We start from the raw sequence: 130,478 nt of genomic DNA on the forward strand, positions 1-130,478 counted from the left end.
GTCCCGGCCAGTGCCAGTAATGCCAACAGATTCGCAGTTGTGTTTCCCATCGAAGGAGGAGGTTTTCTAATCCCAAACTTTGTTTATCCAGGCGACTGGGCGGATTGGGAACGGCAGTATGAGTTGTTTTTACGGTTGGGCAGCATCAGCCACAGCCGCAATGCGCAGATCCCGCAGCTAAAATATTGTCCATTACACACAGAAAATATTTCACTAAATATTATTAGAATGGTATATAAGAATTTTATTTAAATTATACATTTCTTGAATTATTTATCGAATTTATTTCAACATTTTATAAAATTTTATGTAATACATCAAGATCAGTCTTTTGAAGTATAGTAATTTATTTACCTAAACTAACGAAGCGTTAAATAATCTCCCGTAGATCGTTCTAACAAATGTAAAATGTATCCCAAAAATGACATTTCTCTGCGTGCAGGAAACGCCGAGCCAGGAGCCCTTGGCATGATTAACTTTCGGATTTTGTAAAATAATAATGGGTCTGCTGTGGCCCTGTATTTGGGGGTTGGGCTGCCCCGCAAATGGCGCTGCACACCCCCAACTTTTTGGGGGTGGCAAACGAATTAAGATCGTAAAAGCCCACACAAGCGGAATGGGCTCCGAGCATTTGGGCTTCGCTTGGGAACTTAACGTATTCTCTGGGTTTTGGGGGTGATGCTCCTGCTCTGGGCTCGGCTTCTGCTTCCGCTTCCGTGGCTCGTAAAAGGCAGAAAGGGAAAGCCATTAAAATCGCAACCCTCGCGCTTTGGAAGGGAATCTGCATTAGCATTCTACCGAGGTAATGTCGCCTGCAAGTCCCAAAAGTTACACCATCTTGTAATATGTGCGGGGATCTAATGCGAGGTACACACACGTGTTTGTGTTGGCAAAAATGTAATATACATTTCAGTTGGGAAACAGTTTGTTTGCGTTTCTAGAGGGCCTGAGTGACATGTTTTCCTCATTAAGCTTAGTCATATAGAAGACAAATTTACTTTAAATATATTCACATTCACATTGAAACCAATGACAAAAGCGGGAGGAACGAACACTAATTTCCATTCGAAAAACGGCCATTTAACAGTAGATTTATTATTTGAATTAAGTAATTTAATTTTTACTTGATATTTAAATATAAAATGCAAATTTATACAAATGATATTGAACCAAATATTCTGAAGATTAATAGGAAATTATGTGCTTCAGTGCAGTTAACGGTACCTCTACGTATTCCTGGACTTTCCAAATCAATTTGATCATAAATGTCAGAAAATGATTATTCCTGTGCTTTAAAAGTGGCAGAGCAACCTCAAATAAATCCGCTCTTAAAGTAAAGCCAATTGTGCGATGAATACCCGAGCATAATGCTGCAGGTTAAATGACTTTTGCAATAGAACGAACTTCCCAAGAATCTTAAGTCAGAAACTGTAATTCCAAGGAGCATCCCAAAGGCTTTCGAAGAGACAATGCCACAGATATGTCCATTCCGGGCATTTAAAATGCTGAAAGACTTTGCTGATTAGAAATTCTTGTAGTTTTCCTCATTCTTCTTTTGTCCGGGGAATGGAGATGGAAAGGAAGGAAGACGGACAAAGGAGTGTAGAGGAGAGGAGAGGAGAGGAGACAAAGCGAGAGAGCAGTAAAATGGCTGCGAATGAGAATGGAAGGCAGTGAAGAGCAGACGAGGGGTGGTTTATTTTATTTTAGAGATACACAACAGCAAAAAGATACACATGGCAGGCGCACCAGCAGATACAGATACAAAACGTGCACACATACAGTGGCACGTCGGTATTCACAGATACACACGACGCACTGATGTGCGTGTGTGCGACAGAGAGGGCCTGCGGGCATGCGCACGAGTGCGAGCGAGATGACCGAAAGAGGGGATGGTGGAGTGGGGGTCCAACGGAAAACACATTTTCCAGCCTCGTCGACTTTTTACATCGCATTTTATGGCATTTGGTCGTAAACTTCTTGTTAGTGTAGAGCGGACCGCAGCGCGCGGAGCAATCGAAACAGCGCCACGAAAACAACAAATCAATAGCCAAGCGGCCAAGTTATTAAGCTCCCCTCGCAATTACCAAGCTGGCCCCCCTTTCAAACTGATATTTATCGTCTAAAGGTGTGCGCGAGTAAAAATGAAGCAGACATTTCGCGAAACAATCCTCTGCAAACCGCCGGCGATTTTCGTTCACCAAAACTAACAAGAAACCGCAAATAGCTACGAACATATATGTCATATTAACTCAAGTAAGTGCCAAGATCCCGAGTCCTTCATAATTTTAATCGCCGAACGTGAGAGGTGTGTCCAATTTGAGCCACTATTGCAGCTTCTGCAAGGCCATCCAGAAAAGAGGTGTAAAGTCTTCAAGGTTTTCCTCGACATTCATCACTTATTGCGGGTCCGTATTGAATAATGACCAAAACTCACGTTCTTAAGATTGTAAAATGTGATTAGTTTCGAGTGAGCAAAGAACGTTTATATTTACAGTTTTTAATTGCTGATCGTTGCGACGCTCATTCTATCTGATGTTGTGTGGTAAATAGAAAATATCAAATAGTAATATTTTATAAAACATCATTTTAAAGTCATTCTTCGTTTAAAGCCCTCTTAAAGTACCAAAAAAAGAAGTTGCTCAGCTAAAAAAAATTAAATGTTTTGCAAACAAGATGACACTACATCATCAGAACACAACAGAACACTTGAAAGGTATATAAAACTTAACTTTACTACAACAGCGATTTGAACGTGTCCAAAAAGTTATTTGGTTTATTGTGTTAGGTACCTATATCCTAATAAGCCATTTATGCCTTTGCGAATAACATCAAATTAATCACACTAGCTTAACCTTGCCTAGGAGTGTTTTTAATATTTCAAATTTTATGGCTTCATATAATACATGCACTCCTTTATAGATGCGGATTATTAGTACAAAATGCCAATTACTCAATTTATAAAACTAATGATCTTGTAAAATGTCTAGCTGATAAGTGTTTATTGCCTGGAAACTATTGACTTGAGATTTCGAATACTCAAATTCAAAATAAATCTTTTTATGGCAGGCCCAAGGGCTACGCGTGTTCCGCCATCGGATTTCCAATTCGGAAATGCCTAATAACCTTAACAGAAATAGCACCCACACATCACCAAAGTGGCCGGACTTCATTACCGATCAGGTGTTAAGTGCATTCCGACCCGCCAAGAGCAGGACTCCTGCCTTTCTGCCATTTGGCCGCTTGGCCGCTTGGCCGTTTTGCCGTTTTATGGAGGAATCTCCTCAATTGAGCGCCATCGTTGATGGCGCACTTAATAGCGCAACCGCTCAATGAATGCCGCTCTGTTTGTGTGGATTTATGGGAGGTACTAAAGTCATTAGCGCCAGTCACAGTCGTCAGGCAGCAAGAACCATCACAGGCCATCAAACGGGGAATGGCCATCGAAGTTGCGTGCGGTTTTGGCGTCCTACACTCGGCACCTCACCTCTAAGCCCTTGCGGCAACGTAATTGCGGCCATAATTTCATAAATATCCTTGGTCGCGGCAAGGTGGCTCGGCTTTTACTGTTCGGCTAGCTAGCTGCCAGTTACATAGCTGCTCATAAAAACACCGAGTTGATTAAAACGCAGTCAAATAGCCGGTTTAAATTTTGGCTCCTGCCCCCGACATGCGTACTATAAAATAGTATACAATCCGCTAAGCGCTAAGCGGCGTCGGCCATAACGACCAATCCCTCACGCGAGCGGCGGCCATGATGGACCGCTTCGAGCCGAGGCTTTTACCTTCGGGGTGTGTGCAGCATTCGGCTGGGCTGGGCCCAACGAGAGAGTGAGAGAGAGACAGACAGAGAGAGGGGAAGATAGATTCAGGGAGAAAGATACAAAAAGATATCTTAAATACTTGCACTGAGGAAAACGGTGGTGTACTTCATAAAAGGCATATTTATATCGCTACAATACGAAAAATCTAGATTTGTACTTTTTTTACTTAACATTCAAAAACCCAGCAATAATAATTTTAATTTAACTTTTTTTTTGAAAATGTCGCCCTGATTCACGTTTTGAGTGCGTGGTGTGGGCTTAGAAATATCAGTGTACTCACTGATAATACATTATAACAATAATGTTAATCTATTAATATAGGCTCATTGTGTTTTTTGTAATTTTTCAATTAAAAATTTCAAGTTTGTTATGCTCTGGTTTTTCCGAGTACGTCACAAATATTTTTAGTAATAGAATCAATGCAAATACCAAAATAACGTTTCCTAAAATATTTATTCTTGTGCTTTCCCATCTAAATATTATATGAACTACATAATGAAGCTATATAAAAGACTTTATTCACACATTAAATTTTTCAAAGTGCACTGGAACCGGTTATTGTAGCCTCGGAGAGTGCGTATAAGAGTATTCTTATATTCGGAGATAACAAAGTCAACTGGGTTGGAAAGGCAGTTAATAAGCTGGTAGTTCGGCACTTCCCCGCTAGGGGAGCTGCGTGCGGGCTTAGGTTTGTGCATTGGGAGCTATCCTTTTAGTGCGCCGAATCGGCAACAGAGAGCGTTATATTTCTTGAAATTCGTTGACATTAACACTTACAAAATAAAACAAAATGATGAGAAAACGATAAAGATTTTAGAAAATTTATCAATTTTTAAAAATGTATCAATGTCGACTGATTCTTTGTGTATACGTCCAATATATTTAACGATAATATTCTGTTCAAAGTTCAGCTGAGCTAGGACCCTTTTAGATAGCACGCTTAATTTGAAATTTTGTAATTAAAGTACTAATCAATATTTTTGCTGCTCGGCTTTTCCCCACATCAATTTTGAGTTCACTAGCTTAACCTTTTAATAAATAATTAATGTCATGTTTGTATGTTAATGCTTAATTAAAAAGTCGAAATGCACGGCTTAACCAATTACTGGGCTAAAGTTGACTTCTAAATCAAGATGAGAGCACTATAAATCTGAGTGCCATCATTAAATTTCAGCTCAAAAAATCCATGATAATTCACTGACCTTTGAAATATGGAATACAATTATTTAGTCCGCTTAAAATCAGAAATTTGTTCAACTTCAATACAGAATATAGACCAAGTGCTCTTTCAGAAAATTCTAAAAGTTTCGGCCGTGATTGATAAGCTGCGGAACTTATGTTGTAAATAAGATGCTGAGGTGAATTGGAAGGCAGATATGTAGAAGTCGGATTAGAATGGCGGGCGGGGGTGGAGTCATAGTCGCTTGACGACAACCATTTCCCCATCCCCATCCCCATCCCCATCCTCATCCTGGAGCTGCCAGTTGTCGGGTCTTATCTCTGGACAGTTTCGAGTGCAATTGTTCGAGAGTGGCCTGTTGGTCCCCGCGGGACGTGTTGTCCCATTGAAATGCCTTTGAAATCGTGTTTCTGCGGAGGAAGGAAGCCGGAGTCACCCAAGCATGTAGCTACAAGGCGGTGAATGGGAATGGGAATGAGAACGGGAATGGGAATGGGAATGGGAAAGGGAATGGGTATGAGCATGAAAAGGGAAACTGCCAGTGCACGTACAGATGAAATTCGTCTTCCGAGAAGTTCTCGGGCATAGCAACGTAACAACTGTGGGGCTTCGATTGCGAATATTTCCATATCCATTCGCAATTCCATTTGCCGCCAACTGAATTCCCTGGGAAAACGCGGCCGGCACAAGTTGCTCAGTTCCGTGGAAGGGACAGAATCTCGCCAGAATCGCCAGAATTTGCTCCACATTTGGCCGAACGCGACTTCCGCCGGCAACAAGGCCCATATGGTGTAGCGACCCTGAGCAGCTCTTACATATTATTATTATCGACACTTATATGTGCCCCAGCCCAAGTTCTCCCGTTACTGTCCCAAATTAAATTGGCTTTTCTCCACTGCCAGATGGGTTCTGAAAATGCTTAGAAGCGCGCTCATATGAATATTTATAGAGTGTACATGTGCGCACACACCTTTGCTGAAGCTTGTTTTTTGCTTCTTTGATGCCAGCCAATTTATTTTATTTTGAGAAACAGTTTCTAACAGTTATTATAAATTTCTTTAATGAATGACTTTTGCGCAATTAAAAAAATAACGCCAATTTGTTTTGCTGCATTGAAAGTTCATTGCATCGTCATGGCTCTACTAAAATCACATTAAATTAATTTAATGTGTAATATAATTACCATTAACTTAAATGCATGAACAATGAATTTTGTTAACTTTTTTATTGAGCAACTAACTAACACTAGTGTTATTGATTTTAATTGATTGCGGTAAGAATATAAGATTTTAAACAATGTTTCATTTGGAGAATAAGAAAGTAAATACTAGCTAAACGAAAAGAGGAATGATTTTAACAAGTTAAAATGAAATGGATCTTAACTAGATTGTATGTATAATGTTTTCAGTAAGTCCTTTAAAAGTTCAATCTTACTTACTTAATTCATTTATATATCTCTTCATTTTTAACTTTTACCATTACCCGCCGAATCCTCGTAGACCAAAAGTGAAAACCCAAGGAAGCCTGATCCACGTGCACGACGGGATTAGTTGGGAGCCAATTTATTTTATGTCCCCCGGCACAAACATAATCATGTCTAATTTTGTTTACTTTCAAAAATGTGCGTGCGTGAGTGTTTCCCTGCCAGTCGGATACATACATAACATCCATCTGAGAGTTTTCAGGGGGCTGTTTTCAGAGTTTGAGTTTGAGTTTCGGGTCCAGGGACAGGGACTTTTCCCGGGTTTTCCCTTCCTGCAACGCAACAGCGACAATGTTCATTAACTAAATTTAGAGTGCGGCGGCTGGGGAAATTACACATTTACGCAGAGGAAAAGTTACGCAATCGAACGGGGAGCGCGACAGCGAAATAAGGATGGTGGATGGTGGGTTGTGGGTGGATGGTGGCCATTTCGCACTTGAATCCCATTTCGAAAATACGCCAACTTCAACTCCACCTCCACTTCCTTCCCGGCAGGACGAACCCCTGGCGAATGGGGTGTGTCCGTGTGGTCGTGAGATGCGTGAGGCCTGTTTTAAAATTGCGTGTTCGCCGGGGAAAGGATACTGCTGTTGGGTATCGGAATTAAAATCGGCTGCGTTGCTGGGTGGGTTGCGTGTCAAAGTGATTACGGAAGGGGAACGGGCGAAAAGGGTTCCGAAATTGTGTTTCATTTTCGAGGAATCTGAACTGGAATGCGAATAATTTGAAACAAAAGACGCCGGCCCAGTCACAAAATGGCGGCAATTAAAATGTTTAATGAAATTTGGCCAAAGCGCCGTTTTGCAGTGAATAATTTCCCGAAGACGACGAAGGCCTTTCAGATATTTTAATTATCTCAGCGTTTGTTTAATGGCCTCTCTAACCCCCGACAGCTGTTTGGGAAAAGCAGCCGGAGTGGGAAAGAGCAGGAGCAGGAACAGCATTGGAAAAAGCCATCTCATCCATATGCATGTTGGCTAAAAGCAGCTAGAAGCTCTAGCTGCCGAGCCACGCCAATATGCGGTTTCCAAGCCATCGTCATTGCAGGTCGCAGTCGTGAAATCGCATTGCGTGTAGCCCATAAATCTGTGATTTTAATGCGCGTTATTAAATTGCAAACAGCCGCAGTCGGATTCCAATTCAGAATCAGAGTCAGAATCGCTGGCTCAGATCGCTGGCTCAAAGTCAGTCGGCAGTCGCAGGCCAATAAAATGCAATTAATATGTTCCGCCAGCCTGCAACAAAGTTCAGCTCTTGAAGCCTGCACAAAATGCTGCACAAAATGCAGCACTCCGCTCGATCGTGTCATCTTCGACTCCATTTTGCGCGCACTTCCATTAAGTCTGGCCCGGCGCATTTGCATTGTAAATTCATCCAGAGATCCAGCTATATTATGGCCGATATTGGCCACTCCTCCGGAGGAGTTCAGCCCGGAGTTCAGGGGCGGAGGTGTGGCGGAGTGCCGGTGTGGAGGGGCCAACGAGCGGGTTCGTTATCGGGCGGCGCAAACAAGTCACGTCGCCTAATTTATGCGACGGCAACAGCGACGGCCAAAGCTAAAATATTCGAAAAACGTGTCTTTCGATTTTTAATGGCCGCGCATAAATTTCAACATTAAGACTCGTAATAACTTCATTACACGAACTATAATTCTGTTTCTGTTTTTGGTCTTTGTTCGGTTTTTTGGTTTTCGGTTTTCGCTTGCCGGCGGCACTCAAAATGTCAAGTTTTACTTTGCCGTTGGCTGAAAACAATATTGAAATCAAGGCTCATCTGCATTTCGCATATATTTCAATGTGGCATGTGAAAGGGAAATCCCAATTTCCAGTTAGCCACCCACACAACTGATTAATGAGCTTATGTTTTCAAGAGATTTATTTTCAAAGTGATTTTCTAATGTAACAGTGGAAAGGACAAAAAACAAATATATATTATCTTTAATATATCATTCCAACCAGCTAAAAAATGTAAAATAAAACGAAATTGTGTTGTGATTATAGAAAGTCCTAGGAATTATATCATCGTCTATTAAAGTTTAATATACAAGTAATTTATTTGTTTAGCCACAAATAATTCCATTGATTGAAAACTCAACACTATTCACGTATTTACTGTTTGATATATGAATAAATATAAATAAATTGAGGCTTACACCAATATGCTTATTACAGCGCTAATGACTTGGTAAAATGCACCTGAAGCCGAGCTGGGTTAGTTTACGAGCATGAATAACGAAATATGCACAGAATACATATCAAATATGTATTTATGCCGTCGTGTACAGCCACGCAGTCGACATGTAAGCCCAGACCGGGACTTATCCGTAATCCCCATTGCTCCGCAGCCCCGCATCCCCGCATCCGGCCAAGAAATCCTGGGACCCAAACTCGGAAAACTTCGTGCTGGGCTGCCACAAATCTCATTTCGTATGCGAGTCCGCCATCGCTTTTCCAGCCGCGGGAAGGGGTGAACACTACAACAACAATGCGGAGGTGTTGATAGAATAACGCAGGGCGTGAATTTTTAGTCGAAATATTACATATAACGCAAACACGTACGGAGCCCCGGGGTTATACATATTTAAGCCCCATAAAGGAGCGCCAAGGAGCACAATCAGTGGAGAAACTGCGATCCGGCGACCGGGATAAATGCACATATTAAATTTGAAACGTATTTGGAATTTTTGATGAGGCCAGAAACGAGGTTGGCTTGGGTGGTGGTGGGTTAGGGTTTCGGCGCTCGGGTGTTAGGATTAGGTATGATGGTGGGATGGCGGCATATGGCCCAGATGGCGGGCAGTCGGGCAACAGGGGTTAAAAGCCACTTTCGATGCGCCATAGTTGTTGCCATTTTCCTCTCGGTTTGTCGCTGCCATTTCCGCTGGCGTTGCACATGGAACGTACGTTGAACCGGCCGGGCCAAGCCAAGTGTATCCGAGAGATACAGATACTGCCAGATACCAGATATATCCACTGCCAGCCCCTTCCCATCGCGCTGCCCCATTCGTTGCGGTGGCTCAGCGAAGATTGAGGACGAGGCCCCTCTTCCAGCCAGTCTTTCCATCGCCCCATCGTCCCATCTTTCAATCTTTTCATTTACCCAACCGTCTGTATCTGTATCTGTATCTGTGTCTCAGGCAATGCGAATGGCAATGGAAATGGGATTGGGAATGGGAATGGCCATCGTGTGGGCACTCAACCCACTTGACGGCGCGACTGGAACTCATCTTGAATGCGCGCCTCTTATCCGATCCATTATTTCGATGGATTTATAGGCATGAAGGTTGGGCAGCCACTCCATTCGAAGTACCCCGACCACATTCCCAATCCTATACCCTCCCATCTTGTCCAGTGTTTTCGTTGAATTTTTTATGCCTCTTCGCCGGTCCTCGAATCTCGAATCTCGGACCTCCTCCTCATCGGCTCTTGTTGTCGAGGTAGTTTTATATTTCGTTATCTTTTCTTTAAACTTTTCATGCCCTCGGTTTGATGGCATTTGAAGTTTTTGTAGTTATTAGTTGGCACATACTTTTGCTGAGCTCAGCCAAATCTGAAATAAACAAATAATTATTGTCTGCTGGGAGGCGTATGTACTGCTATTAAATACTTATATCGATAAAAAAAAGCTTACAAATTTATGGCAATTTGTAGTTTTAAAATCTAGACAATCACATTTGTATCTATTTGAAAGAACTCGTAAGATGTAGTAAGTATGCTAACTTAAAAAGGTGTAAAATCTTGTAGTACTCTTGTAGAGTTCCTTCAATATTTTTACCCTCTAATAACCTACTGGAAAGTGACTTCCACTCGTGCAGTGTAGTTTTCAACTGAAACTGCCCCGGAGGACGAAGGAAGGAACTGAGAGCAGTGGGGGTATATTTTAGAAAGTTACATAAGCAAACAATCCTTTTGTGTACAATACATATCTCTGGACCCGTTCTATCTCGCCAGTCACCCTCAATGTGTTGCTCTAATTTCATTGTTCACGGTCTCTTCGGCTTTGTTTGAGTTTTGAATATGCCGAGCATGGAACATTTTCGGGCTGGCAAGGAGACTTAGGGCGAAAAGGGTTCTCCAGCTCTCGGTTCGTCCAACCGTCGCCACCATAAATCAGTTGGGCATCGACTTCGACATCGACATCGACATCGACAACGGAGGGCAATATGCGTAAATGCAATAAAATCATAAAACGAATTGTTCGGAGGGGAAACTGGGATGCTAAACGGAAAATTTGAATCTCAGCTCGCGGCGAGAGTTGTACCGTTTCTGGGCCGACGCACGGACGGCTTTCTTGCTTTCTTTTTATGACCCGGTCGCGTTAACTGGACGCAAATAGAGCTCGACGGGGAGCAAGACCGGGGGCAGAGGATGGTTGTCCGGGCTTGACATTTCTGTTGTATAAATATACAAATACATATTTTGATTTGGTGCGCGTGCAGGCCATGCCCATGTCCATGCCCCGATACTCGCCTTCGAGATATTCTCGCATCCATTAGATACAGATACAGTTTGCAGGGTGGCCGCTCTACAATTTTCTGTTTTCGGTTTTCTTTTTCGATTTTTTTGAACACTGACTCGGCGTATCCATAAAACGCCTTTACATTCTGTCCCCGCCTCGTTAGCCGTGGATGTTCCGGCCTGCATCTGGCAGATGCACATATGCAAATGAATATCGTGTCCACCAGTACGGCGGCAAATGCAAATGCAAATGTAAATGCGACTGGTTATGCTCGACCATAGACTATAGACTATGCCCCATAGCGTAGGCCATGGTCCATAGCCTGGTGCTCTCTGGACAACCCGCTGCGCATTCCAAAGTGCCCTATAAAAGTGTCACTTTTTATTTGGCCCCAGTCGCCCGTTTGCCTGATTAGTCAGAGTGCCATACAAACGGCCAGTGAGCTTTCCTTTGCATCGCCATAGTGTTTCATTATAGTTGTCCATATTTTGTTTTCTTTTTTTGTTGTTTTCGTTCAGAAGCCGGTCGGGAGGTGAACACACTGCCGGCAGGCAAATAAACCAGAAACGCATAGCTCTGGCCAAAACGCCAGAGACATTAAATCGGTTCATTTGCATTCAGCGACCTGGTCCTGTTTATTTGTCCAAAAATGTTTCCATAAACAATGCCCGACGTTATTTACAAGAGTTGGACAAAGAAACAAGTTTGTTTACCGGTCCTATGGCTGCAATGAAAACGCAATAATGCAGTCAATAATTGGTGTTCGAATGGCTGTTTATTGATTGTTTGTGGAACTTGGCAGCTGAAAAATGCGCATTGTTCATTGATCTCTTCACGGCTATTTTATATTTTATTATGTAAAAAATGCAGTTCTGTTGTGGTGTTTAAAACTGTATTTCTAAGTGGATTAATTAATAAAGATATAAAATATATTGGAAAATACTGTACAACATGCGATACGTAATCAATGAGATGGTTAAATTCTTTATAAATTAAAGGAAATTTAACTTTCTTATTATTTAAATTGTATACACTTTTTATGTCAATAGCCACAGGGAGAAGCATAGTGCAGCTGCCAATAAAAATGCAATGAATTTCCAGCTTCGATGTATTTTCTCGGGCAGCAATCTTATTTGATTGAGTGCATTTTGATTCGGGAAAGGGGGGAACGCTTGTAGCTACAAATGTCCAGCTCCCCCTGGAGCACAATGGATCCCCCAAATCCCACCGATTTCCCGTGCAAAAGGGCGATCGGTGTTTTGGGCGGCCCGCCACGTGCAATAAATCCAGAGACCATAATCAGGATTTATGGGGCTCGCTGTTGTTGTTGTTGCTGTTGTCGGCGGTGCTTCAAACATTTTTATGATGTCTCTGCAGTATTTATGAGCGGATGGCGGTGGAGCGGACGTCGGAGCGTAGCAGCCACTGATATTACGCGGCGAGCATAAAATCCGAATAATTTGCAACAGGTGATAATTGTTTTACAATATGTTCGTGCATGCGAGCGGGGGAGCGCGTAGAACAAGTGTATTTATGGGCTGGTTCATAAAACAAAACCTTGTTAGCACCTCGATTGCTCCGACCGCCAATAGAATCGTCGAAAAGGCCCTATGTAGATTCGTATTCTCATACACATGTGCACTGGAATTTATTCATTGCGAATTGATTATTAAATAAACTTATAAACTTTGCGGGTATCGTGCAGATTGATTGATTGATGGCCCGACCGCACTCTGATTGATGATTGGCAGCACGGCAAATGGGAAATGCCAAAAGCCGCCGCTCGGCGTGCAATTAAAAAACTTTTATGATTTGTTGTGATTTTTGTAATTGGCATTTTTACGAGGGCTACCTGACGATGCGGATCCCATGCGAAATCGTAATCAGAATCGCTCATTTCTATGCAGTATTCAGTGCGGCTTTTATTGTTTTGCAATTAATTTGGCATAGTTAATAGTTTGCTTGCTTGTGTGCCCGAATGGCTGGCAAAGGTGTCATAACTCACGTAATAAACGCCTCGCAGTTTAGCCGGCTTTGTCACACTGACTTCTAGCATAAAAGATACCATACCCTACGCCATACCCATACACCAAACACCATACACCATATACCCATTTACCATCCCGCACTGTCTTTTGCGACTGGCCCATAATTCACTCGCCCAAAACACATGAATGGCCCTCGCAATCGTAAAAGCGAGGAAAGCCCGTTGTGTTTGAGTGTGCGAGTGTGCGTGAGTGTGCGGGGGAAAGAGTTTTACAATCGTTTAAAAACTCGTCAAAAAATTAGACCTTAAAATATTGTATTTGCGTTTTGGCGGTATAGACTGGGCTTCTGACTGTGTTTTTTACGAGCCAACAAAATATTTTTATATTAGCAATAATTTCACTAGGCGTGGGGCTCTGATGTGATTGTGCATTTTCGGCATTGTTTGGTATTTTACTTTCTGCTTTGACATTTCGCCGCTGATTCATCGGTGGCAATTAAAAAGCATTTATTTTTTATTGGGGCTTTGGTTTTTATACATTTTTATACATTTCGCACAGTGCATGTGCTGCACTATCTCCCTCCCGCTCCCGCAAAGTGGGCAGTGCTCTTCTGCGGCGCCATGCGGCCGCCATTGCTCTTGCCTCTCGCTCTCACTCGACGATCGCCGTATCGCCTGCTCTCTTCCACTCATTTCAGCCATTATGGCCGGCTGAGGTGAGTTCCGGCGTGGTGACTTCCCCGCTCACTCGCGGCGGCTGCTGTGACGTCGACGCCGGCAGCGCTGCTTGCCCGGTGTTTCGCTGCCTTCGTTTTTCCAGGCAGCTGCTGCACTTTTCTCGCCTGCATAAATGTGAAGGGAAAACTATCTTAGCTAAATTGAAATATTAGGATAGAGCTACATAATTAGACACGGTTGCATAATGTCAACACATTAAAATTAATTCCCAACATAATACATTTTTATTTCAAAATTTCATATACATCTAAATCCATTTCCATTTAAAATTAAAACTTAGTTTTAATATAAAAAAGCTGAAAATTCAGCTTCTAAATTCCCTTAAAATATTAAAAGAAATAATAAATTACAAAAAATTAAAAACTGTATTTATCTCATATCAATAAAGAAGACGAATAGACAGAAAGACATGTTACTTCATATATTCATAATAATAATATACGATAATAATAAGTATGTCATCGTTATGTTTGTTTTCCCGTCGGAAAAAAACCAAGCCTAAATCCCATACTATTTACAGAGCTATGATCAAAATATTATCAAGATATTTGAAATTGATCTTCGCCATGCTGCATTCCAATCCCGGGGAGTCCAAAACTCACCGGTGCACTTAACCTTTGGGCACTGCGAACTTGACACGATCGCCGTGTGAGTCACACTGTTTGATGCAGCTTTAATGATCCGCGCTTTGTAACTCAATGCACAATCCTAGGCGACTTAACCGCTCCCCAATTAATTTTATTGGCACTTAAGATTCAGAGGAAGCAGCGCAGCGGGCGAGCGTAATTAAAATAATATGAATAATAAAAGGAATTGCTCGCCAGTAGTCAGGCATCAGAGCAGAAACGTTGGCCAAAAGGTCTATTTTCAGCTCCAATCTGAACCCACTTAACCTTAACTCAACCTTTGGCTTCGGCACTCACGCACACTCACAATGGCAATCGCAGTCGAGTGCGGAGTCCGTGAAAATATTACCAAAAAGTAAAAACTGAATTTCCAACTTGTTTTCCCTCTGGCCTTTTCCACTGCGGCACATTTCCCCCGGCCGCAAATCTCGCGCAGCTTTCAAAATGTCAGCCCATCGTCGGTGAAGCGGTGGCTTTTGGTGTCGAGGTCGACTGGTTGCACTTAGCGAAAAAGTCTAGAAAACATAGCAGAATCATTAGATCAACAGGAAATTAAACTTCTTTATTACGAATTTTGGTTATTATTATAATTACCATGCTGTGTTTTTTTTTTAATTTCCAATATATTTTTTCCATTCCCCTAAATTGTTTGTTATACTTCAAGGGCACCATTGTCGGATTTTTTTTTGTTTTCTGTGTGAGATGACGTGGAAGCCAGAATCTCCTTTGCACCACTCTGCGAACCACTCCGCAAAAAGTTAATGGACCGTGCATGTTTTTCTCTCAGCCGTGGCGCTTAACATTATTTATGGTGGATGGAAAACTGCTATTTCTACTGCTCCTCCCAACTCGGTTCGCTTTCGACTTCCTTTCGATGGTGCTGCCATTGGCTGTTGATTCAGTTGCATATTCCGCATAGTTGTGCACTTTTCCCCCTCTTCGCTCTGAATGGGTAATTATTTGGATGCTTTGCCCAGCGGAGATTGAGCCGTCATCGCATTTTTCCAATTGATATGTATTTTGGGTATTTCTGTGATTTTCAGTTGTCGTGCCATGACTTTTCACTAATCCAGGGTCTCAAGAGCAGCTTTGCACTGGGGTGTCTCATTGACCATGATAATGAAACATGTGCACGGATGGTGTTATTACCAAATTCAATAATTAGACGAAAGGGCCTTGCCAAATGCGGATATACATATATCGATATTGTTTTATATAGCGACGGAAACAAAGGTGGTGCGTCATATCTGTACACAAACGTTTGAGAACAGAAATACATTTAATAATAAGGGACACACCCGATCCAAGTCTCTGAAATCACTCATCCAACTAACTCTTTCTACGCAGAATGCGAACTCGGAAGATACTATAGGACAGTGGTTCAGAAAGCTCTGATTGTTCCCCTCCCTCTTCGGACTTGTTTCCCCTCCGAGTGTGACCAACTTAATTAAACCAGCACAGAAAGTGGACTAAGGCGAGTTAAGGGGGGCAGGGGTCATAATCGCAACTGTTGGCCATCTCGTTTTTTTGCTTTAATAAAAATAATTACTCGCATTTTTTGTGTGCTGCTTCTGTAGTCTTCTTTTTTTGCTGTTGCGGCTTTGTTTTCTGGCTCAGAGCCGCAATTTTGAAGCGTTTTATGGCCGAGTTTTTGTTTCGTGTGTGCGACGGCCATTTTTTGAGGCGAACGCTTTCCAGATTGCAATCTAAATGGCGTTTTTTTCTGTATTTTTTTCTCCGCTTGCCTTAATAATTTTTTCTTCGTTTTGCTTTGCGGTAGAGGCAGCAGCAGCAGCAACAGCAACAGCAACAGCGGCAGCTACAGCTTTCAATTTATGAAACACGCTTATTACTTCGGCACGAAACAGCAAAGAGCCGTCGCTCGTTACGCGCTTCTCTCGTCGGTTTGAGCCAGGGCCAAAGGCAAGTAATACAGCAATCAGCCTCCAAGGCCGTCGATCGGGTGGTGGGCGGAGGTCCCCCATTCCCCAGACTCTCCGGTCCGGCAATCAGTGTCCGTATTTCTGCTCATGGTCAGCAAATACAGATACAGATTCATATATGAGTAGCCTCTGGCTCAGCCTCTGCCGCTTGCCAGTTGGCTGGCCAATTACACACATCACTCTTGGCCAAGACTTTTCTACAGTCTTTGTTGTTATGTCGTTCCCCTATCCCCCCTAACTATGTCTTTTCCGCACTTTGCCACAGGTAATTGCACAGGTTGCTGCCGCTGCGGCTGACGGGTATTTTTTAATTGTATTTTCCAGGTTTTTAATTAAAGCTCAACTTGATTTTCAGTTTAGTTGCAATTTCAAAGCTGGCGGGTTTTTTGTTTTTGCACTTGACGCGAAACAGGTTTGCATTTGATTGGCAGGCCAAGAGCCGGACAAACGGGTTTTGGGAGCACGAATCAGGATGCCGAAGACGTTTTTTAACATTTTAACGATACCCCTACCTTTACTCATACCCCAGCAAATTACAGTCACCGAGCGCAGTTGGCTAGTAGTTGACTTTCTTCGAGCCAGTGCTAACTACTGACGTACTAACTAGCCTTCGGATTAAGTTAATACAGACAGCTTCCCATCGCCACTTCCCATTTGGCAGGCACACATATATTTGCTATTCAAACGAGCCTCGGGCTTCATGAATCGGCCAGAACGCTGGCCATTAATGCCCGGCCCCTATGCAAATGAGTTTTTGGCCAGCTGAATGGGCCATCAAGCAGCCGCGTAGTGTTCGCTTCTCCTCCCGCTCCGATCACTGAGAAAAAGTTTCGAAATAGGAAACTAACGAGATCTCATGAGTGGTAGTCAGTTGCTGTGAAGATTAATTGAAGTATATGTAAATAAATCAAAATAATGGAAAACACAGTCAAGTCACAATGTTTAGTATACTTGGAACTGCTAAAATAAAGAACATTGCAAAAGTCATGGCCAGTGAATACCACCATATATTTCTAGAATTAATTATATATGTACATATGTACATATGTATTTGTTTGCTGATTTCAATTTGTTTTTCATTCCCTGTTGCGGCACACCGTTGCTACATGTTTTGGATCATATTTAAAATATAAATATTTGGATAAAGAAACCCAAAGGAAGCAACGGACTGATGTCTTGTGATTTATGTCGACGTGCTGCTTCCTTGTGGCTTATTTCGGTGTGCCTCTTCCTTGCGACTTTTCACGCAACGCTTGCCGCCGCCGCTGTGGCAGCCAACCGAGAAGAAAAGTCCGCCGAGATGTGCAAAGTTTGCCTTCGAGCGGCCTTAATGGCCACTGCACGAATACTTGGCCTGTATAGTATGCGCTGTAGGCCATAAGCGCTATAGGCCATAAGCGCTGCGGTATGTGCGAGCAATTGCGGGCTTGTCATACTGCGACGAGTGTCTCTTGAGTGGCTTTGGAAATGGCCGCGGTCTCACCGATGCACACACTCGCAGACAGCATGTTATAATTAAAATTAAGGGAAGCAGCGCGAATGGTAAAAGGCAAAACACAAAACAGAAAAATATACTTCTTGAACTTTGGCGGTACGCTCGTCGTCGAGTTGCCCACAGAAAATGAGAAGAAAAAAAAAGATATACGAAAAACGAAAAATCCCCCTCCGCGATCTCGGCTCCCGCTTCCATTCGAATGTTCACTTGTTCGCGTCTCTGTGTCTCTTTCTGTCTGCCAGTGGGGCCATAAAACCCAAAATAATACTAAGTAAAAAATGTTTTGTGTGAAACAGCCCCCCCTTGGGACAGCCCCTCCATGTGCACCTCCCATGTGTGGCGCTCGGCTTCGGCGGTTTGGAGATCGGAACTGCGAGATCGGCTCTCTTCGCGTTCGCGTTCGCATTCGCTGGGGCTTTGTCTAAACAACAAAATATTGAATTTAATTTTTTAGTGTTAGTTGCTCTCTAACAATTTCGGAGTCGTTATCGCATGCGCATGCCGCGTTCGCGCCTCCGTCGAACAATTTTCTGAATTCCGCCCGCCTTTGAGTTTTCCATCGAGTTTCTCCTTCTGGGATAATCGCCACTCCTGCTGTTTCTGCTTCCGGAATCCGTTCCCGTTCCCGATCCAGTTTATCAGTTTTTAATCCCAAACACAAAAAACGATCCCCAATTGGAGGGGCGAGTGCGCGATGGTGTGCGGTTCAATCGAAAGTAATGCCGATTAATTAAACATATTGACCAGTGGCCGTAAATAATGGAATTTTAAATTCTCGCATGTTGAAAAGTTCATTACTTTGTGAGTCCGAGCACACAGAAATATTTATAACTGCATTGAAAAATTATTCCGGGCCGATATTTAATGACGGCTACCCAACGGATTTTATGAGTTCGTCGATTTCGTTTCAAATTATTAAGTGATTGAATGAAATATTCCCCGGGTCTCATCACACAGTTCATAGAATCATTAAAGGCGGTGAGTTCTGCATCTCAATTCTGAAGAGTGATGGCTGACATAATCGTTATTTTACTATTTATTATATAATAAAGTATTTGACGACGTTGCGCAATATAATTTCACTATATTAGGCACGGTAATTTGACAAAGAGAAACCTGCATGGTTAAAAACTTAATAGATCCTAATTATTTTAGCGATTTTCCCGAAAATTTATGGCTCAATAAAATAGTTTTAGTTATATTATAGATGATGGATAGTTTCCATTTCAACGGGAAACCAAGCGTATTTAAGTTCAGTCTTATTTAATTATTCATCAGAATTTTATTTTTTTTTTTAAGTAAATCGTATTGCAATTTTTTTTAATATTTCCCGTCTACCTAAATTTTTAATGGCTAAAATCGGACTTTATACAACAACTTAACGCAATAATGGGATTCACTTTATAATTGTACACTACCCTATACAAATTAATTTCCACAAGTAACATAAAATAATTTTCCCGTATTTCTGTTGCAGATTTTGACCAAAAGCACTACCCAAATAACTGTATCGATAAAAAGCTGGTAAGTGGAAATTAAATAAAGTAAAATATCCCCATAATTAAGGGCGTTTTCCCTCCGAATCGAAGCCATGCAAAAGCCCGATTCCAGAGTCCAACCGAAATACCTTTTGATTTTTATGGCCGAGACAATTCGATTGTGCCCAGCGTCAGGGGAGCATTATTGTAACATAAAGTGGTCTGCCCCCTGATCCCGCCCCTGCACCTCCCCTCTCCATCTCCACCCGTACGACCATCCGCATTCGCGACAAGCGGAGGGCGTTAAAGTGTCCAGGCTGGCGAGGCGGGCGGTATTAAAAATGGCAATAAATAAAGTAAAGTACGGCGAGTACATGATTTCCCTGTTAAGATCCCATACACAGGACCCTGGTGCGCAGTGGGCGTGGCCGGGGGTGGTGGGCGCTGGGCGCTGGGCGGCCAGGACAGTGTCCGAGCGGGCCAATTGTGGTAAATCGGAAGTTAAAGACGGCAATAAAACAACGCAATAAAAATCTATGAATGACACATTAAATCAATTGCCAAAAATCACAAAAGCGTGGAAAAAGCCGCTTATGAGTGGATTTGTGGATCTGACCACTTGGGTGTCGTCGATGTAGGCCATTCGGGGATAATGAATTCATTAGAAAGCTGAAATGAATGCATTTTATGACCGTGAGAAATCGAACAAGTGGGCTAATTACCCACGATCATCTAACTACCTTTATTTTCGGCATCTGAAGAGGCACCTGAAGAGGCATCTGAAGAGGCTGCTGCTCCAGACTGACGCCATCTGCATTCCGATATAGAGTCAGGTGCATCCGCGATTAAGCAATGCATTTCAAAGTCCTGACATTTACAACTCCATTCCCATTGTTTGGCAGACTTTCCCAACGCAAAACCCTGTCCCAAAAAAAAAAAACCGGGCGTATGTGGCTTATCCAAAAAAATAACCATTTTTAACGACTTTCCCAAAAACAAAAGGGAAATCGTCAAGCCAAGTTCCACTTATGAAGTAATAAAACGAGAAGGAAGGAAAACACGCTGCCAGGGTTTATCGGCGGCAGAAATCGGACTTCAAGTCCGACTCCTGCCTATATAGCCGCCATATTAACGATCAGGAATGTTGGCTTGGATATCGAAGGACGGACTGCCGAGCAGCAGGTCGCTCACGGAGCAGGTGGGCAGGTGAGCGGTCGCCGCCTTTCTGCTTTCCCCGGCTAACAGTCTTCCACTTCGGGTTTCGGTGAGTGCAAAGGCCGCCGGTGACCATTTTTCGATGACTTCATTCGGCAGCTTCAATTGCCGGCGTTTCACCTTTCACCCTCGCTGATGGGCGAAACATGTGCATCCGTCAGATACTGGAATACTGGGATACTCGGATACGAGATACCCGTACAGTACGTACGCTGCCAGTGCCTGTATAAAACCCATAAAATATGTGCACGTCAACGCGTTTCGTGCTGTCTTTTGTGCAGCCATTATTAAATTTCTGATTGTGGCTTTCTACTCGCATGTCTTTTCCTCCTCTCATTGTCGGTCCGTTGGACAGGGGAACGGGGGAGCAGGGGAGCAGGGGTCGAATGGACGGGCGGACTGGACGACCAGCGGACCAACGGACCGGTTCGACTTGTTATCTCTTTTCTCCTCTGTTGGCTAATCGAGCTGCGCTCTGATGGGGAATTATGTCGGTATTTTCTCCTTCCGCGGACAGTGGATAAAACCTTCACAATGATTGGTTATAAAAGAATATCAATATAAAAATATTAAAAATTGGGAGTCCTAGTGCATAGAATCATTTTTAGAATGAAAAAAGTTATAATATAATAAAGTTACAATATAATATTTGGGATATTTGTGTGAGCGAATTCCACTGTGCACCATTTATTTGACTTCTTCCCCGGCACCCAAATGAAAATTAGCTTGAGGTCCCCGCCATATTAGTCAGCAGGAATTCCACGGAATCGAGGGAAAAGGAATTATTTTTCGGGAGAGGCGGACATTTTAACATTTTCAGGCTTATCACGTAGCCTTGGGATCGTTTTCAGAGTTCTTTGGGTGCAGGCAACCTGCAGCTGAGCAGACACAACAATAAAAAGTTAAATTTATAATTCAATTAATAACGTCTGCATGGATGGCAGCGTATCTGAATAAAAAGTAATGGCAGTTCTCATTTGCTGTGCAGGAATGCGTTAATAGGTATCTCGATATCTGCGCTTTCCACTCCTCAGGATTGTTTGCTTGAGGTCTATCTATAGTATCTGCAGGATGGAAAACCTATATGTACGAGGAGTACCAAGGCACAAAGTAAATTGAGAACTCATTGAGTGCAGGCAACGACCCAAGAGGGATCGATATTTCAGCCCAACCACCCATGGCCACCCACCCCCTCATCCTTCGTCCTTGTTTTTGTGGGTGTTTGCAGAGTGTGAGTTTGTGTGCGCGTGGGTGTGTGTGTTCAGCAAGCGACAACGTCAGCAAAAGTGTTTTCAAACTTGGCTACCCTTGGTCCTTGGGGGTGGTTCGTTTCGTGTTTTCCGAGCCGCCCTCAAGCGTTGGCGCCCCCACTTTTCCACCCCAGCCCCACGTTTGCCATCTCGCTCGCACCCGTTTGCTGTTTTCTCCCTCTTTCTTTCGGCCCTTTTTCCTTTATCCTCGAATGCTTTTGACTTTGCTTATCGCGGCCGCCTGCCGTTTTGCCGTTTTGCGGGGGTTGTTTGGGCCAAAAACTCTGGCAGCCAGCGGAAGTGGGTGGTTGTGTGGGTGGTGCGCTGGGTGGAGGCCGTTGATGTAGCGAAACTGAAATTAACCTTTAGGGAGCAGGAGCTGGAGCTGGAGCCCGAGACGCGCACGCTATTTGAATAAATATTTTGCTGACTTTGGCTGCCAGGCATGTCGGAAGGCTGGACGGAAGGGGCGGCGAAGGGGTGGCTCCTGCTGAATCTCTCCATTTATATGTATGTGTGTCTATATCTCTTTGTGCTGCTTATGAGCTAAAGCCATGTAACTATTCTATGTGGAAATTATGCTTATGTAAATGAGGCAGTTGCCTTTAAAAAGGAAACGAGGGATAAGTGAAGGAAGCGAGAAAGAAAATTCCAAACAAGAAATAGAAACACAATGTAGCCAAGTTTCCACCCCCTGCTGGGAATTTTCTTACAGCAAAAGCAAGCTGAAGGAAAAACAAAATTGATGATTTCACTTATTTTTCCCTTTTTTTGTTGGCAAAGACGGGGTTTTATGTCAGAGCTTTGGGCTAAGCTAAAATAATTTCGTTAAGTTAAAAGTAGAAAAACCTCTCGCATCGATTTGCATACATGCAATAATGCCACGCACAAATCTCTGGCCGATTTGGTTCAGGCTGTTTCTCGTTCTGTGACAATTAATTCGCCATAAAATGCCCGACTCTTTTATCACACTCCCAGATGGCAGGGTACAAATATGTGGGGATGTGCTGAGACGCCATCAAATAGCCTAACGACATCATAACTCGTGTCTCGTCGTGTTTGCTGGAATTTTAACTGGTGGCCAATTTAATGCCCATAAAGATGGTATTAACACCTTATTGGAGTGGAGCGGGGCAATTAACACTTTGGCCCACTGGCCATAAAGCCAGCGGAGCAAACAGGAGGTGCGTCTGCCCGATTGACCGACTGCATCAATGGGCTAAGGATCAATTGGGAATTTTGGGCAGTTCAATGGGGAAAATGCCTGGTCCACCAAGCAGAGATGCACGAGAACCTTTGCGCAATAATTGCCATTAAAAAAGACATCACTCGCATATGTGGTTCAAGTTCAGAGGAGCTGGCCACTTTATGGCCCTCGATTTTGGCCAACCGAGTGACTGGCTACTGAGTGGAATTTGAATTGAACGGAAGCGGCAAGGCAGTAGTTCGACTGCAAATGTGTCTATTTTTATGGCCCCCACTGTCGCAGCCCTTGCCGCACAGCCCTTTGTAATTAAATTTATGAGTTGCCCCAAGGTCGTCGCCCGTCGTCCGTCGCCTTTAGCTGGAGAGGTGGATTTGTCCGCCAAAGAAGGTGAAAGTAATGTCCAATTTTAAGGAGTTATCCAGGTCCGTTTATGTGACTGCCCGAAAAGCTCGAATAAACTGAAACAGTGAGCACACAGTAGACAGAAGTCAAATGCCTGACACGGGTACTTCAACTTTCCGTCGACTTAATTCCGAACATAAAAGCCATCGGAGCCACTTGCATGCTCCACTGCGATCCACTCAGACTGAAAACCACCGCTGACTACGCTTACCACCATAAAGAGGCCAAAAGTGTTGTTTTAATTTTAGGGGTGTTTACTTTTATTTTTATTGCAATATATAATGCAATCTACATACAATTTCACTTGCCAAAGAGTTTTGGCCCGCGCGCTCTGTCGCTGTCGCTATCCCTGTCTCGTTTTCGTTCTCGTTCTCTTTCGCTCCGTATATGTCTGTCGTAAAACGCTTTGCTGGCAATAAAAGGCAGTTAACTAGTTAGATTTAATGTACTAAAATATGGCTCAAGTACAGACACGGCACTTTCCCAGGTGCTTAAGCTTATATGAATGCCAGATACGATAAACGGCCGTTTAGGGGTATCATGGCTAATTGTGGCTTCCACATTTTGTGACTTAACTGGGGGCTCTCAATTAGTGCTCCTGCCATTGATACCCCAATGAAAAAATGAAAAAACGCTGGCCTTTTTTAACCCTTTTAAAAATCTAAGTGCTAAAGGGTGGCGGCCAAGTTGATCAACCTTTTCGTGAGAATCTTAAAGAAGCTTTTAAGCAAAAACACGCGCCACTCAACAAAGATCTAAGTTAAAATCTTGAAAGCTATTTCTATTTATATTTCCATTATTATATACTCAGCCCGATGACATATTTATGGCACATCAAAGATGTTCTACAAACAGTTGGGCATTAAACTCTACAATGTGCCAGTACCGTCAATTACTTCTGCGCCAGACAAAGAGCAATGACATTTTGTGTACATAATTAAACAAAGCAATTCCCGATCATAAATTGCACCAACAATGGATGCGTCCCAAAAGGATGTAGCCAAAAACAAAAAAGAATACAAAAATGGGAAATGGAAAATGGAAACGCTGGGTAAACAAATTGCGAAGGGGCAAGGGGCGGTGGCCATGTTGGCAATGAGAACAGCCGACACACATCTTAGGGACTCAGATACAGATTCAGAAAACGCTACAGATACAGATACAGTTTCAGATACATGGCTGCCCCTGACGACTTTCCACAAAATGTCTCGCTTGGAAGCTGTCAGCACGATATTTCATTTTTCAGCCCCTCCATGCTCCGTCCGCTCTTTGTTCTAATTATGGCCCGGGATGGGATGAGATGGAATGGGATGGGATGAGTTCGCTGTGTGTGTATCTCGTATCTTGTATCTTGTATCTCTTGTATCTGTTGTATTTCTCGCTCGAATGATTCTGTCTGTCGGCTGTTGTGTTGCCCAATTTCTGGCTGTTTCTTCTGCCTGTTTCTTTTTTCGTAAGAATCCCCCAGAACACGTTTCCACGATCAAACGCAAAACAGGAATGAGAAAAACTTGTTTGGAAAAGTCACAAATGCCGCTAAGTCACCTCATCTCCACCACCGCCAGAGCACCGTCGATCCAATCCGAGCTTAGTTTTTCAGTTTACTCGGAATCGGATCGGAATCGGGCCGTCCATATCTGTGATTCGCCTCCGGTTGCTGGCTGGTTGGCTTACAGGGAAAACGGTGCGGGTCCAGCGAAAAAAGGGTTCCGAGAATAAAGAGATTCGGGGCCATTAAAGGTGCCGAGAGCTGGCCGAGACGTATCATAATTAGCTGGGAGAAAGATCATTAACGATCGCGGTGCGGGAACCCTGTGTCTAATTGGATAACATGAATTTAATTTTATTTCATTTAATTCGGACACAGCATCTCCGGCCGGAGAACCCGAGAACCAGAGAAGCGGAGAACCGGAGAACCCAAAAACACAGCACACAAAAAACCGAATTTTTTATGGCGACTGGCCAATGAACTTCCCTCTAACCATATTGTCTCGATTCTTTCTTCGTAAATGTATATTGCATGTGAATTTGTCCAAGACGATTATATATATTTTGTGGTAGGTTTATTGTTGTCCGAATTTAAATTTTAGCCCGACTCTGGGACCGGGCACACACATAATGAAGCCATAAGCCGCCATTTCGGCCATAAACCCATTTGAATATTAATTTTGTTAATTAACTTATTCAAATTGGGGAATCGTTAAAAATGGAAGAAATTCTTTTTATAGCTATAGCTCTATTTCTTCCAAAAAGAACAAGGGGAGTCGAAGTCAATGAAAGGCTTTATTGTTGGTGACAATAATACAAATTATTCACCATAAATGTGACACCCACCGTTTCGATCTTCCCACGATAATGTAGGTTGGGAATTGGAGCAGGAGGATGTCATTGTGTTTAATATTTTAATAACTAGTCTTCATTTTGTAATATCATGAAGAAAGGCAATATTGCTCCATTAAGAACTAATTATGTTGAAATGTTGGAATAAAAATCGAATGGTGCTCAGGGGAAAAGCTACAAGGTCTAGTGTTAATTGCAATTATTTCTAGTTTTAAAATTTCGTCTTTCTAAAATGGTTGTAAAGAAATAGTAATACTGTGTTACGCAAACAAATTGTATTATTTGCCCATTACTTAAAAAAAGCATACTGATCAATGCATGTGCATCCATTAGAAAGATGAAGGGGAAGGTGCATAAGAACTACAGACTCTGGAGCCCCTGCATTCGAACAAATCGTTTGCGTTTCCCATTTTCCTTTTTCTGCGTCCAGGAACTGCAGTCAAATGATTTTACGGGAGAGCTGAGTGCGATCAAAGCGAAAGCGAAACTCTTGAGGGACACATGGAGCCAGTTCCTCTGCAGTTCCTCTGGAACGTGGCGTGGGGTGCAGTGTGTGGAGTGCAGTGGAGTGGAGTGCAGTTGGGCATGAAAGTACAGACATTTGAAGGGCAGGAGTTGACTTTGACCCTGACACCGCCTTTGGGAGATCCGAGTGTGTATCTGTGAGTGTTGCACAATGCAAATGCGAAACGAGAAACAAATTTTACGACGTGTTTGACGGCTGTCTGTCGCTGCTGTCTGCGTGTCTCCTTGTCTTACTGACTCCGACTTCGAATCCGACTTTGACTCTCGTTCCCATTCCCATTTCCATTCCCTTTCCCTTTTCTCATCCGGGCCCGGCGCTCACTTCCGCAACGGCTTGAGGCCCTGTCCCTGCGGGAAATCGCGGCATCCTTCATCCTGCAACATACGTCCTGTTGGCACTGCCCTCGTCCCTGGTTGGCTGCCAGTTTAGCCTCGCATTATTACCTGCGCGGTGTCAACTGCAAACAAGATGTTTGCGCCGGCCATAAAGACGGCATCCTCGGGCTCTTCTTACTGTTTTTTTTCTTACAGGCCAGGGAAAATGGCCAGCTATGATGAGTGGCGCCTGGTTGCAGCAGGCCTTTATTGATGGCCCTTGCTGTGGTTTACTTACCAAGTTTTCTGCATCTTTTTTGCAGTACGCGGCACTGGAAGTGAGCAGACCGGTGGAGTAGATCCATCCCCATTCAGCAGCGGTGCAGACCCACCAAGCACCACCCCAGCAACAATTCTCAGCGGTGGCGTCCGGCCAAAACCACCTCGTTGCGCCGACAGCGGCGAGCATCTCTCCCTCCAGCGTCAGTTCCCATCCTACAGGTAAGCCAAACCTATAGTATTTCCTATAAAAGCCAGATAAGTAAGTAAAGATGTAAGGTAAAATGACTTTATCTCCTTAAAAGAATACTGCGGAGTATTCCAATAGGGAAATTTTTCATTCAAAGGTTCATTTTAATCAATCAAAAATATATCATAAGTATTTATTATTTTGACCAACTTTTTGAGAATAGCTGATTTGGTTTATTATACAATTTAAATAATTCTTTAATTTTCTTTTTGATAAGTTAAGCTCATAAACTGTATTAAGTAAGTAAACGATTTACTAAATAACTAAATGCGTGATGGTTAAAGTGTTAAATGTTTGCTCCTGCATCCGATTTCCCATAAGAAATAATAATATTCGACTCCATTCGCGATGACTTCTGACATTTTCTTTAACCCTGGCACAAATGTATTATTGTAATTGCTAAGTATGGATTTTTATGCGATTGTACACACATTTTGCTGTCAAACGGGTTGAGAGTGGTTCTCATCGCGTCCCTTTTACGATTTGTTAACATTTCCTTGGCCCCGACTGCGTGCCTTTGCTTTTCTTCCAATGGCAATTGCCATAAAATTCCCATAATTGTCCAGTGCAGCGTAAAATTTGGCAACTGCCTTTCGAAGTGAGACAGGGAGGGGAGTCTGCAGAAGGGCCAAGAGGGAGAAAGGAAGTTGGGATAGGGGTGAAAAGATACCCGGGGTTTCCTAACAATTGTTCTGTCATAATTTGCTGACTGAACTGGCGCACGCATGTATTTGTTTAGCTAATTAGCATTAATTAGTCACTATTTTTGATGACTCGTATAATTGGCTGGGATCCTTGGTCTTCATGCAGTCAGTTTTCCTGGAGCTTGCTGCCGTTGTGGTAATCGATAAAAAGCGCCAACAACAAGCCAACTAACTACACACAATGTGGTGCCATCTACCACGCCTCCCCGCCCCATTCCACCGAAATCTCGGACATAGATGGCGCTGTGGTGCGCGCGTGTTAAGTATTCAAATCAGCCCCCAAAAACGGGCAGTAAGAGCGGTCGGTGAGTCAGAGAGCGTTTTTTTGTTCCTCGAAGAGCGTAGGCCTTCACACGTACACTGTGCGTGTGTGTCTCGCCCTCTGCGACCCCTGTGACTTGGAGCACCTGCTGAGCTCAGCGAATTCCAGAGCTAGAGCCAGAGCCAGTCCCCCTCCCCCTCCCAGTCCCAGTCGAAGTCGAAGTGCGATACCATCTCTGCCTCATCGAAGGGGCTAGTTGAAACAGTACTATTTCCCCCCAGCAACATTTAGAACTCTCTTCGGCTCCCCCACTCACACACACACACACACTCGCAGGCAGTCTGGGAGCCACACAGACGCTGTATACAGTGTACGTGTGCATAACGCGCCACAAGAGAGCCACAGCAGCTAACAGCAACTGCAGCAACCACCACCATCAGCGGCAGCATCGAATATTCATCGGCGCATGTGCGCGCTCTCTTGCGAGCCAGAGTCACACGGACGGGGAGGCGCACACACACACACGCTGGAGCGGGCTGGCGCCGCTGCGTTTAGTGCTTGTGTTGTGTGCGGGGCTGGCCTCTTGACTCTTAAGGCGAGACAGAGAAAGAGCGCTGCTTCTGCTTCTGCTTCTGCCTTTGGTTTGCTTTTGGTTCTGGTCTTGGTCTTGTGTTGTCGGTGTGCCTGTGCTGTGCTGTGCCAGCGATGTGCGATGTGGATATGTTGTCGCCGTGCGTTGCTGCTGTCAGTGTAGATTTGTGCTTCGCTCTGTTCGGTTGGAAGGCGCGCGGGCGTCCAGCAGCAACAGCAACAACAGCAACGACAACAACAGCCGAGGCAAGCGGCCCTGCAACTTCGTCGAGGACTGGGACTTGAGCTATTTCGTACTCGTACTCGCCGTCCATTCACATTCACATTCGGCTGGAAGTGTTCCGTTCGAGCGGTTCGAAAAATACAAGTTGAACTTTTTCGAAAAAATAAATTAAACGAATCGCTTTTGGAGTCGTGCTAAAATTTAAATCAAAAAGCTAAAATCGCAATCAAAACATCGAGTCGCCGGCGATGTGAGGAGGAGAAACAATAACATTTTTGTTAACTGTTGCAAACATTGCCTTTAATTGTTTGTTTTGGTCGTAAAATCAAATTTTATGACCAGCAACATAAAAAGCGAACACCAACAGCAGCAGCAGCAAAAACAACAACAACTGCAGGCCACACAAATAATAAACTATTAATGATAATTATAAAAGAGAGGAAAAAATTAAAAAAACGAATGCCAACCAAAAAAGAAAAGTGAAAAGAAAACTTTAACCGACAACGGGAAAATTGGAAAAGTTTTGGAAAATTGGAATGACCGAACGCAAACTGAAAACCGAAAACTGAAAACTGAAAAAGCCAATTTGAAAATACTGCGTGAGTTGCGGACGACCGCAAACACCCTGTGAAATCCAAGCTGATTCGATCCCCTGTGCAACAACAAAGTGACTCTCTTTGCCCGCTCTTTGGGCAGTGTGCGTGTGTGAGTAAGTCGGCGTGTGCGTGTGCCCGCTGACGGACGTCTGTGTGCGTGTGCGGTACGCAAGTAAAAGCCAAGGAACTCGAATAATAGTGGTCTGGATATAAAAAGTAAAGATATAAGAAATAAAGACGCAAAATAAAATAAGATTAAAACAATTAGGAGCGTGTCACTCAGAGGAGTGAGGAAAAAAGAAAAAGACAGAGAAAGGTCGGTGGGTCGAGGCGATCGACCCCACTGCACCGCCTTTACCCTCGCCGCCGCAGTTCGAGTGCAACGCGTCCAAGATAACCGTAAATATTCCACCCCTCCCCCAAACCCCAACCATCCCGCTGGCGTGCGCTCTCTACGACCCCCACGATGTCTCGGCAGTCGGGTCGCACGCCGCTGCCGGGGCGTGGTGGGGGCATCACACACACACCCACACCCACGTACCCACCGCCCCGCACCCGCATCCGCATCCCCAGGCGCATCCCTCCCTGCCCGTCATGCAGCAGCACCACCTGCAGCAGCAGCAACAGCAGCAACAACAGCAGCAGCAGCAGCAGGAGCAGCAGCATCTGCAGGAGCAGCAGCAGCATCTGCAGCAACTGCACCACCATGCGCACCACCACCTGCCTCAGCCTCTCCACACCACCAGCCATCACCACAGCGCGCATCCCCACCTGCAGCAGCAGCAGCAACAGCAACAGCAGCAGCAGCAACATGCAGTGGTCGCCTCCTCGCCCTCCTCGGTGCTCCAGCAACAGCAGTCAACTCCCACCACACATTCCACGCCCACGCATGCGGTCATGTACGAGGATCCTCCGCCTGTGCCACTTGTCGCCGTGCAGCAGCAACACCTCCCCGCTCCGCAGCAACAGCAGCAGCAGCTCCAACAGCAGCAGCAGCAACAACAGCTGGCGACAACACCGGTGGCCGGCGCCCTCAGTCCCGCCCAAACACCCACTGGACCCTCCGCCCAACAACAGCAACAGCAGCAGCAACATCTCACATCGCCCCACCACCAGCAACTGCCGCAGCAGCAACAAACCCCAAACAGCGTCGCCAGCGGCGCCTCCTCGAATCTCCAGCAGCAGCAGCAGCAACAGCAGAATGCTGCAGTTGCTCCTGGCCAGACGCAGATCGTTGCGCCGACCACGGCGAGTGTTTCTCCCTCCAGTGTTAGTTCGCAGAAGGAAGGTGAGGTCCCAGAATATTACTTTCCCTGGGGTTGAAAACCATGCAGCGTCCTTATTGGAACTCTATTGGGAATGGGCTTTCGAAAATCGTTGGGAAAATATTTTACAACAATAGTTTTTGAGGGTTTCTTCCCCTCAGCTGGGAACTGGAAAACTCTCAAATTAAAGTGGGGCATAAAATTGGGAGCGGGGCCGTTCCACTTGTTTTTTTTTCGCAATTGCAATAAGCGTTTCAGTCTTGTTGATTGCAGCACGCTTTTCAAGGCTGATAAGGGTTTTCTTGAACTCTCCAGGAATCGTCACGCATTTAATTTATTTACTCAACATATTTGCTTCCATTTTATCATTATCAATATAGTCTTTTATTATTTATTTAATTATTTTACTATTTTGTGGGTGCACTGAAAGTTCTTAAAACGGTATGTTCTTATTGTCTTCCTTTTAAAGTGCAGTAATATTACATAGAAACTTGTTCAAAGTATTTGGCCCAGATAGACAGATACATTAAATGAAATGTGATTTGAAAGGAAATCATTATAGTAACCATTTTGGTACCTTAATTTTTGACACGTGTCAAAAACACAAAGTATCGCCGAAGTTTGAATGCACCCTCATCTATGACAATGTTGCCAATGTCAAGCTAAGGGTTAAAGACACAATTGTCACGGCAAGTGATAAAATGCAAAAATGATGAAGGAGGTCGATTTAAGCAATCATAGACAGTCGTTAAAATTGGACCTACCAGCCTTAGAGCAATTACTAACAGTAGCAAATCTGCGCTTTCCGCTTGCTTCCAGACATCAATATGTCCATCCAATTAGCGCCACTGCATATACCCGCCATCCGGGCCGGTCCGGGATTCGAGACGGACACCTCGGCGGCGGTCAAGCGGCACACGGCACACTGGGCCTACAACGACGAGGGATTCAACCAGCACTACGGTTCCGGGTACTACGACCGCAAGCACATGTTCGCCTACCCCTACCCAGAAACGCAGTTTCCGGTTGGTGTAAGTATGGCTGCAGCTCCGCACCACCCTCCCCCACTCCTTGCAACTCGTAGGCAACTCAGTTCCAACCCGACCTCTTCTCTCCCCCGCAGCAGTACTGGGGCCCCAACTACCGCCCCGATCAGACCACCTCTGCCGCCGCGGCGGCGGCCTACATGAACGAGGCGGAGCGCCACGTGAGCGCCGCCGCCCGCCAGTCCGTCGAGGGCACATCGACGTCCAGCTACGAGCCGCCCACCTACTCCTCGCCGGGCGGACTGCGTGGCTATCCCAGCGAGAACTACTCCAGCTCAGGTGAGTCCAACACACATTGAGCGGTAATGAGGTTAGGCACACAGGAAACAATTTTACAACTCTTATTTGTTAACTAAAATTTGGCATAACGATTAAAAATATACTTAAAAATAGGTACTTTGTTTAATAACACATTTTTGATTGCAATATTCTAAAAAAATCTGTTTAAGAAACAGCTTTTAAATTCTGCCTCAATATCAATTAAAATTCATATTTATATAGGCGTTAATACAGTCAAATTTTACAGTCAAAGTGATAATTATTTGTAAATTGTTTTTATATTGGTGCAATTACTTTTATTTACACAAACCAAGATTGTTATATAAACAATCCTTAAATCTTAAGCATCTTACAATGTAAAGCTTAAGAGTATTCGATTTTTCCTATGTGCACTAGACTTTTTGTCGTCGTATCGGTTGAAATACCAAACTGCGAAACCGTCAAGTTTGTCGTTCAATTAGCGTAGTGCAAAACAGCCCATAAATCGATTCTCGCTATTTGGCTAGCGTTACGCCTTAATGTGGGTGCGAAAGTCATTGGAAGTGCATTCTATGGGGTTGCCTGTTTATGTTCGGTCTTATCACCGGAGTTCTTGAGCTGCCAGAGCAGTATCTGTCAAGTATTCGTACTTTCCCAGGCAGTCCCCATAGTAAAGACTCGTATGTCAGTGGAGCGACCTCGCCAGCCAATTTTAAAATTGGAACTAAGATCCTTTAGACACGATAAGTGAGTTTTAATCAGATAGAACTAACTGTTTACTGCTAGCAAGTCTAATTCAAAGAAATTGCATTGGATTCGAAAGGCTCTTAGGCTGAACTAGCATTTAAATACAAATAAATCCAGCTTATCACTTTATTTCAACATTAATTTAATTGCTTCATTTGGTCGGCCAATGAGCGGGAACGAATATATTCATTAAATGCTATCCACTCGAGTGTGAATATGGGCCTCGTGCCAATGCGGAGCTCCGCTCCCCGTACCGCACCAATTAAGGGGCCATAAATGCTGAATTGAATAATTTTGTATTACGCTTATTGCTAAACAATTTCCGTAATTGCTCTATAAACTTAACGATCTGATATTGCACCGAACACAGCTACAATAGCAGCGGACCACCCGCACTTGCGATAAATGAAGTAAACCATATAGCTTAACCCATTTTACTTGCTGGTATTTTCAGGAGCCTCTGGTGGATTGTCGGTGGGAGCGGTGGGCTCTTGCACGCCCAATCCCGGACTGCACGAGTGGACCGGTCAGGTGTCCGTCCGGAAAAAGCGCAAGCCGTACTCGAAGTTCCAGACCCTGGAGCTGGAGAAGGAGTTCCTTTTCAATGCGTATGTCTCCAAGCAAAAGCGCTGGGAATTGGCCAGAAATTTGCAGCTGACCGAGCGACAGGTGAGTTCATTAGTCCTCTGGTTAGAGCTTGTTCATCAAAAGGTGTTGCTTTCAGGTCAAGATATGGTTCCAGAATCGGCGCATGAAGAACAAGAAGAACTCACAGCGCCAGGCCAATCAGCAGAACAACAACAATAACTCGAGCAGCAACCACAACCACGCGCAGGCGACCCAGCAGCACCACAGCGGCCACCACCTGAACCTTAGCCTGAACATGGGTCACCATGCCGCCAAGATGCACCAGTGACCCTTGGACAACAGCAGCGCTGGCGCCATGGGCTTTGCCACCTACTAGCAGTTAGCCAATCCGAGTTCGGGTAACCCCAGCTCGAATCCCAACCCCATGTCCGATCCAAACCACCATCATCTAATCAAGAACGAGCTGGCCATGGACTTTCCATGCTAGTCCAGCGATAGGACTCCAGGATAGGCGACTCCAGCCAGGCCGAGTTCAGTCGGTTAAATGTACAAAACCCAGAGATCTCTAGCATGCGGGATAGGAATATGTGACCAGATAGAGGAGCAGGATAACGACGAGGACGAGGATGAGGATGAGCAGCTGCCCAGAAGTGCGCAGGCGTCGCTGATGTATGATGCGTCTTGTGTGACCAAGTGACGTTGATGGAGATGCAGTTTATTATTAAGCCAGTTCTACGGATCGCAGAGATCCAAAACCCAACACGATAATGCAGCTTAGTTCGGTAGTTGAATATAGATACGAGTAAGATGAAGAATAAGCAGCAGCAGCAGCAGTAGCAGTAGCAGATGCACTTGAAATTCGCAACTGTACGAAAATATATGTATGTACGTATTTCTCTCAACGCTCTCATTAGCCTAGGCGAGCACTATGAATTTTCCGAACTATAAATTATGAATATGAATATACTTAAACGTCAGTGAATATAACCCCGCATAAATTATGAATACACGCGTTCGAGTAGTAGATTTTACCATACCTATCCATGTAAGAGCCAGAAGGCGGCTGAGTTAGCCAGTGCAGCAGAGCAGCAAAACAGCAGAGCACATTTTAGACCCAGATAAATGTTCTTGAAACACACAAACAAATTGTTTAACAATTTTCGGACCCCTCACAGCCCCGCAAACAAGAAGACACACTCCGCAGTCTAGGATAAATTTTGTCGTGTAATGTTCGTCGTGTCGTGTCCTTTGATACCTTCTAAGTTCCTGTATATAAACTATAAGACATTGCGCTGATTTCCGGCCGAAGCAAGCACTCGATAACTAAATTACATCGGATATATATTTATATATATATGCGTACACGCAGAGATATTCAATATTTGTATAATATGAACTCGGATTCGATTTTAGCAAATGGTAATTGTAAGTTGCAAAAATTTCAATGAGTGTGTGCATGTTTACCCCATAGTTAAAGTCGCTTTCGAATTAAATTAACTCTAAAACCAAGGAAACGAAACACTTAACAAAACTACTCGTAAAGCTAAAGCAACAAAAACATAAAAGATACCACACTTTACAGAAGTAAGCGAGTGTGAAAACGATGGAGGGGAGATGTCGGGGAGATGTCGGTGAGGAGTAATTAGCATACCGTAACAGCTACTTACATATATAACATACACATAGTACATATAGTAATCGTACATATGCATACATATATTTTCATGTGTATCGACGCCGCTTGATCCTGATATTAAGTCTAAGTTTAGTTGTGTTGTGTAATTATCGATTTTGTTAATGTTTTGCCCCGAGCATTATATTATATTATGCTAACCTATACCTATACCTACACCTACACCTACACCTATGCCTATCATTACATGTGTATAATTAGCCTATACAACTTGATGAAGAAATGATTTCACCCACTGCTTTATTCATGTTCTTGTATTATTATTATTTCGAGCCCTCGATAAGTTGTAGTCTAAAGTCGGTTATGTTTATGATTATGTTCGATTATAGTTTGTTTAGTGAATTTTAATCTAGCGTTAGCAATTCTCTTTTTTAAAAAGTTAATTATTGTGAATAAAATACAACAAGTTGCAGAAGTGCAAAAATATACACACAATTCAAAATATCCCAACTACTTCGCGGTATTCTTCTTGCCGCCCCTTCCATTCAACACCAAACTTTTTTGGTATCCTTTGGTTTATCCACATCTTTTCCGTTTTTTCATCCATTTTTTCGGTAAGTACACCAAAGAGGAGGATGTTAACACATCGCAAGCGACCTCTCACCATCGAATTTATTCATAGACATCCAGATACTCGTACTCGTACAAAACGTAAAGCAAAATACGTATGTACTGCACTTACTCGTAGGCGATCAGCTCGTAATCGCCACTTCCTCAGACAAAAATAAAAATCTGATTCAGTACAGTTTCTGAATGGTTTCATTTCGATCTTTTTGGTTTCTTTCGTTGCGTTTCCTGATTTTTGTTACAGTATTTTTACACTGATATTGTAATACAGCGCTTAAATAAATTAAAACTAGAATTAATAGTCTTGTTTCGGCATATGTCTTAAGATTAAATAAATTATTATGTAACTGTGTTTTTCTGGACTTTACTTAATGATGAAGATCTATATCATAAACTATATCTGTGCTTCTTTGTAACGGAATAACGGTAGGTAATTTTATTGGGCATAAAATGTGATCTTTATTTCAAAAGCCATTGCACTTTTGCGACTCCGATTGCATTGCCCCCAACTGTTGCATTAATTGCATTCATTAACTATAAATTTAATGACAATGCACATTGAAAGACTGGGCTTGGTAAACTTTCGAAAGTTAGTAAAGATTTGTTGTTCAGTTAATGAGCATCATATATCACTTACAGACAATTTAATTGATTTTTTATGTTTATAAATTGTAGTTAAGAAACGTTGTATAATTTTTTAATGAGCTGCAAGGTGTTGTTTATTTTCTAATGGTTTGTTTAAAATTAATAAAATTAAACTAAAGCAATTGCTCCTGAAAATGAAGATTTCTAATATATGCAGAAGTATAGCTCATTAGAATTTAAATCTTTAAAAGGGTAAAGTTTTATCAGTACTAGTAGTAGCCGAATTTTTATTTTTATCGATATTTGGGTCAAATGTCGCTTTCATCTTTACTGACTGAAAATATTTTAATCGGAAAGGTATGCTAGATATGTTACCATCAATGAGCTTTTGAAACTTCACATTAAATTTGCTTTTCAAATAAGAGAGTCCTGCATTTAGGGAATATGAATTAGTTGTACTTAAGGGTTAAACCTTTCGATAAATAATTGACAACGAGCTATAAATGTATGTTTAGTATCAAAGCCAATTTTAATTAAATTTCAAATTAATGCAAATTGTAAATCGTTTGGGTGTGAGAGCAACTCATTATCCAAATGAAATATTTTCTCTGATAATTGCCTTCTCTGTGAGTCGTAAAAGCATGCCCGCCATCTAATGTTTGCTCAAGTGGTGTTCAACCCCTGCCAAGGGGTTGTCAAAACGAGAGCCCCGATAAGTGCACACACATAGATACACGGAGTATGTACCTTCTAGCGAACAGATGTATATACCTACATAAATTTAAATAAGTTTTTATCGATGCTGAGCTTAGAGGCTTCGGGGAGGAATGTACCATAAAATGCACCCTGCTATGTAAACACTGCCATTTCCCTCTCTGAGCGTTCGCTGATTCTGGGATAAAGTGCCTCGGTTCAGTTCGGTCCCATGCGTTTTTTATGTTATGTACAAGGGGACGCTTTTACCCATCGAACAGCTTTCGGTGGGTTGAGTTCGGTTGATTTCGGTTGAGTTTGGGTGGAATTGGGGATGCGTTCGGTGGGTGGTTGCGTCCAATGTAACGACCCACCTCCGGCAACCAAATTGTAGTTTTATTAGTGTGAGAATTTTAAAATGAATCGATTGAACTGCTCTGGATTTGGGGTGTGTATCTACTACTGCGCACAAAAATGGACAGATGGGAAAAGAAAAGGTCCTTCGCCGAAATCACAAGCGGTGAAAATGCGTTTAAAATGAACCTGGATATGCGAAATTAAAGTTAAAGTTGTATAAAAAATAGGATGTTGTTGTTTAAAGTAAAGAATAAAAGCGTTAATTTGCTAAAAATAAGAACTTAATATGCTCCATCTGTGGAAGAAGAGGTACAATATTTCGATAAGCCCATAGTATAAAAACTTTGAGTCAGGGCTTTTTTTAAACGTAAAATTATAATGAATAACAGTTCTAAATAGTTGCTCAGTAATTAGTATATACGATTATATCCTTTCGAAGTATCTAGAATAAATTTCTCTCAATATGAATAATTTAAAAAAAATTGGTTTTTTTATGTAAGGTTTATTTAGACAGCTAACGAAGCCATTTAGCAAACTCTCAAAAAATACTATTTTTATATATCTTACAAAATAGTGTCCTTAAATTCCGATATTTACATAAAGCTAGCTTCAAGCCGAAGCTTATATAGCCCTGAATTAATTATATGTTTAAAAAATTACAGAGTATAACAATAAAAAGAAAGCAATTTATTATCAAAATCAAAGAAGAATGATTTCGTTTCTTTTACCTTTAATTTACTTTTCAATTATAGCCAGCTATATAAAGTCGTCGATTGTAGATGAAATTAAAATCAAAATAATACATTTTGATGTATTTTGTATGTTCAATAACCACGAAACTTTCTTAGCTACTTATTTTAAACTATTCCTATGGCAGCTGTATGATAAAGTTCCCCGATTGGGATCGAATTAAACGTACATATACATATATTGTATAACGGATTAGAAAACTTTATGATAAAAAACTACAAAGGACCATTCTTGTCATTTGTTTTTCAATTACTCTCTATGGCAGTAGAATGATAAAATGTTCTTACTCGCCCCGTTCCAACTAATAAACTAAGTTAAAAAAAATATATTATATATTATATGGTCGCCAATTTGAAAACTTAACTTATTTTGGACAATCTACTGACATATTTATTAACCTACCTACTACCTACTAACCTTCATTAACCTACTATTAAAAAGAATTTTAAATTATTATAAAATTGAGACCCGTGAATATTCCTTAACAATAAGAAATTTATATACAATATATTTTTGTTTTAACGTTTTGTAGTAAAAACTATTCGTTTGGTAAGTTATATATTCGTTTTACAGTTTATTAAAACTATTTTGTATTTGTTAGCCAATTGTCATTATTTGCAAATTTCATGACAAGCTTAATAAATCTGCTCAGCGTTGCCAACAGTATTGCTTTTTTGAAGATATTACTCTTCCAAAAAACTTGCAAACTTCAAATACTTCTAAGTTGGATTGGATCTGCTGTTGGTTAAAACACCTTTTACCCGAGGGATCCATGTCGAATTCGCGGCATATGCGGGGTAATGGTAAAAAGTTGTCTCAAAGTGCCCGAGGATGGCTGAAAATATGTACCTAATTCAATACGATTCGATCTGGTAATCAAAAGATAAGCGCCCGGACGAACCCCATTTGGGATTCAGAGGCCATTGGGGGTTGAAGAAGTCAGATGAGCAGAATGCCGAAGGAATAACAATCAAATGATTAGAGTCCGCAACAACCACCGTGGTGGGAAAGTGGAATTCAAAATTGACTCGTCGATGTCGTCAGCCTCAAAACGTCTGGCTCAAAACTCGGTCTATGTTTAGTTTCGGATTCACATTCACATTCAGATTCAGATTCAGTTTTCGGGTTGAGCGACGGAACGGGCCTGGGACTTGTTTCGCACATAAAGATACAAATGTATCTGCGCCAGACAGCAAATGGCGTATATAAAATGATTGGACATGAGTCGGTGTAGTAAGTATGTACCAGAGTGTGTGTATGTGTCGAGTTCTCGGGTGGTTGTTTTCGCCGAGCGTATGTCAGTGGAGCGAGTGAGACGGGGCTACTGCAGCCGAAAGAGAGGAAAGATACACGCGCGTTTTATGACCCACCGCGTTGCCTTTTGCCGCCGCTTCTCTTGGCGTTTCATCTTTTGGCATTGGGTCTTCGCTCGGCATTCTCATTCTCATTTCCTTGGCGTTCTCGCAAGTGTTGCCATCGTGGCAGCGCTGCCCGGGTTTACGACCTTCTGGTCGGCGTTCTTGTTCTTTCCATCCCACTTCTGCCCTTCTGGGGTCTCTGTCTCTCGATGCTCGATTCTCAGTTCTCGATTCTCAGTTGCGAGTTCTCTGTTTTTGTGCCATGCTCACCTCGCATCCTCAGAGCCTCGCAACCTCACAACCTCGCCGGCATCTCCTCGACAACCACCTCGGTATATCTGTATCTATGTATCTATATATCTGTATCTGCGTCGACTGCGCTGCAACCGAAACGAACGGAACGAACCCAAGCGCGCCTTGTGTCAAAGTGAACAGCAAATATTATTTTTTGGACACTTTGCCATCAGGTCGCCGTCGCGTCGCCCGGAGCTCAAACGACGACTACTTGCTGCCACTCGTCCTGCTCCCCGTTCGTTGGGCATTGTCCTGCGGAGCTCCTGGAGTTCCTGGACTCGCATTCGAAGTCTGACTGTGGGTCCCGGAGCCACGGCCTTTGTCATCGGCGGCAGCGGCGTTGCACCAATTGTGCACCAATCCGACAACAAAAGCCAAATACGCTGCAGAAGGGAACCCAAAAGTATGCGAGAAGTATACCCAAAGTATATAAAGAAAATGAAAGAAGTGGCTGTAAATCAAAAAGAGCCGGTTCGGCATCGTTTGTTGCCAAAAATACCAAATTTAATTATAATAATGACAAAGAACAAGCCAAGCAGTTTGACCCCGCGTCCGCATCCACATCCGCATTCAAATTCGCATCCGCGCGCGTTCGGTTGGCCAATTGTGAATGTGGATTACAATTTCGCGTGTGCGAGCTGAGAAAAAAATGGATATGGATATGAAAACCCGGGCAAAATGTATTCACCAGCATTTCCGCCTTGCGGTTTGGCAGCTGAAGGGACAGTGGTTCAGCTTTTGGACCGGCTCCCTTGAGTTGGCGGGGCGTGACTTCAATTAAAGTGATTTGTGGCCTCCGCTTCTGACACACGAGACGTAAATAGCGGCCCTGAATTATGGTGCTGCTAAAATATGTATACTAGAGCATAGTCCTCGGCCCACCGGAGGAACAGAAACCGCCTTGAAGTTTGCTAATTGAACAGCTCCTTACTTATTGCCTCTCTGGTGAGTGAAACTAACTAACATTCTATTTAACCTACACATTGTGTTTCAAAATTGCTTAGGCTATCTCAGAGATGTAGTAGTAAACTTCATTTGTAATTTCTCATTTCGAGATTGCAATGAGAACAAGATAGGAAGCTAGCTTCGGCCAGCCGAAGTCTATATACCCTAGCAATAATTAACTTATAGGAACACCTAATACCAAAAACAGAACTGAAAACCATTTTATTATTAAAGAAAACGAAACTAAAATTTAATTTCTTTTGTTTTCAATTTATGTTTCGAGCATGGCGGATTTTAATCGAATCAAGCCCGGAATTAAATGTTGTCAAAAAACTGTTGAATACTGAATTAAATGTTGTCAAAAAACTGTTGTATACTGAACACTTTATTATTGATAACAGCGATTGTTCAGTTGTGATATCATTAAAGTTAATATAGATGTCCCATTACTTTTATTGAATTAGGAAATAAAGTTTTTAAATTTGGAAAAATTATTTTTAAAACATTCAATGTTTAATCAGGGCTTTTAATAAGTGTCAAATCCACCGTGATGTCCAATTAGCCATTCTTTTTTATTTCTTATCAGGCTCGGCAGTGAAAATGCATTAATTTTTGTTCCAGAAATATTAAAAAACGTTACCATATCGTATTAATTAATTTGTTAAGTGTCGCCTTTGTCACCTTCCTCCCAATTCGTTTTTGGGTTGGAAGAAATCACTATTTCGTGTTTCTCCAGAAAGGACGCCCGCTCGAATGAATATATTACTGACGGTTTTCGGAAGGGAAGCATTTGTGTGACTGACAGGTAAAATCGGGTTAAAGGGTTCTATAACTCGACGGAATGATTTATGGAAGTGCGAAAAGAGGCCCGCGGCGAGGGTGATGCAAAATGCGGCCAAGATCGACAGGACTTGCCAGGATTATGCTGATGACAATCCGGCACAGGGGCCTGTAGACATTGTTTGAAGCAGAAGTAGAAATTTCTTGACCCGGGGAAAGCGTGAAGGCGGACCATTTATGACCACATCATAAACAGTTTACAGCAGCTCGGACCTCAAAATATTTTGGTCCGAACAATGGGCAGTTCGAGACCGTGGATAATTCCCGGTCGGAGATCGAACAAAAGGGTTTGGAGAAACTAGAGCAACTCGGCTGGAGTTGGGCGATGATGTAACTGCAACATATGGCACTTCCTGCTCTTCGAATCGAAGGTCCAATGAATACATAAAGCCCGTAATTGATGACGTGTGGAATGCTGTTCTGTCACAATTTAATTGGCCCCTTTTGCTCGAACGGTGCTTCCCCCGTTCCATCCACCCACGAAAAGCGCGTGCTGAGACCCCTTCGGCAAATGGCGACGAAAATTAATGGGAATATGTTTCAGAAGAACATAAATGGAAAGACATGTGTACGGTACGCATGGGGGCAATCGTGTCACCACCGCCTACACTCATTAAATTCGAAGGGCCCCGGGCATCCAGGGATGTGGGTTGGGTTTCGGTTCGTATCGGTTTAAGGGTTTGGTTTCCGGGGACATCTTTCTTATCAGTTGCGCGGAACAGGCGGCCCAAAAATAATGTAATTTATTCCGACACTTTCATAAAAGAGAGAGGCCAAAACTCTCGGCAACAAAGCAAGACATTATCGCCGCATAATTAATGCCACATGTTGCAATGCGCTGCAGCGAGACAATAAAACGCCAGTCGGTCGCTCCTTTTTTCCCGGAGCTGGAGCGGGAGCCCCAGTGCTGGAGTCCCGAAGTTGGGACCGCGGCACCCATGAGATATCATAAAGCCATTCCGCTTTTAATTGCCTGCCTAGTCTGTAGACATTTCCATATTGAGCGCCTCAGCTCATTTGCATAAATTTATCCGAACGAAAATCAGCGACGGAAAAGCCTGAAAATCCTGTCCTTACCAGTTCCCTCCTTCCATCACTTTTCTCCGTCCGCTTTCGCCACCATTTTCGCCGGCACTGCGCATGCGCCGCTCTGCCATCAGAGGCCATTATAAAATGGGCGGAGCCAAGAGCCGTTAGCTCACCACGGGCTCACCGAGCCGTGGTGAGTTTCGAAACCGACCCTTGAGGTGGAAAGGAGACAGACTGAGCGGGGAATTGAATAGAAGACTTAGATATCGGATGTTCATGACAGTTCCTGGTAGATCCAGTGCCCGCATGTCTTTTTAATCTTAATTTTTTTCCTTTTATAACTTTAAATGCTTTGCTAGAAATCGTGTTCTGAAAATAACTGAAAACTCCTCTTGCATTTTAACTCAGCTACAAGTACTTCATGTGAAATTAAGGTTGTTGGGAAACAGTGTGCGGTATTTGTTTCAAATCCTGTTTTCATTGCATATATAAATTTGCGTCGGCAAACTTAAAACAAAACTTACAAACGGGACACAGAATTAAAAAGGCACAAAATCAATACAGAACCTACATAGTTCTTTACTTTTGTTAATTGATATTGAATGTTTGATATTCGTACCCAACAAAAAATTAGAATAATTTTAAAGCAGAATTTTAATTGCTATGTATACCTGTGCCAGAGTTACTATTTTGTTTTAAAGAAAACGTGTAGAATTAAACATTTTACAAAAGCTTTTATTTTTTGTAAAAGTGTAAATATTCTGTAAATCATCTACTTAAGAACATTTACAATAAATGCAAATTAATCTTGCCGAGCCCGTTGCCTTGTCTCTGGCTAGGTTAGACACTCTTTGCTGTTTATTAATCTTATTATTTTGGTTGGTATTTGATTATGTAAGCTCTGTAATCTGATGATAAATCTGATTTATTTGGAAGGAATAATTAATCATTTCGTTTTTATACACGTTCCTTGTAGATTAAAAGGGTATCCTAGATTCGTTAAAAAAATTCTGTAACCGTAAAAGTATGCCAAAAATTCTAAAAGATCTCACTTGAACTCTCACTTTCTGAGTTACAGTTATTTAATAATCCAGCACCTAGACTAAATCGTTCTATTTTATTAATACAAAATATTTAATACTGAATAAAAACTTAAAAAGTAGGGTAATTTTATTGAAAGTCTATGCATTAGATGGTCAAATAAAAATATGTGGACTACAAATGTCGAAACGACGAAACAATCTTAATTGTTTATATTTACGTGGCTGTAATAATATTATAAAAGACGTAAAGTAAATATTTTAATTTTTTCAAATTTAAGTCTGGTGTCTCCAATTTAATTTTTGTGTGTGGGATGCCAATCGGTTATCGAATATTTTCTACGCGGCATTGATACACGAGTCCGCCGTCGGTAAGCGACATCTAGTGTTGGTGCTACGCTGTCTAGTTCCCAGTTGCCAAGGCCAGATGGCGCTGCAAGGCGGGACTTTGGGAATTTGAAGTACTCTTTCTCTCTTCTCACCTAAAAACAGAGATTGGATCTCTTTGCTTGCTCACCAACACAAGTGCCTTTTACAGCTTGCCGCTGTGTGAGTGAGTCTGATTTGAATGTGTTTGTGCTGGTTGGCGTTGACGTCGATTTTGGATTGCTGCTTTCTGAGCAGAAAAATGCTGTAGAAAACATTCCAAAACAGTACTCAAAGTATTGAAGAAAATTCCCTCCAATATCCAGACCAACCAGAATCGGGAATGAGGTTCCATCTTATTCCGTAAAGAGCTCACATAGATTTCATCTGATCCTTTAAACTATTTCTCATTCCGAACAAGATAATTTATGGAACCTATGTATGTCAAGCTCACATCCATTTCACCCATTTTACAAATAAAAATTGGCTGCTATCGCTTGTTTTTCCAATAGATTTATGGCCCACATAAAAAGTTGAATGGGGAAAACTGAACACAGGAAAAGCGAACACGTGTGCCAAACTATCAAAGAACTAGAAATTTTTGACGGGGAATATAAATTTGAAATTAGATATTAATTAAACAAATTGTCAGCCGTCGAAGTCGGAACACAAAACTATAATTTATATGCCAAAGACTCTGATATTACACTCGAGTGAGTTATCAGGAAGAGGTTCGATGGAAAAGTCAAGTAGCCGATAAATTTGGATGGCAACGGGTCTGGAATTCTAAAACAAACCAGAAATCAAAACCTCAACTGATTACAAATTGAAATTCCCGGTTCAAGTGCCGCACTTGTCCAAGAATCTTTATGGATTCCGCCGTAGGAATGGGGAATTCAAAAATAGAAAACCGAGGCCATGATGCGTGTTTTCCAATATCAAAACTTGTTTGACAAATGGCTTCTCTCAATTGCCGATTGCTCAAGTGCACTCTGTTATGGGAAGGACCCTCGTCAGTGGACATAATTCGCTTGTCAAATCCATAGAGGGGAAGTCGTAAATTCTTAAGTTAATCATATTCGATGAGTTCGAGTACCCATCTGCACTTTAATATATTTTACTTTATTCTTATTATTTGCCACACGCATTGTGATTCCATCTTCTTTAAATGCCAAATCCAGGTGTTACGGCTTTCCGCTCTCTATCTGATCATCACACACGGTTTTCATTAATTAAGACACTGTGAAATCAATAAAATTAAGAATTCATTTAGTTAAAACAAGAGGTTTTGCCACAGTGGAATAGACAAAGAAATGACAGAGTTAGCTTGCTAAACCATTATGAGAGTTCTGCTGTTCAAATTTACATTTCTATACTGTTACTTATTTAGATGTTATGTTGTTTAAATGTTTAGAAATTCGAAGTTTAGAAAAATAATATGTTTATTTAAATGCTATTAAGAGCTGAAACCTTAAACAATAAAAAACAGCTGTAATATGCTTTTCACTAACCATCCCTAGTAAAACCCATCTTGCAAATTGAACCATGTAATTTGTGGACCACCAGGGGCGATATTTGCTCGAACAAATTTGAGATTTCATCCACAGTGCTCCGGACTTGTTTTCTCGTTCGGAGCCAATGAAAAACTTGTTTGAGCCATAAATTCGCGTTGATTTACGCGCTTTATCATCACGAGTTGAATGGCAGCAGAATGATATTATATTTTTTTTACATATTATTGAAATCGCCGAATGGTGGCATGTTGCTCCATTTGCAATACGATCCGATCCGCTGGCTCCGCGTTCCCTTCTCTAGCCGCTGGTAATCAAGTTTTATCGCCTGCTCTCGATGATGGTCCTTGGGCCTGGACTCTCATCCTCCGCTGGAAATCTGTGATTCGCATTATGTGACTGCTGACCTGAAACCCATTAAGTGCCCCACATCAGAAGGCGACCATTATTAGAGTGCTTTCAACCTAATAACACCAATAAAAGCAGTGCCAAACTACGCGACCCCCCTTCTGATCTTGAACCCCCGAGCAAGTGGAGCGCATGAGACACTGTAAACGACTTTTTGCGCAAAAATTATATGCCAGCGATGGCTGGCGCCCGACGAATATGATTTTATTGTTGGTGTACTCGCTCGACGGGCGGCCATTGCCACGCCCCATTCCACTTCATTACAATTCATTTTGCAAATGTAAAAAGCGCAGAGCAAAACACATCGCCTTCGAGCAGTGGGAGGAAGAACCATCCTCAAAGTGGTTCTAGCGATGCACAGAAAAGAAAAATAGTATATCCTACAACCTAAATATTTATATTTTCTATCATGATAAAGGCAGATTGATATATTCAGCATAGGTATTTATTTTGTATTGAATAATTATTTGTGTATAATTAAACAAGTTTAGCTTGTAAATACAAGCAGTGTCTTTTGTATTTTCACAAAAATAATGTATGTTTTGGACATATAGAAATTTTCTCCGTGTTTGGGGCATGCCTCAAGTAGAGCTAGATGTGGCGCCGCGCCCACTTAGCAGCAAGCCTCCACGAATAGTGCGCTTCGAATTGCCCCCGACCGCTGGGCAAAGTATGGCCAAAGTAAGGCAAATGGCATGAAATGGCCTTTTTCCATTATCCAAATGGAAAACTTACACAAACAGCCAAGAAAATGGTGTCTGCCGAGCGGCGAAAGGAAAGTCAGAGCAAAACTACTCGTGCGCGTCATTTCCATTGCTTTATCAGCCTGAAAATTCGCAACAAAAATAAAACAATCCACCAAATAGAGAGCAGGGAAAACTCATATCGGGCCGCAGGCAGTAGTAAAAGCCAAGGAGTCCCCTCGCTTTCCATTTGTGTCTCCATGGGAAAAGTGCTCCAATTAGGGTTCACTTTCGTTCAATCTATCTGCGTTATTATTGGGACTGGGGCAGGTAGCTAATAAACTAATTCAAGGGAAACATAAGTTGTTATTCGTACAAATAATCATTTCATGTTAGTTCGTTTTTAGATCAAATTAACAATAACACGTTCACGCAGCCAAAAAATTTAATATTTGAGCCTTTGCTAGACTTATTTACTTTCTTAAACATAAACCTAAAGAATCAGCTTGTACAAGACAGGTGTACAATTATTTAAATATTTATATACATACATACTAATGGCCGTAATGCGAAATAGGGGTATTATTCACAAATATTTAAAACATTTAAAATCTAAACGACTGGCTTTTCAACACAAGTGAACATAACGAAGTAATATTTCCTAACTTCTTGACATTGGTTTTTACAAACGTCTCAGACATTTTACTCGACTCGCCAACCTTCTGAGCAATTAGCTGGCCGTTTGCTGAGCCGAATCACAGAATCGCTGACCCAATTAGGGCAAGGGCGAAAAGAAAGAAATAAAGAGTGGCGGGCAAACAGAAACAGAGCAGAAGGCTTAAAAGGAAAACGCACATTAAAAGGCGACAACAGTAAAAAGGCAAATAAAAGAAATGAAATGAGAAGAAAAGAAAAGAAAACAAAATAAAATAAAAGTAAAGAAAGTGAATGTGTCTCGAAATGGGTGAGAAAAAACCGCTCTTACCCGCCAGCCTACTGGCTCAAGGTCGCCTGGACAATAATGATGATTTAATGGCATCATAAATAAATTTATGGCTTCAAACACAAACCGAACGAACAGCAAACGAACCGAGCCAAAAGTGGGTGATCAGCGATCGTAGTGGCTGAAAGCGATCTGCAAACAAATCGTGGGCCAAGTGGCCCGGCCTTTAAGGCGTTAGCAGGATATGGCCACGTAACATACGCAGTTTATGGCCAATACACACAAAGGACGCATGGCAATTCCAGCTCGGCCCTGGAATGAAATTCAAAGTTTATCTGGCAGAACTTGTTAATTCCAAAATGGCATTAACAAACATGTTGACAGCATCCTCCACTGCCATGTGTGTGCGTGTATCTTTATGGGTCCCCCGTATATCTGTGTGGCTTCGAAAGAACGAGTGTTTGCGTTCCGTGGGGTGCTGCTATAACCCCTTTTAACCCCATAGGACTCGGTACTGCTGACGGGGCAACGACAACTTGGGGAGGTCGCTGTGCAAACAGAGATTAGATAAACAATGGAATCAGCAAAAAATGCCACCCGCCTCCCATGGAGGAATGAGTTCGCATTCCGGAGGGGCGTGGCCCAGAACAGAAAGTGCGGAGCAGAGCGACGACTTAATTAAATCGAGTGGTGACGTCCGGGGGCCACAGGGCGGAGCCTTAATCGCCGTCATTAAAAAAATATTGTCAGGTGCTGGAACAAAAAGCTGCATGAGCACCTGCTGCAGCAACAGCCCGATACCTTCGAAATACCTTGACTTTGCGACAGGAGCAAAAACAGCAACAGCAGCAGGAGCCGGCAATGAATATTAAACGAGCTTTGAGCTCACTTTAAGCATTCGCCATTGGCAGTTTGAGTGTTACGAAATTAACTGAAATCGCACAATGGGTGCTGATTGAATAATCAGAGTCTAGATGGTAAAATCCGCTGAAGTATTGAGTATACATAAGTCAGAGTGGGTGCATTTTCTTCAATGAATTTCGAAATGGTAGATAAATAATACACAAAATTGTTTCTTCATTTATTTCAATAATATTAAATATGTAAAAATGACTACTATACAGCTACATATATAATCAAAGATGTGCGTAAGTTCTACATTTTGCACAAAATGCTGCTTATTTTGAAAGTGCAGTGACAGCTTACCTAAAAGATTGTTTCAACATTATGTGCTGCCCATGGATACCTTTGTCATCCAATTCCTCCCATTGTCTGACTCCTGACTTCTGAATGGCTATAAACGTTTTCTTTTATTTCCTCCGCGTTGTCATGTAATCGCCTGCATATGCGACGAGGCACGGGTGAAAAATATGAAATTGGAAGGGGTACCAGGGGGGCGGGGATCGGGGAGCGGGACAGGACGCACCATTCCAGGGGCTTTCACCTGCGGAGTCAGCGGTTGGCCAAATCCCACACACATGCAGGTTGAGTTGCAGGGTATATGCTACCAAAACAGAAACTTTGTTAGAGGCCGTCGCAGCGGCGTTTACGACTTATTAAGTTGGATAAACGTTTACGATATGAAAATGAGTAGAAATCTTGTGTGGTTAATTAAAAAAGCAGCCGCAGAGTCAGCCACCCACATTCCCACACCCCTCTCCAATCCTTGTGATACAAGAAGCGCTGTGAAATGTAACACAAGCCGCAATCCACGAGCCAAGCTGCAGAAATTTATGTGGCACGAGTTTCGGCCTTGTTAATTGTTTTATGATGCCCCCATAAATCCGTGCCCCGGCATCCGACAGCCGGAGTCCCGTGTTCCGTGTTCCGTATGCCGTACTCCCCGTTTTCACCTACGCAACAGCATACGTCGAGCTGCTCGTAAATTACACACGGGACAGGCATTAAGGCAAATAGGCAAATGCGCCCGTTCAGCATCATTCGGCGGCTTTGGCCCTGCTCCCCAAAAAACTAAAAAACAGATCCGTCCAAATCCTGCGTCAATCGTCGCCCCCTCCGCAGGCAGCCCGCTTACATAAACTAGTCGAAAAGATAGATGTAGCTCCACATCAGCTCCAGCCACGCCCAAGGAGCCACCGCACTGTGCATGCGTTGTGGCGGCCGACGGATGTGTATCTGTGTATCTGTCAGATACTGTGGCTCCGACGGCAATGGCAACGCACGGCAGCCATGGAAAACGGAACGATGAGGGGAGGGGAGGGGTAAGGGAACAGGGTCGGCCATCGAGATGCGACCAAGAACGAGAAACCACCACCACCGAATGCTGCTCTACTTTTAGCCACATACAGCGACTACGTGCGGCAGGGAGTTTCCACAAGGGGTGAGTTTTCACAACTGACGAATGTGCACTGAAAAATAACAGAAGCACACATTATACGCACCGTCTTAGGAAAGTAAACTGTTTCATTCCTTCATTAATTTTAATATAAATTAATAATTATGAAATAAAGTACAAAAATAGGCATATTGTTTATTGTTTAATACATACATATTAATTCAATAATATTTTTATGAAGTCATCAGTATTTTTTTTTTTTTATTTTTTAGGGAAGAAAGGCCATTTAGTTCTCGTTGACTCTGAAAATGTAATCTATACAAATATTTTTTTAGTGTACAACATGGAAGTAGTGTTTTACTGCAATAAAAAAATTAAGTATGGGGGCCAGCAGTTATTGAATATTGCCTTCCTACGATAATATCATAAAAGTTGTGTGGTTTTAAATTAATTGGTAAATACATTTTATTTCTGTTTAATGGTCTAATGAAATGTCAAGTCACACCTTCAGTGTTTTTCATACATTTTAATAAGCTATTACTCAAAATCTGAAATTAAGCATTCACAACAGGAAATAAAGATTTTACGATAAGGAATGATATTTTGGAATGGGCTTAATTTTTGGAAATTAAGCAAGTTTCACTTGCTTTTAAAAGAATTTATTTATATCGTCGTATTAAAGTCAAGTTGTTCGTTTCCCTTATTCACGAATTCTGAACGTTTTCATTCTGAAATTTCTGGGGAAATTACTTGCGGTTAATAAACTCGCACTTTTAGTTAGGCCGGAAACTTTTCCCATTCAACTTTTTGCCAGCATCCCGCTGCCCCGAAATGGTCCATTTTTTATTAACTGCTGATGGAAGCCACAATACAGCCAGCATCCGACTAGCGAACTAACCTGAAAGACGAATATTTTGCCTTTTGGGTCTTACATTAACGCCAGTTTTTTGGGTTTTGGCGGGATCTTCTTTCATTTGCGTGGTTCTGCTCTGTTTTGGTAGTGGCGTCGGCTGTGTTGCTATGAATCTTTAATGAAATTGGCAAGGCACAAGTTTCGGCTTGTTATTTGATGGCTAAAAGTAATACTCTGCCGTACATGGGCATTGATTTCCATTTTTGCTTTTATTTGAGTATAGAAAATTTTATTTTCATTGCGAATACATATTTCAAAAAGTTTTTCCTAATGAAAAATAAAAATTCAAAATAATGTTATGGTTTTATTTAAGCAGAAGTATATGATTCAAGCTACAAGAGTAAATTATTTTATTCATAATTTTCCTAAATGATCCATTTAGTTTTCTTCAAGATTATAATCTCGTTTCACCATTGTAGAGTATCCAAACTTCACCACTCTCATCAGTATTCTCCGATTACAATTTCGTCGACTCACCATTTAGAGGGTTTTTTTGTTGTGCCTGGAGGGCCTTGATTTGGGTTCCAGTCATCCGAGGAGGACGCTGTGTGTGGCTCTTTCTTTTAGATTTGTTGTTTTAAAAAGTTTTTCTTGTAGCTAAAAATTTTGATGAGCCGTGTTATCAACAGCAACTTTTTGTGGACTTCGGCGCGGGCTAAATGATTTTGTTGTTCTGCCCCTCTGGCCAACGTTGTGGTTATTTATTTATATATTTTAAGGAAGGGTGCTCGGGTCTAGAAAAGAATGTTCAATTTGGGTCTGACGCACGCCGAGTGGGAATATTATCCGGGCTTAATGAGATTACCTGCCGGCTGTAAATTTTTTGAATACATAATTTTTGCGTTCGCACCTTTTGGCCTTCCTTCGTCATTGGTTTTCCGAACGTAACTTTACAGTTTTCGCCACGACATTTCAATTAAGTTCGCCCGCCCCCGAATGCAGGGAGTATAAAATCCGGAGCCAAATTTGCTCACGTCGCAGCTTCTGCAGAGTTTTATGCTCGCCTCTGATTCCCGAATAGGATTGCTCTGGTCCGCTGGTGCTTGGTTGCTGGTCTGCGATGCATATCACATCTAATCTTGCATCTAATAAGCATTTTCAATCAACTTTTATGCTGCGCTGTAAAACGTAATCGACCTCACCGTCACGCCCCCTCTCGAATTTTTTCCCAGTAGTTCATGCAAGCCCTGCACGCATACTAACGTACGTTATGTACGTCGTACAATAACTTAATCCGTAAATTTTATTTTTAAAATCCCTAAAACCGCTCCCGGGATTTATCCTGCGATGGCGGAGCGATAAATTGAAACCCAACTCCCCGAATCCATCCTTTTCCGTGCCCTTTCCATCTCCTGCACGTGAGGAGCTCACATTCGGGCATACATGAAGTTCATGGAGTTTGTCGGGGTCAACACTCGCATCCACTTAGCCGTCTAGTGGGCCTTCTTCACGTGGATTTCCGCCCATTTCGGCCTATTAGATGGGCGTGCACTTTAAGGGAAAATCATTCGGGCCGTGAAAAAGTGTGGAAATTGGGAACAGTGGGGTGAGCTATAAAAAATCACCATAGTTCAGCACAATAAATTACGGTTCATATCGGAATATGGTAAACTTACAATTTTAAATAATGAATTCTTAAAGAAACATTTAAAACCATTGAAACAATATTAGTAAATGTCTGGGTTTCAATAAAATAGTTCCACAGTGCACGCTGCTGGCAATTGAGACTTCCGACCCCGGATTGCATTTTGGAATAACCTGGGCACAATTTAGCTAAAATTCCGTGGGCTGACTCAACGAAATCTAAAGTGGGCGGAAGTGGATGGGGAAAAGGGATGGAGGCAAAGGGTATTTTTAAAAATCGAAGACCATTTTGTTGTACTTTTTATCCCTTTCACCAATTTGATGCGTTCCATTTGATTATTTGCGTGCGTGATGCCCGAAAAAGAAAAGGAAACCCAAATTTATGCCCGAGCCACCACAAGTGGCTGTTGCTCACCCTCACGTCCTCTCCATCATCGATCCAGATCCACTTCCAGCTCCAGCTCCAGCTCCATCTCCATTTCCAGCTCCGGTTTATCCTCTCGAAGGCAGCCACTTGAGTTGGCATCGCTTTGCGCTTCGTTGCCCGTAATAACACGCTTTGATAATTTTCATGGCCGCCTACTGCCATGCCCCATTCCCAATCCCAAACTCAAACTCGCGTTCAAATTTGAGTCCCACTCCCAAGAAGTCCTCCTACTCTACCGCCGGCTGCGGATGGGCTTCGTTAAACTTTATTTGAATTTATACCCGCATTGGCTCCAGTTTCGAGCCCCGAACGGTGCCCTCCAAATTTCGGTCTATCAAAATTCAGGACATGCCTGGCCGGTTCGCTTATCCTTTCGCTCGTTGCCGAACGTATCCATTTTGCTTGGTTAATGGACATGAAAATTAAACCGAAAATCCAGCTCCATCTTCGTTTCATCACCTCGCACACCTTTCCACTTGTAGAAAACATCCACTAGCATTGATCAAGCATTGGTTTCTTTACCGTATCAACGTAGATTTTCTAACTAATTTTACTAACTTTTTTAGAAGAATGTAAAAAGTGTGGAATCTGATCGTAACAATATTTTTGCAAATGGAAAATACAATAAAAAATGCAGTTTTTTTCGCTGTGCACTGATTTAATGCCGCCATTTTGGTTCTAGACTTAATGCGAAATTTAAAGAAGGGCGGACGGGGATTACAGAATACCGATACCGGGGCAATAAAATAAATATGCCATTGCCATAGCGACTGCATAATATTCAGTGCGCCATTCGCAGCTGTGCAGAAATGCAAATTGCAGGCGGACGGGCAGAAAGTTAGAAGCGACCTCACGGTGACAATTACCATATAAACGGATATTTATCGACGCTGCCAACCGAATGCGACAATTGGCGCGGCCTTCTCCTTACCCCTCCCCATCCCCATCCCCACCACCATGCCGCACATTTATGGCAGCGCTTTGCGATTTTATGGGTTTATAATGCACGTCGCTGATTATCGCGCATGATATGCGAATTAAATTTTTACAATTTGCCAAATGCAGATGTACACTCAGAGGCCCAGTCGGCCGCCATTGGCCATACTCGCGAAAGGACGGACTGACAAACGGACGGACGAACAAACGGACATACGGAGGACGGCGGACAGACGGACAGACGGACGGACGGCTTTAACCCTCCGCTTAACGGCCATCGCCATCCATTTTAATGAGCCCGGTCTGGTTCGATCGATCGGAAAGAGACGGAGCGCAGACAAACGAATTTCAATAATGATTCAATTTTAATTCGAGCGCGACTCGCGACTCTGCGACTGCGCCTCTTAATGGGAATCGAATGCAATCGGCTAAGCGCTCAATTAGCGGGACATTCGCTTCTATAAGCGGTCTGCGCCAATCGCTTCTCACATATCAAAGGGTTGCGATAATGGCGAAGTGGGCCCATTTTGGAGTCTGGGGGCAGTGCGTGATGGGGTTCCGAAATGCGGGCAGCTGATGTAACGCTCCCCAGGCGGGGATTATTGACTCTGAATCAGAGTGCCGGCATAGCTGACATCAAGTGCTGTAATATCTAAACGAGAACTCCATTTATTTTATGTGATTTTTCCAACAACCTAATTGGTCAAGCGAATACAGCTTACACTTCACATGTGAATTAAGTTGTTTTTAAACATTCCTTTTCTATATTTAGGGTAAAAATCAAAGTGTTATTGTTAGCTAATTTGTCTAAAATGCGCTAATAATGTATAATAAAATATACGAAATCATTTTCACATACAACTTATTTAAAACAGACTAACATTTTACCCACTCAGTGCTGCATTTAATACTTGGCTAAATGTAAATCCCTTCATCACATCAGCAAGTTTGTAGTCTAGCGTCATCTCGTTTTTTCATTTCCGGGGGCCACCGCAGTTGGTAATTTTACAACGAATTTTGATGGTCGCTCACATCCAATGTAATATTTTCAGAAAAACCAACTCAATATTCAGGGCACAGCGAAAATTTCAATATTTTGCTTTTGTTGTTTTCAATTTACGAACATCGAACATCAGAGAAACGTGTCGCATTCGCGTGGATTTCATTTATGGCAAACAGAACAGAATGGGGCAGAAAGTTATGATACAAGTATGCCAGCGTCTAGAAGGGGAGTGAGATATGATTGGGGGATTTTGGGGGACTGGGAAGGGCTATATGCACGGAATGCACGGGCCCAGAGATTCAAAATACATATTCAGTCACAGTCGCAGATACAGATATAGATACAGATACATATACAGATACTGCCGGCCCACACATGTCTGGATGCGAATAAGGAATGGGAATATATATGTGCATAAATTTTAAATTTTGTTTTCTCATTTTTCCCCGCTGTAAAGCCAAATACATGTGTTCCCATTCCCATTCCCATTCCCATTCCCATTCCCATTCCCACTCGCACTCCCCCGTGTCCGTGCATATCATGATTCCTGCAAGTAAGCGAATGAGAAACGTAAAAAACATCCATTCTGAACCAAAAAAAAAGAAAAAAAAGCTTAAAACCCAAATGCGAATAAGCAAATCGAAACGAATAAGCAGCGACTGCGACAGCGGAGGAAATATTGTTATTGCTCATGCGACATGCATAAGCAAAGAGCTCCTTCCCGTCTCGTCCCGCCCGAGTCCAGGTCCCAATGCCCATGTTCTCAGTTCCCAGTTCCCTGTGCCCAGTTCCCAGTGCCAAGTGCCAAGTGGCAAGTGCCAGACCAACCGGAGCGGGGCAGAAACCCGTATACGCGGTGTCTACAGAGCTGCAACTTGTGCGGCGGTCCGCTTCGGTCCCAAACCGCCGCCGGGGAAAAGACAGTGGTACAAAGATTCGGTAAAATATTTGAAATTGTAAGCAGAAAAGTAGTCGCACTCTCCTCAAGATTCATACGATTATGTTGGATATTGTTATTTCACTGGGTCCTGTTGTTTTAACATTAAAATGAATTGATGAACCAATGAATAGATAAACTAGCAACAGCTTACCAAATATTTTGACTGAAACTTGTTCGGCTTTTATAAGAAGTTATTAATTTTTGGTTTCTGGAAGCTCATTGAAGTCAGCACATTTTAAACCGCAATATACCTAAATCAAATGCATAGGTCAACGACTTTCTAATCTAACCAAATATACAATCTAAAATAAATATATGCATGTAAAAATAATTTAAAGTACATTATATAATTTTTAATTCCCAAGTAGATATATGATTTCCAATATACTTGGTTATAAGGAGCAGTAACTTATTCATCCCACTGTGCGCTTCTGATGAGAGGCTTCTGGGGCGGGGGGAAAACGGGTGCGGAAGGGGCGGAGGTGGCAACGAGCACTGGAAGAGTTCGTCACATGCAAACAACGACAATGACACGCCGCGGGGATATAGAGATTGCTTGGGGGCGGAGGAGGCCAGGGATCAGGAGACAGGAAAAGGCGAATCAGCAGCGTGATCAAAGGGGAGGTTGGGGGAGAAGTTGGAACGTTCGGACACCCAGTGGCAGCCTGGGTTTGCGTCAGCCCGTGTCATCGCCATCGCCATCGACACCGCCATCGCACCATCGTTGACAAATGTTGGAAAAACAAATTTTAATACTTGTTTTCTCGCTGTTTTCCCTCTTGTTTTTTTGTTTTTATTCCCGCTGCTGGGCCGGGTTTATTTGGCTGTTTTATTTTTCACAACACTGCAAAATATGCCACCGTGTGTGCACGGCGTGGAGGTGGGGATGTGGCTGGCGGATAGTGTCTCTCCTTCCTTGCCCAGAGATATTCCGAGATATTAGTCATAAAACGGGAACACAAATATATATAAATTCATTTGGGCATGCACCACCCAACCACCCAGGCAGCCAACCACCCAACCAGGTCCACGTGTCGCTCCACCACTGCCGGAGTTATGAAGATGGCGGCCAGGTCGTGTCGGATTTTTATACGAGCGACACTCTCCGCGTCCTCCATCAAATGGGAAACCTAATTTTCTAGGGTAATCCGCCCCAGCAGCCGTACCTACATGCAAACATAAATTATGCAGATCCTGCAAACGTGCTTAGATGACATTTTCCCGGGGACGAGATGGTGCGTCCATAAAGGTGGCACAAGCACACATATCCTCTGGTTTTTGGGGGAATCATTTACGTAATGCTGCCCAGAATACTACCAGCATCAACCGACACCAACTGCACAAAAAGTTTTCCGCGCAAATAGCAAAATGGTCAGGACACAGGACACGAAATGGACAAGGATACGGATGCCCGAGTCCTTATTCCTTGGCTCGTTTATATGCTGCTCGGCTTCCCGACTGCCCGGCATGTCCAGCCATTTGGCTTATCCTTGATGAAACTAATCCCAACTTTGCCATTTTTATATGCATGTATTTCTGCGAGTGGCCCACAAAAAAGTTTTTTTGCCCAATCTTTTTACGACTTCATTTGACAGCATCCAACAAGCTCCAGCGCAAAAGAAACGAGAGCAGCATGAAAAGTAATAAGTCACCGAGTCACGACAAATGCCACGCCCACGCCCACACTCCACCGCCCACGCCCAATGCACTCACATATATGTATGTATGTATTCCCGTTTTGCCAACGACATCTAACTCTCCTTCAACCCGCATATCTCCGCATTGTCCCCTATCTGGCTCTTATTTTTGCTATTGATTTGCCAGTGGACTTAGCACTGTGTAACAAGTTAATATAGTCCAATTCTGGATGATCAATTTAAGATTGTTACACGATATAAAAAATGTATATCTTTAAATAGTACTTTACCCTTGAAGCATGTTTTTACCAAACTTTGTTGTCCAGTGTCAAGCTTAAACCCATCACTGGGTTCGGCAGCTCCTTTGGCTGCAGCTGTAAATGATTTCATTGGAGCCCCACCTTAAACCAGCTAAACTTTTTTATATGTGCTTAGCCAACTGGCGCCTCTGGTCGAGTTCCCGCTGCAACTCATCCTTGTCCTCCGCTCCGCTCTGTTCTGTTCCGTTCCAAGCCTCCAAGCCGATGTTCTAGCCACTCCCGAGCTGGCTTCTTGCTGCTGCCGCTGGTGGTGCTGCTGCAGCAATTTCGCGCTGGTTGCATTTCCAGTTTTGTTGCCACGACGCTTAAAACGCGAACAAGGACTGGCGCAGGGATACGTTGGTTAAAACAGGGGAGATCGGGGCAGGAGGAGGACCTCGTAAAAGCCACAGATCGCTGACAGCACTGTTGGAGCCAAGCGAATTTCGCCGCGAATTATTGGGCAAAGCAATTCCAGCTGCCAAGGAAGCGTGGCGAAATGTTGCCAACGAAAGCGAGCCCTTTGCAATGTTGCACTGCGAAAAAAAAGTGAATGTCGAGGGTCCAGGTCATGTTAAAATTACAAACCTCTTGGTCACTAACTCTGTGGTTCCCCTTGGAACCCCCATTCCTCAAACAAAAAGCACTTGTCAAGATGTCGTACTCTCCCCAATGACATTGCTGATTAAATTCCAAGTAAATTTGCTGGAAACTCGCCGAGTTTCCCCAATGGTCTTGGCAATTAAGAGGCCTTTAATTGAGGACCGGGTCCCCTTGGAGTATATTCTCCGATTCGCCACTGTGTATTTACATATGCGCTCTGTTCGCATCGTAAACTTTCTTATGGGAGTTTCTAGTTTTGGCTCAGCATCAAGAATCCTGGGAGATGCGAAAAGTTCAAAACTATTTGAATCTCTGTGCCATAAAAAGTGGGGGACCGAATGATTGCCCAGCCCTGTCTCCCTCCAGTCGCAATTAATATCCCCCGCCTCATCACCACGAAATCCAAAGGCTCCTGGCCAAGGCAACAGCAGTAGCTGGCCTCCTCGTTGCGATAGAATGTGTTTAGGCATTCGGCCTCATCCGCTTTCTAATTGAACTGTCACCTCCTGCTCCTCCGCCCTTTTTTATTTAGCCCTGCCATAAAGTTCGGATCCACGCCCCTGGCGCAAACAAAGTTTCCTTTCATTTCTTGTGCAGTAAATAAATTGAAACGAATTCAATTGGCAGCGCAATGTTTACAGGCATCGAAGGCAAACAAATAAACAAGCTGGCTACGGACTGAAATCGACATGATGTTGACAAACGAAAGATAAACAAATTCAAAAGTCCGCCCGCCCCATCCAAGTTCTTCAGTTATCAATGTCAGCCATTGGCGCCCCAGACTTCTACTTATGTATACGTATTTCGTACTCCAACTGTCCGTTATTCATCATCATCCGACATCAACTCCCTTTAGCTTCGGGTTCGGCTTTGGCGCAATAAGCTGTTTGTTTTAACGGCGCTCCACGTTGTTTTTGGACCGAGCCTCTCCACCGGCGGACATAAACAAAAATAATGACACTGGATTCCCCTCAACGGACAAACAGAACGGACAGCGCAACGGACAGAGCTCGCGGAAAGAAAAAGAAAACACCATAACGTCATAGCCGACAACTACGACTTCATAAATTCGACTGGCGTATTTATTTATAATAATTTATTTCAATAACAACGCCGGCCATTCATCCCCATCCCCATTCCCATACCCATCCATCTTTTCCTGGCCGCGTTTTCCCTTGTGACTTCATCTTGTGTCTGCGCTATTTGTATGGGCCCGCCTTGTGCTCGAGTCGTTAAGAGGCGGAGGACTGAATGCATAAGTATCCGAATATCAATTTATGCATCTCGAGAATCGGGGAGCAGGCATATTTTTACAGGTTTTGATGGGCTGCTCTGTTTGGGGGAAAGTGTTTTTTGGGGGCAACGAAAAGCTAGCTATGGAATTGATTTTAAAGCGCTTAGTTTGCCCCAAGAGTGTGAATAAAAATGAGGCTTTGCTCTGAGGTCGCAGACAGTCGTTTCCACCTGCTATCCAAATGCTCGATCTATGACGCTTATGTTCACGTTTATTTAATGGAAAACCAAAAGGCATCTTCAATTATCAAGCTGATTATGAACATTAGTTCAGTATTTATTATGGTCAGTTTAGCTGGGAGAAAACGTTGTTTAAATTTACATTTTCGGTATACAAAGTAGTTTTGTGGGGAGAAATCACGTGAAGTAGTTTGGCTTGTAAAGGAAATCAGAGTTGTTTATTTTCTATGTTTAGGTGAATGCACAAGCTATTTATTCTAACAATAGCTGGATTTGGATGACTAAGGTCCATTCGAGTAATGTAATTCATTTTTCTGTAGGAATGCCTGCCCTCCTCATTTGAGCTTGACGGATCCGACTACAGGTAATTCCATTTCTCCTTACGTTTCTGTAACATGAAATGGAAATTCGCGCTGTGAAAAGAAGGCGGTTGGTCTGCTTCCCACCCCACATGCCGCCCCACTCGACCTTCCGTCGCCTCCAGTTTTTGTGCAAGTAATTTACAGAATAGAATTCTTGATTAAATTGGAGTACATTTCGTGTTTCGCCCCCTTCGGCTTACCGGCGACCATCTTTTCATTTACCTGGATGTATGCATGGGATGGAGAGGGGTGGTAAAGGTGAAAGGCAGGGAGTGAGCTGTTAAGGAGGGTGGACCCCATTCCGCCCTCTGAGCTCTGCGCATATAAAACGGAGCCGACGTCAGAGCCGTTTGAAGAATATTTGCTGCATATTCAAGGCACCGAGAGCCCTTTGCCGCCCCGCATTCCCCATCCCTCATCCCTCATCACCTGGCCTTTGGCAAATCCACGCCCGCAATTTTGCTTTTGGCCCCTTTTTTCCTTACCTGAGTTTGCTGAAACATGCGAAACTTATTTTGCAAGTTTTATGTCGTCGTCGAGAAGCAGCTTTTATTTTTTCTCCTTTCTTTCTTGTTTTCTCCTTTACATCACATTTTTTGCCCTTTTTCAGTTTTTCACATTTGGCTCTCTGGCTTAAATTACAAGTACACTGGAATTAATTCGGTTAACAGTGTGGAGTAAAACCCTTTAAACTACCTTTGCATTAACATTTTAGTGAGGAATTGCATTTAATACAATGATCTATCAAGAAGGAAAGATTGTAGGTTCTCTGTATCTGGGGTATCGCTTCAAAAGTGTGCCTTAATATGTTTGGAGGAATACGGAGATTTCAAGGTAACTTTGCGCTGTGTAGCGCATGCATAAAACCGTTTGCGAAAAAACTTAGAAACCCAGCGCGATTCAGGCGAGCAAGAAGGATCCAAGGGGCTCCATTGCCACACCCACCGGCAGGCACTTCCACATCCATGGCCACATCCACGCCCCCGGCTCGAATTGCATGGCAAGATGCCATCGCCATTTGGCTGGCTGAATCGCTGGCAGACGATGGCAACGGCCATGCCGATGTAGCTGGAGCTGGAGATGGCGAAGGAGATGGCGATGGGAACCCAAGCATAAAATAGAATTTCTAACCAGCGAGCAGCGACTTAAAGCATTCCCATTTCATGGATTAAATGAGTTCAAGTCGAGAGCGAGGGAGGAAGAACGGGTTTATCTCGGGCCGCAGCCTCCCATAACTCAAGGTCCGTTATGAGCTCAAGCGACAGAATCTAGAAACATATTCGATACGATACAGAAAAACTGAGCAGACCAGACGGAGAAAAAAGAGCATAGAGAACTTTAAGAACAAGAATTGTTCTTTAAAAAGAATATATCATACAAGACTCTATTTTCATAAAGATCATAGTTCCTGATCACCTTGAGCAACAATATAAAGCGATGACAATGTTCCGATGTAGCGAGAAAAACTCCTTTAAATAGAAAATAAGAAGTTTTTTTCTGTGCACCAAAGGGTAACTGAAAGGCCTCAAGAACGAGCATCGATAATGCGTAGGAGCACAGGAGTGCGGATAGTTTCGGGCTGTTATGTTATCCCGAACGAGTTGCGCGCACCAAATACGCAGCGGGATAAACGACCTCGAGGGGCAACCACTGCAACTGCGGCACAAAGACGTTTGTTATGGTCATTAATACTTTTATTGGCCCTGAGCGGACCGAGAGAATCCTGTCGCTCCAGTTAAGGCCGTGAAATATGAAATTTGAATCCTGAATCCAGAATCCCGGCTGCCGGCTTGCGAAGGTCAGTCGGCAGCAATAAATTTGATCGAACTGCTCTCGTTTTCATCTGAAATCTGTTTCAGGGTCGTGTTGGCTTGACCTCTTTTTTACGGCCTATCGCTGTTATGTGAGAACATTATGGAATCCCTGGGAATCCGCCGTAGATCGAACTCTTTGCCCAGCTGGAAACCTGGTTGCCAAGTGTCCGGACAGCTCTGGCTCTGGCTCCGGCTCCACATAAAGTGATGCGATTAATGCACAACGTGCCCGAACTCTGAACTCATCATCATAAAATCGGGCCAACGACAACTACACACGCCTCGGTGGGCGGTGGGTTGTGGGTGTTGGGCGGTTCTAGTCCCGAGCCAAATTAGTGTGATTCCAGATGAGTCCGGCATAACCCCATCCATCCATCCAACCATCCAACACACTGCCATTCACTGGGCTCCGATAATAGCAATGAAGTAGAAAATCCCGAAAAGCTCTGAAGCGCATAATGATGAGGAGATGGGTACGGGGAATCGAAATCGTTGGGATGGGGCTTCTGTGGATGGAGACGCATATCAATGCGAGGGAGGATGGGTCCGGAGTAATGCCCGGCATCTGAACGGAAAACTAATTCCGCCATTTGTGTCTCAAATGACAAGCCAAAAACAAAAGCGAGTTGGGGCGTTAAATGCCCTATACAGTGACACGGATTTAGGGGAAACTTAATTAGCTTAAAACCATTTCCATCTAGATGGAAATGTTCTATGTTTCTAGATTCCATGTTTCTAGAGCAGAAGCTGTTTTCTTATTCCTTATAAATTAATTTGGAAACATCTCCAGAAAGCATTAACAATACAAAAGCCCGCTTGTGACGACATTTCTTAAGTCATTGCTTATACATAAAATTTGTATTTAGCAGCGGGTGGGTAGTTCAGAATAATTTCATTTAACCCCGGCGTAATTCCTATCATATGTTGAAGTAATCGTGATTATGATTATTTATGGCATTAATATAATTCTTAATAGTCTCTTTCATTTCTTGCGACGTATAAAATTAAAAATTTGGTATTAATAATAAGTGAAACCAATACTCTTTTAACAATATAAGCAAGTTCACAAATTATTTAGCTGGTAAAACTGAGTGTATGAGTCCACTGTATCTTAATTCTGCATGGCGTCTTTTCCAACCAAAGGCACGTTTCTTCTGGGACTTTTCTATGGGGATAAACGATTTCCAATAAAAATAAGGCTTTGCTAGTGCTCCGGAAACTCGGTTTTTGGGCAGGCCCAGGAATCCAGGCAATCTCGATCTCAATTCCAGCTCCAGGTCCAAACATGATGCTATCGCGTTCGATTGTTGACGGGCAGACTAGGGAATTTACCCGTGGTGGAGGTCGAGGTGGCGCACGATGGGGCATTAAATTGTATTAAAATGCGCAACGCACACACACTCCCCACTCCCCACCCACACCCACACCCACACCCACACCCACTACTTCCCCCTGGGAGCCGCCTCACGCCCCCAAAAGTGTTCCCTGAACGCCTCGACTAAAAGGCGGCATTTATTTTTAGTTGCCGCCGGTGAGCGTGGCCAAAAGTCTAGGAGACTTGGGCAAGGGAATTGTGGGGACGATGTCGGATTCCTGAACAAATGGTATTTTATTTATTTTTATTGGCAAATGTCAACGAGGCGTCGCTCCTTTTGTTCGTCCGCGATGGAAATCACATTGGACACTTTTGATTCCGGCAAGGGTCCTCGTCTCTCGGTTTATGGCCATCCCGAAGAAATAGTTTTGCTAATGTGTTTTCGTCTTCCCATTAAAACTAAATGCTGATTTATTTTAAATTGGTTTCTATTTAAGTTTAAAGCCTAAATTAAAAAGAATATTGAATGTCTCTTGGGTACATTCTGTTAAAAACCAGTATACCGACTAAATGGAAACAGACCGTGTTAATTAAAATGTTTCTTTTTTATATTAAAGTACCTCATATTAGACAATGATGAACGCTAATACAATTTGTTTTTTAATGAAGACATCTTGTGAAATAGCCCGAATGTACTCATTCTAATGTTGGTTTTCTTACAGTCGGAATACAGTTTAAAATTATAATTTATATTTGGGTTTTAAGTCTAATAATTATAACAATTTAGACAGCCTTTAACTACGAAAAACCATTTTATGGTTTCCATGGTTCTGGTAGATATTAGAACGTCTATCGTCACGTCACAAGACGCATCTTTTATTTTCTGTCTTATAATACAACTGTCTTATAGTGATATTTTTGGAGTACAAATTATTTCTTTCTATAATTAAATAAAACCAACAATATAAATTTTTTTCAGGCCCGAAAATCGACAACAAAATGCCGTCGGCTGAATCGAAAATGTCGGCAATTCGGATTCCCGGCGAAGAGGCAGTGGATTCCATGGAGCCCCATGATGGCCGAGCTGGATATGAAGAAGAAGAGGCGAGGCAGAGGAATGCCATTGGAATGTGCGACGCCAGCAGCGCTGCCTCCGATTTTCAATGGTTGCCTAGCGACAGCGACAGCGGCAGCCATCATGGATGTGAAAGGGAGCGTGCTCTTCGCCTCTCTCGCTCGTGCCAACGGCCGTGCGGTATCGGTATTCCACAGCGGCCATGCTGCTCTGCTCGCCACTCACCTGCGACGTCGGCTGTTGTGAAGTTCTTGCGACGTGAGCGACCGAAACTCGGGGCCCCGAAAAACCAGAGGCCGAAAAAACAGGATTGTGAGTGAGCGGAGAGGGGGCGGAGGAATTTCGAGGGAGTTTCTGCGACGGCGTCGTCGCCCAGACAAAAAATGCAGAAGCAAAGGCCGACAGACGAAGGAAGTTGCCCAGGGTAAGTAACGGTATTTAGGGGTGGTTAGAGCGAGAGGGGTGTACTAAGGCTTCAAAAAGGATGCGCAGCACTCCTCGGGCTTAGTCAGCACACAAACCAAAAGGTGAAGGTCGCCGCTAGAGTTAGAAACCAGTTGGCTTAATTGGAGAAACATTTAAAAAAAATGTAATTTCAAAATTAAAAATTAATTTTGAAAAATACGAATTTTTTAACAAAATTTTGTTTTTAGACTTCTTTTAACTTGTCAACAGTTTTGTATATGTTCCGAAAAATATTTTCAAACATCAACTGAATTCCAAAACATACAAAAACCTAACCGCTCTCTTGCTTACCAACACACTCAAACAGTCGCTCTCTTCCAATTGGATTTTGCGGTGGTGTGCGTGCGGCTCTCTTATCAAGTCTCTCTTAAATTGTCTATGTGTTGGTGAGCGGCGCTCTTAGTCAAGACTCTTTCCAACGCTCTTTGCTTTTTTTTACTACTGCACCTGTTCACGTGTCGCTCTTTGAGACATTCTCCTTTGCTCTCTTTGTTTTTTTTTTTGGCGCGCTGATGGGCTCCAATGTTTTTGGTTGCTTTGTGTCTCCCCTTTCCTTCCCCGTGACAGCTGCCATTTGCTTATTGGACGCTGCACTTTCCGTTCTCTGCCTCTTTCCACGCCACACAGCTTGAAATCTTGTTAGAATTTAATAGAATCTCAAAAGTCCTGCGCAAGTTTCGCTGCTTTGGGGAAATGCAATTTTCTTTTTTACGATTTTTGCTGCTTTGCCAGCTTCTGCCACTCGTCCTGTTCTTTTTACGCTTTTTTTGGGCTTGCATTCATTTTTTGAGGGGATTGTGGGGTGAAATATAATAAGTTTTTCGCTCACTTGGCAACAAAGTTGAATGCATTGTGGGTGGCAAAATATCAAACAATGGCACAGCTCTGCTTTTTGCTGATAAGAATGATTGGGGCAATCGCACGGCTCAACAACAATGTTGAACAAAGTCTGCGCCAATGGGTTTCCTTCCCAATTGGAAGTAGGTCCTTGGGGTTTGTGTCTTCACTGAAAGTGGATTTCATTCAAGATCACCTTAATCAGAAAACATTTCGATCTCATTGAATTATAAGTGACTTTATAACAAGAATTTCCAGGGGCAAGGGCGAATGAAAGGAGCATTCAATCGAGGGCAGCAATTTGAGATAAGGTGCGGTTAATTATCATTTCCATTCCCGATTGCCGTTCCATTCGTCACAGTTTCGCGCCTTCACCCACATAAACAAATCAATCCGATCGGAAAATACACCCATATAGTAACACCAGCATGTGGAATCGTTTAAATATATCGCATTGTTTGTTGTTGAAACAATGCTCCTACACATTGAAGCCGAACACAAACATTTATTTTCGTTTTTTATACTTTTATTTTGTTTACTTCGCACATTTGAATAGAGCGAACACTGATTTCTGAGGTCAAATTTATGCACAACCTTCACGAATTGGAGAAATTTCTTTTCGTGTTATTTAAATCATTAAATCACAGTTTTTAATGCTCACTATATAACTTGTTTGGCTGCAGTGATAAAAGCATTAACAAACAAAACTATAGTTAAACAGGTATTAAAGTCACATTACTAACTTTTATTTGCAAAGACATAAATTAAGTGAATTATTAATTAATAAATACATTTCAGCATTTGTTATAAATTTTAATACGCTACTTAATGTTTATGCGTTCAAAATCGGTACATACTTTAAAAATCAAGTGGTTTCTTTTTAGCAAACTGGTTTCTTTTAAAAACATCCAGTGATTCCACTACTTGGCAAGAGCAATAATGCATAAGTCCAGAAGCAGAGAAAAATTAAGTAGGTGCAAAAGGCGTTAAATAAACAGGGGACAGTAAAATCTTAAGACCGAAATCAATCTGTAAATTGGCGCAAATAACTCGGGCAGGGACATAAATCAAGGGGCATTATGGCAAAGGACGCCGGAGATGAAGCCACTTGACGGGATTCCCGGATTGACGGCTGAATCGAGGGATCTTGGGAGGACGACGACGAGCGAGAGGACGAGCAACGGACGTCATAATCGTTTCAGTGACAAAGCATAAAATTTGAGTTTTACGATTTAACTGGGCCATAAAGCAACCAATTAGTGTCAGTGGCAAAGACACGGCTCGCCGGAGGGGCGGTCGAATCGCTTTGGGGGCGTGGCAGTGCGTGTGGATTGAATACTTGCCTACGGTTATGAGTGTGAAATGCGTTTAATTGCTTTATGATAATTCTGACAGCTCATTAAAAGAAAAGTCCACAAAGCCCCAGAAGCTTTACCGTTCTCCGGCTTCTGTATTTCCTTATTCACCAGCGAGTGGGTATGGGCTTATATTGCGTTTTCCGTTCAAGTGACTTTTTAAGGAGCTGCCTAAAATACGACTTTCCACTGCCCGAAGAGCTGGAATCTTAATCTTAACCGGGCCCACGGTAGGGAGTCATAAAAATGACGACAATTTCGTTTTATTTTTTATGACAAAGCGTCGCCTGCGGTCCCAACTCCTCCACTTCCCCTCCCCTCACCCCGCCCAGGTGTGTTGTCCTCCGATTCGCATGTGTGTGTTGGCTGGTTGTGCAGGTGAATAATTTTTATTGCCGTAAATCACTGTGTCAATTGTGGTTGTAATGGCCGCCCAATGGATGTACACGAAAATGGAGACATCGACGAGGATTTATGACCTGAAAGGGAACTGAGGGAGATACAGCGTTAAAATCATGTGGATTTTATAATTATATATTTATTATTATAGGTATATTAGGGAATCGGCAAATGCAAAATTATTAGGGAATAAGAAATTTGTATGTAATATATATTCATTTTTAAAAACTTACTTGTATTCTGTTTTACATGCCATGGGCTTTATTTAAATAGGTTGGGAATGAGCAAGACAATCACTCAATATAATTTTTAAATTAATAATTATAGATTTTCTGACTGTGCTCAGTTCCAATCGGAACCAATTAATTTCGAGTTGCAGACGAAACAAGGCCGGAATAAATTCCTTATCTCAATTAAGAACACTCTGTGGCCAATGCATTTGCGCCTAGCGGTTATCGAATCGATTTCCATGTCCCAGATAAATTGATGGTAATTATGATTTATGGCCTCTGATTGTTCGGGCCGAATCAAACGCGGCCTGGCCAATCGATTGCCCGTTGGCCGGGCCAAGATGCAGCTGCCCAGCTTCAGCGAACAGAAGTTGTGTTTATTTGAAAGCCAATCTCCACTCGAAGTGCGCGGTGCCGGCTTTTAACTCCCTGGAGTAGTCTGCGATCGGGAACCCGCTCCTTGAATAAATAAAATGGCCAGCAGCCAGGAAATTTGAAAACAAACAAGAGGCACAAGCATGGCCACAACAAGCACGCCCCAAGGTGAGTGAGTAAACAAAAATGAAGAATGTTCGCTGATTGACATTATCCGGCGCGTATGCAATGCCGGGAATGGTAATTGGTAATTGCTAATCGGGGTAGGGGATTGGGATTGGGAAAGGGAAAGGGAACGGGTATGTGGATGCATTTCCATTCCAGACCCAGGCCCAATCCCATTTAGCGTTTCCGCTGCGGCCATATTTCAATCGAACTGTCTTGGAGCTGCTGCGCCGGGAATATCTGATTAACATGGACATCCCGCGGCGAGAGATACCGGGTTTATTAAGCCATAAATTAAGCAAAAATGCTTCTGTAGTTTTTTGATGGATTGCTCCTGCTGTCGCTTTTGAGCTCTGGCTAAAATAAACTAAACTATTCGTGCTGCCCCAGCAGTTTTCCATTCCGATTCCGTCTAAAATGACAGCAGAGGAGCAAAAATGATTTAATCTACCTAAAAGCTTTGGCAGCTGCTCCCGTTTCCCATTTCTTCTTGGTTTCTTGGTTTTTTTCGGTGCATTCCTTGCTCTATTCTTTTTTGACAAAATGAAATATTTAAACGGCGAGGAAAAAACGAACAATTCGAGGCTAGGAGACTTCAAATACTTGCCGCTGCCAGTGTGCGTGTGTATCTGTATCTGTGCCTGCGTGCGTGAGTATCTCTGAAATGTTTAAAAGCGCTTCAGCTTTAGTTTTCGTTTCTGGTTCTGGCATTCTGCCTGCAGCTCTTTGTTGTTTACCCCTCTATTTTATATTCTTTGATTTCTTCCACTTCCAATGCCTTTCCTTCCCAGCAATGGAAATTACACTTTGGAAAACAAAAAGGTCCAAAGAACACAAGAATCTCTAGTATACATGATATAAAATATAAATATAAAATGTTTAGCGAATAATTGAATCATTGCGGCATCTAATTGTGAAAGTAATGACATAAATCTGAATGCAGTTAGATTCATATAACTGTACTTTGAAAAGACCTTCTTTCCGTGTAGATATCATCATCAGTGTTCGACCATTGCGATTTCGTTTTGTTTTTCTTATTTTCCTTTTACCATTTCTTGGCAGCCCCCACTTTACCCCCCGATACACCTTCGCTTCCATCCTCAAGTCGTATTTCTACTCGCTCCCATCGCATTTTCGTTTCGCATCATAATTTTCCGTTCAGCGACAACAAAAGGGAAACGACATTGAAAATCACGTTCGTCGCAAGTGGAGAAAGGAGCTGCGAATTCCTTGGGATGGGCTCGAGTCGCATGCCTCTTCTCTTGGCCAACTCCACTCAACCGGCCGGAACGCCCACATAGTTCGTGTTTCGTACTTAGCTGGCAGCCAACCTCCTCCTTAGATATATATAAATTGGTCTCCAAGGCCCCACTTCAACTGGGGACTTTTCAAATGTGCTGTAAGCAAAGCACGCGCCGATAAACCAAGGAAAGCGAGGGGCAGACTTCAGATTTCCGTTACGTGTTCTTGGCCATTTGCCGAGCTCCCAAGCTGCCAAGCTGCCAAGCTGCCAAGCTGCCAAGCTCACCTTTTCCATTTATCGGCCATTAAATTAATGCTGCAACTAATGCTGATCTGCCCAGCGTAAATCGGTTAAGTTTACGGTTAAGAACCTCTTCGGTCTATTTAACTTACTCTACAATTTTACAGAGTGACTCTGGCGATTGCAAAATTAAAAATAATGTTATAAGATTTTGTTATCTAATGATAATTCGCGTTGTCATTATCTAATAATTTTTTGTTTGAGCCAAGCACTTTAAACAGTTCCATAGTTGTTTGACCATTAAGAGAAATTTATTTTTTTTCAAAACCAATCCAATTGTGGCACTTTACGAATCTTATCTGTCTATTTTCAAGCAATACACACTGGTAAATAAAGCTGTCTACGATAAAGACACCCATAAGATGACCAAATCGACTTTTATGACTTCGTATTATTTGAACAAATTGTAGATTGGCAGGGTGAAAAAAACAACAAATTATAAGTAAGAACATATATATTAAACCGGTGACCCCAACATAAAATTAAAGCAACAAAATACTTTTTTTTTGGTATTGATAAGACTAACACTGCTGGCTCCCGAATACTAAATCACTGATCAATAATGTAAACACCCATCTAAACGCACTCAGTAATTGAAACGATAAGAAAAATATTTTTCTCTGGCAGCGAGCAAAATATTTTCCCTTGCATTGACTTTATTTAGTTTTGAAAGTATTTGCATTAGTTTAATCTAGCTGAGCAGCGAGCAAAAGCTCAGTGGAGGGAAAATTATGACGGACTGATTGGCTGACAGACGTCGCCTGATGAAAGTTGACATTTTTCTTAGCTGCTGCTTATCGGGAGTATAAAAGCAAGTGATCCAGCAACCGGCAAATCCCCGAGCTGCATTTCCCCCACCCCAATAAACCAACTCCAGCTAAGAAATTGCCTTGCCATAGCTCCATAGATGATGAAGTCGATGACTGGGTCGCCATGATGCGAGTTGGCCACCGCGTTGCATTCAACTCCTTTCAGACAGCCAGAAAAACTCACACTCAGCTACAGATACTGATACTCGCGGGCAAACACAGATAAGTTCTAAAATTCAAAGGCCACATGTGCACATCGCTGCCATTGCCATATGGTGTGGATTCTAGGGAGAACTTTTGGTGTGGCGTCATGTGCGAGAATTTTCCTTGGCGGTGGAAAAGCGAGCGATTTCCCATGGGTCGTGGCCACGCGAAATCCCGCACATGCGCACAGTGGGCACCATACAGTGGGCAAATGGGTGGTTGGAATGTGAACTGCTGCAGGTCGAACGGGGGAAATGAAACTGGTTTTGGCTTCAGGCCACACGCGACACTTGATAAAGGCTGAATTAGCAATCCACTAAACTAGGATGTTTTGCAATTTGCGAAATGACTCTCTAAAGAGTGGGAATACTTGTAATTTGTATCAAATCTGCCGACAAACGAATCAGATTTCTATAAGTAAAAAATAGAAATAAGTCTTTATAAATATTTTACAAAGGTAATTCAAATATTTATAAATAGGCATTGACATTGAAATATGATTTAAAATAAAATATAATGGGTAACTTAAATAAACATATAAGAGTATCTGCACTGTTTTGCCTAGCAAAGCATTTCTCTCTGTGTGTGAAACTGATTGATAAAGATACGATCACATTTTAGATATAATTATTGGATCATCTTAATTATTATGTCAGCCATAAAAAGAAAAATATTCGCAAATGAAATGGCTGCCAGTAGATGCAGTTTGTAGATGCACTGCGACTACTGTACAACTTACTTTACTTAGAGAAATTAGTTTAACGAGTTTTTAAACCGCCGCCATTTTAATTAATTAAGAAACTAATGCCCTGCTGCGTGCAAGAAAGTCACTCGTTTTTCCAGTAATCAGGCGAATAAAATATATAAACTTACTGCCGAAACCCGTTCCTTCCCTCCGGCGATAGGGAATTATTTAGCCAAAGCCGAGCCGCTTACCGTAAATTGCAATTTATGCCCAGTGGCAGGCAAAGTTGCATCAGTTAACCAGTTTGACGAGTTGGAGGAGGGAGACGCAGTCCCGAAACGGAGGCTCCATTTCGATTCGAATGAAGTAATCGCAATTGATAATTGTTCGACCTCAGCGCTGCATATCTGCATATCTGTATATCTGCATCTGTTATTTTTGGGTTCGTTGATCCATTCGAATGGCCGCCATGCGCCGCCATCAAGTGCCCGGGATTCGCATTCGGTTTCCATAATTTTTACGACTCTGGACACTCCCATCCACTCCCGAGATGGTCAACTGGGGAACTGTTATAATGCATCGCATTGCATTGCATCGCAAGGCGGCGCGGAATCAATTGTCATAACAGACAGCCTGTTTAGAGACTCCGGGCAGCTGAGGCAGATTGCTTTACGATGGCAAATATTTGTGCTGCCTGTCGGCATGTGGCATCGAGTATACATATCCGCAGATACGGATCACAGACCCATATGCCCATCCCAACCCGTTCGCTATACTCGTAGTACGTAGTAACAACAGCAGCAAAAAATAGAGAACGCTGCAAATTGCAATTTATATGGCTGCCATAAACAGGGGCTGCAGCACTTTCACTTTTCCCGGAATATTAGGGACGCTTCACATTTTGACCAAAAAACTGTCTCTGTTTTTTTTCGGTAATTGCATTCAGAGCGTAGCACTCGCAGGTCCCAGGAGGTACCTTTGAACCCCGCAGTCGTAAAACCCCTTCCCACTCCCTTCCGCGACTTCGACCACTGGGCGCAGCCGGAGATCGCCTCCGACGTTCCATTTCCGCAGCAGGCGGCAGGATACTAGAGGGTTATGGATTTAACAGATTTTTTTTTCGAGGGAATGGTAGCAAAATATATATATACTTTTTTTATATATTTTGAAAAAAGGTCTAGACTAAATAGTTATTATAATTCAGTAAATAGATATAAACTATTTGAACTGGGAAGAAACTAAATATTAAAGGAACTTCTATGAAATACATATTATCTATGGCCTTTGCTCTAATGTACCCTGTCTATCGAGCTTACACTTTAATAGTGTAAGTGGCTGCTTGGAGGGAGTTATATATACATTTATATTTATTAGGTACATGACCTGATTGAAACTGCTCTTTTCCATGTTCAGAATCAGATTCAGATTCCCTGGCATTTCAAATGACACCTCCCTTTAAAAGTTTTCGACTTTCTCCAATGATTTGTTCCATCGTGACCCTTGTTACGATAACAACGAGGCTACATAAATAAATCGAAACCCGAGTGAATTCAACAAATCAACACAAGAAGGGCGGGGAAATATACTCTGAAACATTTTTCTTTCTCCGTTTGCCGCGCGCAGCCAATCTTGTGAAAACAAAAAATATTAATGAGCCAAAGTTTCTCTTTTATGGAATTTCGATACTGACAGACACTCGCTGGAGGGAAAAACTAAAGGGAAAACTCCATTACTTTGGCCTGGACATGTTTGTCATTTACAAGTTGCGCGGCCAATTACTTTGAGGACCTGGTGGCAGCCACTCTCCGGGAAAATGGCCACGTCTCCGGCGGCTCATTATGAAAATGAAAGCAGTTTCGCCCGCAGAAAAGGGAGCCGTGTATTTCGCCGGAATTTATGCACACGAGCATATTCCATTGGGGAATTCGAGGTCGGTCGATTGCCGTCTGTTTGTCTATCAAACAAGGAAACTAAAAAGTTTTTCCCAAAAAGCACACTGAATGCCATGAGCAAAGCATAAGCAAAGCAAAAAAGAACCAAATTGATGAGAACGGGGGCAGATGGCTGATGGCAAAAACAAACAAATACCATCGACACTCGACTCGACAGTCCCCGATGGGCGTAAAATGGCGAACTGTTGGAAGGGGGTGTGGCAAAGGGCGCACGACCTATATGAGCATAAAAGCATATACCATGTAGCATGTATCTTGTATCTTGTATCTTGTATCTTGTATCTTGTGTCCTGCATACTCGAAGCATCGATGTCGGCATAATCGAATGAGCGCGGGGTAATGGAGCGCACGAAAGACCCGCAACTGGACCCCGTGGAATATGAATGCATCTCGAGCATCTCCCTATGAATATCCCTCGATGGTAGTGGGTCTGCGTGCGTGGCAAGTGGCAAGTGGTCGTCCAATCCCCGGGAAGCAACTATATATTTATTGTATTCCTGCTTTCCGCAAACACGAAAGCGCACTCTGGTATGGGAGCCGGGGGTTAATGGGTTGGGGTTCGATGGAAGGCTGGGCGGTGGGCCGAAATGAATTGAAATAAAATGATAAGCGTGAAATAATAATGAGGAGCGTGTTCCGGCATAAATCGCCACGTCCTTTTTGCCAACTGGCAACTGGGAAATGGGTTGGAGTATTTGGGTCCTGGGCGGCCATTTGTGTTGTGTAATCCATGTAATCGGCTGTGAAAAGTGTTTTACATATGAGTCCGCTTGCATAGGCCGGGAAATGGAGCGTAGGCGATAGGAAAACTCACACATGAGCAGAGGCTTATTGCCATGAAGTACCCTTTCCCTTAGCATCTTCAGATCGTTCTTGAAAATATAAATAAAATCCACTACGTTTAACTTAGTTTCAAGTGGTTAAAAATTATGTAAAAAAGTCTTTTGATGCTCTGAGAATGCCTGTTATACACCTTTTCGATTAACTATCATTTTCGCAATATTAATTTATAATAAAACATATTCTCTCCTTATGCCATTCCAGTTTAATTACACATCGACCCCTGGAGCGAGGTCTTAACCCGACGGCAGCTGCATCAGGTGAGTCCCCATCTTAACGTTTTTCATATATATTATATGCGTGTCAAATAAAAGTTATATTAATGGGAATTTGCATAAAACGCCATCTGCCGCCTTTAGAACTATCCAATTGAATTGGGTCGCAGGTGCAGCTTAAAAGTCAGCGAATAGTAGAAGGGAAGCCTTCCCAAACAGTTGAAATTCGCCAGGCAGCTACCATTTTTATTTGCCAACATGATTTTTGCTATATTACATTCCAAAAAAAACAGGAGCAGCGAGCGTGTGTGTGCGGCATATGAAATAGTTGGGACCCAAAGTTGTACCTTTTGCCATTTATTTTCCACATCCGCATACAAATCCCCTCCTTGTTCGATATGAAAATGGCAAAAGTTGATCAAATAAATGGCGAAATTTCCATATTTCAGCGATAAGAACGGAAACGTGTAGCTCAAAGATTTCCATCAAGCCGAATCGGAATCGCAATTGGAGTAGAAAAAGGAAAAGGAACGACGGGCGAGTAACAAGTTGTGCGAATCTCCCAAAAGGGGCTGGTGGGTGGTCCTTGGACAGGCGGTGGCTGCGTGGGCAGGTACAACAACACAGCCCAACCCAACAACCCTCGTCGCTTAGCTAAGTAAATGGGTTGGTCCACGAACGTGACTTGGCCGGATCCCCATCCCCAACTCCCCCATAGCTCCCTTTCTGTGCACTCGCTTATCCGGAGCACATGCCTCCTCCATCCGCAGATACTAGCGATGGCACAATGGAGAGGCATCGGTAAAGCAATCACGTCTGTCAAATCATATGGGGGGTTTTCAAAAACACATTTCCTATACAATTTTAAAGTTTGTAATGTAAACTAGTCAATGCAAAAACACTAACGCTTACTAAAAGAGTTTACATTTCTAAAGCTATACATTTGCAACTCAATAAAAGCAAATGTTCTAAATTAATGTTAGTATATTTCCCATTAAAGCCTATCCAGAGATATGTCACAGTATTTCAATATAAACATTTATTATTTTGGAAACTATATCAAATATATATTTGTTTACCGCCAACTTCTTAAATTTTTCTCCACTGTGCCAATGCCCTGAAACATTCGAGGAAGCCAGCTAAAGTCAGTCACGATTTCGAACTAATGAGGAATACACGTAATTACATGCGGTTACGCAATATCCAGAATTTGGCTTGAGGTCGAGCTCAGCTCATGGGATTGTGGAGCTGTCATTCAAGGAATCAATGCCCTGAGACAAACCCAGAAATTTAATAAACACGCAAGTGCACGGAAGTAAATTATCCCGTCAGTCAGTCAATTATGTATGTTGGTTTGCCCTGGAAAGAAGCCCTCCCGTTTGCTCCACACTCACATTCTCACTTAAGACCCGACCTGGACTTGGCCTGGTTGCTGGGATCGGGGATTGGGGATTCCGGATTGGGGAATGGGTATTAGGGTATTGGGGTAGATGTCTTGAGACGCCACAGAAATACCTCGTTTATGCTCCCTGACTTTCGTGTGCGAAGTTTCTGTTCCTGCTTCATTAAACGCCTGCCACACTCGCTTCAATTGGTTGCTTTATTTGTGGCTGCAATTCGCCAGCCTTTTGTGCTTTTTAATTAAATGTTTTGCCCTTCATTTTGGCCCTACCTGCGCAGTCATCGATGCCATTGCCAAACCTAATTAAATGGTCCCCAGATCGTTTCGAAGGAGTGAACTTAGCCGGCATATTGTTTACTTGAGAGAAAATGAAAATAATAAAACTTTAGTTGGAAATTTAGGTGGAACTAGATAAGGCGGCAATAAGACTTTAAAAGTTATTGCAGAAATACAAATTTACTGATGGCAAAGCCGGTGAAAGTTCCATTGCAACCAGAGAAAATTGTGTGTTATTTTGTGCAATAGTTTTAGTTTAACAGTTTTTTAAAGACCACTTTAAATTAAAGGAATAAATTCCATGATATTAAGCTGTACATGTCACCAAATAGTTATTTATCTCGTGTGTAAAATAGAATATTATTATATTTTTGCTACTGCACAAATTTAGTTTAAACGTAATCGAACACAACTCCAGGCACATTTTGTAGACGAGGGTTGGTAGAACAGCAATTTGGCTAGCCATGTCTGAAAGGCTCTAAATAAATAATGAAATAACGTCTGCAGCAGACAAATTCATGTAAGTGGCTCTGGCTCTTCTCGAGCTGGGGAATATGTATAGTTGTTCATTTGAAATTTTAATCAGCGCTTCATGCTACAAGCTCCAATTGCGCGGCCAAATTGAATTAATTTGACTAATTTCTCAGATACATTTGCATGGAACAAGCTTCTCCACGGCCTTTTAGCTCTGCGGACCGCCTTGATTACATTAGAGATGCGCAATTAGAAAGGCCTAGTGAGTTGACGGAGACAGTCCGTCGGGATGATGGGAAGGGTTGCCAAATGAATGGCCACTTGGGCGAAGGACCACTTGGGCACTGGCTTCATTAAGTGCCAGAAGGTGCTGCCAATTTGGAGCTGACAAGCCACCTTGGGGCCCTTCTTCACCTGTTTTGATGCTTCCGGATGGGGGATTAGATAAAGAGCTGCGCCCCAAGTGAAATGTTTATGCCTTGGGTAGCAGAGAATGAAAAATATGAAATGTTCTTTCTGCCACTGAAACAACAAGTATGCAGTGCTTTCATCAACCATTTTTATTTAAATATCATAGAACTTGTTGAACATAGTTCTGCTTGAACGGGACATCATTATTACGTAAGAAAGTTGTGAGTGGTCAAAGGTCTGAACTAAAATCAAAATGGCCTCACTGTAAAAAGCTGTTTTTCGAGTGCATTTGTTTTCCTTGTTTCCCCTTTTCAAAATTCCGAAATTTTTGGAGGAAATTCTTTTCTGCTTTCGCCTTTGATTTATTTGCGTCAGAATTCCGAAGGCCGCGGCTAATTAAACAACCGAAGCCCAGCAGCACCTACATCTACAGGGGATCAGCATCAACAAAAGTCGAATCAGCTTCGAATCGTAAACAAACTTTTGCCGGCTCGCCCGCTGGAAGTGGGTGGTGGGCAGTGGGTGGGTGAGGGCGGCCATAAACAGCTGCACACCGAACGGATTCAAGTTGAATGAAGAAGCTATTTCGAAATGTGCACTGGGAGAAATTGCTGTCAACTCATTTATACTCGTATGTTTATTTTCATAGGTTTTTCATTGATAAAGTTTACATGCTTTTACCTAATGATGATACAATGTAGTACTTGTTAGACCATTATTTTACTTTCTTACGAATCAAATAGTTGGTTATATAGATCGACTACACACAGCATTGAGTGTTCAAAAGACTTTTCAAAGTATGAATATATATTCAGACTTTAAATCAATTATTTTTAGAATTTTGTTGTTTTTCCCAGTGGATTAAAATTCCATTAGGTGCCAGCCTAGCCCTCTGAAATCGAATCGAAAACTCACGTAGCAGCCACAGTGGCACAAGCAAAGTAGCAACCACTATGGCAGTGTGCCTCTGTCTCCCTTCCTCCGACCCCGGTGCGCATGCTGCATCCCCGTCGCACTTATGCCCACACACACTCAGGTAGGGCGACTCCTGATGCGGCGGCCATTGAAAGTGGCGGCCATTCCCCCGCCCTTCCTCTCACCCACAGTCCCATCGAGAACTGAACTGCGCACAGCAAAAAAAGAAGAAAACGAATATCCCGCACTCTCACGTAACCTAAAATTGAGTTGAGCCTGAATCGAGGCAAAAATCTGTTCTTGACGGAATTAAATTTATATGCTGGGCTGGGACACATAGAGGCACCACCCCGCCCCTCTTGCGACCCTCGCACACCCAGTAGATAAATGTGTAAAAAACTGAAATTTGTTTGGGTCTCGAATGCATACAATTGTGTTTGTTTGTGACTCACCATAGAGTGTATTATTTTTGTACGAGTATATGCGTGCTGGGGCACATTTATTTACATTTTTTAATGCACCCAATAAAGAAAACAAAGCACAAACAAGTTTTCTTCTCATTTTATTTTGCAGCGCTGGTTTATTTGTTTTTAAGTGGGCACAACTTTGCCACCACATATTTACCAAAAGAAACCAACACCAGTTTGTCTAGATTTATGTGACTTAATATTTTAGAGATTAGGGAAAAAATGACGTATTCTTATGAGGCATAAATATCTTGTTTCAAAAATTTCAGTAGTCTTGCGGAATATTAATATACTTAGAAAAACTATAATATTTTTAAGTGGTAAAATATTTAACTCTCATTTCCATTCACTACTCCCAGAATATTTGTGGCATTTCTCCCCACAAAACCCATCAAATATGAGTGATGACCCTCGTTGCAGGGGCAATTAACTGCGGTAGAGCATCGTAATGTTTGCCAATCTGCGAGAGGGGGAGATTCAGATTAGAATGGAGCTCATGAAGGGGGCCAGGGGGTCGAGCGTTGAACTCAGATCACAGGACTCCTGCAAACGAGATGCTCGCATAGAAATGGCTACATTTCAGGGCAATCCAAGTTGCTCTCTGGTTATATGGCCACAATTCCTGAATTCCGCGCAGCCCGTGGGGAGTGCGCAAACTGTTTGAAAAATTCATATTATTTGTAAGTAGTTGCGGGCACAAACTATGAACTATGGTATGAACCACCCAACCACCCAATCCACGCCCCCTGCGTCGAGAGTGGAAATTGCGTGGCTTAGTGCGCACCAGAAACTTTGGGGAGCAATCGAGGAGCCTTATCAGGCGGATTTATGCCAAATGATGGCAGATTGCCAAGCTCCAGAAGTTCCAGCTACCAAACTGCAGGGATAGATACGGATTCAAATGGCACCGACTGCGAATGCTGGGCTTGGCAACATGTTTTTTAGTGTGTCTGTCTCCCCAATTCCTTTTCTTTTATTTTCCCCATTTTTCTCCTTTTTCTCGGTTGTTTTTTACAATTTTTCTGGCTAGAAAAAGTTGTGCCAAACCCGGGACTCTGAAAATGTGGACATTGGTGGTGGTTAGTGATAAAATTAATGAAATAGAAAATGCTCAATATGTTTCTGTTTGTATTTGAAATATTTTGCCATACATCATGTTTAAAAATATTCATTTTCTATAAATTATCTTGGAAGAATCCTTTTTATTCTGCCTATCTTAATGCTATTTTCCTGTTGTTTCAACCCACTGTGCGGCGCTTGCCAAGCGGCTTCTGCTGCGGTGGCTTCGCCAGTTGGCATTGCCACCGTGGAGCCAATTTGCTGCGGTTCATCAATATGCCAAGCCGCGCACATCCAGCCTGTCCAAAGCCACGACCACATCCACATCCACATCCCCGTCGTTGGCCCCAGCCAGCCAAATGGCCAGGCACCGGGAGCCAACCAGAATGGCAGACGGATGCGGATGCGGATGTGGTTTGGTAGCTCTCCGCGCTCCCTGCCCAGATTTGCTGCTCCTCCCGCCCCCCTTTGATCGGCCCCCGAGGGGCGCGGCGGGGCAGTGGCCGTCGAGGAGCTTAAGTGGCTCCACGTACTGCTGCTGAAAAAAATATGTGCATAAATTTAAAGAATCTCAATTTACTTGGCCCGTGTTCATTTTTGTGCCGGCTGCTGCAAGACTTCGCCTCGGGTTCTCCGCTTTTTCGAATCTACTATTCTGTGCACTTGAAAATAATGGTATACTATTTGTTGATATAAATTCAAAAACCTATCGAGGAAACTTTAATTTCTTGTAAAAAAGGTTTTCTTATTTTTAAATCCCTTTTCTTTAACCTTTTTTTAAAGATTAAATTCCGAAATTGTTTTTAGCGCAACCAAAACAGTTTCTTATAATTGTAATTAATTTATCTAATTTATAATGTTACCATATTATTGAAAATATAAGAAGTGGATCTGGAAGAATCATTTTTGCGGGCTAACAGCTCTAGAAGGACTTTCGGATAACTTTTTCTCAGTGTACCTGCTCAGCCTGGTGATTTGTGAGCTCAATTATGCTACATTTTCTTGTCTTGCCCGCCCACCTCCACTTCCCCTGCTTTTCCCGCTCCACCTTGGCCGTGGTCGTTTTTTGTGGTTGTCACTTTGTTATTTATTCAGCGCCATGGAGCAGGTCTGGACGTGGATGTCGGCGAATGGGGAGTATGGATGCAGACTCCGCGGACCTGGAAGACTTGGAATGGAGCTGTGACACTGGGCCGTTAATGAGTTCGTTCGTCTTCGCGCTCCGCATTTGGATGCTAATGAGTGGATGGCATCCAATAAATTCAGTTCGCCGGGCTTTGCTTTTATCGCCCCACTTGCATAATTCACATCGCTGGAGGGTTGCCCTCTATCTGAGTCCACTCCCCGTGCGGGTGTACAGAGGTCAATAGAAATTTATGGGTCGCATTGTTAACGCCACTGATTACAAGTTATTTGTACTGCCCCTTCATCAGTGGCGCCCAGGCCTTCTTGTGTTGCCTGATTACTGATTGCTGCTTACTTCATACGATGTCCTCTGACCGGGCTCATTGGATGATTTACTACTGCCTGCTAACTGATAGCACTGCTGTTCTCAAGGGATGCTTCTTTTGATAATTCAAACAAAAATTAAAACATTTTAATAATCTAACCCTTTGCTTGACCTTACTCTGACATTAGTTAATTTGATATTGGTTTAATGATTCATTTTATATATCATGATCTGCATTCAGTGTTTAGTATTTCGTGGCATTTCCTCAATTCGAAATGGTGCAACGACACTCCAGCTAGGAGCTCTTAAAACTGTGTTTCTGATAACTCTAAGTGGATTTCCGTTTGCTTTCCACCTTTACAACCTCTTCTTCTAAACTGGTAGCTAATGTGTCTCGATATTAAACAGAAAAGACGAAACTGGATGAGAAATATGCCTTAATTAGAAAAGCTATTCTGTCTGGTGTTAGTGTTAGTTTCTGAAATAAATAATTTTTGTTTGCATTAAAAGATGTGCTTTTTGTACCGCAGGGCTACTATGATTGATTTAGCAATTAAGACATTAAACATTAATGACATGGTATCGGCTTGGTTGACCGATTTTGTCAATATACTAAATCTTTTGCTCTTAAATATATTGATTTATCCGAAGCCAGATGAACCGAGCCTTTAATTGGTTTTCTGCATTTTTAAGTTCCTTAAATTATTAACCGACATAAACTTAATGTTTAATAATTTTTGCGAAGCTGTATTAAAATGAATTGATTGTTCTAAAAATAGTCAGTCATGTGAATATTAGTGCTTAACAATCAATTTTATGTTTATATACTATTCAAACTGACAGCAAACCCCAAACGTCCCTGTTCAGCGCTTCCATCGATTTTTGACACATCCCAACTTATGTCCATGTTAGGTTATAAACTGTTCAAAGTTATATGTATTTCCAGTCGTCCACCATGGATAAACCTCAAAGAAAATTGCTTCCATGCTTCCACGACTGAAGTCAATTATCATCATGAGATATGACTTCTCAGTCGGCGGAACCAATCGCCTTGCGTAATTGTCAAGTGACAAACAAGATTGTTAACCAGATTTCGCATATTCAACCACTCGGTCGTCGGCCATTGAAGCGGAGGTTCTAATAAGATATTTATACATATACATAGATATCTGACGAAATTCCGACGGGAGCGACACACGAGCGCCGCCTGCCGGGCGAACCTGCAGGCTGCCCAGTGGGAGATACAAAGATACTCAGATACATTTACATTGATGTTATCCTTCAGCTGCAACTGCAGCCTCGGGAGACGAATTTCAATCGGCCGATGAAAGCAGTCCGCCAGGGGGCGCTCGTGTGCCTTTATCTCGCGATGGCTGCGGCAAGGCAAATCGGGTTTAGCTGTCGGTCGGCCATCTTGGATTTATCTGGCAAGCGCACATTTGCCAGATACTTTCGAAGCGCTGTGCGTCCTTTTCTCGCACATGCGCATAGCACCGCTTCAGGCGTGGCAACGTCGACGTCGACGGCGGCGGCAGCTGCGCCGCCCACGCACACCACTGCACGCACAAATACCAGCACAGACCGTACCGCCCCGCAGCCACCGCTTCATTGGGACCGAGTCTCAGAGCCCAAAAACCCTAACTTATTTATCCAAACTCGGTTGTCCTCTTCGGGACTCGAATCCGGGGACCTCTATACTCATAGATAACACCCTGAGTCGTCGAAGCATTGGATTCGGTCATCTTCAAATGGGAATTCATTCAATAAAAACACTTCTACCAGCAATTACAAGTCTCTTTTTTATAAAAACAATAAAAACACTTCATCCAGCTATTACGTCTTTTTTAAATAACAATCAATAAACCATATTATAAATAACATAATTTAACAATCTATTAATTAATGCTATTGGCAACTAAGTATTCATGGGCTTTGATTATTTTTCTTTACTAAATGCCAAGCCATTTAAAGTCGTTTAATTTTAAAAACATTTTTTTCTTCCTTAAAAAAACAATTTTAATTTCCAATAACACCACAATTATAAAGTTATAGTCAATTTAATTGCTGAAATATAACTAAAAAACATTTAAATTTGGTATCAATCTTTTTTGGTACATTTAAATACAACGAAGCGGTTTATATTCTTTGTTATAATTTTAGCATCCCTCTTTATATTGAACAGACTTCATAATACAAATGGTCCCTTCTAATATAATTAAATACAAATGAATAAGGATTTTATAGATATACACAGGCATTTTATAACTGTTAGTAGGCCGATTTTAATTTGGTCGACTTGCCGACGGCACTTGAAGCTTGCTTTGAAATCTACTCTTTTCAGTTACGCTTCGCTGCTCACTGGCATTTATGCAAATTGGGGTACTGCGGACCACACACTGGCACCAGCTAATTGACAATTAGCTGACAAATGCTAATGGTGAATGCCAAAGACCCATTGGAATGGAGCCTCGCAGCCTTGACTAATTGAGGCGTCAATTGGCGGAGTCCAGAATTTATTCAAGCCACGAACTTAAGGTTGCTTTTCGTAAATCTTGAAGTCTTTAAGAGTGGCTCGGCGAGTGGCCATGTTTGCGTATCTCCATTCGAAAATAAACGCAGTTTAATTTGCATAACTGAAATGCAGAATTTATTTTAATTCAGGCATTGCATAAAACGTACTTCTTTATATGCACTCACACAGCCACACTCGGAGTTTCCGAGGAGGGATCCAGCTGGAATTACAAGAGCCATTTATGCAAATGCCCCACTCCGACTGCATCTCCATCTCCACTTCCACTTCCATCTCCACGCCAACTCCACCTCCGATTCCATGTCCGGGCTCCTCCTGGCCAAGATGGAATATTTCAGTCACGTTAATTCATTCACGTTTAATTCACGAATAAAGTTCGTAACTTATATCGTGCTCATAATGCATGCAAATTTATCACCCCCGAGAAACGGGGAGGGTATCCAGTCATATCCAGCCCAGCAGGTGAGTCCATTAAGTGTTCGATTTACATCCGATTGCCAGCTGGCTCTCCTCGCCGTTCTGCCCGCTGATTCATGGACCCCGGACTACCATATATCCCATATAGCATGTAGCATTAAGAGTTCCAGTTCCCGTTCAATTCGCATCGCATCCCAGCGTGCACTTTGTGTGCCTTCCTGAACGACTTGATAAGTCGATTTGGGCCCCACAGCTACCACAGCTACCACACACCCCGAACACCGGAAATAATTAAGAGAGCCAAAGTTCTGGCAATATGGCAGCATGGCCGAGGAGACGAATTTCATTAGACAAACTGACAAAATGTTACCGAGAACGGTCCGAGTCTGCTGGGTCTGCCGGGGATATAAAAGAAAAGTTTGGCCGGCCAAAATATTGGCCAACACTTTCCTCGCCCAAATTAAATAGAAATGCCTGCTCAAGTGTTCCGAGTTTAGTCGCCTTTAAGCCCCACTCCCACTTTTTGGTGCCCAGGCGAATTTATAGCTAGTCTCGGGCCATGACATTCACGGAATTCGAGTACTCGAAAACAAACAGGCGTAGACATGGAAGACATAAATATATTTCTTCATATTTTCATATTTGCCGGGCTGTTGTTTTGGGTTCTTTTGTTTGCCTGGCTTTCGTGGACACACTTAGGTGTGCTCCTCCAGCCGAAATAGAAGTCAACATACGGCAATTGGAGCACTTACCTATATACGAAGCGAATCTTTCTTGATGCACTGTGGGAAATCGGGGGGATCAGGCAAAAAATTACTACACAAAAACACGCAAGGCGGCCAGATAAAAGTGGTCTTTAGCTCAAAATAATAAAAACAGCGTTTAGGGTAACATATATTAATAAATTAGTTGTCATTTCTGTAATGCATGTAATACTGCGCGAATTTAATGCGTTCTTTAATTATTGCCGCTGTAAGAAAGGCTCTTTTTCAGGAAGATTATAAATATTAAATATAATAAAGCTTATTTAAATCAGAATATTAAATTCTGATAAAGCTTTTATTTTTTTAAGGCATTTTTAATTTTATAGTACGAGTTCGCATTAAATTTAATTCGCATTATGGAATGGCTTTGCAATTTAGGAATAGAAGGAGCTAACTTAAATCTTTTAGTGTAAAGTCGGAGGAAGTCACTTGCCTGAAATGCAACGGCTGTCATCAGGAAAAGGCAACCAGCAGACTGTAGGGACTTCCTTTCCGCTCCCATCAAATTCCGGAAAATCCATGCGGAATGGGAACGAAGCCATTCTTCCGAATCGTTGCCTTGTGCACAAATAAGGGAAAAGTCAGAGCACGGGCACAGAATAAGTGCCTATAAGGGTCCCGGCTGGGCTAGTTTTTCCTGGGGGTGTATACATCTACGGATTCCCGGCTCCAGCTCCATGTCCGTGTCCGGCATCCTTATCCAGATTCCGGATTCGCTGCAACTGCTGTGCAAATAATGAAGAGGAGAAGCAGGCGACACCTACAACGTCCACGGGGATTGCAGCCACTCGAAAGAGATTTACTTTGGGCATTTGCTGGTGACGTGGTGGTCCGAATAGTAGCGAATCGCGGGGCGGGAACTGCTTCTCCATTTGCCAACTCCATCTGCGTCCACATTTCGGGACCTCGACACGTTTGGTGTTGGCAAAAGTTTTCTCATTTTGGCAAGATGCTCGCTCGTAACGAAAATTGTCGAGTTCGCCAAAACGCCGATGGGATGGATGGAATGGATGAGCGGGGTGGATGAGTCGTGGTTTAGAGGCGGTACCAAGGGAAAATGGAAACGCACCGCATGCACTGGCGACATTTCTCATTAAAACTTTTCGACATTTTGTTGTCTCAACAAACACTCTTATCAGCAGACAGAAGCCATTCCACTTCCGAACTTGGTCGGCGGAGGCGGCAAATGCACAAAGCCAATGTGGCGGCCACGAATATCGGAAGACAGGTGTCTGACAGCTTAATCGGATGTAATGAAATATGTGTGGCTTAATTAATAAGTTGGCTGCTTGACTGGAGAACAGAAATTGTGGCATGAGTGTGTAGATATCAGGAAACGCACTAATGGAAAATTGGTAGTACAGTAGAAGCGGTATAGAACACAAGCTTATGGATTTGGGTATTTGTGAAAAAAGTTAAAATCATGAATTTTTTGAAAACATCTTCTATTTTACTTATAGAAAATGAGTCCCATCTATTGAGCTGCCTTTCACTTTTCTTAGAGATCACATGCGAACACATTTCTTGGGCCTGCCTTGAGTTTAATTATTTCCAGTTTTTTAGAGCCAATTACGAGAATGAGCCTTGCCGATGCCACATTGCTGCAATAAAGTATGAAATGATAATTTCCGGAAAAACAGCGGACCTTGAAACTAAATTAGGCGCAACCTGCGTGCAATTATCGTTAGTTATTTTCCAGCTCTCACTTTTTGCAAAGGGTTGAGTTAGACAAAAGGGATGGGCTCGAGCTCTGCGTTATGTTTCTGTTTCTAGTTTTGGTTCAGTTCAATGTCAGTGAGCCGGGCCCGCGGCTCTCGAGGCCATAAAACAAGGTCGGGCATAAAAAACGGTTTACAAAGCAAGGGTTCTCCGCCCACAAGGACTCACACACACGCACACACACCCAGTTAGGTCCTCGCATAATGGCCGCACAGTGGGCGCATTGTCAGTTCTGCGGCCGAAAAACCAAGGCGATCTGCTCTCGCTTTCTTTCTTCCACGATGCTCAAGTAAGCTGGTGTGCGTTGGTGTGTGCTGGTGTGTGTTGGTTTGTGTTGGTGTGCCCGTCACAGTTCGAAGTTTTACGGTCTACGAGAGTTGGCCGTAGAAAGTGAGAGTCATTAAAAATTTTACTGCTTCCCAAGGTCGTCGCTGGGAATTTTATGTCACTTTTATGGCCTAGCTGCTGCTGCGGCTGCCTCTTCATGGTCATGGCTAGCGGAATCGGCATAGTCATCGACTGACCCAATTTGCCTGGAGATACCTGGGCAATTGGATCAATCGGTTTATTGATGGGCCTTTTGCATGGCAGAGTTCAACGAACTCGCGGTTGCTTGAATAAAAAGTATTAACTCCATATGTTTTAACCATAATAATATATTTTTTAGAAAGTCGAACTACCATTTTTAGAATAACTTTCATTGAACTTTGATTGGTTTCAACAGACTGAACAGGTATTTTAAATAATTTAGATTTTATTTTTGGCTAGGGAAGATGCTATGACTTAAGGCCAAAACAGGATGACTTTTTAATGATGCAATCCGACTTTTTGCAGCTCAAGTCCCGCATGTTTGCAAAGACTTTCCGCTTATTAACGAAAACCAAAAACTTTTCTTCTTTTCATAAAATATTTAATATATTCGCTTGGCGCTCATATCGCAGCCACACACAGTTGATGCCTTATGAAAGTTTTCGCCCGTCATTTGGCTTATTTGCGAATTTTGTGCACGCTCTGCAAGCTGGCAAAAAACTTGGAGCGGAATAAGGCGAAGATGGCAGAAATGCTTAGTGGCAAGTGCCGAAACTAAATCCAATAACTATATGCTGAAACATTCATGAGCGCAAATTGAACACGTTCCTGCCTCTGGCAGGAGCTTGGCTGGCCAACTTGGCTCCGAATCTTGGCTTAAGCCCGATTCGTTTCTGCTTTGGTTCGATGGAATTAAGTTCAATTGAGCTGGCCCAGGGGCAGGAGTTTGGGGTCCAGACGGGTCCATCGGGGCAACGCACTCGTCACTGCAGCGAAGTGAACTATCCACACCTTCTGAAAGGAGTAACGACCATTTTGATTAAAAGTATTTCTCGCAGAAGTTTCTTTGCATTTAGCAGGAATGGTGACCAGCACGGAATGGTTGGAAATTCCTCCACTGATTGCACGTTTCAGCTGCCAGCTAAATCGGGGTGTGCATTTTGAATTCGCATTCCCTCACACCTCTGCACATTCCCAGCCATTCGGAATAATTGAATCGAAAAATTGTTTCGCCCCATGAAAAGAATCTGATGCGAAGTGGGCGGCGACATTCAATCCTTGAAAGCATTTTCAGTAATCCAATTTGATTTGCAGCAGTCAAAGGAAAAAAGAAAATAGACTGGTAAAAAACGGATGAAATGACCGATGTAACAAAATACGTTAAACAGGCTCGGCAACCATATAAATTCGTTATGATTTGGCCCTTTTTTGTATTGTTTGAATTATAATACTGTTAAATTGTATCTGGATTTCTAATGAAAAGATTCATTTAAAGGTCAAAACCTATTTAGTTTCCATTTGATTTGTTATTAATCATTCTTTATTCTTATTGTACGTGCAAGTAATATTTTTAAACAAAGCTGGAATGCTTCTTTGATTATAAATGTACTTTTGTACATGCTTTTAACTTGTGCAATTCATAAAAATAGAACTACAATAGAGAGAACCAACCCCCAACAACAGCTGTTTATATTATTTAACCCCCGAAATTCCCGCCACCCCACGAATTTCGGAAATTTAAGAGAGAAACCACGGCGAAAGAGTGAATTTGGGGCTCTCTTTCTCGCTTTCTCGAGGGAAGGGCCACTCACAGGGTGACTAGTGTGCTACAAATACAATGAAAACAAAAACAAATTAATTAGCATATTTAACTGCGCTCACAGCCAGCACCAGGTGAATCAAGAATCGAAAGCTCTAATTAAGCCATTTCTCTCTGTTCGACTTGGGCTGCAATTTGCATTCCAATAGCTCGCAAATCAGCCAGCCGCTGTCTGAATCTTGTCAGGCGATAAACTCAGCAGACGATGGGTTTATTAGCCACCAAGTGGCATCCGTCCTTCGATCCACAGAGTTCCCCGCGAGCGAAAGCAGCCACTTGAATCTCATCTCCCCATCGATGATAACGAGGACGATGATGCATCGATAATCCCGATGGAGCAGCGGCGATGCCATGATGGGTCCCTCAATTTTCGTATGCAACCAAAGTTCCCAGGGTGATGAAGGTGATGAGGGGGGTTCCAGCAGAAACTAATGGAAGAATTTCGCGATGTCACGAGCGTGAGTTATGGTTAAGTGCACTTTTTGGGCTGCCTTCTCGAAATACCTCCCACCTTACCTTATTCACCCCTCCCAATGCCGTGTTGTTTGCGTCTAAATGCAAATTTTGTGTAATGAACATCACGCTGCACAGCGGAGTGGGATTGTATACCCTAACGGATATGTTGCGAATCAAGAACTGATTTCTTAGGACTGATGACGTTTTTATTGTAGTTAAACAGGTTTTACTTCAGGTTTTAGCATTCTAGTCACGCGATTATTGTGTAATATTTTTAAAATAAAAATAAAATACCGAAGGACTTAAAGTGAAATATATAAAATTTTCTGTACAATCTCCAACATTTAATATAAATTTATTAGAAAGTATATATATGAGTTAGAGCATCCAAGTTTCGTTGCAGACAGGCCCATGCTGTGATATTATTTTTGTGTTAGCTTCCACTTTTCCGCTGCCTGACTATTAGCTAATGCCTGAGCCGCAATTCGTGACGTGCCGCGCCCTCATCTCCGCCTCCTTTAACCTTTGACCTCCCACCCAAAGCCCCTCAGCGAGTCGAAATCCAACCCCAACCGCAGTCCTGTTGCTGCCTGATGCGCTTCGTAAAGTTTTTGCAGAAAATTTGAATATCGCTTGGCTTATTTCGCGCTTGGCAAGCAACCACCGTGGATTTCCCAAAGGGGGAGGGGTGGGTAGGTGTTTCCCGGCAGCCATGTGTGTATCTGTATCCGCATCTGTATCTGTATCTGAACCTGTGAGCCACGTTTAATGGTGGTGGAAATGGAGCTGCAACCACCGTCGCAGGAGGGTCATGAGCTCACGTTGTTTGCACTTTTCCCTCCCCTTCTGTCCGAAACTCTTTATCCTGCGTCCTTGCTGGCGCTTTCGTCTGATATTAATTTTGCTGCTCCTCCGAAATTCCCGCCTGGGGCCATTTAGCCCCAATTGCGTCTCGGTCTCAGACTCGCAATCAGCTTCAATTCCAGTCTTTGTCTCGGGCCCTGGATGCGTTTCATTAATTAACTGAAATGCTGTCGACGAGCTTTGCACGTTACAAGAATGAATTATTTATATAAAATTTGTCTGGCATTCTCCACTTCTGCGTTGAATCTTTTTTCTGCTACGTCTTTGTTGCCCTTGGTGATCGCAAATTTGTTGTGTGGGTCCTGTTTTCTGACCAGAGGTGAAGTGAAGTGCAATACTTTGCGCAATTATTGCCAGATTTTTTCTGTCGTGTGCAGGACTTTTGATTTAGTCATCTGCAAAACATTTCTGTTGGAAGGGCATACCTGAATTGTATTCTTTATTTTATTTCTGTATGAAAATCTATCTTATTTAATGCATCTGGATTAGTTGCATGTCTCTGTTGAATAACGTTAAAGTTCACTTACCAGCGAATGTAATAAAATCGTCGGTAGGTAAGCAGGTGTCTTAGCTCGTACCCTTTTTTACATTATTTTACTATCAGTGGCGAGTTTAAGCTTAATTAAATTATACAACTGACTGCCTGGTTTTCCCTCTTTTCAGTTTCCGGGCTTACGAATCCGGACGCAGCTTTGCATTGCGCATTTATTTCACTTTAAATCTCAGCCAGAACTAATTTTATATTTTCCCCTCAGTTTTTTCGGGTTTTTTCGTTCTTGATATTTCTGTGGGGAATTGGAGTATAAAAGGAAAAGGATTTTAGCCTCACGGAGTGGTTTTCTTCGTCTGGATCTCGCTGTTTAATAGATTTTTACGGTCAAGGCACCAGCTGAATTTGCATTTTATTATCATATTTGAAGGGAAGAGGGTACAATTGTAATTATGCACAATGTAATAAGATGTTTTCCATGTTTTTGCTCAGGAAATTTATGTTATTTGAAAAAACAAATAAATTATTCAAATGGGTATAATGGTATGTTTTTTTTTATTTATTTAAAAAATGCTAACAGATAATTCAAATAGGAGCTTGCAATGATGCTGAACTATGGCGCCGCAGGCCTTCAGCTCATGGTATGTTTTTGTTACAAGTGTTTAGTGAAGTAAAAATTATAAAGGAATTTCGTATGTAAAATATACTTTATTTAAATCACCCATGGAACGCAAAGATTACAGTTGTATCTTAATCATTTCTAGAAGTATAAGGGCTATATAAAGGGAAAGAAATTAGCGATCCCTAGGAATGATTTGTATAAGATAAAAAAAGACCATGCTTTACTCTGTTATTTACCTTGGTCTTTTTTTCCATTTCAGGTAATTCCCACCAATCCGACTCAAACCGTTTATGTTTCCCTAAGCATATTCAATATTTTGGTTATTTAACACGAAGGGAATTAGAGAACGAGGTAAGGTAAACAATAAGCGCGAAACCCATGAATTTTATTTAGTGTGTTTATGAAAATGGCTAACAATCAGACAGAAACGATAACGAAACGGGAAGAGCGATCCCTCCAGCAGCTTTGGCCACATGCTCTGGATCTGGTTGTGGTCCTGAAACTCTCTGGTAGTGTACTGGTACGTTTACAACAGGAATGCACGATAAAATAAAATACACCCCATCAATATAAACGACAGTTACAGTGGCAGCAGCCACACACATGAATCACGTCCTGAGCGTCTTCAGACCGAGTTTCCCCCAAAAAAGGCCAACAAAGAACACATGGACGGGTGTCTGAAATGAAAAAGTCTGTACAAATAATGCTGCCATTTTGGATAACAATGGAAGCTAACAAAGAAAAAACAACAACATCGCCCAAAAGGAAAACAACGTCAAGAACCAGGAAAAACAAAAAACAAAAAATACGCTGGAAAAGGTGGAATCGAAATTCGATTTAAGCGTTCAGTGACTTTGCCCTCCACCGCCGAACAGCTTTGCGACATTTATCAAAGTCCCAAAATGCCAGCGGACACAGCTACACAGCAACAAAGCCAAAAAAATAAAAAGAAAATACAAAAATGTCACATTCGAATTGAATTTAAATGAGTTTGCTGCTCGACGAGGGCCAAGACCCAAAAGTGCGGTGTGGGGAAAAGACCGACCCGATCCGATCCGATTCGGGGCAGAACCAGAACCAAAACCACAATTCGATAAAACGCCCAGAAATTATGCCGCCATGCCAAAGGCAAACCCAAAGCTCCAGGGCCATTAGTCTGCTCTGAGGTCTTTCCCTCCTCCATTTGATTTTTGTATATATCTGTAGCTCTTGGTCGACGTCACTCAATGGCCGCACCGTGGGCACAGTAATTGGGAATAGGAAGTTGGATTACCTTGCTGCACTTTGGGTTTTTTAAGTCACTGATAAATTATCGGTAATTTGCTGGGGATAAGTGAATTCTTTCCATAAGCTTTATTGGTTGAAATGTTTATTTTAAATGATAAGAGGGCTAATATTCTTCTTCATAAATAATATATTTTGCAACAGTATTTGCTATCATAAAGTACATATATATTTGCTGGAAAATATTCTTTTAATATTAATTAAAGACCAACCAATTTCGCAAATGAAATTCAACTAAAAAATTGTGTCTGGCTTGGCATTCAAAGCCCATTGTACATTGGCCCTTTGCCTACGTAACACTTCATGGCCTGCATCATTAGCATTTACACTTGGCACGACTATCGATCGACGCGATCTCAGCGACTTGACATGGCCCGTCCCGAGCGATGATCATTTTAATTTAGTCCAATCAGAGCCAATAGAATTAATTACGGGCTAAGACACGGATGGCAACGACGCAATTATCTGTGTGTTCTGCCCCATAAACAGCACGGCCCATAGATATAAGCCCTGGCACTCATACGCATCCGCAGTGAGCCAAAATCTGGCATCTAGGTCACGGGAAGGGGAAGGGGGCGTTGGCAGTGACACATCGCCGGCACATTACGCCGCAGATATAAATAAACACGCATTCTTTAGGAGGCTGGCCCGCCCTTTTTTCGGGTCCCGGAGAGGATAGGCATCTTATTCGGACTGTTCGCCTGCCAAATTGTGTGTATCTTTGTGCGGATGTGACTCTGCTTGTGGAGCCCAAACACAAATGGCCCCATTCAACTCCCTTATAATGGGGCCCTCTGCCAGTTCCAAAAGTTCCAAAGTTCGCCTTCAACAGGCCAGCGGACTGCCAGTCCAACGGGTCACAAGGAGGAATATAATTTCGAAAGGGGACAGCAGATTCCGCTGGGATTAAACATCTACGGACAAAAGACATACTTGCACATACATATTTTCGTATCCATCAGATACGAGTATCTGTGGGGCAAACACACGCCCGCATTCATGTGTGGCATATCTGAAAATGTATATTTATATTTTTGGCATTCTACGTTGAGGGGAAAAAGCGTCTTATGGCAAATGTATAAATACATTCAACGTATGACATCAAAGCATGCTAATGAATACGGCTGTCGTGGTCGTAATTTAGGGGACCACGAGCATGACTCTGTCAGCGAAATATAAGTTCTCATCTAATCCAACAAGTTGTTAGTCTAAAAAAACTTTATATTAAAAAAGAATATTTGGTCAAATTATTGCTAGAAATTTTGTTAATTACAAATGAAATTTATATAGATAGATTTACAATTTTAATTAAGAGTCCCGACGTTCTTGTTTACATTAACACTCTTCAACAATTCTATTTGTGTTATGAATGCGCTATAAATGTTTTCTCTATAAGCAATATACCAAAAATACATTGTACAATAACGACCGCAATCCATAAATATTGATGCGCAAAAAAATATTACCACATTCAATGCTACCTGTTTAACGATGAATAATGGTTATAATTGCTTCAATCGCCATTCCCCGCTCCAAAATTCGGGGAACACTCCTTCACCGACGTCACTTGAGCCGCATTCCTGGACCTCCCAAGAACAGACGAACAGAAAAGTGCGGTAGCAACACCTAAAATGAGTTAATAGCCGCATTTATTGCCAAACTGCTATAATAAACAATTTGTTGGGCATTTAACGAATTTTACTGCCGCCAACAAAAGCCGCCAGAAGCAGGGCCAATCGAGGAGAGGGTGGGGCAAAAGTGGGCCAAATGCGAGTGGCCATAAAAATGTTTATGATGGATTATGCTCCGCTGCCGCAACCACGCTCATCACTTACTTAATGTTTTACGACACTTTCCATGTGGGACACGTTGGGGCAGGTCTTCATCCTCGTCATCGTCATTGCCATCGCCATCGCCATCTTTCGCTGCGGAGGCGAAAGGGAGAACCGACCTGGTCAATGTCAAGGTGAAAAGTGTGCCACATAAAGCGGCCATAAAGGTGCCGCAGATTGATTTAGACTGCCAGGCAGATGAGCAGGAGTAAACCAGAGCTGCGAACGCAACGTCACCGGGCATATTAAAATTTTACGGTCAGCGGTAGACGACTGGCAGACACCTAGACACACTTTGGCACACTCACACATGAGACAGTAAAAATAAAGCATTATTACGGCCCTATTAAACTCAAGTCGCTGCCGGAAGCTGTATCTGTATCTGTACCTCAGACCGAAACTCAGACTCTGACTGGATCGTTTCCATATCCGAGGCGTGGGCCGTAGACACACTGGCCTTGCCCAGGGTCTTTGGACTTGGTCTTGGAGTATTCTTGATGTTTTCAGAGTCTGGTTCCCATAAAAGTGAGGGAAAAGAAGCGCGCGACTAACACGCGAGCCGGTTACGCCCCTCCACAGCCCCTTCTTGGAAATAAAAAGCGCGTCTTGCGGCTGCGATTTTATGAATGAAAGTGCTGCCCCCTCGCTTCTCGCTCCTCGCTTTATGTTGCTTTTTAAGCGGCGTTCTATTGGCCTAATGTCGCACTTTGTCAGGACAGACAGACACTTGATGTACACTTCTCACTACAACTTTCTAGACTCAATGCTACGTTTACTGTAAGGCAGGAAACCTGAATATTGCAGTCAAGCGAATTATATTTATGGGGGAGCTGGCTTAAGTGCACTTAACTTTATTTAATTTATTATTAATATCATTTTATGATACGATAAATAATAATGAATTTGGTTCTGTGCTCTGTGTGGCTATTTTACACTCTACAATGCCAAACGTAATGAAAAGTAACCATCAAAATTGAGTTAAATTCGAAAAATATCTTAGAAAGAATGGGTGTTTATTATATACAAAAAATAAATTAACTTAAAATGTTGTTTTATGAGAATATTTCATGATAAAAACATTGTCGAAACTTAAAATTTTGATTTAAAAAGTTTTCATCTTATAAACAATATCCAACGTACAACGATAGAATTTATGAAATTTGTGCATATTTATTTTAATAACAATATTAAAAAGAAAAACGGGTTTTCAAGTAATTCTTGAGCTTATGAATTAATTTGCAGTAACACTATGTGGTGTCCGACCAATTGAGTATTCCACTTACGCTCCCGAGCCGCGGACGCCATTTAACACCTGCAAATGCCCCAGTCCGCTTACCCACGTTATAAAATTCCACATCCATCGGCATGAAAAGATACTTATAGTGCGCTCACCAACCTGCGACCAATGTCATGGTTGTCGGTTGTTAGCCGGCAGAATTCCCTGCCATGTTTGGAAATATTTCGAACTCGTTGCGTGGCTCCCTGGAACGTCTGCCGCTGCCCATATCGCAACTAATCAAATGCCAAAACACGTTTTCAGCAACTGCTTATCGTGGGCATGGCCAGACAAAAAGGCAAGACAAAGACGAAGCTAATTAGCATATTGTCAACAACTGAAGGCGGGCGGTTTGGCTATCAGGGACATTTGTATAAATATGATTGATTTATGTGACAATTTTCGACAGCATAATGCGAACGTGTCACGCATATGACTGGAATCAAGTTTTGATTCTGGGGTAAGAAGAACGAAAGAAACTTAACTTTGTATGGCACTGCGATTTTGGTACATGTCAGAGCCAAGGAGATTTCACAAAAATTTGCATTCTCATTTTCCCGCATTAAGTATTGCATGCAACTTTTAACTACAGTCCAATAAACCGGTAAGCAGAGCAGAAAAAATCTAAAAAAAATCTAGAAAAAATCAGCAACAGCTGCATACTGCGCATGAGCTCCCATTTTCAGGGGTAACAAAGCGCAGAATTAGTTGACAAAATCGACTTTAACGCAGAAGATACATTTACGCACACAAGCGCAACTGCAGTCAAACGGCACACAGATACAAAGTCGGAAAAAGAGGCCATGTTTTCAGCGGCAGCCATCAATGTTGCCATCTTTGTCGCGCGGCCATGTATTTCGCGTAAAGAAGAAGACTACAACCACAAGCCTGTTGTCTCACTTACTCTTTCACACGCACACATGCAAAAAATAAATCTTGTATGTGTGCGTAATGCGTTTTAATCAGCGGGCGACCTCTGGTGGAAAAGCAGCTAAGCTGGAGCTGCGAAAGAAGAACAATAGGGGGCGCTAGCGTAAAAGGTTCGGATGTTGGCTAAGTTTATTAAACAAATTTTTAATTATTTCAATCACTGAAGTTTATAGTTAAAATATAATTAAAATTTGGGACACCATTAAAATTTATTAAACAAAAATATTTTTTCCCTTGAAAAGCCCTAATCTGCAGTCCCAACTTTCTGTTCAATTTCGAAAAAGCTCACCGTTTGGGCTTTTTGGGCGTCGCTTATGTACTCTGAGCTTATTTCTGCACGTTTGGGCCGCCATGGAAGTTTATGTAGTTGGGCTGGGCCTGGCAACAACATCCCTCGATGCCGGCGAGATAAAAATCAATACAAGTATATAAAGTGGGCGGAGGGGCGCTGTGCGAGTATATACCTTGTGGGCTGGCGGAGCGGATACATACAATATTTGCGCACACTTAATGAGCAAATTTATGCGTTTTGCAAAGGATTATGGCGCAGAAAATTTCATTAATTTCATTTAATATTCGCAATAAAACGGAAAACGGCCGCCCGACCAGCCAATTTGCATTTGAACTGCCGATGAAGAGGCAGCAAACTTTAAATCAATTTAAGTCTGCAGCTGGCTCTTACAGCATTCCAGGTGCCACGCCCTGATCCCGATATATGTACGTATGTATATGGGTATGGTTATGGGTATATGGAGTCATACTTGCCCCGTACTTGCCGGTTTCGTTTAGCGCATTTTAATCGAGCCATCGAACGGCATATTAATTTCAATTTTCGGCATAAACTCGACGCTTTATGGCGATAATGGTGGGCGCGGAGGGTCGCACTGACAGGTGCCTCTTAATGGCCCCGCCTTATCGCGAACCTGTTGGCGGAGCACTCCGCTAAAGGACGTTCTGCAGTCGCCATTCGTTATCTCCGGCGAATAATGCAGCTTCGATTCCGGCTGACTCAGATCGTAAATTGAATGCTTATACTTTTAAGCGGGGCTTGCTAAATTAGCCAATTATATTTCATAAGCGATTTTGAAATCATTTTTTCCTCGCCCCGTGTCAAGCAAGTTCTGAATAATGGTTATTTGATTATTATAATTTGTATTTTAAACACAAATATGGCGACACTTTTTTTTTGGCAAATGACAATGTCCATTCATTTGCGTAAGGTGCGTCACGTTTTTTAAATAGACATTAAATCGGCCAGCTTCACCTTTTTAAATACTAATTATTATTAATTGTTATCGTTCATAAAAAAAGTTTGACAGGCAATTTACATAATTCGAATCCCAACTTAATGAGTAATACCTTAAATTTACTGAGCGGTAGCATTGGATTAATTTAAATTACAATGTTAATTGAACTTATTAAAGACTCGTGTATTTTAAATAAGTAGTATTTACCAATAATAAGCATCTGATTCAAATGCACATATTCTATTTGAATAAATATTTTAATATTTGATATTGAAATGTGTAATTTGTAAACTTTTATACCAAGGATCCGGAAAATAGTCAAATTTATTTGTAAAATGTCTATTATAGCTCAAATATGTTTCATTTAATTCCGCCTATAAATACATACACCTAAAATCATATTGATTATTTCTGAGTAGTGAATTTTTGAAATGATCAATATAAATGAATACCTTACACATATATTTCAAAGTTTTATGATTATAGTTGCCATCACATAACTCTTGGGGACAATCAAAGTTTAATCCGCTTACTCAGTAAGCCATAGAACTTCTACCCTTCCCGAGCGGAATTCAAAACCTTGTCGCCGCACTTTTGGTCCATGTTATGAACTGATTTTGAATAAAACGCTCCTTAAAGTGCAATAACCAGTCCCGGCAACAAAGCAACTTTGGAAATGTTTAGGGTTTTAAACTTTACGACTTTACTATGGCTTTTAGAATTCCCATCTTAGCTCCAGTCTAGTGCTTTATTTGTGTCAACAAATCTTAATAAGCATTTGGAGACAAGAAACATCGTAAATGTTTTTCCCACAGATTAAAAGTCGATAAAACGTGGTTATTGTTTCGCTTCCTCGCATAAACTATTTGAATATACAAATTGCCCATATTTCGCACGTATCCAACCTGTGACGTTCGAATTGATATGGCATTACTCGAATCTACCAAGATTGGTTTTGCCGTCGCCATTTTCAATGTGCGAGCCTCGGGGAGGAAGAGAGCAAAGCCAGATAGCAGAAAGGCTTCCAAGTAAATTGAATGCGTTCAGAATTTTAATTGTCTCGGGCCACTTTTGCATCTCGGGAACGAAAAACAGACACATTGTCTGCTGCGTGGGGCTTCAATTAAAACGTTTTAAAAATCTCCGGCATATTTTCATGGCCTGTCGAAGGAAGGCATTAAAATGGGCGACGCAGTGCGATGCGATGGGGTCCGCACTTGACTCTTGTTATAAGTACATCAGAGAGTCGGTTCAGTCCGATATGGGACTTTTCTATCTGCGATATATCTTTTTCCCTGGACACCCATTGCTGGGATACGTCCGCCATTGAAATTCAACACGCAAGCTTGCTGCATTCATCGGTTTCTGTGCTCGGGAACAACTCCTTCTCCTCTTTCCGCGTTCCTCGTTTCTCGTTGATATTCCCGACATCGGAATAGGCATAAATATGCCACTCGTATAGCACCATTTTTCATCTCGTTTCGTTTTGAAACAGTTTTATGTCTGCTCTCCCCGCCCCGAAGGAAAATCACTTCAGAATGAGCGATGTCTCTGATCTAATTGCATGGGGGACGGCAGGCTGAAGTCAACTTGAGACTCAAGTGGCTCGGTCCAAAACATAGAAACAGACACCAATAGTGAAATTCGGCGGAAAACTGGTTTTTCAATATTTTCGAAACCATTTCGATGGCATTGTTGTTACTGTTGTTGCTGCTGGTCAGGTCTCTAGTCGTTCATTTTCATATTTCTAGCTCGTATTTAAGTGACTAAATTCCATGCTGACAATGACCTAACCCGACTCCGTTGTCTCTTATCTTCCCGAACAGCGTGTCTTGAAATAATTCAAAATAAATAAATTATTTACTTTGTCTGGGGCTTTGTTTGGTGTTTTTTGTTATATTCTTCATTTGGATTCGGGTAAATATTTATGCTCGCTCTAAACCGAACTCAATCTCCATCCTCATTATCGCCATATCTTGTGGCACAATTTTAACGATCCCAAAATTAACACATGTTCCGCTAACGTTAACATATTTCAGCCAAGACCCCTTCTCCTTCCTCTGGGGAGCTGCAGCGGGAAATTTATGAAGCGACTCGGTTCGCTTTCTGTCCCGCCTAAAATGCATTGAATTTTAATATTTTCTTGGCACTTTGGGCATTGGGAATGCACCGCATCCATTTTGGTTATCGCCCAGGCACTTTGGACAGTGCAGTAAATCAATCAGGGTCTTTACCACTTCTCCGAAGTCGAGTCCCCAACCATATCGTCGATATCCGACCGGCTCGTGCATTTTATTAAATGTGTCGCCTGGCAGCTCCAAGGTATTTCAAAGGGCTTAAGTTCAAATTAAATAATCAATTCTATGCTTGTCGCTATGGTAAAATGGTCTAAGGTAATGGGGTAATCCCATATATTTGTTTGTTATATAATAAACTGTTTTACCAAATGATTTAATATCATGATCTACAGTCCATTTTAAATAAATAATTTTTTATACCCTTCATATTTTATACCCTGCCATACGTATTAAAGTCTATATTTTAGTCTCAACTCAATCCATTTTAAGAGAGAACAACCATTTATTGCTAACCCGTAAAAAATGAAGGCCCTTCAATTGTGTTCGTTTCAATTTATTAAACGGTTTTTGCAGAACATGCCATTTGTAAAACGAAAGGTAAATGTTTACCATCTTGTAAGCCATTTCATGAAGTCGGAAACCCTGGACACGCCCTTTACAAAAAGGGGAGAGGATTTTCAATTGAAGTCGCTCCAAAGTAAATGGCATCTTGCGATTAAGTGGAATGAAAGTAAAACGCATTTCATAAATAGGTAAGCAAAATGGGCGGCTCTGGCCGGATCCTTTTGTTGCGGTTTCTCTAATGAAGGACCGATTTCCATGGGAACAGAGGCAACTGTTGCCATCGCAAGGATTAAACGAAACATTTACATGCCGGGCTTAAGACCAAATCCACCCCAGAAGCGACCGCATCCTTCCGCCTTTCTTTACGCCGCTCTCCGAGGCACCAGGTGAATGGGGTGGCCATTTTCCATATGGCGGCCCTCGAGGAAAGGGGCGGTGAAATGCTCCCAACTTTCACTTTTTGCGCAGAACGAACTCTGATTTTGATTTACGGCCTCTTCCTTTTACGATTCTGTGCTGGGGAATCGCAACAATTGTCATCTAGCTGCAACCCTTTGTCTGCCAACCTGACGAGACGTAGACGGGGTTCCATTGAAGGGACCAAAGGGTCGGGAGGACAATGCGTCTCAGCTGCCTGTTTGGCAGCATTTTGAAATCCATTTATGCCGCATATCATAAAAAATAACACAGAAATATGCGCCTCCGATCCGTGCAAAAAGTTGGTGTCTGTTTTGGTTAAAACAAAAATTTTACGCCTCGCAATTTGAGGAATTTCGGGAAAGGGTCTCGCAACTCGTTCGCGGCTGGGCACCTGATGCAGGTAACCGGGAAACTTTCTCCCTCTATCTATTCCACCAGGTAGCCATCAAGTGAGATTGGAAAGTGTCCTGCGTCTGGGTCTTAGCTCGATTGGCAATTTGGTCGCCGCACGCGTAATTAAAAGTGCGTCTCTTGATGGACTTCCAATTTGGCGCAAATGAAGCCACCCACGGCCAATTACCGCCCTGCAATTACATTAACTTGGCCCAGGACCCCATCCCGCTGAAATGATTAGGGTATTCGACTCACTCGATTCAGGGTCGAGTCGCCAATCAACGGCGGGCACAGCCATTTCCATCTGCATGCATATATGCATTCGTTCTATCGGCAGGAGGAAATTGATCAATTGGGTAAAATTAAGAAGCCACTTTGGTGCGACCCCCTCCCACACATTTTTCGGTGGGGTTTCGTGTCAACGTGCCGTTGAATTCATCAATAAATAAGCCAAGCTCTGTTACAGGGACACGGCTCCAGTTCGGGTGAGCTGAGTGCTCCACGACATAAGTTGGCTGATTAAATGCGACTGTGCCACATGGGGAAATTGCCACCGAGGGAGCCCCAAATTAGGATAATAGGGGTTATCGTAAATGGAGGAAAACTGTCATAACTATAATGGGAAACGGCTCGGTAAATGGTTACGTCCCAGATATAGTTATAAACTCTCAAAACAAATCTGGCTATAATAGCTTTTCAAATCTAATAAAATGGCATTACCTCGTTATGTTAAATATAGAATCTGAAACAGCATTGCAGGCAAAAAGGGTTAATATTATACACTTAAGGTAACGATATAGGTAACGATCGTGTACCTTGTGTATTAAAAGGATAAATTCTAATAGTCTTACAGTTCCATAAAATTAACAGCTTAGTCAGTTGCTCATCTACCAAACTATTACAATCAGCAAAGTAAAACTGTCACATTTCCCATTGAAGTTCAACGTTTAAGGCTGATAACCATCGTTGATTTCTGGGCGAGGCACCCATGTGACAACTTTGGATAGTGAGCTCCCTTGTTACATCTCTACATCCCCCGCTCCTCGGAATAGTTTCGACATTTTGCTATCGTTCGCCATCATTGCTGTTCCACCATCATCGTAAATTACACGAAAAGTATCTATCTTTAGTTGGCAATGCTGCAATTTTATTAAAATTCCACAAACCACCCGCCCTTTTGGTTGGCTGCCTGTGGAAGCCACAGCCCCAGTTGGCCATGCATATATGTATGTAGTTCCACTTAGACTCCGTCGTCCGGACCCAAGTCAGGCTCCAAACTTGGAGACGGACGAAGGGAGGACTTCTATCTCCGGGCAGAGCTATCGCCATATTGCAGAAATTGTGTGGAGCAAATAGTTTCCCCTGCTGTCGTTGCTTTTATATAAACATGAGGCAAGATTAGATACAAATTACACGCCAGCTTCCCAAGGTGGGCAGCATACCAGCAGCCCCACATCCGTTTGGCAATTTGCTCACCTTTCTGCTCCTTCTTCCGTAGTATCCATAAGTTACCAACGCAAAGTACCCCGAGTCCGACAGCTGCAATAAGAGGGAAAAGTTTCTGGAGGCAGCAAATGGCATTTCTGGGCCGCACCCATTCCACCCACTCCACCCCTACTTGCCATCGTTGCTCCTCCCAGCCAGTGTATTTTTATTATTTATTTATTTCATATATTTTTCAACGGGCGCGATTATACAATGTACAAAAAAGCGTGGAGGAAGAAATGTGGAAACTATGCTCGTGCCCTTAGGGAGGCATTGGTTTCCATTCGTTTGGAGCTGTGCCATTTTTTCTCCGACAGATCTGACATTTTCTTACATTTTCTTAGTTTCAGCTGAAAGAAAATCTACCATATTTATTCTTTAATGATTTTAGTATAAGTTTTGTGTGCCTTAGAAAGAAGGATATACTACTTTTAAGTTATATGTATTGTTTAAGCTTTGGCAATTTAATTGCAATTATATTAGTTTAAAGCTTAAGCATTTTAAATGTATATAATTATTTAATATCATACTATTAAAAACGATTTCTAGATCTAAAATATTTCATATTAACATTATAGGTTAAACTATGACTTTCTGAGCTGAAATTAGGGGGTCCTGACAGCGAATGGAGCCGCAGAAGTAATTTGTGTTGGCCAAATTCAAACTTTACTTATTTTCGGCAAAAAAAAAAAGCAAAAAGTTTGTCCCTCGTTTTGTACTCGTGATTTCGGGATGGGAAAGCGGGCTAGGAAAATAAAAGCAAAGTCAGCCGGAAAGTTTTTGGGGTCCTCTGAGTGGTTGGGCGGATGTCGTTGCGGTTGTGTGTTTGCTCAGTTTCGGGGGACTCGGGGTCCGGAGTTGAGCCTCATTCGGTGGCACGTTTGCAAAATGGCCCGATGCGTGTCTGGAATACATTTTCTGGCTTGCCAAAAAGATGGCAGAGCACAGGAGCGAGTCACAAGTTTGGTAAAAAGCCCCGACCCTGCCACTCCCCCAGTGCATTTGCACACATTGTTGGTTGTAATTTAACGTAAATTTATGTGAAATTGTTTGCCAAGCAGGGAAAACGGAAAGCCGCATTTTGTGTTTTCTAAAATTTAATGTAGTTCGCCTGGTAAACGGGGATGAAGGTGGCGAACCGTGGGTTCCTCTGCTTACGCCACAGAATTTTAAATTGGCAAACACACACGTACCCACTCGGGAGTCAACATGGAGTTCCCATGGGTTGTGCAGGTTTTCTAGGGCATTCATTAGCTGATCGGAGAGCACGGCACCCAAGAGTGCCCAAGGCCCGAAAACCTGAAACAGTTCCCCCGAACCCAGAAAACCAAACCGACGAAGGGCTTAATGTTAATTTCTGCTTTTGTTTGGTTTTCTGTTCGATTAAGTTAATGGCGCCAGGCGGCGCGTCGTGCGTCGTTTCATTTTTGGCAAATGGAATTCGGTTTAATCGGCTTGATCTTAACGGAAATAGTAAATGGTTTTGGGGCTTTACACCTGGTTGTATATGATGTCTTTTAACTTGAATACTTCCACAAATGTGTTCCGTATGGTTTTTACAAATAATTGTAAGATAACAATGTACGGTTAAAATAGAAGTCTTTCTGCTTTGTCCCATCCCAACCATCATAAACTCTTGTTATATTTGGCCAGTAGCCGATGTTTACTCTTCATTAATTGAATCATAATTAAGAAAATGGGAATGCAGTGGAGCCCCGATCATGTGAACACCGTGATCAGAGGAAACGCCAAAGGGCAAATATTAAAACAGAAACGGCTACAAAAACTGTCAGCTTAAGCATCATAAAAAGTCGATTGTATTGACAATAATTTTCCGCATTAAACACACAAAGTTAATGCGGCAGAAGTCGCCGAGCGACTGGAACTCGGGATGCAAGGTGGTGGCCCGGTACACTGAGAAAAATGCTAGGTTTCATGCTGAAGTGAATTTGGCTTAAAGCTATTTTCTTATCAAAGCTTGAGCACTTTACGATGGAATAAAGAATATATTTTAAAGAAATTTCATGCCAAGTTTCCAAGCATTTATTTGAATGTGGGGAAAAATGGCGTCTGGGAAAAAAGAGTGGGGAAAATGGAAGATCAGGACCGGAGAAAGCAGGGAAACAAGCCCCGAGAGCCTTAATGGAAGACTCCGCTGCTCGTAAAAGTCGGCGGGCTAGGGTCTTCCGGAGTGCAGAGTGGAGTGGAGTGGAGTGGAGCTTCTTCTCTCGAGTGCACCGCTGGGCACTTAACCAAACCGACAGGAATTTGTTTGTTTTCTTAGCCCCGCCCCCAGGCCCCTTCAGCACGAGCATGTGCATCTGGCACACTTACCGCGCAATTAATGGCGCAATTAAATGTTTACTTTAGGCGCTTTCGAACCGCATAAATGGCAGCCGTTTCTCCGTCGCCGAGGGAGATCGAAATTGGGGTGATGCAGGGTTTCGGATCCAGGGGAGCGGGCCTTATCAATAGTGGCTTCCTAGAACTGGGACCAAGCTCAGGTGAACGGACAGGTGAAAAGAACAGGCTCTGTTTTCCCACTCGCACGCTCGATCCGCGGAATTTGATAGCTTATATTTCCTTTGTTTGGCTGGGTATTAAGTCGCTCGTTTCATTGACACTTTCAAACGCGATTTTGCATAGAAATGGCTCAGTTAACATTGAAAGACGTCTGCTAATGAGATTGCGTCAGGTAATCTAAAAATTATTAAAGAAGATCTGTATTATGTTTATAAATTTCAATTTAGCTCGACACTTCCCAATAGGGATATTGGGTTTCGATCGCCTTATTATTATTCGAAAACCAAGAATTTAAATTCTTGTCCTCTTATGATGAAGATGATGTGGCATAGAATATGAATGCTACATACTTTTTTGAGTTTTTTGAAAATTTCATACAATCATTAATTTTATCATTTCATTTTATTTAATTATATTTCAGTATGATTTCAATATTATGAAATAGCAAATCTTTCTGCAAAGTAAAGCAAATGTATTTTGTATTTTCCTAGACCATTCACTACAAAAATATTACTTTAAAATTGGCGAATCTTGCAAATCATTTAAGCCTTAAAAATCCCTACAAGAGGGATTTTCATACAATTGCTGGTGGAAATGAATATGATTCTCTCCCGCGGGCCGTAAAACAATTTGTTGCAAAATTTAGCAAACAGCCAGAAAAGTGCTCCATAAAAATATTAATCCTTCTGCCGCGTGACCGACCGGCCGAGTAAAATGCGAGTGGAAATGGGAAAACGAACCCCTACACATGTTCCTTCTTGAACGAGACTCTCGCTTTCGTTTTTAGGGTCCATAAAGCAGTTTTAACGGCCGCGGTGCCTTGAATTTGCTGTTGCCTTACGTTTTGGTATCTCAGTATCTGTGTGGGCGCAGCACCGCAAATAGAGTGAAAATCTAAAAAATCACAAATCGCCTGGGATGGTCGGGCTCTTTTCGCTTGGGATCGCTTCGTTTCGGTTCCGTTCTGCTACGTCAAAGAGTTGCAATTACAAAATGTTTAATTGCCGGCAGCGAATGTTCAAGGAAAATCGAAAGTGGCCTCGGCCAAACGCCGCGGGCGAGGAAAGAGTTGACTTAATGGCACTTAAAAGGCCATAAAATCCTGAATTATGATTTCGAGGTCGCAAAAATAAGCCCCTATATGCGCTACCCCCGATTTCCAGCATGACGTGAGTGTTTTGGCTATTCTTGGCCCGGACAACACCCATACAATCTAGGGGCTAATGACGCATCCTATCCGCCGGGAATGGAGTGGAATGGATTGGAATCGTCTCCGCAGGAATTCGAAAATGACGCCTGTCACTGGGCTGCTTATTTATGGCAATTTCGAATGTCTTATGGGCGACTGCATTAACATATTCTGAACGCTGTGGTCACTCGGCAATCGCAACCGCAATCGCAATCCCAGACCCAATCCCAAGCCCATTTTCCACGGTTTCTGTATTATTTTTTTCCTTCGCGTTGTCTGTCATGTCAAGTGCACGTTTAGCTTGTTTGTTTATATACATACTATATATGACTCTGAGTTGTTTCCCTTGTTGTTTTTTAAATGAAATATCACGACTGACATGTAGACAGAACAAAGAATGCATAAATTACCCCGTCTCCGGCTGGGCTGCCTAAAAATCTCTGCCTTCGAGTTATTGAAATTGATGCCAGTTCCTTGGGTTCATTGTGCCTTATCAGCCAAAGTCTGGTTGGAAATAAGTGCATTAATTGACAATTTTTAACTCGAATAATTTTACAGACAGGCGAAGATTATTAATGACATCTTCTCCGACTTTATTTGCAGTTCTTCGAGGGACTTGCAGATGGATACTCTGGGCACTCGTAAGTAACGCCAATTGATATTGATAGTAAAACCGATAAGTAATCGCTTTATTAACCATCTGAGTATGGGTACCCATCCAGCGTTTTTATTGATTTTCATTAAGATTTGACGGCGTCATAAAGATGCGAACCTATTCGGAATGTCCGCTTGAAATTATCAATATAATCATGATTAAATTTTGCAGTGGCTTGGTTCCAGGACATGCCTTCAAAATGAAACCTATGAAAGGGTTTTGCTTTCCATCTAATTACGATTTATGAAAGGAAATGCCTTACAATTAGCTGTGAAATCTCGGCGGAACAAAATCCCATAATTTATTTCGCTTCCTGCATTAACTTTACAACCATCATTTATGATCTTTATATACTTAAAAGGTAATTCAAAGGAAGCAGTATATTTATTCAATTCTCACCTACTGTAATAGCTAACAGGCATGGAATTTTGAGCTTTGTTATGAAGGCGTTATAAATACAACTGTATATATTTTATGTCCACTTGTTTGGAAAGCTAATGGAGCCTCAATCATTTTAAGGACAGGTGTATTGGACGGGTGGTATTTTGTGAAACACTCCGTCAATATCTTACTCACTTTTCGCTGTCGACTCATGGGTCGTAAATCAATTTTCGACAGCTTGAGACTCGCCCATAAATTCCACTAGCGATATTTATAGATAATGTGGTCCCAGCGCCAGAAAAGAACTCAGCCCGATTCCAATTCCGATTGGCTTTTGCTATACGAACTCGAATCAAGATTTTATGGTCGCAATCGTAAATCGCCAATTTTATAGTTAATCGATGGCCATTTAGACCCAATAAGCCTCTCGATGCATATTAATTTAGGTAAAATATATACAATAGGTAGCCTCAGTTTCAGGCGACATGAAATTGATTTATGTGTCTTTAAAGACGTGTTCGAACCACAGCTCCCCAGTTGCGGAGATCGTAAAATTAATAAGGGATTAACATGCCATGATTGTGCCCGAAAAAGTCATGAGCCGGGAAATTGCGCCAGAGGTTGAAGTTAAGGCCATCTCACATTGCCGGCGGAACCCCGGCTGCAGATACAGATGCACAGATACAAATGTACAAACGTACAAAAATGAACGGAGCAGACGCACTGCAAGATACCGATACCGAAAACCCACCCCGAAAATCGAGAGCAATGACAGCATGTCCAAAATCAAATATGGCCGAATTAAATGTTCTCGCTCTCCGCTTTGCCTGCTCCTTCGCAGCGGCCATTGTTGCCATGACAACGGCGTAGTGAGAGCGCAGTGGAGAAGGGCAGTGGAGGGAGAAACGGAGAGAGAAGAGAACGAGAGCTGGGCATGCTCATAAATTTATTTCCTTGTTGTTGTCGAGCGAGTTTCGTTTTTGGTTTCGTTATCTCCTTCGTTGTGGTTCTTTTCTCCCTTCTCCCCTCCTCATCGACACGCTGGGGTATCTGCGAGATACTTTGTATTGTGCTTCGGTTTGAGCACTAGTTGCCAGCTGAGGTTCGACGGCTTGAACACCGGCATCTTCGAGATTCAGAATGACAAAAAAAAAAACAAAATACAAGAGGGGCCACAATACATTTTTCAGTCAGCCGATGTTTTGAATTTTAAATATTTTTTTGAGCATACTTTCCAAAGACTTATCAAAACAAATCTACTCTCTGCAGGGGTATAACGTAAGGAAATTGTAATTAAAAAGTCTCAGTTAAATATAATCTCTCCCAATTTATTATAATTTAATATAAGAAAATTTTTGGAAAAAATTAGTTCTCAATTCATGTTATTAGTGTTCTATTCTATTCGCTGAATTTGCCAACTTTTTGCAGGCCCATTCTTATAAGAAACCGTTTTCAACCCCGAAATTTCTTTACTGTGAAAATAGATTATGCGCATTGAGTGTTACTAGTACAGAAATAACGCAAAAGAGGGCGTTGTGTTGATTTTGCCATATGACCACCAGAGGCGCTGTAAAAGTCAAGTTTAAATACTGTTCATTGATTTCGGTTTTTTAATACAGATTTTGATTTTTTCTATAACAAAGTTGTTTTTGGTCTTGTTAATTGCCATTAATAATTGCCTGGCTTTACTAAAATCAGAGTTTTTATAGTTTTATCAAAATTATTTTCCTCATGCTATTAATTTGTATTGTTTAAAACGGGCTAATAATATGTATGAAATTTTTATGGTATATTTTTTAATAAATGCCCTTATACTAGTCGTAATTAAAATGAATATAATTGAAGAATTTTACTTTTGATATTCAAAATTTGTTTTGCTTATGATCCTTATTTGCATAAAATCCATTCATGAACAACGAATTATTATTTTTAAAATATTTAAAAAGATTATATTGTCGGGAGACAAGCCAAATTTATGGCTTACTTGAATACTTTACGGTGTGTTGAAAAATGCATGATAAGGACAGCTAAAATATTTAATGAGTATATTAAATACGGCTTTATGACCCAGATTATTTATGAGCCACTAAAAAAATTGCGTATACCTAATTGTCGTTTTGACTTAAGTCAAATGATAGCCTTTCTGTATTTGATACTTCAAAAACTGTATATATTCCTAATGCAAACTCATAATTGAGCCTTCTAAACTACAATCTCAAATATTTGTCTTTGAAAGTTTTAATTTATAATGCAATAGAGTTGAGGCGTGATAATTGCCGCTTGTTGAAGCTTTAATCAGCTGTTCATCCATCTGGTCCCACGCTCAAAAGCAACAGGTTGCGTGCCAAGAAACTTTCCCATACACCCAGTAAAATTCGAAAGTATTTTTTAGTTTTATAGCGGGCATTTATTGAAATATATATGTTTAAATTGTGTATTTATAAGAAAGTGTGATACCAAATAACACAGTGCTACGTGTATTAAGCAGTATTAAAAAGTGTTTCACATCCCACGTTGCTCGTGCTTTCTCGTGTTACGTATACTGAAGGTATACCGGATAGGATACACTCAGGATACATTCAGTATACGTTTACGAGGTCGCACAGAATCGCCTTAGTCCAAAAGTGCTGAAAATTACGCGTCGTCGCGGATCGAGATGTGGATAAAGATGAAACCATATCCAGATGTGAAAATTTGTATTATAATTTGTAGATCGAAATCGGACACGCGGCGTTGTTGACCCGACGATTGCACGGCCGCAACTGAAAGGAGCAGACAGGAAAAGCAGAAAAGCAAGCCGGCATGTCCTCGTAATTGTCGTTTCCTTTCGGCCCGTTCGCTCGTGTCTCGCTCGCACTCGTGTGCGACTGATTTTACAAGCGTTTTCCTCACTTCCGGTCGTCCTGTGCCCTGTTCGGTGGTTGCTGCTGTCCGGCTGATTTTTCAACAGGGATGGGGCCCGAGAATCGAAAATGATTGCGATAACCTCAGACGTTTAGCCAGCACTTGTCACATAAGGACGTGTCTTTATATTCCGCCATCAATGGATGTCCTTGGTCCTGGAAAGTAGAAAGCGTGGAATAGAAAGCGAAAGAAAACAGTAAGTTCAAGAAGTTACGACAACGCACAAAGTTTCCAGATACCTCTGGCATTAATATTCCCAGCCCCAGCTCAACTATTTCGCCAATCGCGATAATCACCCTTTGTTGCCATCCATTACCCACCTGCCCCATCCGCCAGGAGCTCCTACTTGCGCCCTCGAGCACGTCCTTTCGTTTAATCCCTAACAAGAAAGGGGCGGTCGTCCATCCAACCCAACTCACAGAAAGTCTGGGAAATGCACGGGAGACTGGGAGTGAAGTAGAGAGGTTCGCAGCCAACCAGCCAACTCTCTGGCAATCTAATGCCCAAGATAAAATTCAAAATTTATAATATTGCACAGTTTGCCCGATATAAAACGTAAACTTATGGCTCTCGTGGAGTACGTGCCATATTTTTCTATGTGTATGTGCCCAAGTCTCAGCCACTATATATTTGCCTATGTCAGTGCCCGACTGTGTGTGTGAGAGTCCTGGCTCCTGCTTCTGTGCTACTTCCTTTTTCCTGCCCAACCCTTGCCAGCAAAGAGTCATGAGCTCGTTATGCCTGTGAGATTTCATTTGTGTGCCGTGGCAACCCCTGGCAACAGTGGTCCAATAACAAACTTTCAGTAGAAAAGGCAGGAAAAGAACAAAACGTAATTAATAACAATAGAAATGGATTTTAAAACCGAATAAGTTAAATCTATTGTAAAGATCTTGGTTTTTTCGTAAAAACTTAAATCTTGTTGTTAAGTTCGTAAGGTAAATAACCATTAAACTAAGTAACATTTTTGAAAATATATATTCGATTAAATAGATATTTTGTATTACCAGTTTAAACTTGTAATTTAATGTTTTAAATGTCACGTTATTTTTAAGAACACACATATCTTTACGAAATTCTTGAATCTTGTTCAATAAAATCTTGTACCTTTTCCATGTGAAATCTTAATACCTAGTCCAACTGTGCCTAGGCCCGTGTCTCTATGTCTCTGCATACTTTGACCGGCAGTTTTCGGATGGGTTTGTCAGGCGTTCGGGGAGGGTGAAGTTAGGGCGGTGTTCGATGTGGGGAGGGCGTACACGCAGAACGGCCGTTACAACCATAAATATCATTTTTTTATTGGCACAACCCTAAATGGCGGCATTTGGCAAAGCAAATTCCAATGCAAAACGCCGACTCCCAGCGGACGGACAGTGGGATGTGCTAAACATACGGCCGACCGCCCGCATAACGAGCGTCGTGGGCGGAGGTTTAGGTCTGGGGATAGTGAAGATACTAGGGACCTGGAACTCCCCTAAGAATGTGCGACAATTTGGCGAGCCAACGAGCCAAGGGATGGCAATGGTAGCCAGAAATCCAGAGAGAGAGTTCGCCAAATCGCCCGATATCAAGGTACGTGACTTTATGGCAAATCGTTGCCATCCCAGCCAAAGGTGCCAAAATGCTGGAATTGAAGCTGCAGATGAGTCCTCTGTGGCAAGTGGTGTTAAATGCACGCTCCACTGGGCGGCACCAAAAGCAAGAAGGCGAACAGTACAGACAAAAGCGTCGCGGGAGAACGGAAACAATTGCTCGAAATTACAGACGCCATTGCTCCATTGCGCCATTGTTGCCAGCAGACGCATTCCGCATCCCAGCCCCTCTTGCGGTTATACCTGGCATGGACCACAAGAACGAGGAGCAGTCGTCACCATCAACGCTTTCAGTTGATTGTTTCCACGCTCCACAGCTCATCCTCATCCTCATCCCGAGGAACTACACACCCACGCATGGAAACCCTGCACATTTCTAAAGTTTTGTGGGAGCACTCACCCCCTCTGGGGCGCAGTTTCCAAATGAGTTTTCATTTCTTTTCCACCTTTTTTATTTTGTCTCCTCAATTATTCTGCTCTGCTCTGTTCTATTTTATTCTTTTCCCTCCGTGAAGTATATTTCTTTATCGCCCATCGGGGATTATGTCCCAGGAATTGAAGCTTAATTTAGTTTTCAAATTTGCTTCACCTCGAATTGACTTTGCGGCGAGACCAAGAAGATTTTAAATTCTGGTTTCGTCTTAAATCAGGAAATATACTGAAGCTAATTTTTCCAAAAAAAAGGATAATAAGGACAATAAATAAATGAGAAAATACTCTATTACAATATTATTGTATTTAAGTATTTACTAAAAGATGTAAAAGCAAGATTAAAGCTTAAGTAAGTCAGGGCAAAGATTTAAAATATATCGCATTCATTTTATTTCGAAGTTCTGTTTATTCTAAATCCCACATTTGTATCTTGAGATCCATAAAATTATTTCAACAAACGCCTCCCTTTTTCCTAGAGCCTGCTTCAAAACTATTTGCTGGAAATTCTAATTTAAATTTCTGAATGCTCACGTTCAATGTCTCGCAAATGTGCTCGGTGCGGTTCCTATAAAATTCTAGAGTCACAGCCGGTGGACAGAGATGTTTGAAATCAGGCGGAGGGTCTTGGGTTTTGGTGGAACCGGGCAATATTGCCGTCAATGACTTGCAAACAAAATTAGAAAAGAAAACCCAAGCGGTGGGTAGCATATGCTGCTGAGTGCGCTCCGGCATCAAAATGACTACACAAACTTTTCAAATTAGATTTCACACCCAAACTAAACACGAGGCGATGGCAATGGCGATGGCGACAGCCACGCCAGCGGAAAATTCGAGGTCGTTGGAGGAAATGCCAGAGACAGAGACTGGAATCCAGACTTGGACCCAGTACCCAGTACCCAGTCTGAGGTTGAAGATGGCCACGACACTTGCGCACAGAGTTCGCCACTGTATTTTAGTTTATTTTGTTTTATTAAAACGACTAATGGCCGGCCAAGTGGGTGGCCGGGCTGGATGTGAAGACACAAAGCGACGCCCTGAAATGGACACAATTAGTGTGCAATTTATGCTCCATGGAGCAGCAGCTGCCATAACGATTGCCTCTTGTCTGAGCTGCAATTTGAATGACCAAATTAGACTGTCTGCCGGCCATTCATGCATTCAAAGTCGAAGCGGCGACGACCAAGGTTCAAGTCGAGCTCGACAATTTGATAATATTCACAAGGCCAGACCCACCGACTGACCGAGGGCATTAATTTAATGTTCGGGGCGTTAGCCACACATGTAAATTCCTCTTCTCTGGCATTTCTGCAGCCTCATTAGGGAGTGGGGCAATGGTCGAAGTGGACAAAATAATCGAATAACCACCCCCGACATCAGCATGAATTCATACAATATCACATTCGTTGGGAATCTTGCCAGTACATACTGTAAGACAGACAGATTTCATTTTAATATATTATTGGAATGAAAAATGAGTATTCGTAGAGATTGTTTTATTTAGCACTTCAGAAGGGAGAGGCACAATCGGCGATCATATGTGTATTCCAAGAAAGGTAATCAATTAGAGTTCGCTTAAGCGAGTGAAGACTGCTTCCCTCTGCATATGTTTCATGTGCCACCTTTGATGCTTCACGCCTGCATCTGTTCGCATTGAACGAAATCCCGAATATCGCAATCAAAACTCGTATAAACGGGGATAAAAACAAGCGGGATGTTTTTGCCATTTGGCCGCCATTGTCTCAGGGGGTGGGTCTTCATGTGTGTGCGTGTGTGCTTATGTGTGTGTGTGAGTCGGAGACTCAGAACCCAAAAACCGCCCCTGGCGAATGCGTTCTCGTGTAGGTGAGAGTGCTTAATTATGCGTTTGGCAGTCGTAAAACTAAACTTTATGGCTGTCGTCTGCACTGCCATTGCTGGTGCAGTTTGTAACTGATCTGAGTTCAGGAAACGACCTCTGAATTCGAATTTCGAACCTTTTCGGACCTTTTGGTCTGATGCCCAAAGTTGGGTCCCCTTCTGATTGATTTATACGCATGTGAAAACTGCAGCTCCGTAACTGGCGCACCGCTCGTAAAATCTGTCTGTCCGGGCAGGCTGATTTGATTTAGTGCCGCTAATAAGTAGCCAGGTGGCAGTTTGACCGATTTCTGGTCGAATGCTGGATGCGCAGACATATTGCGCATACGCCCCATTCGCCATGGAAACAGGGTGGGGAAAATTGCTGAGGGAAGGTTCTAGGGATTCTTGGAACTTCAGGCCAAAGCAATGGTGATAAATACTAAGTGCAAGCCGTTATACCCAATGAACTTATTTTCAACCAATCGTTAAAGACCCACTAGAGGAGGGTGCACATAAGTGGTCTACCAACATTATAAAAAAACCAGTTTGAAACATTAACCCATTAAATAATTAATTATTCAAATTCTTAACTAAGAGATGCATTTAAAGTAAATCTGGTTATTTACATCTGGTAATTAAATTACAATAATTGCAGGAGAAACGTAAAAGTCTTACCAGCTTATCCAGTTGACTGAGTATTAGTCATGGTCCACTCCTCAGCGTTAAGAAACCTGCTAAGTGATAACGAGAAGAAGGCCAAATCATGCGGAAAGCCATGTTAATCCAATAAAAATCGATTACTCCAGTGAGTGGCGATAGGAAAAGTGCCATAAATAACCTGCCCCACTGAATGCAAACCGAGTGCTGGAAGCCGGCAACAGCGAAACAAGTGGAATGTGCAAATGAAAATCATTATTATCGCCGACGATGATGAGCTTCATGATGGTCTGTCTCATCAGACTCTTGTCGTAGCACAATGTTCATTGCTGTCGGCTTTCCGGGCCCAAAGTTTCCAGTCTCTTGTACCCTCAGGTCCCCCGAAAAGTCCCCGAAACCGGAAAATACTCCCATTTGACCCCCCGTAAGGGCAGTTTGTAGCTATCTGTCTGGCAGTCAGTCATTCGGGGCAATTGTTTCATTCATGGACCCGCCAAAATAGACGAGAGGCGTTTATCATCATCCGAGACATGTTTCGTCTCTTTCTCTGCTGCTCCTGCCCTCTCTTTCTACCGCTGCGTAGGCTTTTGTGTGGGTATGAGTAAGTGGGAGTGTGCGTGTGAGCAAAACAAACCATAAATGTGCGTGGAAGACGAAAGACGAAAAAGAAACGAGAGAATCCAAGTTTTTGTCATAGCGTCGAGACCCCCCTCTAGCCATCAACCCCCACCCTTACACCCCTCCCCCCTAACCCCATCATGACCATAAGTCAATGTCAATGGCACGCACACAAGTACACTATACATATTTGCTTTCTGGGACAGTCGAAAAGTTGTCGTCGTGTTGAATTTCTGGGCTGATTTTCTACGTTTAATGGGACCATGACATGCCATGTTTGCCAGAAAATTTGTTATTTGGTGTTTATGGCGGCGTTTAAACGTTAGGGTTTCATTCACTTTTATCTGCAAAAAGAGATGAAATAGATGGGGAATACTTAAAACTGGTTTGCAAGTGCAGGCTGTCATCCACACACACACACACACACAGATACTTACCCACACAGGAACGAGCTGCAGCGATTAAAGATACAAAATGCAAACCAGTTCCGCGACGAGATTTAATGGGGAAACAAACAAACGAAACAAAATCACAACTTATTTTGTAAATACAATTGAAATAAGTAATTAAATAAACACTAAGCACTCTGAGCTATCACTCATTTTCTACAGATTCACTTTGATAGTTGCAGTTTTATTTTTAGCTGATGGGTTTTTTGGGGTTGTTTGCTTTCCAACGTTTTGCGTTCATTTGAAGCCGTTGCCCGACGATTTCTTGCACGCCGCTCGGTCTCTCAAACGCCGGCAGCGACGTCGGCTGTGACGCCGGCGGCGCTGCCGCCGTATCTGTGCGTATCTCACAGATATCGTAGCCCCAGTACAGCAGAGTATCTGTGTGAGGAGTATCTGTGAGGGGTTTCTGTTCGAAAGTGTTGGTGTACCGTTCATGCGCAACTCACACGCACGTGCTTCGAAATTTCCCTGGGGCGCTCGCACACACACACACACTCCCAGTCAAAATCTAACCTCTTTGGTACTTTTTGGCCAAGCCAGTAACGCTTACTGAATCGAAATAGGGAAATTTCGAAATATAACCACCGAAATATCCCCACCACGTGCTTGGCCTTTGTTTTGCTTTTGTGCTTTTCCGGCTGCAAAAAAAGCTCGCCAGTCCCAGCTGCCTTAGCTTTTTGTTGTTTCTGTGCGGTGGGAGAGGTTGTTAGTATATAACCCCGCCCACTTCTTCAAGCGGGTATCCAATCCATTTATGAGCCTCTTTCGCTGTTGTTGCAATTAACGACCATTTGAATTATATTTGCGCTCGTAAACTTTACAAGAACTCTTCGTCGGTCTGCCCCGGAAAAATAAGAAGGAATGCCAGCAGCGTGGCGGCCTTTTCTCATTTTCCCCATTCATTTCGAACGTAGACAGCAGAAATTTTTACGACTTTTCTGCACAATGCGCAAATACAACGACAGTGGACCAATCTACCCGATTTCCCAGTCCCAAACCATGCCCCTTCACCTTTGCATCCCACTCTGACTTTGGATCAGAGCTGGCCCTGGGGATTTTATTGTGGGTTTTCCCATTTCATAAATCGTTTGTTGATAACACACTTCGGCACTTGACTTATATTAAAAATTCTTGTTCAATGGCATTTCAAGAGACCAGCCCAACACCAAGTTGAACTCAAATGAGATTCAGATCTATGATTTTAAATAATTATTTAATAATTATTGTTATTTTAGCAACGTTATATTTTCCTTGGATTTTGGCACCCAGAAGATTTAGCATTTAATTTTGTATAAAATAGTTAAAACGTGGTTTTTTGCAAAAATACTAATTTAGTACAAAACTCTCAAAAATATTTTTTTAGCTTTAAAAGCTCATTAACGAATTGAATATATCGAAATACTATCTCCCACCATATAATATAGTTGCCACAAAGTTATTTTAAAAACTATTTGTTTGGCATTCTGGGCAGTTGCAATATAGCATTCGCAGATAATTGTTGTCTTGGTATGGGTGCCCGCTGTTCACCTCTCTGTAGATAATTAACAACCCTTAGCTGTGCGCAGCCCCTGCACCCTTACCTCGCTATCTGAGTGTATCTGTGTGTGTGCATCGATGCGCTTACCCCTAATTGCAATGCCATAAAAAGTGCAATTCCAGCGAAGGACAACCACCGAAGCAGAAATGAGAGAGGTGAGCGCAGCGGAGGAAGGCTCTTGGCATTTTGCCATTACATTGCAACCATGATTACGATTAGAACTGGCATTGTCTTGCCACCAGACGGCAGGACGAAGGACTCAGTACCGGGACGCAGCACCCAGAACTATCAGCAGCAGCAGAGAGCGATATGCCAGGGGGTTGGGGAGGGATCAAATAATGCGAAACTGCATTTTCACTTTTCGCATCGCCAACTTCAGGCCATTTGCACCATAAGGCCAACTGGAGGAGATGGCCAAGTTGCAGCTGCTCCTGGTTCCTCTTGGCCGTAAGTGTCCTGGCTGGCAGAAAGCATCATTTTCTGCATGCAAATTCCCTCGTCTTGATATATCGAAAATCTCGAGAAGTGCAGCCAATCAACTGGAAATTGCCAAGCTTCAAGCTAAGAGCCTTGCCAGCTCCCCAAGCATTCGAATTGATAACAGATTCAACAGCGACTACACCAGACGCAGCATCAGCCGCAGCAAATATTAAAGATGAAACGGCTTAAATAAAAGCAAAGCTTGAAGAAGAATCAGTAACCAGAGAGCGTAAAAAGTTATCTAAGGTGTGTTTTAATATAGGAGCAACTCCATAACCAGCAGTCGCAGTATAAATCAGCTTCCAGAAAATTATGAGCATTGATCAAAAACAGGAGCAATATCAATATGAAAATAATATCAACCATAGCATATGAACAACGCGGGCAGAAACCAAACTGGGAGCAACTTCGCAGGCAGCCACCAGAAAAAAGAATAATAAGCAAAACACAAAGGTCATATCAGCAGAGCAGCAGCAAACTTATCAACAAAAGGCAACGCAGCAACAAACGCAACATCGCTTAAAGTCTAAGCTGCAGCAAGATAAGTAAATCCATAGAAACTTGAGCTATACTAGCAACAAAAAACAAAAGCGCTTCATCAACAATAGGCCATTTCTGAAAAGCAGCAACAGCAGCAGCAAAACGAGACACGTCTGCAACAACAACAGGTACAAGAGCAACATCGTTCGATGTTTGAATTGCAGCAGAGATAAGCAGGAACTTAAGTTAAACCAACCACAAATACACTGCAGCAACAATGGCCAATTTATAAACAGCAGCAGCTGCAGCAACAACATCAGCTGCAACAGCAACTACAGCAGCAACAACATCTTGCTACAACAGCAGCAGCTTCTCCAGCAACATGCAAACACGACGACATCAGCAACATCAGCAATCGCGACGGCAAACGCGGGCATTAAGCGGTGCGAGCGGACCGCCACCGCCCGACTGTCGGCGGTTTCTTGGAGCTAGTACTTTTGGGGCGCGAGGGCGTGGCACTTGGGAGCAGCATAGTGTGCACCCTGTTGCGCCCACGGCTGACGGATCTCTCTGACCCGCTCGCACACCGGTTAGGCTGCCGTAAGGGAGAGCGAAAGCAGGCTAGTGCGGCCATTTTGGTGGGAGCGAGACGACGAGTGGCGCAGCGCAGGCGTCGACTGCGACGGCAGCGTCAGCGTCAGCGGTGACTGCAACTTATGCCGCGTCTGCTGCCTTTGCTGAGCGGTCAGCGTTGGAGACTTTTTGAGGGATCTGTGTGGCGGAATCTTGGGGCTCCAGAGAAAACCGCAGAAGAAATAAATACTGCGAGTGGTCGCCGGGGAGGGCTCATGCCGCCGATGAGCAAAACGCGTTGAGTGAAACTCAGACCAAGGTCTCTGGCGGTCTAAAAACCTGCAACACACTGTCGGAATTGATTTTCCAAGCTCGACATCTTCGCTTTTTATTATTAAAATAGAAAAAAACGAGTTTCAACTGGGGACTTGTCGTTGGGCGCACCTGACGACCTGCAACGGCAGCTGGTTTGGTTGGAATTGGGTTCAATTAGTTGCCACCAAATGGAAAACCCAGTAATTCCCATTTTAAAATCTCGAAATTAAATTTGTTTCTGGACTCTTTTCCTTTTACCGGCAGGGAGTGTAAATTATTAAATGTGGGCTATTCCGAAAGGCAATTAAGAATACAAGAGCTTGAGAAAGATGTATTTTATGTGACCTCTGAATCATTTCCAAGTACTTACCCAAAAGTTCGATAGGTATGGCGTTCATGAGCAAATAAATATTAATTTCTTGCTTAAAATGAATGTACTATTTTATCCCATATGGCAGTCAAAGAAGAAGTGATGCAAAAAATCAACTTGCACATATTTTAAGTTCTTAAAATTATTTTGTAATTTAATTATTTTGAAATAAACGTTTTGCTTGAATTATAATGGAAATGACCAAAAAACTTTAAATGAATAATGAATTCTATATGAATGAATTGAACCGTCTGTGGGTGTATTTAGCAGCACATTTTACCCAAATCCGAAAACCAATTATATGTGCTTAATAACGGTTGAAAAAATTAATTTAATATATGGTTCCTCTCTTTTCTTTCCAGGTCTGCGTCTTCGCGCGTGTGTGTGTGTTTTTATAACATTTGTGGATTACGCCTATAAAAACTACACCTCACCGCGGAGCCAGCGAAGTGGGACCAGCTACAACAAAGGGTTGGTAAACGAATTTAAATATTTGCCTTTTATTGCCATTTGATATTAATATGAATTTGAGCGGAGCCGGAGATTAAATCAAAGATGCATAAATCTGGTGGCGTTTTAAATTCGGTTTATGTCTCGCTCAGCCACCGAAGTCGTAAAATCTTTTGTCTAAGCAAGGAAACCAAAGTCAAAACCTAATTGCATAATGATTTAATCCCTGCCAATGGCTCCAGTGCATGAATCGATCATAATCCGGCTCGGACAATCCATTAAAACGTCTCGCATAATCGCTTTAAAAAGCCATTAACATGGCCATAAGTACGAGCCGACGGGTTTTGCCCAATACCGAAAATATGAGTGCGCGGGTTCCGATTTTAAGCTCAGCTTCGGCAGGCATTAAATGGGAATTCTTTACGAAAGTATGCATAAAAGTTTACGAGGCATGCCTTTGTTTTGGCTTTTGTTGGCATCGATTTTATGATTTAATTTGTCAACTGCTCTGCGAATGGCTTCAAAATGGTCACTCGAAGAGCAATGGTGACCGCATAAATATGATTTCCAGCGAGCGCTGCTGCTTTGCCGCCCTGAAATTGCACGATTTGTGCAGTTTTCATTGCGATTCGATTACGGATGAGGCCATAAAGTGTATTCGTTATTGCCATTAGTCGCCCGTAAATTGGCTAACGAATGTGTCGTCTCGACCCCGGTCGAGAGGCTCCCCTCCCCCACCTGAGCAGCCCACCTTGCCGCCGAAAGTTGCAGAGTTCCGACCTCTTGATTGGCGGAGCCTTCGCTCGAATATCCGCCACAATTTCCAACCAAGAAGATACTGACAGAGACGTTATTCCAGTTTTTAATCTGCTCGATTGCTCGGCGGCGGGCGTTCGGTCCGGGGAGTCCGACATCGCCATCGGATTGCGAAGGCGAGGTAATTAATATATTGCATTAAATGCTCGTAATCACGCATTTTTATTGGGGATCTTAAGACACACACACAAAAGCAAGAACAAATGGATAAGCCAGCGTGGCATTAGGGCGATGCACTTCAGACGAATGTTTGATAGGTTGGCTAACCACTTTGTTTACATTGTCTGTGTGAAATAATTCGTGACTACTTTTCTTAATCAAAGATACAATAAATATATCAAATACTTTGTATTACACACAACTACATCTGCATCTACATCTGCTTTTGGTTCTGCATATGGTTCTATTATCGAAATATTGTTTACTCCTTACGAGCAGCGACCGTGGATTCATGGTACACATTTCTTCAATAAACTTTTTTTTTGTCCATAAGCGGGTCACCCTACTGCACACTGATTAACTCCATTAGCCGCACCTGCGTCATTTAAGCCAGGATGAGAGCTCTCTAAAAGCTTGTAATCCGATCGACTCAAATTTATAACAATACATAAATTATAAATGCAGTGTACAATCGAGCACTTAAGGCATTTGGGATCTTTGAAATTTTTGGATTACAGGTGCGGATACCGTGTCGCTCAGAAGCAGTACATCGTCGATTTTATCAGTGTCATATACAATACAGGGGCTAATTTCTGTATTTCTATATGTGTATATATACATATACAACTCGAGTTGAAGTCAGTCTGATGATTACTGAAAATCGCCTCCACAAATCGTCATCTGCAATGGTCGCTTATCGTTAAATGTACATAATGTGCTTTATTGTCACTTAAGTACAGATTTAAATAATTTTATGACTTCATTTCATTTGTGGACGAGCACAGCACTGCGATCGTAGTCTCTGGCAGGTCTATCTCACATCTGTAGAGGAAAAAGTACAAAAAACATCCATCTATATAAATAATAATCGCCCATTATAAGTAATCAATGACTTTTGCACCCGCATATGAGCTCATTACTCTCCGTAATTACAGTGTTATTATTTACTGTAGAGCCGAACAGAAAAATAATGGTGATAATGGGGTCTGTAGATGCAAGAACAGCAAGAAATTATGATTTTTGAGTTATTTATTTCACATTCCAGCCGCATGCCATATATTGTCGCATATTTGTCGTAAAGTGCGATTTAGATTATTAAATATTTTATTTCACATTATGAGACAGCCTTTGACATCTTTCATTTCAAAACCAAAAACTATACCATATATTATACATGGCACACTGTTTAAATAATATATATGTATATGAAGCCTGAAGAGTATGAAGTCCCTATTTTAGTAAAACAAGCAAACTTTACTCATTTAAAATAATGTTTGCTGAGTCATCAGAAGAACCTTTAACTAAAATTACCCATCTCTAATGAGGAATAAACTTCAACTTTAAATTAATTAAACCACTTGCTTACGCATCAACAGAGAGAATAAACTTATTTTCCCTTAGGTGTTTTGCTTAGTCTTCCCCTCGAAAGACAAAAACTAATTTGCGTTAATTGCTCTTCTCAGCGCCACTACACAATAGAGCCCCAAGTGGTAATTGCAGGTATTTCCATTACAAAAGCATAACAGTATTAATATGCCAGGCATTTGCATAAATTGTCCCCCTCGTACAGTTGATCGCTGGAATGTCGGGCAAGGCAAATAAATTTGCCCACCGAACGCAGACTTGACTAGAAAATCGTTAGTCGAAGTGCGACAGAAATGGACAGTTAAATAAATCGAAAGATGTCAGCGAGACAAGAGCCAAACGAACTTGGGGCCAAAACATGGTCAGGGATTGGATTTGGACTCGGACTTGGAAGCGGACATGCACTCCCAAACACAGAAAACTATTGAAGCTCGTTTTAATAACTGCAAATCGCTTACAAATAAAAATTTAACAAATTTAAAAGATTCAAATTAATTATGCATCATTTTAGAAGGAAATTACAAACATACTTTGCATTCATGCTTAAAAATCAAAGACAATCTTTTCTATGTACGTTATGGAAAACTCTTGCCAGAAAATAAAAGTACCATTACACAATATATAAATAAATAGTAAATAAATCTTAAAATATTTTTACTTCTTCTGTCGAGGAAGTCGACGCACATTTTTCCTCTGTGCAGTCGCATTGTGGCATTCTCGAGTTTCGGTTTGATATGCAGAACAGCTACTCGCGTGACAGCCGAAGTGGTTTGTGGTGCAGGGTGTAGTGGTGTAGTGGTGTAGTGGTGCAGAGTGGTTGCGGTGGGTGGTGCGGGTCGTGGGCGTTGGCGAGTTAGTTTGTTGGCATTTCGCACGCATCTTTCATAAATTAACGAGATTTATGCGCCGAGGACTTAGATTTGCTAGAAAAGGGACTTGAAATTGCGGCGGAGACATGGATATGATGTGGAATCGATACTAAATTATCCTCTCTGGCGACAAACTTCCTTCTATTTGGTATCCTCCGTGTCTCCATCTATTTTTCTCGCTGGAGACACACCCAGTAAAAGGCCATCTCTCTCTGCGCTCTACCATCTCTCTCGCACGCTCATTATGCGCACTCGTTTTTCGGAGTCGAAAAATCGATGGAATATGCAAAATATTGTTTGAACCGGGGAGCGAATGGAACCGGGAGCCGCCTAAGTCAACAGGGAGATTCGACTATCCCCAAATCCATTCCAGAAACTCTTTCGGAATGGAATGTAAATTTGAACAGCGTTTTCTTTGTTTTTTCTGACGCAAAAGGGCCACCGAGTTGTGTTGGCTTTCTGGGTTTGATATTCTAAAATGATTTTCGTTCTCCGTATCTTCGAGCCCCAAGTGTTGCCTAATGTAATCCGACTGGTATCTGTATCCCACAGATACGAACTCACAGACCACTCATTCTCGAGACTGGGTTTTAATTTCGGGTTTTTCAATCGGGCCTCTAATGCGCTAGGTGGTCAAAGTTGTCCATTTTCAGATTTTAATCGCTGGAATTTGTTTTAAGGCATCGATATTTATGTGACAGCACAAATTTTGAGTGTGACACTTTAGAAACGTTTTTATGGTTTATTAAAAAATATCCCCCGGAGCTAAGCTCCAATCCCGCACCTTGTTTCGAATGCAAAGCTAAACTAGTTTTTTAGCTAAGTCCGATTCGCTGGCTCCCAGGAAAGAGGGACGGAAGATGAAATGTGGGATTGGAGGGAGAGCACATTTTATCAAGGGGATTTGGCAATGCAGGCGGCCTAGTGCAACTGCACTTGAGTCCCTTTTAGGCCGAAAATGGGGGAAATCGATCGACCGCCATAAAACGAAATGTTTATATTTCAAGAAGTCAGAAGTCAAATAGGAAACGTAAAGATCAACAGACCGAAAGCTGGCATTGGAGGGCTGTTCCGAAGGGAAATGCAGAAGGGGAACGGCTCTCTCAGCACTTGGACTTAATTGAAATTTGAAATATGGTATTATGTGCGCGCAGTTCGGAAACAGTTCATAATGCCAAGCTCGAGCCAAGTTCGAGCACACGGCTCTTGTGCTTGTTTATTGAAATGCTCGTAATTATCCAGTCGAGTGTAATGAGCAACTGGCTCAAGTGGAGGTGCACATATATCCCGCCGCCCACCCGTCGTTCCAGCCCAATGCCAATGCCATATGCACTTGTCCATGAAGGCAGCCCGTCTACACAGTTGGCCATCGCAGTGCTACTGCTCTCACGATATTCGAGGAACGCCGACTGCTCTGTATGCTCCGATTAATCACCTGCAGATGTGGTTCTCGATGGGATTATAATTGGAATGGCTCACCTCCAGACAAATAACTCAGGAATTCTAAAAGCACTGGTATGGAACCAACGCTCTTGGAGAATGGAAAATATGAAATTTAGTATACATATATAGAGCTAAAAAACGAAATACAGAATGTGCAACAACTTGCTTGCTACATCGACCTTGTATGTCGTTAACATACATACGTTTTTATAAAATCCACTTCCAAAAAATGTTCTGATAACATTCAACATTCCTCAGCAGAGCACTGATTACATTTTAAATTCCTATGTCAGATGCAAATGGAAAGAGAGATTAAGATCTAGTGTAAAAGGAAAAATTAATTTTACAAACTCCTCCTTTTCGCTTTAGATTTATGTGGCATTTCTATAAATAATTAAGATTCTAGATGATCACCCTTTGGCTCTGGTGAAGTGCACCATTTGTAAGACCATTTAGACGGGCATGTGACTGGCATAAAAATAGAAACTGTTCCTTACAGAAAACTAATTAGGAAAACACATTTTCAGGGCCGGACCGAATGGAAAATGGCAGAAACGCTCGTTTCGCCGTGCTTTTCTCGGCAAATGTCCGTCCACAATTACTCGGCATTTACATAAGCCGTTCATTTAATTTTATTGCACATTCTGCTATTGTAAATATAATGTCAACAAGCTCCGTGGCGTCGACACATCTACGATTTAAATTAAAGCGAATGCGAAAACCACTAGGAAAGATGGTGCCCACACAGATCACAGCCAATTTCTATTTTTAATGATAAGATTCGGAGCGTTTTGACACAACAAACGATGAAAACAGAAATCACGGCATGCCCAGCCGAGTAAAAGAATGCGATGGTCCAACGGAATGGCGGAATATTTTATAATAATTACGTGCTTTTCGATCCCGGCGAAGAGCCACCACCACAGCGAAATAAGTTTAATGTTAATTTGATTGCGCTTTTATTGATAGTAAAAACATTTATGCGGCATACAAAATGAATTATGAATGATTTGGCGGACAGTGAGGCGTTGTCAACGAGCCAGCCGAAATTATATTCTGAATCAGATTGCCGATCGACTCTTCAGCTGCGGCGATCTCGTAGAATTGCCCAATAACGCATTTACGTTCGTTATTATTTGTATTTTTACGGTTGTTTCATTTTGATTGGACTTAATTGGCCAGTTGGTTTGGTTTCAGAGCACAAGTTATAATCAATTTATTACCGTATTATTTCGATCGAACAAGCAATATTCATTTGAACATAAACATAATTTTTCACCTTTAGAGTCTTAAGTGGTTTAAATTACTAACTAATTTAAAATCTTTTTTTTTAATTTTTCCTCATTGCTAGAAATGACAAATTTTAAACGATTTGTAAACCGTTTTAAATATATATAAATTATTAAAAATTTAAATAAATTAAACCCACCATCTGCAAACTTCAATGTATATATATATGTTTATGTATATATAGAAAAAAAATTGTATTCTGTTTATATAATTTAAGATGAGAAACAAAGTTCAAGGTGTAATAAAATAAATGGTAGGAGAAAGGAATTCGGATTCAAGGACATCCTCACGTCCTTCACCGGTTTACATCAAGGGTTAGGCGAATTGCACGGGCTGCATTACAGACACTACAAGTCCTGCCGCGTTTTAAAGTCCTTGAGTTGCGCAATTAGACGGCTAACTGAGTTTTTTACGGACAGCTGTATACCTGTTAACCATTTTCCAGGGAATATCCTTTCTCCGGATGCAGTTTTTTGCGCACTCAACATTCCTGAAGGTCAAGACTATTAATAGTCATTTGCCAAAAAATGCAACCGGTTACCGACTGTGGCCAAGGTGAGCAAGTTTCTGTTCTTTCTTTGAAATTATAAATACCAACACTCTTGCGAATCGATAAATTAAAAAAACTGCCAACTCGGCTTGCGTTCCAGTGGTTATTTTGGCCGTGTTTTCAGCTGCGAGTCGGTTGGTTCTGGCAAGGAGAGTGAAGCGGTTAAATGGCGGATTCGGCTGCAAAGGATGAGGGAAAGAGGGAGGCCGGTGGCCATAAACTTGGCAAACAAAAGGTGAGCGGCGGTCGTAAAACGCGACAACGTGGTGTGACATTCTGTCGAGCCGACCGCTTCCATATTTTTACCATATCCTGGGCAAGGGGTTTCGAGAACTGGTCACCCTGCGACTTTTGTTTGCCATTTTATTGTCACTACTCCCGGGGTTCCCGAAACGAAAATCCGGCATTTTATGACCCTTTTCGCAATTGGACAGTTTAACCCTTCAGCGGTGGAAAAAAAGTAGGAAGAAAGGACTCGGAAGTCCATCTGGATTCCTTCACTCCCTCAGACTCGAAAGGCGTACACACGTTTTGTGGTTCTACTCCTTTTGATTGTGATTTATGGGTCTAGAATAACCGGAAACCGAGAGTGAAAACACGCAATTCCGCGCAATTGTTGGGTGAATAAAAGATAATTTTAAGGCGCAGAAGCCTAGTCTCAAATATCCTTTAAATATATGTATACCATATATATGTACACCAGGGCGCAAAAAAACTTTTTTTTAAGGGAAAATCTGTATACATCCAATGAATATGGAAACGAGTTGCACAACACAATACCAAACTGCTGACATGGCGGAGCTCAAATATGACTTAAAATAACCATCATTTGCATTTTGCCATAAATCGCAGGGTTTTCGGTGACCTAGACATTTTGTTCAGCTTTTGCTCCGAATTCAGCGTTTATAGCAGATTTTCAATGGAAAGGATCTGTAGCAGCATTGTTTATATCGAAACTTGAACTTTAAAATTCTAGTTTGGCTTAGCCATTTTTCCCCTGAAATCACTTTGTTGCCCGCCAGTCTTAAAAGCTCTCCACCGTCTATGCGAGACGTCTCAATCGCTCCGCAAAGCACCTGTAAAGTATGCTAAATGGCCGTTGAGGTGAGTTAAGTGATGCGTCCCCCATCCACATGCATATGCATAATGTGGCCAACTGAATTGCTAGCGGGGCGTAATCACGTCTCGATGTGTGGCACGCGATGTTGCCGCCGAAACGGAGGTGCCACCGCCATTGCCCAGTGGCAGACTTTGTTGAGCCGCGAGCGCTGGCCAATTTATATTTGCCAAGATAATTCACAGCATAATTGCACTGGGAGCCTGACGCGATTCAAGTTTCCAAGTCGCAGCCCCCATAAATTGCATGTTTCGCCGGAGGGGCAATGGACAATATCTACAAGGTTTCACTAAGAAAAACGTATTTAAAATGGTAGCTACATCTATTAGCAAAATCCAAGGCACTTATAAAGGTTAAAGTCCGACAATTGAATTAATAAAACTAAAATAAATGCGAATATTTAAAAACAAATTTATTTTATCCTAAAAAGGGTTTTCTAAATCTCTAGATTTAGTATTTTGTTACTGTGTAGAAGGGAGGAACGTCGCCATGTCCGGCTGTGAGCATAATTTTCGTGCGTTCGCTTTAAAGTCGCGGTCAGTCCTACAGTAAAACTCCCTTTTAATGGCTGCCGGCGATGATAAGGCCCCTGAGTTTATGGCTCCAGATAGCAAGTGTCAGCGGCACGTAAATTCGCCAACAAGTCGAAGAAATTAGGGAACCTGGTCTGCGGTTCCCAGGAGGTTATTATGCATGGTTTTATGGAGTGTATGCAAAGGGGTAAATAGTTGCTGTGTGGGATGCTACCATCATTATAAGGTGCTCGCTGTTTAATCTCACTAGAATTTATTCGGCACTTTGGCAGCCATTGGTATTCAATTTTCCAATTGAATTTCTTTGATTCCTCGGGCTGGCCAGCAATAAGTCGGTCAATCGATAATCGGATGACTGTGACCCAGGCATTAAATGACAAAAACATCCCATTTGGACAGGCAAGTGTTCGACCTCCGCGATGACCGCATGGATGAGTCAAAAAAGAAAGTGCACTTGAAAAAAATGCTGCACACCTTACTGGACTACAGATTCAAAAGAAAATATCCTTTATTTTTTGTTGTAGTTACAATATTTTTCTACATCAATTAAAATTGTTTTAAATAAATCTTACGTAATGTACATATATATGGCTACTTTTCCTTAATGAAATCCAATAGAATGGATAGTATTTTGCACTGTGTACAAACGGGTTTTTGGTTGGTATTTTTGAGGCAGGGAGAAATGCGCAGGGACAGAATGAGATGTGCGCAGAAGAAGGGATGATATGGAATACGCCCTGCCAAAGGCTCATTTCAATCTATTTATGAAGACCAAAAGACTTCGAAACAACACAGACGATGGCGGTGCAGAGGCGGTGCTCTTATCACGGCCATTTGCCTACGCCATTGCACCGCCGATGTGGTTGATCCGGTTTACGGATTCCCCACCCCAATCCCCCAGTTGCCACTATCCGTTCGTGTGAATCTGTCGGTGCTCTTCGGAGACTCATTGTGGAGCCAAAGGTCACCTGAGTGCCTATGCCCCACCGGACACTTAAGTGGAGACCCAAGTGCTCCAAGTCCTCTTATTACTTATGCCCATTTCGGCCAATCGATTCGGAATTAATTTGAAACGGAAACATGCAAATACCGCTGACATCGCATTGAGTTCAGCAATTATCGTTGAGCGTCGCAGTGGCCAATTCACGTTTAATGCTTACATTATACGAAATTAACTCGATTTATTAGCCCAATTAGTCTCCTTGTAATGGAGCATGTTTTATGAAAAGTTTCACAGCGAATTAAGCTAATTGATATGATTACCCAACTTTCATAACTTTAATTGCACTAAATGTAATGCTTAGAGTTGCCGTGTAGCTTTTAAACACTCAAATGGCCAGTTTACATAAATTAAAATACAAACTAAGTAAAAAATAGTTAAATAAATAAATAAATAATAAAGCCAAGTTGAAACGGATATTTAATGTTTTAAAAATGTGTTAATTCGACCACCTTTTTTTTAGTCAATATCTAACATATTAAATAATATCTACATATCTATCTAAAAACGGTTTATTACTTGAAAAGTTTTTAACAAATTAAGACCATGGTCTGGCACTAGGTGTAGCCATTGACCAGTCAGAAAAATCTTTATCTCCATTTCCTTCAATCTCCCTTTTGTTGATTGAGGGGTATTTAATAGTCGAGGAACTAGACGAAAGTCTTCCCTCTTGTATTGTTTCGTAATTCAACGGGTTAATAAAAAAATTCTTGTTCCCTCTGTAGACGCCAGTTAAACTTCCAAAATCACTCACATTTCGCAACCAGATGCGGCGCTTTCGATTTTCCGCTTCTCAGTTTCCCCCCAATTAGCGCCACTCCCCCTTTTCCAAACGGCCCTGGGCATTTGCCCTTCTAACGAGCCCATCAAAAGTCTAAGCAATCTTCGGCGATTCGACTATCGGCCATTGGAGCTGGCGCAAAAATCTTTAAATTGTTGCAAATTGCGTTTGAAAAACGTGCCTTTTCCCGGAGATGCATCCGCGGAATTGCGGGAATGGGCGAAGATGCTCAGCGATCGTGCCGCCGCATTTGAGAAGAAACTCATTGGCCAGCACTTCATTTCGCTGGACACTTTAACGAGCCCAAATACAAATCACTCACGAGTGGTTCTGACCCGGGGCAAACGAATGCGAGAGTTACGCAAAACCATAATTAACAAACATTCGACGGAATCCGTTTTACGAGCGGCACTGCTCAAACTTTCTGATTTATTCGACAGTTTACACAGAGAAAATGGCAATAGAATATGCGGTGTTGGGGTATAGACCCATATGAAGGCATACACGTATCACAAAGGATTCAACCCAGTCCTTTTCAAAAATGGTGTTAGGATTAAAAGTTGTTGGGAAAAGCATTTAAATCACTTTTTATATTATACGCATAACATTGGTATTTTCTCACAGTGCACTACGAGGGATTGGGCGCATGATTTATCCGAGTGGTGGAAATTGTAGGAAATCCTTTCCAGCAGTCAAATAACCCTTTCCACCGGCTGATGGATGGCCGCGTCTAATGAAGTCGTCGGGTCGTTGTCACCATAATTCCACCATTTGTTTGGGCCCAAAGTCTATAGGTAGGATGCTACGTGACTGCACCTACGAATGGCATTCAATCAGCCAAGTTAACCGAGCTGCCACTTGGTGACATGGGCTGAGATTTCCACTAGACCGACAAGATTCACCGAATCGATTGCACTGTCTGCGATTGAATACGGAAAGTAATGATCAATAGAATGGTTGTACCTTATAGGACACAATGCTGTTTTCCTTCGCCAATCTGAGGTCATTTCCTAAACGTTTACCGGCCATACTTCCATTAAGTTGTTGAAGCACTTAAATCGCAAGTA

General features: G+C 42.3%; 2 protein-coding genes and 2 long non-coding RNA genes across 9 annotated transcripts; 3 read left to right on the forward strand and 1 right to left on the reverse strand.

The window, feature by feature from the left end:
- The first annotated feature begins 1,213 nt into the window (after positions 1-1,213).
- Positions 1,214-26,875, forward strand: LOC120321763. 2 transcript variants are annotated; one of them, XR_005561489.1, is made up of 3 exons: positions 1,214-2,256; positions 19,212-19,258; positions 26,790-26,875. It is a non-coding gene; the product is annotated as an uncharacterized LOC120321763 (long non-coding RNA). The 2 variants fall into 2 exon arrangements; XR_005561488.1 differs by lacking the exon at positions 1,214-2,256 and adding an exon at positions 17,944-18,712.
- Positions 26,876-27,423: 548 nt separating this feature from the next.
- On the forward strand, positions 27,424-35,421 carry LOC6536687 (homeobox protein abdominal-B). 2 transcript variants are annotated; one of them, XM_002097224.3, is made up of 5 exons: positions 27,424-30,659; positions 31,456-31,667; positions 31,760-31,961; positions 33,142-33,356; positions 33,412-35,421. In XM_002097224.3, the coding sequence occupies exons 1-5, from the start codon at positions 29,966-29,968 to the stop codon at positions 33,601-33,603; spliced, it is 1,515 nt and encodes a 504-aa protein (XP_002097260.3). In that variant the 5' UTR covers positions 27,424-29,965; the 3' UTR covers positions 33,604-35,421. The 2 variants fall into 2 exon arrangements, with proteins under 2 accessions (XP_002097260.3, XP_039231493.1); XM_039375559.1 differs by having other exon boundaries at positions 27,426-30,659; positions 31,763-31,961.
- Positions 35,422-39,377: 3,956 nt separating this feature from the next.
- LOC6536689 lies at positions 39,378-108,165 on the forward strand. 3 transcript variants are annotated; one of them, XM_039375169.1, is made up of 5 exons: positions 39,378-40,517; positions 63,919-64,438; positions 74,078-74,133; positions 90,792-90,883; positions 90,954-91,985. In XM_039375169.1, the coding sequence occupies exons 2-5, from the start codon at positions 64,398-64,400 to the stop codon at positions 91,083-91,085; spliced, it is 321 nt and encodes a 106-aa protein (XP_039231103.1). In that variant the 5' UTR covers positions 39,378-40,517; positions 63,919-64,397; the 3' UTR covers positions 91,086-91,985. The 3 variants fall into 3 exon arrangements, 1 of the variants encoding a protein (XP_039231103.1); XR_005561417.1 differs by lacking the exons at positions 39,378-40,517; positions 63,919-64,438; positions 90,792-90,883; positions 90,954-91,985 and adding exons at positions 67,755-67,843; positions 106,357-106,394; positions 106,580-108,165; XR_005561418.1 differs by lacking the exons at positions 39,378-40,517; positions 63,919-64,438 and adding an exon at positions 67,755-67,843 and having other exon boundaries at positions 90,792-91,985.
- Positions 66,666-71,964, reverse strand: LOC120321714. Of its 2 annotated transcripts, none has more exons than XR_005561420.2 (2): positions 71,333-71,964; positions 66,666-67,161 (listed from the first exon to the last, which is right to left on the reverse strand). It is a non-coding gene; the product is annotated as an uncharacterized LOC120321714 (long non-coding RNA). The 2 variants fall into 2 exon arrangements; XR_005561419.1 differs by lacking the exon at positions 71,333-71,964 and adding an exon at positions 67,304-67,391.
- Positions 108,166-130,478: the final 22,313 nt, after the last annotated feature.

This window comes from Drosophila yakuba, chromosome 3R (assembly GCF_016746365.2).
Source record: "Drosophila yakuba strain Tai18E2 chromosome 3R, Prin_Dyak_Tai18E2_2.1, whole genome shotgun sequence".
Lineage (NCBI taxonomy): Eukaryota > Metazoa > Arthropoda > Insecta > Diptera > Drosophilidae > Drosophila > Drosophila yakuba.

What these genes read in the sequence shown, in the direction of transcription:
- LOC6536687 (XM_002097224.3), top strand. Translation starts at nt 29,966, where the DNA reads ATGCAGCAGCACCACCTGCAGCAGCAGCAACAGCAGCAACAACAGCAG. An exon ending in CGAGAACTACTCCAGCTCAG is followed by an intron (nt 31,962 to 33,141) that starts GTGAGTCCAACA and finishes TGGTATTTTCAG; the next exon opens with GAGCCTCTGGTGGATTGTCG. An exon ending in TGCAGCTGACCGAGCGACAG is followed by an intron (nt 33,357 to 33,411) that starts GTGAGTTCATTA and finishes TGTTGCTTTCAG; the next exon opens with GTCAAGATATGGTTCCAGAA.
- LOC6536689 (XM_039375169.1), top strand. Translation starts at nt 64,398, where the DNA reads ATGCAGAAGCAAAGGCCGACAGACGAAGGAAGTTGCCCAGG. An exon ending in GACGAAGGAAGTTGCCCAGG is followed by an intron (nt 64,439 to 74,077) that starts GTAAGTAACGGT and finishes ATGCCATTCCAG; the next exon opens with TTTAATTACACATCGACCCC. An exon ending in GAAGGGAATTAGAGAACGAG is followed by an intron (nt 90,884 to 90,953) that starts GTAAGGTAAACA and finishes GCTAACAATCAG; the next exon opens with ACAGAAACGATAACGAAACG.